General features: G+C 37.3%; 1 protein-coding gene across 2 annotated transcripts; it reads right to left on the bottom strand.

Annotated features, from left to right (window-relative positions):
* Positions 1-27,531: 27,531 nt before the first annotated feature.
* PKIA (cAMP-dependent protein kinase inhibitor alpha) lies at positions 27,532-124,178 on the bottom strand. 2 transcript variants are annotated; one of them, XM_043483740.1, is made up of 4 exons: positions 124,051-124,178; positions 68,751-68,879; positions 35,047-35,224; positions 27,532-31,011 (listed from the first exon to the last, which is right to left on the bottom strand). In XM_043483740.1, the coding sequence occupies exons 3-4, from the start codon at positions 35,195-35,197 to the stop codon at positions 30,932-30,934; spliced, it is 231 nt and encodes a 76-aa protein (XP_043339675.1). In that variant the 5' UTR covers positions 35,198-35,224; positions 68,751-68,879; positions 124,051-124,178; the 3' UTR covers positions 27,532-30,931. The 2 variants fall into 2 exon arrangements, with proteins under 2 accessions (XP_043339675.1, XP_043339674.1); XM_043483739.1 differs by lacking the exons at positions 68,751-68,879; positions 124,051-124,178 and adding an exon at positions 44,605-44,732.
* Between the last annotated feature and the right edge of the window lie 20,001 nt (positions 124,179-144,179).

The following is a 144,179-nucleotide window of genomic DNA, read 5'->3' as shown; positions in this document are numbered from 1 at the left end:
ATATGAATGTAAGTGCTCTAGCCACTCTGAAAAAAGTTAGGCAGTCACTTATAATATTAAATATGAATTTAACCATTTGACCCTAGCAATCCCACTCCTAAGTATTTGTTCTAAATAAATAAAAAACTTTGGTCATATAAAATCCTACACATGAATTTTCTAGCAGTTTTATTCATAATTCCCAAAAGCTAGAAAGAAGTTTTTGACAGAATAGATAAACAAACTGCTCATACAATAATAAAATGGAATATTACTCAGCAATATAAAAGAACAACTATTGTTACAACATGAATAGCTCAACATTAACAACTCAATAACATGAACGGGTCTCAAAGGCATTATGCTGAGTGAAAGAAGCCAGTTTCAAAATGTTTTATTCTATTTATTTCATTTATATTACCTAGAGAAGTTAATTCTACAGAAACAGAAAATGTATTAGTGGTTGCTCTGCAGTAAGAGTGAGTGGGGGAAGAGTGTATAACTATAAAGGAGTGGCAAAAGGGAGTATTTTGTGGTGATGGAGATGTTCTGTATGGTGGTTACATGAATCTGTACATGTGTTAAAACCCAAAGAACTGTACACCAAACAAACAAAAAAAAATGTTTGACTGCATGTATATTTTAAAAAATTGTGACAGTTGCAATTTCTTTATTTACTTCATTAACTAGAGAATAGCAGTTAATAACAAGGAAGCAGACAGAGGTTAGGTCAAAGATGAACTTGTTGCTTCTTCTAGTAGTGTAACAGACCTAATTTGTTGACCACTAGACAAAATGTTGAAATTAAGAATTCATTTTTAAATGTTTGAAGGAGCAAAACTATGTGAATAACTTCTTGATAATAACTTGATAACATTTTTCTTTCTAGTGGTTACTTTTGGGGTCTCTTGTTACATAGGCTTTTCTAATATAACTCATATATTTTATAAAAATTTTTAGTAAAAATTTCTTTATAAAAGCAAGATTCTTCTGGAGTAATTCATACTTGACTTTTAAGAAGTATTTGCCAAGATGTTCAACATCGGTGATCTTGTTCCTTTTGATTTCAGTAAATCTAATCCAAGTTGAATTACTAACTAGCTATGTAATTCTTGAGTAAATCATTGAACAAACTCTGCCCTCAGTTTCTTCTTTCATAAAACAAGAATTTTATGTTAAGTATAGGACCCACACCATCGGAAGACACCACATTTTGTGATCTTAGTAGTATTCGGTAGCCATTTATGAAAGGAATAACTCTGGGTAGCTTTTTGGTCTATCCAAAAACATCTTGTCGAAAGCTTACCTTGCCATAGTTTGATTTATTGCTACACTGGGCAGTATAATGCTAAACTCAAGTGTTATTAGTAATACTTTAAGGCTGAGCCAAATTCCTAAGGTTGGGTTCAAGGCAGTGAAAAGTGAAAGTTACTCAGTCATGTCTGATTCTTTGTGATCCCATGGACTGTAACCTGCCAGGCTTCTCTGTCTGTGGAATCCTCCAGGAAAGAATACTGGAGTGGGCAGCCATTCCCGTCTCTCCCAAGTGTGATGAAGAGTAAATCACATAATACATGAACATATCTAACAGAATGCCTGGTCCATAATAATTTATAATTACTAGATTCATTTAAACATCAATTTCTATTTTTTTTTCTTGAAGTTAAATAAATGAGAATTCAGAGCAGTTGTCAGTATTTTCAGCACACAGGACTGAAAAGCATAGCATCATAGGCTCATTAGGAAACACATTTACCACCATTTCTACATTTGTGAGAGGATGGGACAAGACAAATATATCTATTAGAAATGTGATAGAACTGAGAAAAGAAAAAAAAAAAAAAACAGGTGAAGGAATCAATACCTTAAACTGTGAAAGTTAAATCACAATTTCACCTATTGTGTGTCACCAACAGCAAACACAAAAATATAACCAAAGAAAATCTAGGAGCACCTTGGAAAACTCAACTGTCACTGACGCTTCAATTAGATCATCTTTCAGTTGCAAAGATTATCATCCCTCATGTCACTGAATCCAAGCTTGTACTGCTCACCACAAAACAGGCCAGTAAATTGAGCCAAGTTGCTGGAAAAAGGATGAGTGACTTTATTCCAAAATCCAGCAGAGAAGATGGTGGATTAGGATCCGGAAGAATCACTTTATCAGAGTTAGAAATCAGGCTTCTTTTATACTGAAAGGGTAGAGGCTGTGACCAGTTGTTGCAACTTTTTCGTGCTGGTCAGACCCTGGAGGAGATGTGGCAATACTTTGCAACAGCAGCTGTCTGCATAGGCCTGGTCATGATGACATTCCTGTTAACAGAGAAAAATGTTATTCTCTCTTCTGCAGCTTTTTATCTCTGTAAGAATGAAGTGTTATACTTCAAAGGTCTAACTGGGAGGCAGAGCCTTGAGATAGGGCTGTATATTTCAGGCTATAGGCAACATTCTTTGACAAAGGTGTAGAACCAGCATAACTAAGGACAGGCAATAGAGCAGAGATTAGAGCTAAAGGATTCCATCCAATACGGAGTCAGATTTGATTCTTCTCTGTTACAAAGGGTACACACATTTCTTACCTAAATCTTTCAGTTTTCCAGTTGTAATCATCTATATATTCTTTCTTGGTAACTATGATGATTTGAAAGGAAGTCCTTCTGTATCAATTTCCTATGGCTCCTGTAAGTATATTACAAACTAGGTGGCTTAAAATAACAGAAATTTAATTTCCTCCCCTCTCGTCCCCTCTGCTCTTCTCCTGTCTCCCCCCATCAACTACTCTAGTTCATTCTCATCTTCCAGGATAGAGACCATGGTTTTATATTTATTTTAATCCATCATTGACTCCACCATAGAGCCAGAACTTAAGTGTAGGTTTATAATCATTACAATTCTATTTTATGATTCCAAAAATTTTGTTGAATTCAGTTGTCCAAAGTCCTTGAAATGGTGTATTTTGAAGAAACTGAAAGGGAGACTTTGAAATCTAAGGGAAGAATGATCTCTATCAACGGTCCCCAACCTTTTTGGCACCAAGGACCTGTTTTGTGGGAAACAGATTTTCCATGGACCAGGGAGTGAAGAATGGTTTTGCGATTTTTCAAACGTGTTACCTTTATTGTGCACTCTATTTCTATTCCTATTACATCAGCTCCATCTCAGATCACCAGGCATTATTAGATCCTGGAGGTGGGGACCCCTGATTTATATGATATATAGGAGAGGGGGGATGATCTATAACAGTAACTAATCAGTCTGTGAGACAATGGTAGGAACACTGAGAAAATGATGCATTTTGTCCAACTTGTTCAACAAGATGCAGAGCTCCTCACATGATAATAATTCCATATTTGTTGAGTCAGAGCTCTGTGTCAGGCATGGTGTCTAATGTGTTATACACAGTGTCTCAGCTAATCCACTGAGTAATCCCATGAGAGAGAAACTATTCTCCCAACTGTGGTTTGAAGAAGTTAACTAGTTTTCCTAGGACACATAATTAGCAAATGGCGGAGCTTATTTCAAAGCCCAGTCATTTGACTCCAGAAGCATATTCTGTCTGGAAAATCAGAGGATAGCATTGGCTTGCTTATTTTTAACAGCCAGTTTCCATGAGTCAAAGACTGGGAGAACTGACTGATAAGTACTTTTTTTTTTTAACACTTCTCTTTCTGTTGTCCTTGATTTAAATATTCATTCTATTTCTGTAAATAAAAGGCTTCTTTATTGTATAGTTGCTCATTGTTTCAGAAATGTCAATAGATAATTTAATCTATATTTCCCCAAATTTCTTATTAATAACTTTAGACCTTTGAGACTCAAAACTACTAAAACTACTTCTTTGTAAATAAAGGCATAATTTATCTATATGTGATTGTGTGTGCGCTCAGTCACTGAATCATGTCTGACGCTTTGCAACCCCATGGACTGTAGCCTGCCAGCCTCCCCTGTCTATGGGGTTTTCCAGGCAGGAGTATTGGAATGGTTTGCCATTTCCTTCTCCAGGGGATCTTCCCAACACAGAGATCGAGTCCACGTCTCCTGGGTCTCCTGCATTGGCAGGCTGATTCTTTACCACTGAGTCATGTGAGAAGCCCTCAATATGTGAATGTTAATATATAATTAAAGTTTCTCAAGATGAAATTCAGTCAAAATTAGAATAAAACAAAAATTCATCTGTATACTGACCAGTTGATTTTCTTAAAACAGACCGTTTATTATAGTTTATTATACTTACATTGGGCTTTCTAGGTGGCTCAGTGGTAATGAGTACACCCACCAAGCTGGAGACGTGGGTTTGAACCCTGGCCCAGGAAGATTCCCCTGGAGAAGGAAATGCCAACCCACTCCAGTATTCTTGCCTGGCAACAGAGGAGCCTGGTAGGCCACAGTCCATGGGGTCGCAAAAGACTTGAACATGACTTAGTGACTAAACAATAACAGCAAAAATCTTCATGTTAGCACATAATTTTTGAAATGCCAGGAAATGTTCCTAAGCCTCATTGTTTTCATGTTAACATATTTTATTTTCAAACTTGTGGTTAATTTAAGTAATGCATAAACCTGGAGTAAATGAAATATCCACTACTGTGGGAATAAACTATTCATGGTTCACATTTGACCTGATGCAGATTTTAAGATGATTGCAACTGTTTAATCAAATGCTGTAAGACTAAACAAAATGGGGATTGTGGAAGTATTTAAACTTCTTGTGACTAATTTTATTGGATTCAGCTTTGTTCAAACATTTCTAGTAGCTTAGAAGGAAAATCTTCAGGAACACCAATAAATTAATTCATAGTGGAACATTTATACAATGTTAAAGTTATATAAATAATGTTAACAACTAAAACAAGCAAAGAAAAGGAAATGATGCTTGATCTCCCTCTAGTGGTTTTGCATCAGAGTTTAGCTAGCAGAAAATGCACTAGCATATTGTTGTTAGTGGCTAAGTCCTATCTGACTCTTTGAGACCCCAGGACTGCAGCATGTCAGGCCCTGCAGTCCTTTGCTATCTCCCAGAGTTTGCTCAAATTCATGTCCATTAAGTCAGTGATGCTATCTAGTCATGTCATCCTCTGCTGTTCCCTTCTCCTTTTGCTTTCAGTCTTCCCCAGCATCAGGGTGTTTCCAGTGAATTGGCTCTTTGCATCAGGTGGTTAAAGGACTGGAGTTTCAGCTTCAGCATCAGTATTTCCAATGAATATTCAGGGTCAATTTCCTTTAACATTGACTGGTTGGATCTCCTTGCAGTCCAAGGGACTCTCCAGAGTCTTCTCCAGCACCACAGTTCAAAAGCATCAATTTCTTTGGCTCTCAGCCTTCTACATAGTGCAGCTCTCACATCCATACATGGCTGATGGAAAAGCCATAGCTTTGACCAAATGGATTTTTGTCAGCAAAATGATATCCCTTCTTTTTAATGTGCTGTCTAGGTGTTTCATAGCTTTTTATTTTTTAATTTTGTGGCTATGGTCACCATTCACGATGGTTTTGAAGCCCAAGAAAATAAAATCTGTCACTGCTTCCACTAATATGGGAACTACACCAAAAGAAATTATATATATACACATATATATATATATATATATGTATATATATGTGTGCTTCCCTGGTGGCTCAGTGGTATAGAATCAGTTTGGCAACACAGGAGATGCAGGTTGGATACTGCATTGATGCTTTCAAACTGTGGTGCTGGAGAAGACCCTTGAGCGTCCTTTGGGCTGAAGGAGATCAAACCAGTCCATCCTAAAGGAAATCAGTCCTGAATATTCATTGGAAGGACTGATGCTAAAGCTCCAATACTTTGGTCACCTGATGGGAAGAACTGACTCATTGGAAAAGATCTTGAAACTGAGAAAGATTGAAAGCAGGAGGAGAAGGGGACGACAGAGGATGAGATGGTTGAATGGCATCACCAACTAGATGGACATGAGTTTGAGCAAGCTCTGGGAGATGGCCAGGGAAGCCTGGCGTGCTGCAGTCCATAGGGTCACAAAGAGTCAGACACAATTGAGCGACTGAATGACAACAATCATCACCATACACATAGGGTTTCCCAGGAGGTGCAGTGATAAAGAACCTGCCTACCAGTGCAGGAGATTTAAGAGGCGCAGGTTGGATCCCTGGGCTGGGAAGATCCCCTGGAGAATGCAATGGCAACCGACTCCAGTGTTCTTGCCTGAAAAATTCCATAGACAGAGGAGCCTGGTGGGCTACAGTCCATGAGGTTGCAAAGAGCCAGACACAACTGAGTGACTGAGCATGCATGCACAGGACATATGTGTGTGTGTGTGTGTGTGTGTGTGTGTGTGTGTGTGTGTGTGTGGAGAGAGAGAGTGCGCAGTATGTTAAGAGATTTTTCTTTCCAGCAGAAAGAATACAAAATCAGATTTTATGTTTGCTGCCTTCAAAGTAACTTACAGTTTGGAAGATGGATGTATACATAAATACACAAAGTAATAAACAAACATACGCTAACAGTGGGAAGATGAGGGAAGAGAGAAGAGTTTCAGTAGGGATGTTTTTTCCTAATTTGCTTTAGGCCATCAGAGAGATATATGTATAACAAAATATGAATTGCTCACAAGGAATAGATCATCAATGGATATCATATTGGTTTCCTGTTGCCCAAACTATTGCACTAATACGGCATGCTTAAGTGTCCGTCCTGGATTCCTTCTAATAGGGCCTGAGTCTGTAGTGGAGGCACAGTAGGACATTGAGTTGAAGAAACGATAGCAACAGATGCTGCTAAATATAAACCTGATGCTTGTGCAACCATTATACCAAGGGTAGAAGTAGCTGTTTAGTTCCTTTCTGTGGAGCATGTACAAGAATATTTCTAACAAAATGAACTGAGTTTGAATGTGCAGGGGGCCATTCACAGTTGATAACTTTGGAAGAAAGAACTAATCTCTGTACACTTATTCTCCTTTTAGATTCAATATTCAAGGCTGCTATGAGGACCAAGCACAGAGACATTTAATGCATATTAGCCTCTCCTGCTTCCTTACTTTTAAATTTATCCACTTGCAACACACTTATTTTCTTAAAGTTGTCCTTGATACTTCACGTTAGCCTAATTTTATCTGCATACTTGTGGAGACTAAGAAGGAGAACTCTCCCCATAATTGTCTAGCAATACTTGGTGTATGGATCTTTTTATAGTCTACTAAAATTTATAGTCTACATAACTTGTGAAATATTTAATCCATGATAATTTCAGAGCAGTATGGCAGGGTACCTTCAACCACAATTGAAATCAAAATAACTGCCTCAAACCTTCAATATTATTTTATCCCATAACCTCAGAATAGTAAATCTTTCGAGGCAACTGTAGATAAGAGTTTATTTCCTAGGGAGATTGTTCTCCATGGACATGTAACTGAAACTTTATAACTAAACCCTATATTATTCTCAATCATAAGCTTTTTGTTATTTTTTATGAAATAAATGTGGTCATTCTCAACCAAAATTAGGAAAGAATAATATTTCTGTTATTCTTTAAGTTGCTTTCTATCCCCAAAGCAAATAGCCTATTGTAATAAGCAAACTGGGACTAAAGGGGCCATTTGGTGTCTTGCTTCACAGAGAAAGACAGTTGCAAGACAGCCAGGAGACAAATTTAAATTCTGTTAAGAATAGCAGGAAGTATTTTGGTTCTAAGCAGGATATCACCACTTGTGGTTTTGTTAAATACACCAAGACAAGTCAGATCAAGTGTGTGGATTTTTTGTGTGAATGGAAACGACTCCTGTCTGTCCTAGTTCTTCACTGGAATGCTGACACGTGCATTGTTTGAAAATTCAGATCATTTCATTGGAATCAGTCAGAGTTTACCGTGGCACTTGAAAAGAAGCTATTCAGTAGTACAGGAGTGTCCATTTTCATTTTAACAGAAGGCATATAATAACATTCAGAAATGTGAGATTTTCTGGTTATGTTGCTTTTATGGTGACATAAGTACAGTGTGGTAGATAAAGAGAAAAAAAGCATGGTTAGCTATTATATTTCTCAAACCTGACAGAAGTGGTAGACAGAATAATTAGGAAATGTTATCCTGTATTAAAATTCTAGAATGTAGAGGATTTATGAATCTCAGATTAAAATTTTGCATGTATTTCACTAGTACTTCACAAATTTGAATCTTTCAAAGTCTATGACTATGGATTTGGGTCTTTCAAGTACTTTTAATTCTATTTATATTGGCTGTCATGGGCACAGTGAAAAATGAAGTGAAAAATGAGGGTATAATTGGCAGTTAAGAATAAAAATTTATTGAGCACTGTTGACTGAAAAAAAGGCACAACCTAAAAGTTGAGAATTAATGTTTTGTTCAGTGGACTTACTGAGCACTTAAGCCTCTCAGATAGCTTTGAAGGACTGTTCTGAAGGGATAAGTGAGGAGCCAGGATATATAAGAGTTTTTGAAAAAAAGAAAACAGATTACTGCTAATTAGTAAATTAAATCTTTGACATAAATCACAGCAAGATTCTCTCTGACCCACCCTCCTAGGTTAATGGAAATAAAAGCAAAGTAAACAAATAGAACATAATAGAACTTAAAAGCTTTTGCACAGCAAAGGAAACTATAAACAAGATGAAAAGACAATCCTCCGAATGGGAGAAAATAATTGCAAAGGAAACAACTAACAAAGAATTAATCTCCAAAATATATAAGCAGCTCATACAGCTCAATATCAGAAAAGCAAACAATCCAATCAAAAAAGTGGGAGGAGACCTGAACAAACATTTCTCCAAAGAAGACAGACAGATGGCCAAATAAACATGTTCAAATCAAAACTACAGTGAGGTATCACCTCACACCAGTCAGAATGGCCATCAGCAAAAAAATCTGCAAACAATAAATTCTGGAGAGTGTGTGGAGATAAGGGAACCCTCCTGCACTGTTGGTGGGATTGAAAACTGATAGAGCCATTATAGAAAACAGTATGGGTGGGAGGGGGATTCAGGATGGGGAACACATGTAAACCCATGGCTGATTCATATCAATGTATGGCAAAAACCACTTCAACACTGTAAAGTAATTAGCCTCCAACTAAAATAAATAAATTAAAAAAAAAAAGAAAACAGTATGAAGATTCTATAAGAAAATAGGAATAAGTCTACCATATGACCCAGGTGGTGCTGGTGGTAAAGAACCTACCAGCCAAAGCAGGAGACAGAAGAGATGCCAGTTTGATCTCTGGGTTGGGAAGATCCCCTGGAGAAGAAAATTGCAACCCACTCCAGTGTTCTTGCTTGGAGAATCTCATGAACAGAGGAACCTGGCAGGTTACAGTCCATGGGGTCCCAAGGAGTTGGACATGACTGGAGCAATTTAGCACACATGCGCACACACACACCATGTGACCCAGCAATCCCACTATGGGAAAACCAAAATTCTAAAAGATACCGGTCCCCCAGTGTTCATTGCTGCAATATTTACAACAGATAGGACATAGAAGCAACCTAGATGTCTATTAACACATGAACGGATAAAGAAGACATGGCACAAATATACAGTAGAGTATTACTCAGCCATAAAAAGGAAGGGATTTGAGTCAGTTGTAGTGAGTTGGATGAACCTGGAGCCTCTTATGCAGAGTGAAGTATGTCAGAAAGAGAAAAGCAAGTATCCTATATTAATGCATATACATACGGAATCTAGAAAAATGGCACTGGTGAACCTGGTAGAGAACAGACTTGTGGACACAGCAAGTGAAGGAGAGGGTGGAATGAATTGAGAAAGTAGGGTTGACAAATGTACACTATCACGTGTACAATAGATGGCGGGAAGTTGCTATATAACACAAGCAGCCCAAGCTGGTGCTCTGTGAGGACCTAGAGGAGTGGGAGGGGGGAGGAGGGAGGCTGCAGAAGGGGGCGCTATATATATAACTGTGACTGATGTGCATTGTTGTACGGCAGAAAACCAACTCAACATTGCAAAGCAATTTGCCACCAATTAAAACATTCAAGAAAAGATTACCGCTAATTAAAGAAAATCATATATATCAAGTTAATGAATTTAGTGCTTTTCTGTGTATGGCGAGATGCAAGAGTCTGAGTTTATTGAAATTAATCTTCTGATATGCACCTTAGCTTTCTAGGGCCAGGTCCCTATTTTTCTCTATCCTGAGTCCCCCTGGGGTGCACCTCTCGGGGTGGCTTCAGAGGCTGATGGTTTGGTGGCAGGCAGCCTGATTTTCTCCATTCTGAATTCCCCCCAGGGTGTGCCACAAGGGGCAGCTGGGTTGATGGCTTGATCATCCCCAGTTTACTGAAATGGCAGGTGACATTTTTGTTCACAGCACACAGGAGGTGTCAAACAGTTTATATTCAATAGGTCAGGGTTAAAATCAATGATACTTACTAAGTGGAATTGTGTACATAAGAATCCTATTAGGGAAAGAAGTTGTTTGAATATTGGAGTCATGGGTATTGGTAGTCAGAGCAGTCCTTTCAATTTCACCATTTTATTTGGTTTTACCTGAATCTCTAGCTTGTTGTTTTTGTTTTGTTTTATTCAAATTCTGTATGTTTCACTTATGTCTCAGGCTAGCTTTCCAGGAAGGAAATACTGTATTTAATATCTTGAGAAAATGCATTCTTTCTGACCTCATATTAACTTTCAGAGGAACTTATTCAGAGGGCCTGTGTACAAGGAACGTTGCCCAATGTATTCATCTGTGATTTTGGGTAAAAGCTGAGAAATATTTTTCCTTGTGGGTGATTTCTTATATTGTTCTGTCAGTGCTGAGAATTTAAAGACAAATCGTAACTCTGAGAAGATTTTTTTTTTTTTTAAATGGGAAATTGAACAACTTGGTCTGAGTCTGTTGCATATAGAGTATTTCATTTCATACCCAGTCCAAGCTTTTTAGGTCACAATGAGGGACTATTTCAGGAAAGTCATGAAACAGCCTCTCCTCTATGGCTTATTTTCAAGGAGGCCTTTGTCAAATGTTAAATTGTAATGCATTATTATTTATATCTTGTGAAATTGAAACACCAATATTCTTTAGAGCTTGAAATGGGATTTTTAGTTTTTCAGAACAAACACCCCTGAAAGATATTTAAGGTATTAGAAAAATAAATACTAACATAGAATTATATATCTAATTAAATTATGCTTCAAAAAATCAATGACAAATAAAGACTTTCTCAGAAAAACAGTAGCTGAAGGAATTCAGAGGGAAGGAAAATGATAAAGGACAAAAACTTGGATCTACCTAAAGAAAGGAAGAATGTGAGAAAGAGAAGGAATAAATGATGGCAAAACAAAAGCTTTTACTTTTCCTATTCTTAATAAGATTTATTTCCTTTTACTTATTTTTATTTATTTAATAAGTAAATGTATTTATATTATCTTTTAACTTATATTCTTAAGAATTATTTTATTTTTCTTATTTTTAACGATAACTGCTTCAAGTGATAATAGCAACAACTTTGGATATGAATAAATTTAGCATATGAATAAAAGAAATGAATGATAACAGTATTATAAAGGAGAGAAGAATTATAAATACTCAGTTATACATAATTTAGACTTTATTAAAAATAAAAATTTCTGCTCTATGAAAGACACTGTTTAAAAAAGGAAAATATTGGGGAAAATATTTGCAAAACACCTATCTTATAAAGGACTTCTGTCCCAAATATAGAAAAGACTCTTGAAAACAAAAAATAGAAAACAAACAACCCAACTAGAAAGTGGGCAACAAATCTGAATAGATACTTCACCAAGGAAGACATACAAATGGTAAATTAGCATATAAAATGTACTCAGAATTGTTTGTCATTAGGGGATTGCAATTTATAGGGAAGCTGAGAAAGTGCTACACACCTATTAGAATGACAGCATTTCAAAAAACTTATAATACCAAATGCTGATGAGGACCCAGAACACCAGGAACTCTCATTCACTTCTGGTGGGAAGACAAAATGTTACAACCACTTTGAAAAACAGTTTGGCAATTTCTTACAAAGCTAAATATAGTGTTTATATAATCTAGTGATTATGCTTCTAGGTGTCTACCAACTTAAGGTAAAAAATCTTTGTCCACACAAAGAACTTCATAAAAATATTTACAAGAGTTTCACTCATGATTGCCTAAGCTGGAGGCCACCAAGATGACCTCTAAAAGTGAGTGGATGAACAAACTCTGGCTACAATGCCATATTACTCAGCTATAAAAAGAAACGAGCTATCAAATCATGAAAAGACATGGAAAACTGCAGAGTGCTTAAATGCATATTGTTAAATGAATAAAAAGCCAGTCTGAAAAGACTTTGTAGTATAATATACAATTTCAGTTATATGTCATTCTGGAAAAGGAAAAATTATATAGATACAGTAAAAACTTCAATGGCTGTTTGGAGTTCAGGTGCTGGGGGACTTGAATACGTGAAGCACAGGTGATTTTTAGAGTGGCAAAACTACTATATACAATATTGAAATACTGCATATATAACATTATGCATTTATAAAAACAGGTAGAACTTCACAGCCCAAAGATTGAGGTTTAATGTATGCAAATTTAAAAAATCATTACAAATTTAGGAGACTACAGTGGCAATGTGCGATCATCTAGCACCCAGATCTTACTTTCTAATCTCTTTCTCCCATATAACAGCCAGAGATTATTGGAGAAATGATAGATTTTGAGACAGGGCAGGAAATACACAAAATATCCCTAAATCATCTTGAAATTCCAGAAAGGAAGAAAGCCCTCAAAAAACTCCACATTGGGGAAATAGGTCAAAGAGGCACAGGAGGCAATAGAGAGAATCCCCCATGACCAACGCTGGAAACTGAGTAATAAACAAAACAGTTTTGTTCGGCATTATTTATTATATATAGGGCTTCCCAGGTGGCTCATGTGGGTAAAGAACCCACATGCCAATGCAGGAGACCCTGGTTTGATCCCTGGGTCAGGAAGACCCCCAGAAGGAGGAAATGGCGACTCACTTCAGTATTCTTGCCTGGAGAAACCCATGGACAAATGAACCTGGCAGACTACAATCCATATGTTATACAGTCCATAGTCGCAAAGCATTGGATACATCTGAGCACCCATGCATGCATGCATTACATATTAAATTATTTAGAATATAACCTAAAATATAAGATAAATATATATGACTCGTGAATATGGAATAAATAAATGCATGGGGGAAAAGAGACAAATCTCCATGCAGAATCCCAAGTGAATTATAGACACCCCAGCCCTAAAGGAGTGGATATATCACTCTCCACTCCTTCGCGTGGGCTTATACATGATGATCACACATCTTCTTTCTAAATATCACACATCTTCTTTCTAAAGGGTACAGCATAGAGATGGGAAAGAATAAGAATAACTCTTCAAAGGAGAAACCTGACAGAAAGAATTTCTGCCTGGAAATCAAAGTCAACATCGACATGACATCAAATATGTGGCATATGTTGATATGATGTGATGAAAATGGCACTTCACCTTTGTGATCTTCTCTCTCAAAACCCAGAACCTGAGTCTAACCCTGAGAGAAACATCAGAGACAAATTTCAACTAAGGGATATTTTACAAAACACCTGACCAGTACTCATTAAAATTAAGTCATTTAAAAGAAGGGTAAGTCTAAAAAACTGCCAAAAGCTAGAAGTCCCTCAGGAGATCTGACAATATGTATACATAATGTGATATCCTGAATAAAATCCCAGAATAGAGAAATGATGTTAGGTTAAAAACTAGGAAATCTGAATAATATATAAACTTTAGTCCTTAATAATATGTCAATATTTGTTAATTTGAACAAATGTACCATAATAGTGTAAGATTCAACAGAGGACAAGATTGTTGGATGGCATCACTGATTCGATGGACATGAGTTTGAGCAAGCTCTGGGAGATGGTGAAGGACAGGGGTGCTTGGCGTGCTGCAAGTCATGGGGTCTCAAAGAGTCGGACACGACTGAACGACTGGACAACAACAACTGTAATCATGTAAGATGTTAGTAACAGGGTTTGAAACTGTGCCAGTTTTGGACAGGGACTCTCTGTCAGCTCAGTCTGCAAATTTAAAGCTATTCTAAATAATAAAGCCTATTAATTAAAAAGGAACTTTAAGAGACTTCTCAAAATTATAATATATAAACCTTTTATGAATTCAGATTCAAACTAACGATAGAGTCATTTTAATGAGATCATTGTAGAGTGGAATAGCGGCAATTTGATAATAAGACATTATTCTTTTTCTTTAGTTGTGATAATGCTACAGTAATAACACATAAAACAATTTTTTTTTGTTAGAAATGCAAACTGAAGTATTTAAAATGAAGACAATATGATGTCTGAATCTTCCTCAAAGTGATCCCACTGGGTTTTAGAGTCTGAGTGTAGCTGAGACCAGATTCCCTAAGAACTGATAATGTTGAAGCTGGATAATGGCTAGATAGGAGTTCATCATGCTACTTCTTACTTGATATATGTTTAAATATTTCTATTAACATTTTTTAAATTAAAATGTCAGTTCAGTTCAGTCGTTCAGTCATGTCCAACTCTTTGCAACCCCATGGACTGCAACACGCCAAGCCTCCCTGTCCATCACCAACTTCCTCATCTACACTCCCAGACTCTAAAATTAAAATGTATATTAAAGTATATTAAAGAGCTGTCTTGATAAATGAAAGTTGTCCTTATATGTCAAGTTTATTATTTCTTCTCAAGAATTCATTGTTTCTTTAACTGTATGAGGATATTCTTCAATGGAAATGCAATCCTTTTCTATTTCAAAACAATAGTTTAAAAGACAAACAAATTTCACTAGTGTTTAACAAAATATTTTGCATACAAGTAAGTTTAGTAATTTGGATTCAATTAACTTATTATGTTTATTACTTGTGCTTAAAGTGATATTCATTCTATTCTTTCCCTTTTGCAGACCAGCACTATTCAAAAGAATATTGTGAGATATATATATATAAAAAAAAGAATATTGTGAGATATATAGAATAAATTTTAAATATTTTCTTTCCCAGCTAAACCCTCATATTGCAAAAAAACATGATTTAGGTGTCTAATTATTCTTGAGTTAATTTATATAACAATTTAAAAGTTACAGAATTTTACAGATTAATTTTAGCTGCTAAGATTGTCAATTGAAACATGTTCCTTCTATTCAAAAAAGCATTTTGTATCATAGCTTATAAATATTTAAGTTAAATATTTACTAGTTAAATGTTAGTGACATGACATGCAACATATTTCACTATTATTTCTACTGAGGCAACACTTCAAAATTTGACTCAGCTTTTGATAAATCCTGGTTTTAAACATCACCTCAGTAAATTTTGATTTTGACCAATCTCCTGCATTTCTAATGTATAGTTTCAGTAAGCAATGCTATTTTCCTGTCAAGGCATGTTTGATATTTCCCAAAGGTTTTATTTTATTGCCAAGTGAAGCAACTTAACCAAACAAAGAAGCATACCTTTCTGTGGCCATATCTGATGGACACAAGAGACCTTACTGCAGGAAAATGCATGTAAAGAATACTCCATAAAGATTATTCCATTTAGCTAAAGGCAAACCATACTGTAACGGGACTGTGAGGCTTAAAGGAAGATATTTGTGATAAATATATTAGAATTACCAGGTAAACATTTTAGTTTGATCAAAACTGATTTCCTGAGGACTTGAGTTTATGTGCATATGTTTATAACCTACAAGCCAATGGAGTGGAAAGGGGGGACTGTGTTTCACGGTGCCCTTGGAAGGCACTCATGTCTTTGGCCGCCACTGCTGACTTTTTCCCTTCTTGGTACCAAGCTGACCTACCATTGCTTTCCAGAATGTAGCTTTTTAAACAAAATTCTGAAACAAAATCTCTTTGTTGTGTTTTAAGAGACACAGGTTATTTTTTCTTTTAGAACCACAAATGGCCACCAGGAGGCAGAAATCTATTACTTATTATATATCGATATTTACAGAAATATGATTTGACAGAAATAAAAATATATAGTTATGTTTTATTTTACACTTGAGATTTATGAATGATGATTTAATTATTGTTAAATAACTTGATTTTCCTATCTGAGGAACATGCCTTATTTAACACAAATATTTATTCAAGGACAATTATGGAAATGTCTATTATATAGAATTTACTTAGGATAAAAAGAATTCTTTTTATATAAAAATGTCTATTATCAAAATATCTATTATATAGAATTTACTTAGGATAAAAAGAATTCTTTTTATATAAAAATTGTTAACAGTGATAACATTTTAAAAGTCAGCTCTTCTGGTTTCGTAAATAGCTTCATAATCCCTATATAATCCCTAGCTGTGATTTTGAGGGCTTCAGGCCTATTTTGTTTTTAAATCAATGAAAAATACTTCTTTGGTATGTATGAATAAAACATGAATATTAATCATGTAGAAAATACTATATGCTGGAAATAGGTATGTATTAAAGACAGCTTTCCTGACATATCTGTCTAGAGGAAGAAGAGTCTCTTAGTAGAAATTGGGATACAAGGAAAGGTCTATAGATGAAAAGGGAGAATTTTTTGGGTAGTGTCTCATCTATCTTTAGGACCGTGGTCCCCAACCTTTTTGGCACCAGGATTGGTCTCATGGAAGAAGATTTTTCCACAGTCCAGGGTGAGGGGAATGGTTTTGGGATGACTCAAGTGCATTATGTTTATTGATCATTTTATTCCTATCATTATTATATTGTAAGATATAATGAAATAATTATACAACTCACATAATGCAGAATCAGTAGGAGCCCTAAGCTTGCTTTCCTGCAGCTAGATGGTCCCATCTGGGGGTGATGGGAGAGTGTTGGGGAGCAACTGTAGATAGCAATGAAGCTTCCCTCACTCGCCTGTCACTCACCTTCTGCTGTGTGGTCAGGTTCATAACAGGTCACAGAACAGTGCCAGAGGTTGGTCACCTCTGCTTTAGAGGGCCTCATGAGTAATGGGTAGGCCTGGAGATCTAGGACTGCAGTTAACCAAATTGAAAAGAAGAAACCTTCCTTTAATAAGCCAATTAATCTATATGCTCTCTGTTTTTCCTCTTTTTTATTTCCTTGGTGTTTATCAGACTCTTTGCCTGGCCTCAGCTTTACTAAGGGGAAACAAAGAGAAAGGAATTTTGTCTGCAATTAAATTAGAAGGCAAAAAAGAAAACATCTCTCCGAGGTGCCAATAAGAAATGAACGTCGTCAAATGACTGAGCCTGCCAATGATTCCCCCTGTCCTAACAAGGCCAGTCCCCGAGGGCTTTGTGCTTTATTGCATTGTGAGTATGAATGTCCCCTTCTACTATGTATGACACTGTGAAACTTCAGAAGTATCAGTTACAAGAAAAAGTTAAAGCTGAACTTAAACTGACCCTAAGGCAGTCCTGAAGTGATTTTCCTCCCTCTTTTTCTCTTTCCTCCCAATTCAAATTTTGCTTCTCAAAATTTGACTTTCCTACATTAGATTAGAGTACATATTCTAAGTATTTCATTTGCTAGGATCCAATTAAACCAGGTTTTATTAGTCAGTAAGCTTCACATGGTTGGAGACTATCCCTATGGTTGAACCATTGTAGAGTTAGCATCCTGAAAGAACCTGACGTGTAGAAGGAACTAATTCATACTTGTTCAAATAGTAAATAAATAAAACCTCTGTGCCATTGAGTAGGACTGCCCGTAAAGAAGTGTAAGCTGTTTGACTATTCTCTCTGAGTTATCTTAGACTATAAATACATATTTCATAAAACAACACATCAATGTTAATAGCTAATATTTATATTGAATTGCAGGCACTGTTTTCAGAGCTTTATGTGTATTAACTAATCTTTCAATTTTCCCCTTATTTATTATTATTGGACATCCTTAAGAGATGCTATATCACTTCCTTTTGCTGACAAAAAACTGGTACTCAGAGTAGATAATTAAGTTGGACAAAATTATACATTTTGTCAGTAAGAAGAACTCTAAGTTCTGGGTCCATGATATGAAAATCAATCTCTCCTAAGTATATTTGCCAACTGTTTCCTAGAGTTATCAGTCATTTGGAGTTCGACTGAATTGATAGATGAAAAAAATCAAGGTATCTCTCTGATAGTTGGGCAACTTGTGAAATTTCTGATTTCTGGTGGTGATGGAGGTTGGTATCCTCTACCATCATCTCTCCCATAGTTGATAAATGACTCATTGGAAATCTGTAGTGATAGAGGTGAAAATTGGGGCTTCCCGGGTGGCTCAGACAGTGAAGAATCTGCCTGTAATGCAGGAGACCAGGTTCCATCCCTGGATTGGGAAGATCCACCAGAGGAGGGCATGGCAACCCACTCCAGTATTCTTGCCTGGAGGATTCCCATGTACAAAGAAGTCCATGGGGTCACAAAGAGTCAGACACAACCGAGCGACTAAGCACAGAGGTGAAAATTACTCTTGTCACCAGTGTCATTTATGCATTCCTCCCCTCCACTTTCCATTGTGCCCTGTTCCTTCCCCAGTGCTTGCGTTGGTGTGTGTGTGCTAAGTCTCTTCAGTCCTGTCTGACTCTTTGAGACCCTATGGACTGCCAGGCTCCTCTCTCCATGGGATTCTCCAGGCAAAAATACTGGAGTGAGTTGCCGTGTCCTCCTTCAGGGGATCTTCCCCACCCAGGGATCGAACCCGCATATCTCATGCCTCCTGCATCAGCAGGCAGGTTCTTTTACCACTAGAGCCACCTGGACTGCCCTTGCCCCTCCCCAAAACGTAGGGCTTATTTCCATACTTCCAGCAAACTTCAGGTTGATCCTAGAAGCTTAGGTTTGAAGCTCTTTTTCTTTTCTTTTCTTTCTCCCACAAAATGTTAGGTAGTAGCTGAGGAGTGCAGAAAGTGCTAGGCAGAGGGATTGAGGGAAAGAAAAATCTGGAGTTGGAAGAATGGAAAATGGCAAGCAATTAACTTGGTATTCTTGAGGATTTTAAGAATCATGAAGTGATAAAACAGAGGAAAGTAGTGATAGGTGAGTGGGAGGAGAGGAATGTGGAGAGACACAGTGTAAGTGAAGAAGCTGGAGTGAGAAACTGGTGGAATGAGGCAGATTGGCTGAGTAGGACGGAGTCAAAGAGGAAGACAGCTGTATTAGGATATTGTCAGATTGAACATGAAGGGAGGAACAGATGGTCATGTTTTCCTATTTTCAGCTGCAAGTGCTGTCTTTGCAAAGTCAGACTCATTCAAAATATTCTTGTATGGGCTGGAAGTACAACAAGGCACTGTTCTGGGAACAGAGAAAAAAAAACCCAACACTGTGAAGCAATTGTGATTCCAACAAGTGGCAGAATACTGTTGGGTGTTTAACACACTGAGAAATTGTTTACTCAGAATTCACTGTAGCATGGGCTTCAAGGATGCAGCTTGCTTTCTTTGTTCAGGTTGGCTGGAGTTAGGAAATATCTTAATTGATGTATTTTCCTTGATTAAGCCAATGAATGAACACCTGTGGAGGACACAAATTTTGGATTTTCTTAGAAATGTATTTTAAATCTCTTGAATCTGCAAGAAGGGCAATGACTAGGAAAAGCAAATGTAGTTTCCAAGGAATTGAATTTATTGGACCAGAGATTATGTTTGGTAATGAGAAGGGCTGGAGCAAAAGTTGGGGGAATTAAGTAACGAGGAAAAGAGTGTAAGCCTGGGTGGTGGCGGTTTGGTCATTAAATCGTGTCCAACTCTTGCGACCCCATAGACTGGAGCCTGCCAGACTCCTCTGTCCATGGGATTCTCCAGGCAGGGATACTGGAGTGGGTTGCCATTTGCTTCTCCAGGGGATCTTCCCAACTTAGGGATTGAACCCAGGTCTCCTGCATTGCAGGCAGATTCTTTACCAACTGAGCTACGAGGGAAGCCCTGTAAGTCTGGGACTTCTATTAAAACCTGTTCAGGAGGAAATTGAAATCAGTGTTACAGGCTTCACAGAATTTCCATTTGATCTGCTGATGATTAGGTTGGTGAAAGGTGAAGTTCAGGTGAGAGAATAGGTGGACCATCTTCATATATATATATATATATATATATGCTGTTGGTTTAGTCGCCAAGTCATATCCAACTCTTGCAACCCCGTGAACTGGAGCCAGACAGGCTCCTCTGTCCATGGAGTTCTCCAGGCCAGAATACTGGAGTGGGTAGCCGTTTCCTTCTCCAGGAGATCTTCCCAACCCAGGGATTGAATCCCGGTCTCTCACATTGCAGGCAGATTCTTTACCAGCTGAGCTATCAGGGAAGCCCTTTATATGTATATACACCTATATTGGAGAAGGAAATGGCAACGCACTCCAGTATTCTAGCCTGGAAAATCCCATAGACTGAGGAACCTGGCTGGCTAAAGTCCACAGGGCGGCAGAGTCAGACGTGACTGAAGCAACATAGCATACCCCTATATATACGTATATATAGCTATATACCCCTGTGTCCCCACAGTGAACGCTTTCTCTTTTTAATCCTTAAAAAGGAGAATAGAATAAATAATTTGTGATGTTACAATATGGAAGTCAGACCACTTGAAATGTAGCTAGCCTGATTTGAGATATGTGTGTAAAGCAGACACTGGATTTTGAAGAATTGGCCCCAAAACAAAGCAAAAAAAGAATGTATCACTGAGTTTTGTATTGATTAGATATTAATGGACATTTAAAAAATATTGATATATTCGGTCATTTTGCTGCTTTCTTTTCATTTTAATTTGGCTACTAAAAAATGTAAAAAAAATGCATTTTGGCTTGTATTATTTTTCTACTAGACAGCACTTGTAGAGTTGGAAAAGCATGGGAAATGTCAGGGAAGATGGACTTAGATTTCAGTCTTGGCTTTACAACACAAAAGCTACGTGATCTTGGACAAGCCACCTGACTTCTCTGAGCCTTACTCTGGTCATTCATAAGGAGAGAGAATACTCATTTCAAAGAGGTCATGAAAAATGGAGTTCATGTAATCAAACATGCAGTGCATATTCAGAACATGATAGTTATTACTGCCCTGAGAGAAGATCAACGAGTCTTCTTCCCCCATATATGGTGCTAAAGGACATTTCTCCCTTGTACTTGCACCACATGTTGTCAGCTGAGAGGTATGGAGTCTATAAAACTGAGGAGTACTTCAGGGCATGAGCAGAAACATGGATAAAGGACAGTGGCAGCTGCTTTCCTGGGCGGGATCCTGTCTATGCCTGGTTGCACGCATCTCTCCTGCTTCTCACTTTTCCTCTGACGTCTGTTTCTTTCAGCTGTTGGATTCTTAACCTTGATGTAAGTCCTTGTGTCTGTTTTTATCTTGAAGCTCTAAGCCTGCCTGTAAAAACTTAATTTCTAACTTTCAGAATTCTTCTGTTTCTATGGTAGGCACTTTGGTGTGGACCCCAGCTGTATCTTGGGGTCTTTGTGCTTGGGACACGTGCTGATGCCCACACTCTTCCCTATGAGTGATTTCTTGGAGCTGGTCTGAGTTCTCAGCGACTTTCTCAACTCCTGGGTCTCCCAGGTTTCCTTTCTGGGGGTCTCAGATTTCTACTCCTGCATCCGTCTCAATATGTTGCCTCAGAGTATGCGCTAGCTAATTTGGATAGTTTTTTAAAAATTTATGATGTCATGTTTTTTCACCTGTGGGCCTCGGTTTCTGTCATTTTGTTTCCTATGTAAAATGTCTAATAATCTCTCTTTCTTCAATACATATTTTAAAAAATCATTCCACTGCTTCACTTGATCTTTCCTGTTGAGTGACATTTCTCCCTAAGAATCTATATGGTATGTTCCATGTTCATCTACTATTGCTCATTATACTTAACTATTTATTACAAATATATATGTGCTTGTCTTACCATTACAATTAAATGAGTACATGTCAATAAAACTTAGGGTATCATGTGGCCCTCTCTTTGTGTGGAGCCATATTCAAAAGAAGTCTCATCCAAAACACAGAAATGATTGAAAGGTATTCCCAATATTTACATTTATCTCTTTGAAAATAGTAAAGCATAGCTAATTAATTGCCATTATAGCTAATAGCCTATAAAAATGCTCTTTTTTTCTGTCCTTTGTCCACATTACACTGATACAATTCTTTTCTGTCCTTTGTCCACATTACACTGATACAATTCTTTTCTGTCCTTTGTCCACATTACACTGATACAATTCTCTTTTTCTCTTCATTGAAGCCTCTTACTTGTCAAATCCCTTTTAGAAACCCAGTTTCACAGCTTTTCCTAATCCTCTAATTCTTAGCTTTTTATTATACAAATTGACTTAAACGTGTTAGCTGGATAACTTAATTGTTTGTTCTTTTCTTTGGTCTGCTTCAATCAATAACTCAATAAAGAACAATTATGGTATGGATTCTTCATAAATTTTCTTTTTCCTCTTATCATCACTCTAATCTGTGTCTAGATCTGTTCTCCCACTTTTGTTACAAAGGCCTGGGAGTCAACTGAGCAAAAAGCAGCTTCTCATTAGACAGTGGAAACAGAAGGAGAGTTCTTACAGTGAGGAATGGAGTCATGGGAAGTCTGGGAATGCTGATAGAAAAAAACATGGTCACCATCATATATTTCAGTTTCATTGGTCAAAGATTTTAAAAATTTCTTAAAAGTCTTTAAAAAATTTCACTCCTTATAGCATCGAATGCAGAGACTTAAACTTACTAAAAGCTCAATAAATATTTCCTAAATAAATTTGACGACATACTGAATTTTATTTAGGACCATCTGGGAAGGCAGGTTCTGTTTAAGTTGTCACTCCCTAGCTATAGCTATTTTTACATAGCTTTTATGCTCTTAAAATTCACAGTTATATATTGTTTTATGGATTTCAAAGAGCATGCGGAGTAAAAGAAAACTTAGAAATTTAATGGGACAGTCATAATAGTCACACCATCCTACTCAAGTGAAATGTGTAAAATGAATCATGGCAGCCAAAGTGCAAACATGTGTTCTGTTAAAAATTACCTACACCATTACCTTGGCCATTTTTATTTCTTTGTTTCACAGTCCAAAAAATACAGGATACTTCTTTAGTCCTGTTAGGTTTCCAGTGTTAATTTGATTACTACTATTTTTCTACTTTTTTTCCAAATGATACAATATTCAGGGAAAATAATTTAAGGTTATATACATGTGTATATATGGGCTTCCCAGGTGGCTCATTTGTAATGAAGCTGCCTGTTAATGCAAGATATGTGGATTCAATCCCTGGGTGGGTAAGCTGCCTTGAAGTAGGAAATGGCAACACACTCGCGTATTCTTGCTGGGAAATCCCAAGGACAGAGGAGACTGGTGGGCCACAGTCCATGGAATTGTGAAGAGTCATACACAACTGAGTGACTGAGCATGTACCCATATGTGTGTATATATATGTATATATCAATGCGCTTTCTTCTTGAGTATACAAAAACATGTTTCTTACGTTATTTCCCACTTTTTTCTATGGAGTTCTGTCACTGAAATTCACCATATTCTTATCAGGACTCCTATTTTGTTAGGCTATTAGTCTATATTAGAGTACACTTCTGTAAAGCATATTCTTAGAAATTCCAATGCACCCTTGTTCAAAGCCAACAACATCTCCCCAGAGATCTTCCTCTCTGGCTAATATGTTGCCTAGATCCGGAGACTAAGATACAACCTCCCTTTTTGGGTAATCTCAATTCCACAAAACTGAAGGAAATTCATACTACAGAATGTCAATAAATACTTTTACTAAGATAACTGCTTAGCTAAATGACACAGTCTGACTTGCTCATTTATTTGTACATTGTACTATATTAAACAGCTCATCTCTGTAAGTTATATCAAATCTTCGTGTGTATGTGTGTGTGCAGTGTAATTTGGGAATTAAATTTTAAAAGTTTATTGCACTGATTAGGTGATAGAAATCAAGTGTTTATCTTCTGCAGTGCAATTTTATGCATCTTTTACTATTTTCAAACAGTATCTCTGAATTGCATTTTTCTCTGATAGATCTGTGTAAATGTGTCTCAACTATATTGTGAGCTTCAGGAAGGCAGACATTTATTCTAAATATTTGTTGAGTATCTAATAGACAATAAAGATACAAACATTAATAAGAGAGGGCTGCTGCCCTCAAGGAGTTCATATTCTAGTTTGAGAGATAGACATGAAAACAAATAGCTGTGGTTTAGTGAGATATGTTTGCAGACCAAGTGTTAGGGGAGCAAAATACATAGAATAGTAAGTTTCCTAGGATGGGGCTTGGGTATGGAGACATAAGTCCAAAAGTCTCTTAAAAAAGGGTGAAGTTAGGCTAGTCTGAAAGATCAAGGAGAATTTGCCAACAAACCTGAAGAACATCGTAGGGATAGGAAAAACAGCTAATATAGACCAAGGAGTTATATAAAGATAAAATATGGTACTTATACCAAAAAAAGTATTGGATTGGCTAAATTGAAAGATTTGTCAAATTAGAGGAGTGAAACCATGTGACTTTTGTATTAGAAAGATACTTCTGGTTGTACGATGGTTAGAGAGAGTCAGACAAGGCAGGCCATTGCTCAGATATATTTGATAGGAAATGATTTAAAGCACTAAAGTGTAGACAAAAGGAAGTGGGCAGTTTCAAGAGGTAGTTAAAATTAGAGGAACTGAAAAAAAAATTAGAGGAAGAAGAGTTAAGAAACGTCTGAGAATTTTGATTTAAGGTTGCTGGGAAACCAGTACCACTATTATATGGGATCTGTAACACAGGAAGGAAGGCAGGTAAGGGGATGGTGTCATATCCTGGAGTTAGTGTTGTAATGTTGATTTTAAGATGCTTTTGGGAAACCCATGTTAAGCTATCCAATAAGTCAGGTGATTAGGAGTGACCTCTGGGCCAGGCATGAGGACATGGGGATCATCATGGGTATTACGGTGACTAATGATGTTGGAGTGGAAGAGGAGTGTAGAGTGAGGTTAGGTAAAAGGAATAAAGATGGAATTCTAGGGAGGTAGTGGGGATGTAGAAAAGAAAAGAACTCATCAAGGAGAGTGAGGAATTGCCAGAGAGAAAAGGACAAAAGATAACAAACCAAATACTCCTGGGGAAAAAAAGGAGGGCAAATGAGATGTCTCAAAAAAACAAGCAAAAAAAAAAAAAAAATCTTATTCACATAGTGAATAAGATTAAATTCCATAGGGTTGGCTAATAAAATGTACATAAACTATCCGTTATATTTAGCCATTTGGATTGATATATTTGCTTAGGAGGTCTAATTCAGAGGACTAGGATGGGACTGGGTACAAAGATGTTAAGTGTTTTTGCACGTATGTGACTGCTGTTGGAGGAACTGGTAATATCGCTGACAGTCATCCCAGGGTATAATGAAACAGAGAACTCCAAACATCACAGGATAATATTGCCCATCTCTGGATGCACGGGCCCCAGGTTAGTGCTGACAAGTAACAACCACTCCTATGAAGAAATGGACACTGCAGGATCGGAGGATGTAGCTGAGAAACTTGGAGAGAATATGGTCAGAGAGAAAATACACATACATACGAAGATATGAACCTGGTGGAGAAAACAGATTTTTTCTTGGGATATTTAGATTCCATCCTCAAGAAGACTTGTACTATATAGCTTTACTGTGCCATGCTAATGTCAATCAAAATTATAAAATCATGAATTTTGGTTTTAGGTGAAGCCTGAGACCTCTGTAACATCATCACTTTTTAATTTTCACATTGTCCAGGGCTTCTTTGACAGTTACTGAGAGGTCAGATGTCATTAGTAATGAAAAAAAAAAAGAGCTGGAAGTCAAACTGCAAGAGAATAAGAAATGAGAAGCATGAAAATTGCTATTTGAGGAGACAAGCAGTTAAAGAAAGAGAACTGGAGAACCTGAGCACCTTTGTGGAAAAGGGTAAAGTCGGTGAAAAGGATAACTAACAGACCTCCTGTTAAGGTCAGAAAGAAAATGGTTTAAAAACCTCAGATGAAGGAATAATCTTAGGAAATGGGAAACTTCCTCTGTTCCCAGGGACAGGAAAAAAAAGCTGTGTAGCACTCTGTCTAAACTGAGGCTGCAAACAATGAATAAACATTGTCATAAACTTTTCACAGTCATCCAGAAAACAAGCAGAGAGAAGGGAGATGGTTTGGTAGTGTTGGATTGGACAGGAGAGAGAGAAAGACAAGAAAGCAAGGAAAATTGAAAACATTAAAGAGAAAGATTGACAGGGATTCCAGGCAAAGATAAGAGTTACTGAGAAAATATCCATCTTGACATAATCAGAAAGTAGGTGTGGTACAAATTAGAAAGATAATGAGTGATAGTCAGAGGTTGTTAATTACAACTTTACAATGAGAGATGGCTAGGACCCCAAATCCCCATATCCTGCACTAGAGAGGTGCAAAACATTTACAAGAGACACAAGAGATTAATGCAAACTGGTTGCACTGTTTGCTAGTATTTTGTCCCAAATTACTATGTAGTATTTTATCCTGGTGACCTGAGTAAGAACTTAAAAATATACATCCTTTATTGCCTCTTTGGCTTATATCTTTGCCTGAATTCAGGCTGAGTGCTAGTTGGTATTTGTTTTCTCCTAAGCCCTGCCCTGGTCTCTGTATGTGGGAAAAATACTTTGAAAAGAAAGCAACACTAAGATAAGAGTTATACTCTTTGCTCTTCTATCCTGTTATCCATAATATAGTAAAACCCTGTGTGTCTGTGAGCATTCCTTCTTCCTTCTTGTTGATTCATTTTAGTTTTTCAGTGAACAGGGTGGGTTCATCAGAAAACCTTGACCTTCTAGATAAGTGGTTCTTAAGGTGTGGAGGTGGGAGGGAAGCAAAAAGATATGAAACTCTCACAGGGAATGTTTCCTGTGAGAAAGGAAACATGCACAAGAGGGTGTTTGTGCATGAGTGTATTTGCATGTGGGCAGATAGAGGAGCTGCTGCTGCTGCTAAGTCGCTTCAGTCGTGTCCGACTCTGTGCGACCCCATAGACGGCAGCCCACCAGGCTCCCCTGGCCCTGGGATTCTCCAGGCAAGAACACTGGAGTGGGTTGCCATTTCCTTCTCCAATGCATGAAAGTGAAAAGTGAAAGTGAAGTCGCTCAGTCGAGTCCGACTCTTTGTGACCCCATGGACTGCAGCCCACCAGGCCCTTCTGTCCATGGGATTTTCCAGGCAAGAGTACTGGAGTGGGGTGCCATTGCCTTCTCCGAGATAGAGGAGGGAGCCCTGTAAAAACTTTCAGGAGATTCTGATAAACACCTGTGTTTCTTTTGATTGAAAATCACTGTCCTGCAGGTGAGCGAGTCAGAAAACAGCAGTGATACTGGAGTTTAATATTTGGAGAGGTGGGATGTCTCTGGTAGGTGATCAAGTCCAGGAGGTGGGCTACCAGCACGGGATGGAGGTGAAAATTATTGGCGTAGAGGCCAGGAAAAAGGCTGGAATGCTGGGTACGTCCACCCTAGGATGACTAAGCTTTGGCCTTCTCCTCTGTCACCCGCAGTACTTTCCGGAGCATCATGTACATAATGTGTGTTCAATAAATACTCTTAATAGACTGCACACATTTCAGAAAAATGTATTATTTTTAATATCAAGTATGTGAGCATGCAACATCGCTAAATACAAAAGTCATACAAGCTCACAAATGACTTCAGAGACTGCCACTCATAATTAAAGAACAATTTTGGGCCTATTAAGACATCATAAACATAGATCCTTTCCTGTTTTCACTTGATCATTAGACATTTCCACCCTGTTATTAGTGACTTCGGTCAGAAACCACTGCCTGCAGTTACATTTCTTTACCTCTTATTGCTTCTCAGAAGAGAACAATATCATTTATGTTCTAAACCAGTGCATTTCCACTGTGTCTGAGTAAGACACAGGTGTTGAGCATTTACTGTGTACAGCTCTGGGGGTGCTACCTAAAAATTGGAGGCTTTCTGCCTCTTACCTGCTGAAAAACATTTCTATGAATTTATGATATCAGTATGTCAGCACAGGATGCTTAAAACTGACAAAGGGTAAATTTGAAAAGTTTACACCTGTTGCACATCAGTTGAAAACCTGAAAATTTCACATTTCTAGTTAAACAAAATGAGTAGCATGGAACATAAAAAATCTAAACCATGCTAAGTTAGCAGACTTCATTTCAGAAAAATGTCTTTTGGGAAGTATAACCCAAAACATGTTTTAATTAAATTTATTATTGTTATTTAAAAAAAAAATACAATTGCTACTCACATCTATGTTATTGCTCATCTAGGTAGCCTTGAGAAAGACAAATGCCCTTTTCAGGACTATTTCCTCTTCTAAAATACGGAGACTGATCTAGTCCATCCTTAAAAGTTCCCTTCTAGATAAACATGCTCTGTAACCGGCTTCAGATTTATGGCATGTGTAGTAGAAAACTCCCAGGAGTCAGATAAATACAGGTTCAATTTTTTATTTCATCATTTATTAGCTTTTTAAGCTTGTAAAACTTATACCTTATTCAACCTTAATTTCCTGATTTGTGAAATGGAATAATAGTACCTCTTTAACTGAATTGTTTGAGGATTAAATGGGAGAATATGTGCTCTGAAGTGAATAGCATAAAGTCAGTTGGTTAACAGGCATTCAATGTGTATATTCAAATCAATGTCTTAGTTTTCTACTCTTTCCTTCTCTCCTTAAAAAATCAATTCCATGTATATTACTGACTTTCAAGTAAAAGATATTATGGTAAAACTTGGAAGATACTATGAACTTTTGCTGAGCAACATTTCAGGATGTGTAATTTTCTGGCTTGGGAATATCTCTGGGTTTGAATATAGCAGACAAAGTAGCAGTAAGAGGTCAAAAATAATTCAAAAGCTCCATATGACTTCACAATTTAGCAACTATAGATATTCAAAGACGAGCATGATACCACATGCATTAATAATCATATATCACACAGGAATAGAAATCCTCCACATATACTCAGCACTAGTCCTAAACTTTACAAAATCACATGAAATCAATTTGGAATTCCACAATTTTAAGGATGAAGAGAGCTTTACCTACATTCACAAAAAAGCTATGAGTATAATAAATAAGGATACTGTAAAAGTGATTGTATGGGTTGAATGAGTTAAATGGACTACCAGAAATTGTCTACAATAGCCTCAGGAGCTTCTTTTTCCACTTGTGAGTGTAATAATAGGTGGATTTGTTTGAATATTAACTGGATATTTTGGATCCTATTGGGTTAAGCAGAAGGAAGTACTCTAAAATTTAATCTTTCCTATTTTCTCAAAGACTTACACTGTTAATTTTTTTTTTTTTTTTTTTACTATATGCTTGATGACCAAGTGATATCCATGCCCCTATCCCACTCATTCATAATGTACTGTAGAGAGAGATGAGGGCAAACTTACCTTTCATCCTTCATGTAACTACAAAGGAGGGCTGAGTTCCTGGTGTATCCAGGTAGATTACCTGTTGAAATGCTGCTTAAACTACTTCATATGGAATGGTATCTAAGACCTTGAGGACAGTTAAGTGGGGTCTTTATTGTAAAGGGTCTTCCTTTTGCCTGCTATGTGTCCAATAATTCATGAGCCATTGGCATATCACTGGTGCCTTATTTATTACCACTGAGAAATGATTTCATAATACTGACCAGAGGGATTACACAGCTCATAGAAACTTTCCATATAAGAACCACGATGTCAAAACACAGCAGAGGCCATCAACAGTATTAATAAGGATTTTGTCAGCTTCTAATGATGATTATTATTGTATCAGAATGCAATTCACACTAATTATTAGTAAAAGTTTACAAACATTAAAAAGTGCATAATAACATTTGGATCTGATAGGGCTGAAAAAAGACATGAAAAATACAACACAAGGGCTTTACTTTTGTGATTGGTGTCCACATGATTGCAAGGTGATTTTCTCCATCTTTTTTAGCTCCATGGAGATAAGCTGTCCTCCAAATGTTAGTAGTATCATACAGCACTGTGAGAAATTTGATTCCAGAGAAGAAAATATTTCCAGTGCTTAGTATTATTTTCTCTTCACTTTCCCACATCCCCAGTTCTCAAAAAGTCCCACAATTGGAAATAAAAATATTAGTTGGAAAAAGTTCTACATTTGGGAATAAGACAAAATTTGCAGACTGAACTCTGGTCTGTGCAGACACCAAACAGACTGAATTCAGGTAATATTCACATTAATGGATATTTTCAAATGTCTGTATAATAAGCAAAGGAGTCCTGATGAATCTGTTAGACTTAATTCATCAGCAGTGAATTAAGGGGACAGATTGTTTTAAAAAAAAGTGTGTCCTATCTTGTGTACACCACCACGCTATGGAGCAGAATTTTTAGGCAGCCCTTTAAAAAATGAGTGGTATAAAAATTCACAGTAATGTGCATCATTTTTGTTTTTCATAAGCAATCGAAGAAGGGGGCAGTGCTGAGCATCTATATTGTACAATACAAAACAGTGTAAATAACAAAGCAGGAACGCACAGATACATAATGCTAAAAACAGTACTTTCTGGATGGTTCTTTTACTGGGTGAATACTCAGGCCAGAGATATTTAAACTCTGGGGTTCAACCAACCCTTTGCTATTAGACACAATTAAATCCTCTGACATTGTGAGGGGCCAGATGCTACAGGAAGAATCATCATCTAGATCACTGCTACTCTCTACAAGCATTTCATCATATGGTCAAGTGAAAGGATCCGTACAAAAATGACATCCAAACACAAGCCACATGATTTCAACCATTGCTAATGCCAGAGGTAGAGAAAAGTCTGTCTGCAGCCACAGCCTCTGCCCCCACTTTTAACATAACAAGCAGGTTCCTGCAAAGCAGTACAGCCATTTTCTTCTTCCCCTTTTCACTCTTGGAAATAAATGCATTCCAGCCAGGCCTGGAGATTGGAGACATCGTCAGGTGTTGATGAAGGTCAAAGTGGAGTGTTAACTTTCAGATTTTGCGGCTTCTCCCTGGGCTTCCCCACTTTGTTCTGTTGAATTTCGCTGTGCATCTTCTTCCCCTTCTGTTAGAGACATAAAAAGGATAAAGGCAAAATAAAAATGATTGCTTATATTTACTGACTGTCAACATCTTATTGGACATTTTAGAAATCCTCTATTCCTAAATCTTCATACAGACAAGTACATTTTCTTGGTAATCAACGCCCCATCAAGAAAACAGCTTATGACTCCCCTTAGGACTTAGCCACTGGTGGCTCAGTGGCTAAGACTCCGTGCTCCCAAAGCAAAGGGCTCGGGTTCAATCCCTGGTCCAATCCCTGGGCATGTGGCAACTAAAGATCCCACATGCCTCAATTAAGACCTGGCATAGCCAAAATACACAAATAAATAAATAAATATTAAAAAGAAAGAAACAGCTTAAATGTTTCAGTGCCAGTGCTAAAAGACACTTCAGTCGTGTCTGACTGCGACCCCATGGACTGCAGCCCACCAGGCTCCTCTGTCCATGGGATTCTCCAGGCAAGAACACTGGAGTGGGCTGCCATACTCTCCTCCAGGGGATCTTCCCAACCCAGGGATTGAACCCAGGTCTCTTGTGTCTCCTGCACTAGCAGGCAAGTTCTTTACCACTAGTGCCACCTCGGAACCCCTAAATGTTTCAAGGGCAGACTAATTCTGGTTCTGGGAGAGCATGGCTCAAAAAGGCAAAAAATAACTGAGTTTCTTAAGTGGTTAGTGATGCTCTATGCTTTAGATAAATAGTTGGGAAATCTCATGGCCAGGTCATGGTATGGCACTTGTAATTTCACCAGTTACAGAAATCAAATGTGTCTTTAGGCAGAAATCAGAAGTAGGGAACAAGCTTACCTTTTGATGTTTGACTGACTGTCTTATTTTAAGAAATAGTTTAAAATTGTGTTTTACATTATTTTGAACACATGATGATAACCTAGCTGACTTCTCAGAGGTTTAATTAATTTAAATTAAAAACAACAGTGGAAGGACATTATGTCAGGTGGTTACCCCCTAGTTGGATAGTTATGATGGCCTCTGGCCTGCCCTGATGGAACTTACGTACAAATCCAATAAAACCACCTTCATAATTGCACCCTTAGCAACAATCTAAACACCAAAATAAAAAAAATGCTTTCTCTCCATATTGGGTTACTTTACTTGGGTGCAAGCAGCAGACAACTCTTGATTTAAATATTTGCATGTGTTTACTAAGCAACCAATAAGGCTTAGTAGACAAAATATTTGGAGGTCTTGAAAATTTTTACTAAGAATTTATTACCATCACTCAAATTCATAAAGGTAAGCAGGCTGGCCATTATTTAGCTGGAAACGTTGAGGGCAATTTCTTCTTTATGCTTAACAAGTACATATAAGACACCTCACCGTACACCATACTTGGTGCTGTGCTTAGTCGCTCAGTTGGGTCTGACTCTTTGCAACCTCATGAACTGTAGCCCGCCAGGCTCCTCTATCCATGGCATTCTCCAGACAAGAATACTGGAGTGGGTAGCCATTCCCTTCTCCAGGGTATCTTCCTGACCCAGGGATGCAACCCAGTCTTCTGAATTGTAGGCGGCTTCTCTCTATCGTCTGAGGCACCACCTACTTTAGGGAAGCCCACACCATACTTTAGGGAAATTTAAAGCAGTTTTTCCACATAAAAATCATATTCTGTGCTAAAGGGGTTTCAAAAAATACCATGACCCATTATATAGAATGTTCATGTACTATTTTCATTATTAGAGCAATGAGCAAGCCCCCAAGGTTTGCAGATAGTGGAATCTGAGACGTGTAGATTAGCATATGAAATAAGAACTTGATAATATTAAAGATGAAAGTGACTGCATAAATACAAGATGAGGATCTTGACTCCATGGAGCTTGGGACTTTCTGGGTATCCAGGGACACTTCTCAGGGCTCAGCATAATGCTAAAGACACAGAGCTGTGGCTACATAGATGCTTGTTAACAAATCAAGATAAACATGAGACGATAATATTGTTGAACACAAACTTAAAAAGAAGCCGGAATATTCAGGAACTACAAATGAAGTCCCACACTATTCTCAGCTAGTATTATTTAATTTGTCACTGTACAGTTGTCATTTTTCTAATATTTTAGACTTTTGGTCATAGTTATTATTTTTAGTTCTTTGTACTTAGAATAATAAAGTCAGTGCTATTTATACTTTGCCTTAGTCTGGACTTTGTGATTTTTAAGAGAAACAAAATTCTTTCAGAGCCCACTGAATTGCAATTAACATGTAGAAATATTTTAACATCTGGAAGCATAAAGATTTCTGAGTTATTTTAAATTATTAACATTCAATTACAGTATATTAACATAAATATATTTTTGTATTAATATAAAATTTCAATTTATTTAAATTTTAACATAATCTATATAGATTATATTGAGACTATAATCTCTGGTATAAGAAAAGTCTTGTGGCTAATGGGTCTTAACTTCAGTGAGAACAACAATGACAAAAAAAATTAAACTACACTATGAATAAAAATATCCTCATGTTAAGGGTGGCTAAATTAATGTAGATTATCTAAAATAGAATATTTATACAGAATACAAATTTAATGGAAAATTTAGCAAATTCTCAAAGATTGCTGGAAAAAATATATCTACTTCTTTATGCCACCAAATTGGAATGATTCCCTATAGGCTTTCTCAGAGTTAGCAGTTAATTTTGAAAATTAACTCCCAGTAGTAATGATAGAGAAACAAGGAAAACTAAAATATACTTCAGTCTGTGTGCTCCACATAAGCGATTGTTATGGTTTTATTTTCAACCTGAATTTGAAAAGACCAATGTATAACTAGCTGATCTGTAATCACTGAATAGAGTTCTGTCCCTAAGCATTTTAAGGTTGCTGAGCTATTTCATTCATATATGTATACTCTGACTCAGTTTTCCAATACTGTAACTGGAAGGCTTTGCATAAAAATTCTAGTAGCATAGAAGTTACAACAACAATATCAAGTTGTTATCACAAGTCAGAAACTGACCAGTGTTTTTCATATGTATAACATGTGGTTCCTTAATCATGAACTGCTTTTTATTTTTAAAGATTTTTTGCATAAGTGTTTTTTTTTTTTTCCCAGAGAAATACATTCAGCTTTGATACTTGCAAAAGCTATGGATGGAAGAACTATCAGGGGATTCAGAAGTATTTTGACATGTCAAACTTGTTATACTTTTTCATTGGTAAAGTTAGGTTTGGTGGGTAGGACTTTGGGGCCCAATAATAAGACAGCCTTTCAAACTCAGTCTATGATTCAAGAAAAACTAAAAGAACTTCTTACCTAAGACTTATTTATATAACCGACTATTTTACTACCATTCTCAACAAAAATGGTCCTCGAGACCCTTTTATTTTGAAATGGTTCTGGGAATTGAGGTCTGTCAGACTCACCTGTGAATCTTGTTAAACATCTAATGTTGTTAAATGTTAAGAGATGGCCAGTATTGTCCTAGCTCCAGCTTTGTTAAATGTTCTTCATAAGATATTTCAGAGCTTTTATAGAGATGAGGATTTTTTTAAAAACTCATGTGTTTCATTGATTGCATTAGTAAAATCAGATTAAGGTCTCTGCATCTGAGTAGCAAACACTGTAAAGCAGAGTGGGAGTGATTAAGAGGTTAGTACCTGCCTTTTACCTTACATATATAAGACTGTTCATGACTTTCTCCGGAGAAGGCACTGGCGACCCACTCCAGTACTCCTGCCTGGAAACTCCCACGGATGGAGGAGCCTGGTAGGCTGCAGTCCATGGGGTCGCTAAGAGTCTGACACGATTGAGCGACTTCACTTTCACTCTTCACTTTCATGCACTGGAGAAGGAAATGGCAACCCACTCCAGTGTTCCTGCCTGGAGAATCCCAGGGACGGGGAAGCCTGGTGGGCTGCCGTCTATGGGGTCGCAAAGAGTTGGCCACGACTGACGTGACTTAGCAGCAGCAGCATGACTCTATCAGGTTACTTCCAAAGGTGTTTTTTTCATGCCTTAATCCTACTTAGTGAAATGCTGCAAATCACTCCATTTTCACAGAGATGTCAAACAACTCACCTGTCTTGTTGATATCAAGACCTGCTAATTTCAAGGCTAATTCATTGCTGTTGCCACTTGCAGAGGAAACCAGGATATCATGTATTGCATTTCTTCTACCCGTTCTTCCTGAAGCAATAAAATCTGCATATGTAGTTTCCACATCAGTCATTGCTAACAAATATCCACATAGCAGGGGCTACAAAAAAGAGAAAAATTGATAGGTAAATGTAATGGTGGCCAATGGTAAACACTTAATAAAAACACTTATTAAATTACTGGCCTATAATATGAATGTGAAATAACTGTCTTGCTTACATGTCCACAAAGCAAGTAATACTTTGATTACTAATAGTCAGGGAACACAGATGTTTTCTGTGAAGAGCCTGATAGTAAGTATTCTAGGTGTGAGAGTATATAGTCTTTATCCAACTACTCAACTCTGCGGTTGTAGTGCAAAAGCAGTCAGAGAGAATACATTAAATAAAAGTAATAAACTGTATTTATAAAAATAGGCATACAGCCATATTTGGCCAGCACGCCATAGTTTGTGGCCCCTGGAGTAGGAAATGGCAACCCACTCCAGTATTCTTGCCTGGAAAATCCCATGGAAAAAGGAGCCTGGTGTGCTACAGTCCATGGGGTCACAAACAGTTGGACACAATGAGCAACTGAGCACACAGTTTGTGGACACCTGTTTTAGATCATAAAATTCTCCTTCTCTAATATAATTTTAGTCAGTCTTCAACCCCAGAGAGAAGAACTTGAGATCAGTAGCATACCAAGGTAGTGGGGGTGGAGTGGAAGGGTTCCATCCTAGAGGTAAGTAGTAAGCAAGGGTGTTGTTTGCAGAGAATCTAAGAACTATAACGAGACTGGCCAAAATCCAGTTTGCTTTCCATTATCACCATGCACCAGCAATTCTAAACTATGCCAATGATCAAATACTTCTCCCACCCAGTGCAGGAGGACAGCTCCCTGGCTGCCCCCTTGGTAAGTCATTCCTTGAGAGGAATAATAATCTTTCTTGATTGAATTTTTTAAACAAAACCTTCAAATTTAAAAAGGAGTCAAAAAAAGTGAGTTTTCCCAAACAGACATGGTGGCACACATCAGTTCAGTTCAGTTCAGTTCATTCGCTCAGTCGTGTCCGACTCTGCGACCCCATGAATTGCAGCACGCCAGGCCTCCCTGTCCATCACAAACTCCCAGAGTTTGCTCAAACTCATGCCCATCAAGTCAGTGATGCCATCCAGCCATCTCATCCTTTGTCGTCTCCTTCTCCTCCTGCCCCCAATCCCTCCCAGCATCAGGGTCTTTTCTTTTTTTTTTAATTTTTTTATTAGTTGGAGGCTAATTACTTCACAACATTTCAGTGGGTTTTGTCATACATTGATATGAATCAGCCATAGATTTACACTTATTCCCCATCCCGATCCCCCCTCCCACCTCCCTCTCCACCCGATTCCTCTGGGTCTTCCCAGTGTACCAGGCCCGAGCACTTGTCTCATGCATCCCACCTGGGCTGGTGATCTGTTTCACCATAGATAGTATACATGCTGTTCTTTTGAAACATCCCACCCTCGCCTTCTCCCACAGAGTTCAAAAGTCTGTTCTGTACATCTGTGTCTCTTTTTCTGTTTTGCATATAGGGTTATCATTACCATCTTTCTAAATTCCATATATATGTGTTAGTATGCTGTAATGTTCTTTATCTTTCTGGCTTACTTCACTCTGTATAAGGGGCTCCAGTTCATCCATCTCATTAGGACTGGTTCAAATGAATTCTTTTTGATGGCTGAGTAATATTCCATGGTGTATATGTACCACAGCTTCCTTATCCATTCATCTGCTGATGGGCATCTAGGTTGCTTCCATGTCCTGGCTATTATAAACAGTGCTGCGATGAACATTGGGGTGCACGTGTCTCTTTCAGATCTGGTTTCCTCAGTGTGTATGCCCAGAAGTGGTATTGCTGGGTCATATGGCAGTTCTATTTCCAGTTTTTTAAGGAATCTCCACACTGTTTTCCATAGTGGCTGTACTAGTTTGCATTCCCACCAACAGTGTAAGAGGGTTCCCTTTTGTCCACGGGTCTTTTCAAATGAGTCAACTCTTTGAATGAGGTGGCCAAAGTATTGGAGTTTCAGCTTCAGCATCAGTCCTTCCAATGAACACCCAGGACTGATTTCCTTTAGGATGGACTGGTTGGATCTCCCTCCAGTCCAAGGGACTCTCAAGAGTCTTCTCCAAGACTACAGTTCAAAAGCATCAATTCTTCGGCGCTCAGCTTTCTTCACAGTTCAACTCACATCCATACATGACCACTGGAAAAACCACAGCCTTGACCAGAGGGACCTTTTTTGGCAAAGTAATGTCTCTGCTTTTTAATCTGCTATCTAGGTTGGCATAGCTTTCCTTCCAAGGAGTAAGCGTCTTTTATTTCATGCTGTAGTCACCATCTGCAGTGATTTTGGAGCCCCCAAAAATAAAGTCTGACACTGTTTCCACTGTTTCCCCATCTATTTGCCATGAAGTGATGAGACCAGATGCCATGATCTTAGTTTTCTGAATGTTAAGCTTTAAGCCAACTCTTTCACTCTAATCTTTCACTTTCATCAAGAGGCTTTTTAGTTCCTCTTCACTCTCTGCCATAAGGGTGGTGTCATCTGCATATCTGAGGTTATTAATTTATTTCTCCCAGGCAATCTTGATTTCCAGCTTGTGCTTCCTCCAGCACAGCGTTTCTCATGATGTACTCTGCATAGAAGTTAAATAAGCAGGGTGACAATATACAGCCTTGACGTACTCCTTTTCCTATTTGGAACAAGTCTGTTGTTCCATGTGCAGTTCTAACTGTTGCTTCCTGACCTGCATACAGGTTTCTCAAGAGGCAGGTCAGGTGGTCTGGTATTCCCATCTCCTTCAGAATTTTCCACAGTTTATTGTGATCCACACAGTCAAAGGCTTTGGCATAGTCAATAAAGCAGAAATAGATGTTTTTCTTGAACTCTCTTGCTTTTTTGATGATCCAGTGGATATTGGCAATTTGATCTCTGGTTCCTCTGCCTTTTCTAAAGCCAGCTTGAACATCTGAAGTTCTCGGTTCATGTATTGCTGAAGCCTGGCTTGGAGAATTTTGAGCATTACTTTACTAGCGTGTGAGATGAGTGCAACTGTGCGGTAGTTTGAGCATTCTTTGGGATTGCCTTTCTTAGCCAGGTAACACACATACTTAAATATTTAATGAAGAAATATTTTCAAGGTAGAATATGAGATACATGTAATTACAAAAGATCACCAAATGTAAGTCTTTAAGTTCATTTCCTATGTTAAAAACTCATATCTTTTCCTGAAGGGCAATGGCAGATGAATATTGAGATATGAATAATGAATTTCTATTGGATTAATTTTGTTTAAACAGAAATTTAAAACAACACAATTTCTCTCCTACTCTTAGAGATTCAAATTACATTTGATCACAGTTTAAAATTAAAAACCCATAACCAATAATCAAGAGAAAGGAAACTTTTCAAAATATATGAAATGTAGAAGAAGCTAAAATTGTGGAACCCATCATGGACATGCACACTGTCACTCTGAAAAAACCTGATGCCATTTACAGTGTAATTCAGGATGGAAGTCAAGCACCTTCCTTAAGACTTAGTTCTTCTCCCAGTGTGTAACTAGAGAGCTATTAATTTAATCTGGGGAACTCTTTTATACTCTCCTGTAAGAGCAAGCTGAAAGAGGAAAAAGCACAGAGGAAAAGCTGAAATAGGTAATATATGAATAATGCATGCTTTACTGTGACTATAGTATGGATAACATTGGTTTCCAATCACTTGACTATATTTACCATTCTTTTTCATGGCAATGTGATTTAATGGAGATTTAATAAAATCTCCAAATGCTTCTCAGAAGATCCTAGGTTTAGTTCTGGCTTTGCCATTGGGTCATGGAGTGACAGTCAAAAAAATCACTTGACCTTCTGGCCTTCCATTTTCTAATAAGTAAAGCAGGACAGCTGGACGACATAATCATTAATGACACTTTAAGTGAGAGTTAAAAAAAATGATTATTCAAAACTATCATTTCTAGAATCTTGAATTTGAAATTCCCTGCTGTGACCATTACCATGTATTTTTTTTTTTTTCTTTTCCTCTTACTCTCAATGAAGCTATTCTTCACACTGGTCATATCTTTAATTTCTTTAACCTTTTTTCCTTTTAGTTTCCTCTTAGCCCAGTGTGGATCAATTGCCCACCACTTCATGTAGCGTCTTATTAGCATCAAGAAGTGCGTTTGCTCTACACCACCCGGAAAACAGCACAGTGCACTTTCTTTGATCTCATTACTTGGTGGCTGAGTGTTACCAGAAAAAGCCACAAAACTGTGCCAGTTGGCTCAACTAAACATTTTTTACTCAATTATTTGTACATATTATGAGTTGTAGAGAAATTCTTCTGTTTCACTGTAGTTGACTCTTCACTATGCTGCTCTCTGTGGGAAGCATTTCAAACCCTTTCTGCTCCACACAACCAGATACTACCTGCCTTAAGAAACAACTCTGAATCTTTCTTCTTGGAAAAGATTAAGATATCTGTTACAAGTTCTTAAATTTCTTCCTATCTCAAATATATTTCTCTGCAAATCACTATTTTTTTTTCTAGATAAATTAGCTGCTTTCTTTTTTAAGGCATGCTACTGATTCTATGAAATTAAAAGATGTTTGTCCCTTGGAAGGAAAGCTATGACAAACCTAGACAGCATATTAAAAAGGAGAAACATCACTTTGCTGACAAAGATCTGTATAGTCAAAGCTATGGTTTTTTTCTGGTAGTCATGTACAGAAGAGAGAGTTTGAACATAAACAAGGTTGAGCACTAAAGAATGGATGCTTTCAAATGGTGATGCTGGAGGAGACTCTTGAGAGTCCCTTGAACTTCAAGGAGACAAAACAAGTCAATCCTAAAGGAAATCAAACCTGAATAGTCATTGGTAGGACTGATGCTGAAGCTAAAGCTCCAATACTTTGGCCACCTGATGTGAAAAACTGACTCATTGGAAAAGACCCTGATGCTGGGAAAGATTGAAGGCAGGAGGAGAAGAGGGTAACAGGGCATGACATGGTTGGATGGCATCACTGACTGGAGGGTCACGAATTCGAGCAAACTCCAGGAGAGAGTGGAGGATAGAGGAACCTGGAGTGCTACAGTCCATGGAGTCACAGAGTCAGACACGACTTAGTGACTGAACAACAACGACAAATTGATTTTATTTCTTATTACCTCCGATAGGACCTTGCTGAATCCATTTTTTTTTTCCCTCAGTAATTTGTGTCTTGTTTCTCCTCTGGATTTCTTCTTTAAGTCTATAAGCCTGTTCAAGTGTTACCTTACTTAAAAAACTGCGCCAACCATTCAACTCAATACCCTTTCCTCAACCTTCATACATCTTTGCACTACCTTCTCTTTCCTTCATTAAACTTCTCAGAAGGGTTCAGCTACTTTTATTTTCTCATTTTTCTTGAACCAACCTTTAGAATTTTTCTATTCCATTGGCCTTTGTATAGGATTTTTTTTTTTTACAGAGACTACTTTCTTACAAATCATTAAATGATCTGTTTTAACATTAAATAACTGCTTGAAGTTTCTTCTGAGGGTCCATCCTGTTTGAGCTCTCTAGTTGATACTGCTAGTTACATTGTCCTTGAAACTCTCCCGTAGGACAAATTAAAAGGTATGGGGCAAAATAGGAATCAGGTGTATCTGTATTTGATTCTAGAGTTTCCATTTACTTGTTATGTCATGTCTAATCCCTCTGTACTCAGTTCTTTATTTATAGATATGATAATATACTTAGTTCCCAGGATGATCATGAAAATTTACTTGGATTATGTATCTCAAGAGCCTAACACAGTGTTTGGCACATGGTGGGAAAGTGCTGATTAAAAAAGAAAAAAAAACAACAACTGTCACTTTACTTAGCTTTCATGATATCTTATTGTCCTGGTTCCATCCCATTTGACCTTTATATTCTTTATGATTTCCCTTTCTAGGGTCATCTTTAGAAATAAGGGCACATTTTGTGGAGATTTAGAATCAGTCATCGACCTTGTTTACTTACTGACTTGAATAACTCATCTAATTTCAATGCTTCTAATTTCTCACTATGGATAATACAAAAGTATGCATCTCCTATATAGAACGTTCTCCCAATCTCTTTCACACACAAGAGGAACTGGCTGCTGAATAGGGGACTTCCAGCTGGTTTTGGAAACATTTCAAATTCAATAAAAAAAAGTTAGACAATAATAAAACACAAACAGAGAAAATCTGCATCATTAATACACCATGTTGATCATGTGCCATGCTGTGCTTAGTTGCTCAGTAATGTCTGACATTTTGCTACCCCAATTTTTTAGTTATTTCTTTACTTAATATCCATGTCTAATCATTTGCCAAGTCATGTTGGTTTTTATTTGATGTCACTCATAATTATTCTCTGTAAGACATAAGAAAAACTCTCACCAGGATTAGTGCTGAGTTTTCCCATAACCTGGGAAGAAGCCACTTTTGGTGCACTAACTTTAACCACTCACTCTCACACTTTGTATGTTACAGAATAATACATATATCTTCCCAGATCTTCTCTGATGGTGCATTTGTTCAAGTCTGTTAGTCTGCTTGTTTTTTTTTTTTTTTTGGTGGGGGAGAGGGCAGCATGCATGGTCTTAATCATCCTGACCAGGGATTGAACCCATGCCCCCTGCATTGGGAGCACAATCTTAACCACTGGACCACCAGGGAAATCCCCAAACTTGCCTATTGAAATGGATTTAGCCATCAAAATTCAGCCAAATCCCATCTTCTCTTTGTCTTCTTTCCCCTATCTCATCAGTTACCATTCCCACCGGCCCTGATTTGTGCCTGTAAGGGCACTAAAATTCTAACTAGCATTATGGGTGACTCACCTTCTAGACATATCACAAGTTCTGACAAGACAGGAACTGCAGTTTGTTAATATTTTAACTGCAAAGTATTCCTAGTAGAGCCGTTAGCACATTGTAAGTGCTGAATAAAAGTATGTTGAAAAGAAATGAACAATGAGAAAGAAATATATTGATAGCCTTTCATCAGTAGCCACAGAGCACATCCCTACTCCTGATGGAACCTAGGTCTTCTGCACTCAGGCAGATTCTTTACTGTCTGAGCTACCAGGGAAGCCCTATATTAAATGACCAAATTCTAAAACTCTGGAAAGTTTTATAGATGAAGAATTTGAGGACCAGAGAGTTCAAGTAATTTGCCAATTTTCACATAATTAATTGTTTGGAATGAAGGTCTGCAAATTCCCAGTCCACTCTTTCTGTTCTACCAGGTTGCTTGTCTATAGGTAAGCTACGAATTTGGATAGTTTTTGACCTTGAAGTAATTCAGTATCATTAAATATAACAATATTTTCATTACTTACTTCACCACCATTAACAAACATAGTACTTAGTTTCTATGTTACTTTAAAGATTTATAATTGGATATCTTTACAGATATCTTTCTATGGTCATGTTTTGAAATAAGGACACATGCTGTGGAAATTAAGAATCAGTCATTGACCTTATATCCAGCAAATGTATCTGATAAAAGAGTTACAGGAATAAGTTAATCTCACATCCATTGTTATTGTCTTTCATTCTTAGTCTCTTTATGACTTTTTAAAACATAGGCTTTAAAAATAGCACAACTGCTATTATTTCTCATCTAATAACAAGGTTATGAAGCAGGCAAATCTTTTTTTAATTGATGAAAGTAAGTTTCAGGGATGTTAAGTGACTGCTAAATGGAGCACAGAACTATGACTCAAACCTAGGTCTGTGAGTTTTGCATAAAGAGTACTGTATTCTGCAATAAAGTTCCCTGTTTTTTGTCATTATCATTTTTTCAAATATAGACTGTCATAATAATACTTATATATGTGGGAGTTTACTTCTAATTCACATTGCTGATAACAGATTTAACAAGATTTGAAATATCAGAGTGAGACACAAAAAAAGTGCTAACACTTTCCATGAGAAGATATGAATTAAAAGGTGTACTGTGCTATGATTTATATATCTGGGGATGTTAATTCCTAGGGATGATGGTAATTCTACTTGTAAGAGGGGAGCCAATGACTTAATTTGAATTTTCATTAAGGTACTCCTAAAAAAATGAGCTCATGGAAGAAGAAACAGGGTTATGAGAGATGTACTGATACACGTATATTGTGTTCACCTTTGAAATGTGTATGCCTAGTTTTCAATTGGATTGAGTAAAGACAATAACAAGAATTGTAAGAGAGTACTTCTGTAAACTTCTTTTCTCCTTAAGCATTTATGAAATATATTTGCTAGACTGATGTGCATCCAGTTATAAACCTCAGAAACTAAGTACTGGGCGTTCAATTATGGCACCCATTATAATCATTAATATAATAGTTATTATTGTAAAGTAGTATAGCACTCTTTTTACATTTGCTTTCTCTAGACAATAAACTTATTTTTCACTAAAAGAACAACAGCTGACAAATAATGCTTATGTAAATACATGAAGGAAAAATATAATTACATTTTGAAATAAGATATATAGATGCTATAAACTGGATCTTTTTTTTCCTCTCTCCATGATTATACTTCCTTAGTGAGTTCCCATTAGGTGCTCAAAACAGTCATTTTTACATGCATAGCAGCTATCTTTTCCTCGTCCAACTAAACATTTAGACACGGCTCTTAAATTTATTGATATGACTACCAGAGACTGGAAATAACTTTTACAGCATTATAATCACTGTATAATGACTTCTTGTTTGCTCAGACATTCTGGGGAAACTGTTGCCAAATGTTTTGTCTGACAGACATTCACCCAAAAGTGACAACAAAAAATATCTAATAAGTGTCGGCAGCTGGTAGAGGTTTAATAGAGTACCACTTAGCACATATTCTGGCCTTATATAAAATAAACTAATCAGAAGAAAATTTGGAAAATTTACCAAAGGGGGGCTTTGGTTCCATTAGAGCTTCCTGTTTATGTTGCTATAATTAGAATAATTAGAATCAGAATTAGTATTTTGTCATGTATAGAAAGGATAATATTCTTTTGTTTAATATCTAGAAAAATATAATATCTAGAAAAATATAATACAATATAAAGAGCTATTTATACTAATATCCAAAGTCTGATTAGAGAAAGGAAAAGACATTTTATTATTTAAGTATTGTACTGTTTAAAATTAAATTTTAAAGCATATCTCTAAATATTGATATCTAAAAATCCAATCTAAACTCATGACTAAGAAATAATCTTGTTTTCCTTTCCCCCCTCTTAAAAAAATCTCACTCTCCCTTTTTATCAAAGGAAAGAGTATATTGGTATTCTAAATTTTATTTTGTTTGTCTAATGGATTTCTAAAGTGAGATAATTCAGTTGGACTTTCCCTTATTCATGCCCTTTGTCCTTTTAAATATCATTTACACAAATTGAGAGAAGAAACCAGAAGATTTCATCCTAGTAGAATTTATAGATTTAAATAGATTGTACTTACGTCTCCTATATTAAACAAATTAAAGCGTCCACACAGATGTATCCTAAGAGAAGTTGGGTCTATGAAGCTGCTTAAATGATTTTTATAGTGACATTGAGTCATGAGCCAAATGGTGACTGGATAACATGCTAATTTTACTCCTGTAAATGGGGACACATGAAATGAGACTCACAGACTTGGAAGAAAGAATGGAGAGAATGTCATCACAGGCACTGAAGTCTTCTAATATAAATGGTATGATTGCTTTCAAAACAGAAGGAAAATACTTCCTATCTATCATTTATAAATGCAATTCCATGACTTCCCAATTGTTACTTTATAAAATAACATTAAATTTGTTAAAAGTCCTTGAGTAGTTTACTATGTGCTTAGGGCTTGGTCTATACGTTAGTGTTTCTGAAACATTTTGGTCTCAGATATCTATTATATTCTCAAAAATTATTGAGACCACCAATGAGATTTTGTATATATGGTTATATCTGCAAATATTTACTATATGAGAAATTAAGACTGAAAATTTTAAATATTTATTAATTGACTTAAAATATAAATAACAAGCCCATTACATGTTTCCATAAATAATATATTTTTAGTGAAATAAAATATATTTTCCAAAGCCAGGAAAAAAGTGACAAGAATGGCATTATTTTACATTTTGAAATTCTCTGACTTAGTTTCGCAAATGTCTGGCTTAATAAAAGACATCTGGTTTCTCATATCTGCTTCTGCATTCAATCTGTCTCAATATGTTGTTTTAGTTGAAGTATATGAGGAGAATCTGGCATCACACAGATTTCTTAGTTGGAAAAGTGAGGAGAACTTTAATAGCTTTTTCAGATAATTGTCGATTTTTAAATTTTGCAATGGGGAATCTAAAAACCGTATCAATATGCTTCCCATACTGCTTTATTAAAATCTATTGTCTACTTTGCACTTTAAATGGATCTTTTGACCACATATGTTTTAAAAAAAATATCATTTGGAAAAATATTGGTTCACTGCAAAATTTCCAAATGGTACCATAGGTCATTATACAATATTTCATTTGTTAGTAATGCCATCTATCTCATCAGAAAAGTTTTTAAGAATTGGGAAACTGACAAGTTCACAGGAGCAGCAAACACATTTTCCAAAATTGTAATTTTTGTTTGAAAGCTCAGCTTTTATCATTGGCAACAGATACAGTTGGATTTTGCCTCTTTTGAAGTGACAAGTTCACTCTGTTCATTTTCAAGAAAGTCTCTGCCAAATACCCAAGTTTGAAAATCCACAGTTTGCTTGTCAGGCCTTTCAAGTAAAAATGGTGATTCATGAGAAAAGTTGCAAATTCAGCTCTTGACCCAAGCAGTCATTACAAGTACTTTACTTAAGACAACCATGCGGTTTGTACCTGCTTCAGTGATGTACCAGTTCATCACATAGAATATTAAAAAGACCTCTACTCAAGGGTGGAGATTGTATATATTTTTAATATGTTAATATATCTTTACTGTTTGATCATGTACATTCTTAGGTAAATCTCGCATTTTAAAAATATTAACTCTGAGTGTGTGGTGGTGAAGAATACCAGGGTCACTAGCAGAGTTTGCTGCTGCTGACTTGATTCATGCTAAGGTGTCAGCGGTTTTCCTCACTATGGTTCCGCACCATTACTGCAAACGAACATCAGTCAGTTAAGTGAAAAAGGCAAACACTTCAGTATTAGTATGAAAATTATTTTGAACTTGTGAATCCACTGGAAGTATCTCAGGGAATGACTGAAAGGGTTTGTGGGACATGCAGGAATTGGGGGACCAAATTTTGAGAACTGCCGATCTACACAGTAACAGAAAGCTGTCCAAACAACACTACAGATTACAGAGGGAACCCTTTAGCAAAGAACTTAACTAAGCAAGTTTTTGATTCCTAAAATACTTTGGAAATATCAGCTATTTCCATGCTAAGCATTATCTTTTTTTTTTTTTTCCTGTATAAGGATATTACTTATTTATCTAATTCAGGCTTAAGAGGAATCTAGTAACTTTTTCTAAAAACAAACCCCCGGTCTGACATATCAGAGGGTTTCAAACTAAGTCTCAGGAGCTCAGAACAGAGTGACAGAACTTGAGGCTACTTTAATTTCCCCTTTTTCTTGAATTGGCTTATTTCCCAGTGACACTTTGGAGTGAGTGACAGTAAAGATATCAAGAACAGCATTCTATTAATAGCAACAATTTGAAAATTTCCACAAAAGTCTCCTCTGCTAAAGCATAATTATAATTCCTGCACTAGATTATGATACTGCATTCTCTGGAATACCATTTACTATAATGGGACCCTTATCGTTATAAGAGTTTGAATAGTGTCCTATCAAAAGTACACTTTAAAAAAGCAATCTCATATACTGAGTTGTAACACACAATGATGCCGACACACATTAATGCTGCCAAGTCAAACCCTCTTTTGTTCTAAATCCAAGGCACTGACTTTTTTTTTAATGACAAAATATTGGCAGAATGAATTTTGCCTAACATGAGGGAAAAACAGCTAGTCTTTGATGGTTTTTCACAGTAACATTTTGACTAATACTACTAGAAATAATAACCCATCTACATTTGTCGGGGGGAGTTCTTCACATAGTCCCTGATCTTCAGTGTATAATAAAAATTCTCAAGTTCAAGAATTTCCAACATTTGATATTAACGATTATTCTGTTTTCCCTCTATTCATCAAATCATCTCTGATCTCCAGTCAAGTGATAATTGTGATCCTTATGCCTTCATTTAAGATTATATATATATTTCCTTAAATGACGTGGGCATATCTTCATATTGTTTTTGTAAATTCATGACCTAGTTCATTGTATTATTACTTAACTTCTTCTCTCTTCTTTTAGCCAGATTCAAATCCTTTTTGTTTTCTTTCCACAGTACCTAACAAATCAAAACTTTGTAATGAGAAATCTGAGCCTAAAAATGTTACAAAGCCAGAAACACGGGCTACCTTGCTTGAGGAAACATTTACAGTACCTAATTAGGCAACAAGTGACCTCAAAGCTACTTGTGAATTTCTTTGCTCCTTTCTAGCTGACCTGTTTACCATCCCTAAAAACAGCAATGTATTGTTTTGCACTTCTTAAGTCTTATTTCATCTTCTTACTCTCCACTGAAAATCTTGCCTATTGACTTTATAGAGAATGTCAAGGACATCCTACATAAATTCCTTCAGTTTCTCTTTATCATCACATCAAAACTACTGTGTCTTTATCTGAGTCCTTTTGCCAACATGAATACCCGACTAGTGACCCTATTATTGTTCTTTCAATCCTCCCTTGCCCTCCTGCCTTTTCTCTCCTTCTCCAAAGCCTATAAAATTGCTTACATTTTACCTGTTATAAAATATATTTCATCTTTTAACTCTGCATGTTCTTACAACACTCACCTTTTACTTTCATTTATTCATAAACTTACAAGAGTTAGATACTAATTTTCCTGCATCCTTTACATTAGCAGTACCCAACCTTTTTGGCACCTTTTTGGTTTTGTGGAAGACAATTTTTCCACTGACCAGTGTGGGGGTTAGGGGGAGAGATGGTTTCAGGATGATTCAAGTGCATAACAATTATTATGCACCTTATTTCTATTATTATTACATTGTAATATATAATGAAAGAATTATAAAACTCATCATGATGCAGAATCAGTGGTAGCCCTGGGCTTGTTTTTCTACAGGTAGACTGTCCCACCCGGGGGTGACAGGAGACAGTGATACCTAAAGCACATTGCTTATGTCCAGTCTACTCCATAATCTCGTTTTGGTTACAGTCACCTTGGTAACAGGAGCCTTGGGGAGGGGCTGTGCCGCCTGGTTCCAAACGGGTCACAGACTGCGACTAGTGGCCTAGTCTAGTGGTCTAGTCTAGTCCGTGGCCCAGGGGTTGAGAATCTCTTCTTTACATTGCTTTAATTCCTCTGAAGTTTAACTTACATATCTATCAACTTACCAGAACTAATCACAAAATTACAGATTAATCACAAAATTCAATGGGTTTTTCATAATAATCATCTATATTAAATTACATATAACATTTTACATTGTTATTCCTCTCTCCTTGAAACCTCTTTCTCCCTTGGCTTTGATTGTGATTGTACTCTTGATTCCCTCACAGTCTCCTTATATTTCTTCTTGCTCTTTCCCTCCCTTATCTATTAAGTAGTAGTTATTCTCTTTTTTGTTCTTTATATTCTCTTTGGTAATTCCATTTGTCCCAATTGTCCTAATTTTCAACTATGTATAGATGGCTATGATATCTATAATGGGGCAAGATATTTTTTTGAAGCGTAGCTTGGGAATTTTTACTGCCTATTGGATATTCTCCCATGGATGTCCTTAAAAACTCAAACTCATTAATTTTGCTTTGCTACATCTCTACCTCTACTCCCAAAGCTATTTATTATCCTTATCATTTTGGCTCAGACAGTAAAGAATCTGCTTGCAATGCAGAAGACCTGGGTTTAGTCCCTGGGTTGGGAAGATTCCCTGAAGAAGAGAATGTCAACCCACTCCAGTATTCTAGCCTAGAAAATTCCACAGACAGAGGAGCCTGGCAGGCTACAGTCCATGGGATCGCAAAGAGTTGGACACGACTGAGCGACTGAACTGAACTGAACTTCCATCTCACTAGTTCTTCCCATTCAATCAATTCTCAAACTTCCTTATTTTAATTCTATTCATTCAATGCTTCTTAAATATTCTTCATTTCCATTCTTTCTCTGGTCACTCCCTTTATCTTCTCTCTCAACTATTGCAATTACAGGCTAACTACTTAGTTATCTAAACTTATTCTTCTCCCACTCACCCTTTACACTATCACCAGAATTAACTTTCTAAAACATAAAATACTCAAAAATCTTCAGTGGTTCCTAGGAACCCACAAAACACAGTTTTAGGTTTTTTGCATGGCCTTCTGAAATTTGAAGGCAACCTAATTTACTTTCTTTTTTCTCCTATACTACTTCTCCCAAGCATACAAAGTTAGATCACAGTAAACACTTGCAATATCTCTTGTGTTCTCTTACTGGTCTTCTCAAGCTATCTTCTCAACCTGAAGTGATCTTCTCTCCCAATGACAAAATCCTCCTCATCTTTCAAGCCTAGTTTATAAGCCACACCACCTCCCCATCTCCAGGTATTATATAATGAATAATTTTACTATAATATTTATTTGGCACTATGGACTGAAGTAACAACACACACATGTAAGCATTAATTATCTTCATGGTGCCCTTCTTCTTATATATTCTTTGAACTCTGAGTCTTTTATTTTTGAGTCCCTCAGAATGCCTGGCACAAGATTTTGTATATTATTCTTACATCTGCCAAAAGTACATTGTAGATTTATTTAATTATCTTACTCTAGATCTTAATCGTTAAAGTAAATTTGTCAATGTTATACCATTGTCAATGGTAAAAGCAGCTCAGAAAGCACTTTACTTTATTCTTATTTATCTCATTTTCTTGTCTCACAATACTTTTCATCAATATAGAGATGAACTGTTATTTCCTCTAACACACTTTTTCTTCTGTGTATTCTTAATTATGACAAGATTCTTAAAAATAAGAGCAGCAAAAAGCACTCCAGAATTCCAAGTAACCTATTCTATTTTCACTTTATTAATGCATGGAATGATTTATTCTGTCCTTTTGTTAAGGTTTTTGACATCATTTAATATTTTAATAGGTTTATAAATCATTTATTAGCTGATCTTTGAGACATCCCTGCTGAGATAGTCAGTTAGCTGAAGAAGTACTGCCGGTTGGCAAGTGACAAGTAATATTACTTGCACATTACAGATGAAGAGACTAAAGCAGAGAGGTTGATTGACTTGCCCGTATCTTCCACAGTGAGTGGTAGTACTGATGTCAGAATGGGGCCCTGGAGTTATTCACATTAAAACCACAAAAGCATCAACAGCCTGGTGCTGCTGCTGTTCTTTATTATATAATAGTCTCTAAAGCCTCCTGTTCTGGCTCTCTCTGAGTCCAAAGAGGAAATATACTTTTAAAATCTGTACCTTCTCACTAAACTATTTTTCTACATTAAATAAATATTTAGCTTTTGAAAGGATGTTTGAACATCAACACATTTCTTCTCAAAATAACTCATTATTAACTTTTATATCTGATCAAATCAATCTCAGTAATATTGTCTGTTCTGTTCCAAGTTGTAACTATGACCATAAAACAGATATTGTTTACTAATTATTTATCAATAATAATAACAAAAATATCAAGTATTTGCCAGAAAGGTCACTAAGACTTTTATGCGAATTGTATAAATTTATCAACAAGTGTATCAAATAGGAATGCTCATTATCTCAGTTTTACAGATAGGATAATAAAGGTTTTGAAACACTGTTATGAAACTGATAGGTGATCTAATCAGTTATAAAACCAATTGACATTTTCCAACATTCATTTTGGAACATACTATACTTAATTTTTTATTGATGGCTTGCGCTCAGCATTTATTTTAAATATGTAAGCAGTTCACATACTGTGTTGAGACTTACTATGTAGGGTGATATTTTACTGACATCCCTACAGAACCCAACTTTTTAATATTATCATCAGATACTCATCATATTCATTGACACTGCAATTCATTTCTTGATTTCTATATTCTTTTCTGCAAACACTTTGTATTCCCACTTCCACATATCTGGTCTACTTATCCATGTGATGGTCTTTATCTCCAGGCATCTTGCTGTTGTGGCTATTTAGCGCTGTGACAGTAAAAACTCACTCACTAGGGAATAGGAGTTTGCGAAGGACTTAGAAAATTGTTTTGACACCTGAAAAATGGCTCTAAAATATGAACAAAAGTCTACAAAACTGTGATAAAAACTTGTTTAATTGCTACTTCCAACTAATATCACTACAACTCATCAATGGTAATGTTACTTAACTTTCATATAGTTATCTATAATTATACTGAATATGGGATTTGGTCACCTTTAATAAAAATAAGGATGACTTTTAGTTTGTATTGGAGTATAGCAGATTAACACCATTGTGATAGTTTCGGGTGAGCAGTGAAAGAACTCAGCCATACATACACGTGGATCCATTCTCCCTCAAACCCTCCCCCATCCAGGTCGCTTCATAACCCTGAGCAGAGCTCCAAGTGCTGTACAGTATGCCCTCGCTGGTTATCCATTCAAAATACAGCAGTGTGTCATGTCCACCTGAGACTCCCTAACTATCCTTCCCCATGTAGTACCCCACCCCAGCAACCACAAGGTCATTCTCTTAAGTCTGTGAGTCTCTTAATGTTTTTAAAGGTCATTTGTATCATTTCTTTTTAGATTTCACTTATAAGGGATGTCATATTGCTCCTTCTCTGTCTTACTTCAGTCACTATGACAGTCTCTAGATCTATCCATGTTGCTGCTAATGGCATTATTTCATTCTTTTTAATGGCTAATATTCCACTGTATATATATGTGTGTGTGTGTGTGTGTGTGTGTGTGCATGTGAGTGTGTGCGTGTGTGATATCTTCTTATCCACTCCTCTGCTGATGAGCATTTAGGTTGATTCCACGCCTTGGCTATTGTAAACAGGGTGGCAATGAACACTGGGGGGCCTTTATCCTTTGGGACCATGTTTTTCTCCAGCATATTTTAATGCATTTGATAGCATTTAGGGTGAAGCTTCTAAAAGTGCAATTACCTAGGACTGAGAAAGGTTTAAAAATGGCCCTGCACACATTGAAATAGAAGTGACTTCACTAGGATGCTGAGGCAGAAATGCTGGCCCTGGAGAGTGATAGAGCAGGTGTGCATTGAAAAGAGAGCTTTTCCATACAGGAAAGTCAGGGATTCTTACTGAGTGGGGAGCATGAAGGCAGGGGACTCTATAATGAGAATCCTAGGATTGCTTCCAAATTTCTAATTTGATAAATGACAGTATAGTATTCTTTGGTGAATACTGAAGTCTGCCTGCCCATGCAGGAGGCTCAAGAGACAGGGGTTCTATCCTTGGGTTGAGAAGATCCCCTGGAGTAGGAAATGGCAACCTGCTCTGGATTCTTGCTTGGAAAATTCCACAGACTGTGGACCTGGTGGGTTACAGTCCATGGGGTTGCAAAGAGTCAGACAAGACGGAGCGACTGAACACACACAAAGCAACAGCAGTAAAAATCGAAGAATGGAACTTCAGCTTATCACAATGCCACAGTTAAAATAAAGTTATCATTCTTTTCCTTTCTGAATGAATGAAAATACATTAATTAAAAGCACACATATTCACACAAATGCTAATATCTGCTCTTTTACAATCATGTACTTTCTGCATGGTGTCTGTCTATTCCAGTTGAAGTAGTGCTTGAATACTTCAATATGCCTCTTTTCCGCCAAAAAGAAAACTGTTTTTATGACTGTGTTTCAACATATTTTAAATATATGCATAATCACTGCCAATTTATCTGCTTTGCAGATACTAGTTTCCTATATAATATTCAATAGTTCCCTTTATTGAAAATGTCATTGTTTTCAGTATTATGATTAATTTTTTTCCTTTTTATTATATGTCTGAATGTTAGGGTTATTGATTAATCTCTTTATTAACAGAGTGATCTTCAGCACAATGTTTAATACTCTTATCTACCATCATTACATGTTATCTTGAAAATTTTCCATACATTTACTTTAAATGGAATTTTCAGATTTTCCAGTCATTTTGAAATCAGGACAGGCTTCAGTGAGAAAAGGAAATGCTGAAGGACAATATAAATTAAACAAATTTAAGCAGTTAAAAAAGCCATTTTTTTAACAAACCACTGAAAAATACATATTAATATCTATATAATATGTATAAGTCAACAGTTTCCAGAGAGATAACTGAACAAAATACTTTAAAATATGAATTAAAGAATGTTGTAAAACTAGTATTTGAGTAAAGTAAGACAGTTTTTATAAGCTTAGACGATAAAAAGTGCATTTTTGCATAGGAGAGAAGTCGTTACCTGGGAAACCTCATGACATTTTGTAGATTATGAAAATCACTTTCCAATCATTTTTGAGCATTTCTCCTATCAACTATATTATTAGCATTATAAGTTACTATTATGACTGTATTTCATTAACAGGAACATTGAAAAAGCTATTTAAAGTGCTAAAGATTGGTTTTAACAAAGAAAACCAATGAAGATATCACAATGAACTGAGGAATTAAAAAAATCTCAAAGTAGAGGACTTTAATTGACTACAGTATAAATAACTAGAAGGTAGAGAGCTTCTGTTTTTCTTGTTTGTCCTCCAAATTTCTGAAGTTTTATATGCACAGTGCAAGGTACCAGGCACACATTTAACAAATGAAAAGTACTGAATTCATTACCTTGTGGTACAAATTAGGATTTCTTTTGTACTGACGTAAGTAAAAGATTTTAATTTCAGCATTATGATTTATTAATGTCTTTTCCTTGGCTTCCCTGGTGGCTCAGGCGTAAAGATCCTGCCTGCAATGTGGGAGCTGCAGGAGATGTGGGTTTGATTCCTGGGTTGGAAAGATCCCCTGAAGGAGGGCATGGCAATCCATTCCAGTATTCTTGCCTGGGAAATCCCATGCACCGAGGAGCCTGGCAGGCTACAGTGCATAGGATCACAAAGAGTTGGACATGACTGAAGTGACATAGCATTCATGTAATGTGTTTATCTAATTTCCAATTTTGTGTCAACCAAACTTATTTGCATGACAATTAGAGGACTTCATGTTTCTCTTATCGTCCAGTATTTCACTTTTACATATCAGTTCATTAATTCACAATTCTGATATTTTTATAGCACAACAAAGACTATAGAAACAGAACAAGCAAAAGAACTCTAAATAAAGCAAATTTCAGATATGAAATTAGAGCCATTTTTAGTTATAATTGCAGTTAAGTGCTTCATCTAAAGAGAGACCTGCAGTCCTGTTACATGTATTAATCACCCAGGGTGATTTTTAAACTTACCAATGGCTGGCCCCTCTATCATATCTGATTTTAGTCTAGATGATAATAATTATTTGATCAAAAACTTTATTTTACTGGCTGTAAAGGTACACATGCATGTACACATACATAATCACCAGTATATTTAAAACTGTGGGACAGAATTAATTGAAACTATTGAATTTAAATGTCATTTACCAACTTATTAAAGTGAAAGGAAGCAGGTAAAATAAGTTAAAGATAAGACTACTGTTTTTTAAATTTATTTTTACAGTCATAGAAGTCTTTATGAAATTAATGTAAAATTATGGTACAGTACACAAAAATCTCTTTGCTTTGTTTATTTTCTTGTCTGTGGCAATGCAAACAATGGAAGTTAACCTGGGATTTAAATTAAGGAAGATATACTGTATTAAGTTTAGACACTGTCTAATTTGCCATTATATTTTTTTCAAACAAACAAATTTTTCTTCTCTTCCCCCTCTTCCCATCTCCCTTTAAGGTATGACAGCTCTAACCTCCCCCTGCCTCCCATCCTCTCCACACACACTTCGTTGCCTCTGATACTTATCTCTTCTACTATATGTGTTTTTGTACTTACTGCTACACAATAATTTAACATTAAAAGATGGTAAATTGAAGGAAACTGTCCTCACACATTTTTAACACAGAAATACAATTTTTCGAAAATGAATTACAAAACAGCAAAATTTTCAAAAAATTATTTGTAACTAAAGCTTGCTGATAATGTTATCATCCCTCTTAAAGAAGCAAGAGCGCTAAGGCACAGAAGGAATGTGGTGTTGAGGGCAATGACAATAAGCAGTTATTGCAAACTATTATATGCTGCATCCAATGGATTCAGAAGATAGAGGCTTGAGTGCGGTCATTATTACTTGTCTGCCATTTGATGCCGGGCGAAATATTTAATTTCATTGGACTTCAGTTTCTATGCCTCTAAAATGTGAGTTCCCAGGCTAAGGAAATACTTCAAATCTTTTTTATGTCTAAAAGTCACTGACTTTAGTGTCTGTATCCTCTTTAAAGGCTACATTTTCACAAAGGTAGCATTCTTGTAAAAGGCCTTTGTGGAAAGGAAAAGCTATATTTAGAAAGTCCACTCTGTGTCCAGGGTGTTCTCAAATCACACTGCTATTTATAACCAGGTGCAGGCCAATTGGACAACACATCTGCTTTAACTAATAACCGCCCAGGTTTCTTAGAGTGAAAGATAAGCTTTTCATTATTCTAAGTGTTGACCTTAGAAAGTATTGAAAGTAAGAATTGTTTTAATTTACTTCCTGAATTGTCCGGTTACATGGACTGATATGAAATGTGATTTAAACGGCTGCATGTAAGTTTGAACATATAGCTGCTGTTTATCATAGACCTCTTAACAGATAAACATATGCAACCATTATGAGTTTCTGCATGGGAGTGCTCTGTGTAGTTTCTTTCCCTTATAAATTTCATGACAATTTACTCTATTTTTAAAGGCAGGTAGACATTTATAAATTTCTCTAAGAACTTATTTTCATTTCTAGGGATCTTTATTTTATTTTAATACTGAGGACTTTACCAAATTCATAGAGTGAAAAACAAAATGCATAATTTAGGGAAAATAAAAAAATCTCAAATAGAAAATAAGATATTATGCTATTAATAACATAAATCAAATAGACTGAATAGTTGACCACAATTTTTACAATGGTATAAATGAGCTTTTTAACTTTGCGATTCGCCAAGAAAAAGAGGATTACCTAACTTAGGGATCTTTTCCTCTTATTTTGTATTTTTTTAACAATCTCAAAAATTATAGAAAAGTTAAAATGACAATAAAAACAATTTATTTCCCAAACCATTTGAGAATAGCTGCCAACACAATGCAATGTCTCCCCCAAATCCTCTAGTATTTCCCACAAACATATATTCAGTATATTCAAATATAATCATAAAAATCAGGAAATTAACACTGACTCATTACTACCTGGCTGTCTAATATTGAGTCTCCTTTCTGTTTTGACAGTTGTCCCAGTCAAGCCATTCATAAGAAAATGATCAGCCCAGACTCATATATTGCATTTAGTTGGCCTGTCTCTTTAGTATTAATCTCGAAAATTTTTTCAGGCTTCCACTAAATTTCATTAACTAGAAAATTTTAATGATTATAAATAAGTTGTTTTGCAGGATTTAGTTTGTATTTGTCTCATTAGATTCAGGATATGTGTAATTGGCAGGAATAACACAGTGGTGAAGCTCTTGTTCTTCTTACTTCATCCTATCAAAAATTTTGGCAAACTTTTAACTTGTAACCTTACTGGAATATTATTTTACTCATTTGAGTAAGGGGTATCTAGTCAGTCTTCTCCATTGTAAAGTTATTTTTTCTCCTTCAATATTAATAATTTTGTGGTAAACTACTTTGTAATTATCTAAATATACTGTTCCTCATCAAACACAATTTGATCCTCTTTCTCTTTTGTCACTTGATCCTCAGTTGCATCTCATTGGTGAGTTTCATGATAATTAGTATTGAATCTGATCTCCTTCAGTTCAGTTCAGTTCAGTCACTCAGTTGTGTCCGACTCTTTGCGACCTCATGAACCGCAGCATGCCAGGCCTCCCTGTCCATCACCAACTCCCAGAGTCTACTCAAACACATGTCCATCGAGTTGGTGATGCCATCCAGCCATCTCATCCTCTATCGTCCCCTTCTCCTCCTGCCCTCAATCTTTCCCAGCATCAGGGTCTTTTCAAATTAGTCAGCTCTTTGCATCAGGTGGCCAAAGTACTGGAGTTTCAGCTTCAGCATCAGTCCTTCCAATGAACACCCAGGACTGATTTCCTTTAGGACGGACTGCTTGGCTCTCCTTGCAGTCCAAGGGACTCTCAAGAGTCTTCTCCAACACCACAGTTCAAAAGCATCAATTCTTTGGCACTTAGCTTTCCTTATAGTCCAACTCTCACATCCATACATGACCACTAGAAAAACCATAGCCTTGACTAGATGGACCTTTGTTGACAAAGTAATGTCTCTGCTTTTTAATATGCTGTCTAGGTTGGTCATAACTTTCCTTCCAAGGAGTAAGCGTCTTTTAATTTCATGGCTGCAGTCACCATCTGCAGTGATTTTGGAGCCCAGAAAAAAGTCAGCCACTGTTTCCCCATCTATTTGCCATGAAGTGATGGGACTGGACGCCATGATCTTAGTTTTCTGAATGTTGAGCTTTAAGCCAACTTTTTCACTCTCCTCTTTCACTTTCATCAAGAGGCTCTTTAGTTCTTCTTCACTTTCTGCCATAAGGGTGGTGTCATCTGCATATCTGAGGTTATTGATATTTCTCCCGGCAATCTTGATTACAGCTTGTGCTTCCTCCAGCCCAGCATTTCTCATGATGTACTCTGCATATAAGTTAAATAAGCAGCGTGACAATATACAGCCTTGATGTACTCCTTTTCCTGTTTGGAACCAGTCTGTTGTTCCATGTCCAGTTCTAACTGTTGCTTCCTGACCTGCATACAGGTGTCTCAAGAGTCAGGTCAGGTGGTCTGATATTCCCATCTCTTTCAGAATTTTCCACAGTTTTTTTATGATCGACACAGTCAAAGGCTTTGGCATAGTCAATAAAGCAGAAATAGATGTTATTCTGGAACTCTCTTGCTTCATCGATGATACAGAGGATGTTGGCAATTTGATCTCTGGTTCCTCTGCCTTTTCCAAAACCAGCTTGAACATCTGGAAGTTCATGGTTCACGTATTGCTGAAGCCTGGCTTGGAGAATTTTAAGCATCACTTTACTAGTGTGTGAGATGAGTGCAATTGTGTGGTAGTCTGAGCATTCTTTGGCATTGCCTTTCTTTGGGATTGGAATGAAAACTGACCTTTTCCAGTCCTGTGTCCACTGCTGAGTTTTCCAAATTTGCTGGCATATTGAGTGTAGCACTTTCACAGCATCATCTTTTAGGATTTGAAATAGCTCAACTGGAATTCTATCATCTCCACTAGCTTTGTTCATAGTGAAGATTCCTAAGGTCCACCTGACTTTACATTTCAGGATGTCTGGCTCTAGGTGAGTGATCACACCATCATGGTTATCTGGGACATGAAGATCTTTTTTGTACAGTACTTCTGTGTATTCTTGCCACCTCTTCTTAATATCTTCTGCTTCTGTTAGGTCCATACCATTTCTGTCCTTTATTGAGCCCATCTTCGCATGAAATGTTCCCTTGGTATGTCTAATTTTCTTGAAGAGATCTCTAGTCTTTCCCATTCTATTGTTTTCCTCTATTTCTTTGCATTGATGGCTGAGGAAGGCTTTCTTATCTCTTCCTGCTATTCTTTGGAATTCTGCATGCAGATTGGTATATTTTTCCTTTTCTCCTTTGCTTTTTGCTTCCCTTCTTTTCACAGCTATTTGTAAGGCCTCCTCAGATAGCCATTTTGCTTTTTTGCATTTCTTTTTCTTGGGGATGGTCTTGATTCCCGTCTCCTGTATAATGTCACAAACCTCCGTCCATAATTCATCAGGCACTCTGTCTATCAGATCTAGTCCCTTAAATCTATTTCTCAGTTCCACTGTGTAGTCATAAGAGATTTGATTTAGGTCATATCTGAGTGGTCTAGTGGTTTTCTCCACTTTTTTTCAAATCAGTCTGAATTTGACAATAAGGAGTTCATGAACTGAACCACAGTCAGCTCCCGGTCTTGTTTTTGCTGACTGTATAGAGCTTCTCCATCTTTGGCTGCAAATAATATAGTCAATCTGATTTGGTGTCGACCATCTGGTGATGTCCATGTGTAGAGTCTTCTCTTGTGTTATTAGAAGAGGGTGTTTGCTATGACCAGTGCGTTCTCTTGGCAGAACTCGATCAGACTTTGCCCTGCTTCATTCTGTACTCCAAGCCCAAATTTGCCTGTTACTCCAGGTGTTTCTTGACTTTCTACTTTTACTGATCTCCTATATCTCAGCAAATACACAAGCCTGTTGTTCAGTCACTAAGTCATGTCCAACTCTTTGCAACCCCAAGAACTGGAGCCTGCCAGACTTTCTTGTCTTTGGATTTCCCAGGCAAGAATCCTGGAGTGGGTTGCCATTTCCTCCTTAAGGGGATATTCCCCACCCAGGAATCAAACCTGTGTCTCCTGCACTGGGAGGTTATTCTTTACTGCTGTGCCCCCAGCTTGGTGTCTCTTAAAGGACTGCCATCTGCAACAGAATCAACTGAGGTACTTGCTAAAATTCAGATCCATGGACTCTGTCATGATATCTGTTCAGAAGTTCTGTAAGGGATAATGGGTATTTGAAAAAGACCTCAGCTAATTCTCATAAATTAAATATTGATACTGAAACTATGTCTAATCACTCAAAGTTCACGGTTTAAAACACATAGGTCTCATCAATTACAGTTCTTTTTTGTATTAGCTTTATCAATTCACATTTGCTATTTAACCAACCTGTAAACTACTACATGTGTGAACAGTCTCCAAAGTAAAATGTATCTATCTTTTGCAAAAATATCTTCTACCAAACAACTCTACAAAATGAAACCTAAATGCCACCTAAGATCTCTGATGGGAGGATTCTTACCAATTTTCAAAATCTTCCAGTTTTAGGGAATAGCAAGTGCAAAAGCTCTGATACTGAGAAGGCCATTGCAGAAAGAAATTTGGGGTGTGGTTATGTGAGACAATAGTAGCAGTGGATGAGTTTGCTGGGCAGGGCAGGAGAAATACTGAATAAAGCATGTAAACAGGTAAAAATAGTTAAGTTTCTATTCTAAGAGTCATGGTAACAGGTTTTGAGAAGTAATGTGATATGATTTTGCTTTTTTAAGATTATTCTGGCTATTGTACTGGTTAAAGACTATAAGGATTGGGGTAATGGGGAAGCAGGGAGATTGTTGAAGAGGCTGCCTATTGAATTAGATGAGGCTAGTAGTGATGGCTTGGAGTAAGGTGAAGATGGCAATAGTAAGGTGAGACACAGATAGATTCAGAATGTATTTTCAACTTAGAGCTGACAAGGATTTCTAATAGACTGGATATAGGAATTGTGGGAAAATGAGAGTTTAAGGATGGATCTAACATTTTTGGCCTAAACAACTGGATAAGTTATGGGGTAAACTAGAGTGCAATGGGTGGATCAAAGCAAAATATTTTGCTTTATTTGCTAAGTTTGAAATGTCTATTGTGCATAGATTGGAGATACTTAGTGGGAAATTGGAATTAGAAGTCTGGAGGCTGGGTGAATGGTTAGGCCTAGAAGTATGAATTTGGGATTCACAGTCATCTTCTCATTAATGTAATGGAAGTAGAGTAAAACATAAATAGTGACAGTAGGTGGAGAGTGATAAGGGCTGGGAATGATCATCAGGGCATTCTAACAGACATTGAAGGGTAGGATGTTCAGTCAAAAGCCGTCCAAATCTTTACGACCCCATGGACTGCAGCTCACCAGGCTTCCCAGTCCTTCATATCTCCTGGAATATGCTCAAACTCACGTTTACTGAGTCAAACTCACGTCTACTTAGTTGGTGATTATCTAACCATCTCATCCTGTGTCACCCCTTTCTCCTTTTGCCCTCAGTCTTTCCCAGCATCGGGGTTTTTTCCAATGAGTCAGCTCTTTGCATCAGGTGGTCAAAGTACTGGAGCTTCAACTTTAGCATCAATCCTTCCAGTGAATATTCAGGGTCGAATTTTTTTTTACGATTGACTGGTTTGATTTCTTTTAGGACTGACTGGTTTGATCTCCTTGCTGTCCAAGGGACCTTCAAGAGTCTTCTCCAGCACCACAGTGCAAAAACATCAATTATTTGGGCTCAGCCTTATTTATGGACCAACTCTCACATCTACACATGACTACTGGAAAAACCTTAGCTTTGACTATATCAACCTTTGTTGGCAAAGTGATGTATGTCTCTGCTTTTTAATATGTTGTCTAGGTTTGTCATAGTGTTTCTTCCAAAGAGTAAGTGTCTTTGAATTTCGTGAGGGGTGGGAGGCATCACAAAGGAAACTGTGAATGGCAAGTGAGGAGGGGAGAAATCTAGGAGAGGATGGTGTCCTGAAAGCCAATGAAACAAAACATTAATGCTGGGAATTCTGAGGCTCATTTTCCAATGTTTCCTGAATTGGTGATAGTTTGAAATGTGATATTTTTAAAAAAGAATTAGCAAACAAACCAAAAAAAGGAATAATTTTCTATCACAAGTGATTGACTGCAATAGCATGGATAATAGAAGAAGTTGTGAAAGGGGAATCAAGAATTTAGGTTATAACAATTTTAAACAAAAGTCTTCATTTAAAAAAAAGTACACAATATTTAGACATTATATTTTGTCTTTGTGGCAACTGCAGCTACAGCATGCTGTAAGTGAAAGATGAAGGAGTACATGTTAATGTCAAATAAGGGAAAAAGTTAAAATACTTGAATTCTTTATAGATTCTTTAAATAGATTTCAAACCTTTATTGGTTTTGAATCATCATATTTCAAACATAATTTTCTAAATAATAATAACAATTTTAGAATCTGAATAAATCTTATGTACCTTATATAAACCTTACTTGAATACATACAGAGTTCATGTTTATGGGTGAAATTATGACTTGGGTCTTTTGATTACCAAGTATTATTTCTTATTCCAACACATTGTTTAAATGTATAGATGACTGAAAATAAAAGAGCTTACCAGTGATCTCTTAATTTTTACTTTTTTACAAACTATTTATAATAAGTATTTAAAGTTAGGGGAAAATTAGGACTGTAGCCTGCCAGGCTCCTCTGTCCATAGAATTCTCCAGGCCAGAATACCGGAGTGGGTAGCACTTCCCTTCTCCAGGGCATCTTCCCAACCCAGGGATCCAACCCAGGCCTCCCACAGTGCAGGTGGATCTTTTACCATCTGAGCCACAGGGAGGCCCAAGAATATTGGAGTGGGTAGCCTATCCCTTCTCCAGCGGATCTTTCCAACCCAGGAATCGAATGAGGTTTTCCTGCATTGCAGGCAAATTCTTTACCAGCTGAGCTACCAGGGAAGCCCAAATAATCATAACAATTTTAGAATGAGAATTAATCTTATATACCTTATATAAACCTTATTTGAATGCACATAAAGTTCATTTTGGTGGGTAAAACTATGGCTTGGGTCTTTTTATTAGTAAGCATTATTTCTTATTGCAACACACTGTTTAAATGTATAGACAGTTGAAAAAAAGATTACCAATGATCTCTTAAATTTTTTTACAAACTACTGATATTAAGTATTTAACATTAGGGGATATAAGCTTATGAGGATTAAAATACAGGAAGAGCTTATAAGAGGGCAAAAAGGTAGGAAATACATTTCCACATGGTTATACAAATATGAGATTTCAGGGAAAATGATCAAAATTGCATTTATAAGGTCATGAATCAAGTGGACACTTGATTCAAGAAGTAGTTTAGGAACATAAATATGGTTCAAGAAATTCATGGGTGGTGAAAGCTGTATGTTGGATTATTTCAAAACGTTAGCTGCTGCTGCTGCTAAGTTGCTTCAGTCGTGTCCGACTCTGTGTGATCCCACAGATGGCAGCCCACCAGGCTCCCCCGTCGCTGGGATTCTCCAGGCAAGAACACTGGAATGGGTTGCCATTTCCTTCTCCAATGCGTGAAAGTGAAGTCACTCAGTTGTGTCTGACTCTTCGCGACCCCAAGGGCTGCAGCCTACCAGGCTCCTCTGTCCATGGGATTTTCCAGGCAAGAGTACTGGAGTGGGGTGCCATTGCCTTCTCCACAAAATGTTAGAGATGACTGTTAAGTAACTTCTCTTTTTAATAACAGAATAATAGGCACATGAAAAGATCTCATTAGGCCACTGACAAAGATAAAACCCCGGACTGCATGGCTCCACAGTCTAATAGTTTAGAGCCAAATGTCCAATATAGCGTCCCTTATTAACAAGTGGCTATTAAATACCTGAAATGTGGGCAAGTGTGACTCAAGAACTGAATTTTTAATCTTATTGATTTTATTTAATTTATGTTAAAAATTTTTTAAAACATTTGTGACTAATGGCTATAGATTTGATAGCACTAAGAACGTGCAATGCAGAAGACCTGGGTTCAACCCTTGGGTTGGGAAGATCCTCTGGAGCAGGGCCTGGCAACCCGCTCCAGTATTCTTGTCTGGAGAATCCCATGGACAGAGGAGGATGGGCTACAGTCCATGGGATCGCAAAGAGTCAGACATGACTGAGCGACTAAGCATAAGCAGAGCACAAGAACATTTCCATTATCACAGAGAGTTCTATTATTGACCAGAGCTGACCCATAACATTTTTATTTAATTTTACATTTATTCCTTTTGCTAAGAAACTTCTCTCTCTTACTAAGAAGCAATATTAGCAAGATGGACAGATGTAAGCTCAAGATACAAAAACCTACAGGATTCTCTAATCCAGCAAAAAGAAAGAGCTTAGCAATTCTTTAAAATAGAAAAAAAGTTGCCTAGGAATAAATCTAAATAAAGATGTGTGAGACATTTATGGATAAAATGACAAACCCTCATTGAAACATAATTAAATGAAGAAATACATTTTATTTATGGATAAAGAGACCATCATAATGATGTAAAATTTCCCCAACTTCACTTAAACATTCAGTATATTTACAATAAAAATATTTAACAGAGGTTTTGCATACCAGCTAATTCTGAAATTCATATGAATGGCCAAATGTTCAAGAATGGCTCAGACACACCTAAAAAAAAATCATTCCAAAGTGATCCTGGAAAACTAAAGTATTCATAAGAAAACAAAGAAATTGGGAAATATATACACAAGTCAATTCTAGATACATTAATGACTTGAATATAGAACACAGATACACTAGAACTTTCAGAAGAAAATCTACTATATCTGTGTAGCATCAAGCTAGGAGAGCATATTTTAAGTAAGACAAAAAGGCACTAGGCTAAAAGATAAATTTGATTTCATTAAAATTTAAAGCTGCTATTTATCACCAGATAACATTAAAAAAGTAAGAAGGCAAGACATAACTTATTTGTGTCAGATATAGCTGACAAAGGATTATTTGCTTGCATTTAAAGAACAATATCAGGGCTTCCCTGGTGGCTCAGCTGGTAAGGAATCTGCCTGCAATGCAAGAGACCCGGGTTCAACCCTTGGGTTGGGAAGATCCCCTGGAGGAGGGCATGGCAACCCACTCTAGGATTCTTGCCTGGAGAATCCCCATGCACAGAGAAGCCTGGCAGGCTACAGTTCATAGGGTCTTGGAGTCGGACAAGACTGAATGACTAAGCACAAAGAACAATAAGAAATAAGTAAGAAAAAGATAAACAACAGAATAATGGAGAAAAGATATTTTCTGGAATTTCACAGGAAAGGAAACACAGGCAACTGTTTAAACAAATGAAGGATTCTCAACCTATATGACCAGTGTCATAAGAAGAGGAAGAGACACCAAAGATGCACAACCACAGGGAAAAGGACATGTGAAGACACAGCCGGAAGGCAGTGGCCATCTGCAGCTCAAGGAAAGAGACCTCAGAAAGACACCAAACTGCCAACACCTTGATCCTGGAATTCCAGCCTCCAGAACTGGGAGAAGATAAATCTCTCTTTTTTTAAGCCATTAAGTCTGTGGTATAAATTTTTGGGGGAAACCGAGCAGACTAATACAAAAACTGGAAGAGAATGTATACTGCCTAGATTGTCCATTCTTACTGGTGAAGCTATAGAACAGAAGGACTAAAAACAGACTGTATAGCTTTGGAAAACATTTGGCATAATATTTTAAAGTTGAATATTTGAATTTTCAGCAATTCTACTCTTAGTGGTATGCTCTTTTACTTATGTTAAATAAAATCTTGCACATGTGTACCAGGAAACATTAAAATAGATGTTCATGGAAGTACTGTTCATAATAGGCCTCAATATCATTAATAGACTAATAAATATATTTTCTTATGTTTATACAATATGGAATTTTCTCCTCTGCCCATGTGATTCTCCAGGTAAGAATACTGGAGTGGGTTGCCATTCCCTTCTCCAGTAAAATGAATGAACATGAGTTAAAACAAAATGTACGAACCTTAGAAACATGATGTTGAGTAAAGAAGCAAGCACAGAAGACTAAAGTATGATATCCATTTTATAAATTTCAATAACAAGCAAAATCACATAAAGATTAAATGAATGCTGAACAGAAAGCCAAGATGAGAGTGATTTCTTTGGTGAAAGGAAGGTGAAACCAGGGTAGAGAACAGAGAGAATATTCAACAATTTTGATTCTAGTTCTTAATTTTGGTGGTGTGTTTGAAGGAGTTTATTTTATAATTTCTCATAAGTTACATCCAATTTAATATATCCTTTGGTATATTACCTAATAATACTTTAAAATCAAAATCCATTAGTACCAAAGATAAGTCCCAGACATTAATTATAGAAAAGAAAGTCCACTTTGAAACAACATACATATTTACTCACAAATCTTCTGCAACTGAAGCCTTTTAGCTATGAAGTTCTTCCCCTTTACTATGAGGACTTTATGTTCCATAATGAAGCCACCTACTTTGGGATAATTTGCCTTCTTTATTTAAATGATATTAGTCTTTTGGCTATCTAGAAATTTTAAAAACAACTGATAACTACATCTCCTGCCCATAAGATATTACAGGAAAAGGATGGAGCAGAGGAGGCAATCTCATACATTATTGATAACACAGACAAAGACAATACTGGCACAAAGTTATTTTTCCATATAGCAACTCTGAATGTTATTAATATAAATCTATATAAATAGCAAACATTAATCAAAGAAAATCATCAAATATGAGTACATCAGCTATTCTGCAATTGAGTTCCAGGGTCCTATTTTAGGTTATTACTTCATATCTGAGAGAGTTTGTGTATCTGTGTGTGTATATCTGTATATCTGTGTGTTTGGTTTTGTGGAAATGGCATGGTGCTAAATTTTACATTTTTTTCTTGAATTACATGGCTTTTTGTTATCCCTTGGGAATAAAGAAGCTAGGAACAGCAGTTGACTACCTACCTGTGGAGATGTATAAAGAGCAATTTTAGCTGCTAATGATTCTGAATTTGCCCTTAACTTCATAAAAATGCTCCAAGAATCATGTTTTGCACATCCAGGGACGTGCTATCCATATTCAAGTCATTTATGTGGACAAAGATATCTCCTGTCATATCAGTAACAAAGGATGTTATAGTCATCAAGCCGTCAGCCACTACTGCCACCTCCAAAGCTGCACCAGGGGGGGACCTCAAGATAGAAAAAACAGAATACTGGCCCTAGATATTTAAAGTGCATACAATGGAATGATTCCAAATGAGCCCAGATTCTTGCATCTTACCAGATATTGAGAGGTGCTAAATTCATTAACTTGAGATGTCTAGTTTCTTTAGTTAGCAGTGATCTTTTGATGTTCTGACTGCCTGTTTTTTTTGCAAAATGTCCTAAATATCCTGGCTCCTCCCTTAACTCTTCAGAGCAGTCCTTCAGAGCTACCTGAGAACCTGTCTCCTGACTTAAGTCTTAAATCTTAAGACTTAAGTCTTCAATATGTCTGCTGAATAAAACAGAATTCTCAACTTTTAGGTTGGGCATTTTTTTTCCAGTCAACATTTAATTATATGGCTCATGTAGGTAAATGCCTAAATGTAATGGGATGAATTGTAAATTATTAAACTTGATAGATTGTTAACTTTATCAGTATCTGAGAACCAGGCTTTCATCTCTGGATACTTCTGTCATAGACCGTGACAAATATGAGGTCTGTATTGGTCTTAAAATTATTCTTAGAATTGCGAGGTTTCACAAGAAAATGCAAAGATAAAACACAGCTTCTACTATATTAACTTTTTTTCATTCATTAATTCATCCTTAAGTCATTCATCATGCTTTTCTTATTGAATACGGATAAGGAGTCATATATACTCAGCTAAACACTGACTCTATAACTGCAGATGAGACAGATAGGCCCTGATTTTGATGTCACTACTATCTTTTGTCCAGCCATATAATAGGACATCTTCATTATTCCTTTTACTGTAAGGTTTTATCACAAACTCTGAAAAATGGAAAATTTCTTGCATATCAGTAGACAAAGGATGTGACAGTCATCAGTGATTGCAGGCATCACTGATGGTAAACTGGTGAGCCCTGAGGGAACTCAGGAAAGAAAGACTATCTACCATCTAGCAGAGATCAGACTGCAGCCACTCTCTATGGTCAGCCCTGAAGCAGCTCAAGATATGAAAACACAGGATACTGGTTCCATATAGCTGAGGTGCATATCGAAGGAATGATTTCAATGAGCCCAGACTCTTGCATCCTCCCATACATAGAAAAGTGCTAAGCTACTTAACTTGAAATATCTGATTTTTCTTTAATTAACAATGATCTTCTGATGTTCGGTCTACCTGCCTTTTGTTGCAAAACTTCTATAAAACCTAGCTCCCCGTCTCACCTCCTTGGAGCAGTTCTCTCAGGGTTACTTGAGATGCTGCCTCCTGATCTTGAAGTCCTAAAAATTCCCACCAAATAAAACATAACTCTCAACCTTTAGGTTGTGAATATTTTTTAAGTTGACATTGCTAATGAAAATACAATTGTCAGAGGAGTTCTGACGTGCACAGGAAACAATGAACTCCTCTTTCCCATGTCCCATTCTCCTCCTTGCAATTCCTTATGTGAACTCACTTTGTGCCAAGACCAAGATGTGTCCCAATAAGAACCAAGCTAATTTCAGAATGACTGGAACTATACCTCATTTAGGAGACTTGATGCTTAATTGTGATAAGCAACTAGAAGATCATGGAAACAACCTATAAAAATGATTTGTCTTGGGAGAAAATACTAAAAAGGGTTAACTGCTGTTCCACATACCTAAGCTCATGGGACTAAATCACAGGCACCAAGATCACCAAGTGTACTTGTCAACAATGAGCTAAAAATGGAAAAATGCATCATACTGTTATTGTACTCATTTCCCCCCACGGTACTCTGATAAACACCACAACCTCCAAGGGAACTGGGGATAGTTTCCTTGTAGAGTAGGTTATAAATCCATCTTTTCCAAGCAGTTGTGTCGTATCCAGGTAACAGCACATTTTATTTAAGGTGATTGTGTGAGATTAAGTGTTCCTACCTGATTGGAAACCTTCTTGTCCTCAATTCATTGGCTTATCCTGGATTATTTTTTCTTGAATCAGACCTCCACGCTTCTACTATAAACTGTTCCTTTGGAGACACCAGGCCTTCCCAGAAACTCAGGAAACTGAAATGGATACAGAAAGAGAAATTATTTGTATATATAGACCTCATTTTTCAGTTTTAAGTAAACATCCAAAGCATACAGCTTCTAAACACTATAATAGCTTTCAAAAAATTCATGCTTTCTAAGTTTGCACGGGCTTCCCAGGTGGCCCTAGCGGTAAAGAACCTGCCAGGGCAGGAGATGAAAAAGTTTACATACTCACAAACTTCACATATTATGATAAGAGTACCGGTTGCCTCTTGTGTCTTCAACCCAAACAAAGACTTCAGAAAAAGTCCCTGTTACCTTTTGTTCATTAAGGCACAAAGTGAGGGCAAAAGGCAGGTTTCTAAGTTTTTTTCTTTAGAATTTTCTTTCTTCAGTTTTCATCAAGATCTTTAGGAAATTATTAATTTTACTAAACTTAATTATTCATGAAATAAACATAGAAACCTGTAGAACAGTATTTCCTGGAGACCTGTAATTTACAGTATCCATTGCATACATGCACCATGAGCTTGTCTTTTCTAGCACTGGCATATACAAAAGTGTGCGTGTGTATGTGTATGCGCACATGTGTGTCTCTTTGTGATGAAGTCGTGGGAAGAGAATGAATCTGTTGGCTGCTATTCAGTGATTTAGAAAGATACTAGAGTTAAGAAACAGGCTACATCAAGTGAAGCAATAACGTTGTGAGACTGTGTTTCCATAATAATAATAGCAGTTTCCTTAGCAACCAAGGGGGCAGTGTCCTCAAACTATAGTCACACCTGTTAGACCATCTGTCTATAAATTTCATACTATCATCAATGGAAAACAAATGGCACTGTCTCTCCTTTCCTTTATCCACTGGCCATTCTCATATAAACTATTTTTCTCTTCAAGGTCATGCTCTTGCCAATCTGTTTAAAAGTATTAGGATGCAGGTGGAGTGACACAAAATGAGCCAAGCCTTCATACTTGCAGCAGTGATGGCTCTGTAAGGAGCACTGGATTGGTAGGATGCTACAAATTGAATTTCCCTAGAAGTAGAACCTGAGGCAAGAATTTGAATGCCAACTGTTCATCTGGGAGGTTCTTCCAGAAAACTCAGAAGTGGAGTGGGATTTGAGAGCAGAGATATGGAAAGAAATCAATAGAGGTACATTACTGAACAGATTTCTTCTGCAGGAAACTGCTGTCAGGCCTCGAGGGGAGTTCTCTAAAACACTATAGAACACATCTCAGAGTTATTCCAAGATGGGGTGAGAAACTTGAAGTACTTATCTTCCAGTCCCCCTCTGTCCTTGGTTGAGAGCTACACCCAGATATATTAACTCCTGTACACTTCTGACCTGTCCTAGAGTGGCTACTTGCAGATGTTAGATGATTCTATCAGTATATACTGGAATGATGAGGCTGGGAGATATGAGGTGAGCACTGATACCATCTGATACAGTGGGGGCAGGAGGTATTAGTTACTGGCTTGTGAGTCTAAATGGATAACCTTAAATTCCTGGGTTAATGGTTTTACCTAGAGGTATTTAAACATGATGTGTCAGTAAAAATTTCCTCTATCAAATGAAGTTTAGGATCCTAAGTCCTTAATTTTTTGAAAAATTATGTCTTTGAACAGATTTTTAAAAGGTAAAATGATTAAGATTTCAAGCTGATGATTCATGCATTCATTCATTCACTCATTCAACAAACATTTATTGAACAGCTAGAGTATATCATGGGTTAAGCTAACACTAGTGTTACTGTTACTAAAATCATGATCTTGCCATCTAGAATTAAATGTAATGTGACATCCAAATAAAATTCATAATTACAGTAAAAATTATTACAGAATGCTATAGGAAGACACAGTAACATCTTAATTCTTGCTGTGGACAGTATATGGGAAGTATCAGCAGGGCTTCCTATAGAAGTCAATGGAAACGGATATGTAACAGGAAGGAGGGGTGCATTTTTAAGGAAAAGAGAAGATAAATTCACAGTTGCAAGAAAATGAATGGTTAAGAATCAGAGCAGAAAGGAGATCCATTTATAATCAATATAAGAAATGCTCATTGGAGTATAAGAAATGAAGATAATGGAGAGGGTGTCAGAAGCAATATCATGAATGGTCCATGCAGGTATAGTAAGTGCTACGGTCGAATCTCTGTGTGCCCCTCCAAATTCATATGCTGAAATATTAATTTCCCATTGTAGGTGGGGTCTTTGAGAAAGATTAGATCATGAGGGCACAGCCATCAGGAATGGTATTAGTGTTCCTACAAACAAAAAGACACCACAGAGCTTCCTAGCCTCTTCTGCCATGTGAAAATACAATAAGTCTGACTCAGAAGAAGGCCCTCATCTGACATTCCATGCATGAGTGCGAAGTCACTTCAGTCGTGTCCAACTCTTTGTGACCCTAAGGGCTGCAGCCCACTAGGCTCCTCTGTCCATGGGATTCTCCAGGCAAGAATACTAGAGTGGGTTGCCATGCCCTCCTCCAGGGGATCTTCCCGGCCCAGAGACCTAAGCCATGTCTCCTACTGTTCCTGCATTGCAGGTAATTTTTTTACCACTGAGCCACCAGGGAAGCCTCATCTGACCATACTGGCACCCTGTTCTTGCACTTCCAGTCTCCAGAACTGCAAGAAAAAAATGTCTGTTGTTTACGAGCCACCCAACCTGTAGTGTATTCTTATAGCAGCCCAACGGACAAAAAGAGTTAGGTTGTGAGATTTTTTTCCCAAGGATACGGGAATCCACTGAAGGATTTTAGTTGAAAACTTAGAAGAGAAGAGAGAAAAGTTCCACAACACAATCAGGTATTTTCATAAGATAAATTTGCTTATTTTAGGTTTAGAAAGATCATTCTGGAACTACTGTGGCTGGATTGCTGGAGAAGGGTGATAATAATCCTGGCTATCAAAAGATAAGTATACTTACACCGTTGGTAGGAATGTAAATTGATAGGACCACTATGGAGAACAGTATGGAGGTACCTTAAAAGTTAAAAATAAAACTACCATATGATCCAGAAAACTGGGCATAAACCCTGAGAAAAATCACAATTCTAAAAGACACATATACCCCAGTGTTCATTGCAGCACTATTTATAATAGCCAGGACGTGGAAGCAAGCTAAATATCCATCAAAAGAGGAATGGATAAAGAAGATGTATGTACAAACACACATACATACACACAATGGAATAGTGTGTGTGCATGCTAAGTTGCACACACACTATTTCCCAGTAGTCATGTAAGGATGTGAGAGCTGGACTATAAAGAAAGCTGAGTGTCAAAGAATTGATGCTTTAGAACTGTGGTGTTGGAGAAGACTGTTGAGATTCCCTTGGACTGCAAAGAGATCAAACCAGTCAATCTTAAAGGAAATCAGTCCTGAATATTTATTGGAAGAACTGATGCTGAAGCTGAAACTCCAATACTCTGGCCACCTGATGCAAAGAACTGCCTCACTAGAAAAGACCCAGATGCTGGGAAAGATTGAGGGCAGGAGGAGAAGGGGACGACAGAGGATGAGACAGTTGGATGGCATCACCGACTCGATGACATGAGTTTGAGCAAGCTCCAGGAGTTGGTGATGGACAGGGAAGCCTGTTATGCTTCAGTCGATGGGGTCGCAAAGAGTCAGACACAACTGAGAAACTGAACTGAACTGATGCTAAGATGCTTCAGTCATGTTCAGTTTCTTGCGACCCTATGGATGGTAACTCTCCAGGCTCCTCTCTCTGCAGGATTCTCTAGGTAAGAATACTGGAGTGGGTTGCCATGCCCTCCTCCAGGCGGTCTTCCTAACCCAGGGATCAAAATCCTTGTCTCTTATGTCTCCTGAACTGGCAGGGAAATTCTTTGCCACTAGCGCCACCTGGGAACCCCCAGTAGACTATTACTCGGCCATAAAATAGAAAAAATTGGGTCATTTGCAGAGATGTGTATGGACCTACAGACTGTCATACAGAGTAAAGTGCATCAGAAAAAGAAAAACAAATATCATATATTAATGCATGTATATGGAATCTAGAAAAATGGTATAGATGATCCATTTGCAAAGCAGAAATACAGACACAGACATAGAGAAAAAGTTATGGATACCAAGTGGAAGAGGGAGGGTGATTGGAATTGACATATACACTATGGAGGCGTGTGTGCATGCTTTGTCACTCAGTTGTGTCTGACTAGCTCCTCTGTCCATGGGATTTTTCCAGTAAGAATACTAGAGTGGGTTGCAAACCTGGTGGGGAATCAGAGTGCTGCCTTTTCTGGAGGGCAGGAGTGGGGTGGCGTGGAAGATCATAGCCTCACTTGGCCTAGCCAAAACCACAGGACGTAGGAAATGGCATTTGGCTTGAATAGTGTGAAAAGTGAAAGTGTTAGTCGCTCAATCATGTCTGCTTTGTGACCCCATGGACTAGAGCCCGCCAGGCTCCTCTGTCCATGGGATTTCCCAGGCAAGAAATGGCTGGAGTGGGTTGCCATTTCCTTCTCCTGGGGATCTTTCCCACCCAGGGATCAAACCCCGGTGTCCCACATTACAGGCAGATTATCATCTGAACCACCAGGTACCCTCCACTGAATGGTGTGTGTATTGCCCGAACAGTTTTCTGTTTTTCGCAACCCTTTTCTTCATACTTAGGCTTGGGAGAACAGGTTTTTTGGGGTTTTTTTTGAAGCTTTTTGTGTGTTCTGTTGGTGGTTTGTGTGTTCTGTTGGCGGTTTGTGTGTTCTGTTGGTGGTTATGGTTTGGAGGCTCCTATAGTACCCTCTATAGGAATGTATAGGAAGCAATAGGAAACACAAGGGACTCATCACCATGTCATTCCCCAAGTCCCAAAGTCCTTAGTAACTCTGCCTTCTCATTTCCACCTTTCAGTGTCTTTCTTTGCTTGTTTGTTGTTATGTTCAGGGTTTTAGTTTCAAGGGAGAGAACCTGGGAGAAATGAGTTGCTTCAGTTCTCGGAAGCAGAAGTCTAGAGACCTACTCATGTTAAAAAAGCACTGCTGACTGTAAATTAAAATTTGATGACGCACACCTTGCCCTTTAAGAATTATTCTGCTAGATAACGTGGTTCCCAAAGTTGCTACAATTTGATTTTTTCACTTCTAAAAGTCAAGTGTTTTGCTGGAGTTGCAATTTAAAGATATGCAATTTAGCAAGAGATGGGGCTAAAATGATCTATGTGATAACAGATTAGAGCTGGAAACCTCAATATACATCCATATTTAGTTTAATATTCATATTAGCTTAATACAGTTATGTAGAGAGATATTTATAGATATGTGCATATACATGGTTAATATACATACATATTATCTCTTTGCTCTGTCAGCTGAGAAGACTTGGAAGCAACAACATTTGAGTCACAATTAGCATACTCCAAAGCCAGATCTTCGTGTCTAATACCATTCTCCAATAAGAAGATCTAGTTATCTTTGAAGAAATCGCTGATTCTAGGACTGGGGCAGTGAATATATAAGATGAGTTTAGACCATCATATAGGGTATGGAAGTGTAAAAACAGATAAACCATCCAAATGGGGATACATCAAAGTGGCACAAAAGCCAATTGAAAGAGTTCATAAGGTTCAAGACTAAAGCAATTTGAGCAACAAATAAAGTAGAATTAGATGATTACCCAAAATACAAAATAAAAACCCATGAGTTATTCTGATGTAAATAATTGGATACATAAATAAATGAATGAGAATAGAAAAAACTCGAGTGAAAAACAATTCCAAATAGTTTATGTAGATACTCCATCTTAAGCATAACTTCCTATTTCTTAGTTGTGGGCTAAGCTTCCTTCCAAAACTTCCTTCCAAAAAGTACAAGAGGAAAGGGGGAAAAGAGTAACGCTACAATGAAGAAACCTGGAAAACACTACCTCAGCCAGGTGATCAAGATCAACCTCAGCATGCATAATGCATGCTGATACTATGTACATGTGATGTGATCTGACAAAATAACCCTTCTACGCTGTGGTCTTCCTCCCCAAAACACATAATTCTAATCTTATTATGAAAAATGCATCAAACAAATCCCAATAATGGGCATCCTACAAAATTCTGACTACTCAAAATTGTCCAAGTCATCCAAACCAAGGAGTCTGAGAAACCATCAATCTCAAGAGGAGCCTAAGGAAACATGACAACTAAATGTAGTGTGATGTCTTGAATGAAATCCTGAAACAGAAGGGAATTAGGTAAAAACTAAGAAATTTGACTAATGTATGGACTTTAGTAAATGATAATGTTTCAAAGGGCAGAAATTACTACAATTTATAGGTAGGCAGTTGATTGTAGGCAATGTCTAAAGTACAGTGAAATAGTAATGTATGATGCTCTAACAACTTTAATGTATTTTATGTTTTCAAAATGACGAAATGTTGTTTCAGTCAATAAATGGTTCACTTGTATACACTTCCTACCCATCTTTTCCCAAAACACTCACAAGGAAATGATACTATCATTTGATAGTAGTTTCATCTAAACTGGAGTTTTTGCTACCTGTGGTTGCCAATGGTACTGGAAAGTGTGTTACTTCTACAAATCCTCTCCATGGCAAAACCTTATCTTCACAGGGTAAATTACAATAGGTGCCTAAAGCCAAATGACATACAGCTATGCAGCAAGATTATGAAGCATTTTACTTAAAGGCACAGTAGAATGTAGGAAAAGCCATTTCTCTCCATCTTTTCTGCTCAAAGGTCACTCACCATCTTTTTTCAGCCATCTCAAAAGCTTTCCACAAATTGAGACTATATAATGTCACTCAGGGGCTTCCCAAGTGGCTCAGTGATTAAAGAATCCACAAAAGAATCCAGCTGCCAGTGTAGGAGACATAGGACACGCAGGTTCAATTCCTGGGAAAAATCCTTAGAGGAGGAAATGGCAACCCACTCCAGTATTCTTGCCAGGAATACCCATGAACAGAGGAGCATGGGCCACAGAGTCGGACACAACTTATTGAATGAGTGCTGGCACAATGTCACTTAATGGAACTGTAGCTCAACATTCTATTTTAGTATGGTTGATATGACTATTTTTATTAGTACTAAATAAGTTATTTTGACACATTTTTCTTTAAAAAAAAAAAAAGCAATTTTTCCTAGGCTGGCCCTGGGCACATGTGTGAGTTTGCCATATTTTCCCATAGACTATTCTCTTATTTGTTCCACTGTGTCATATTTTTTTCTACCTTCTCAAAAATAAGCATTTAATCATTCACCTACACATTCATGTATTCATACATTTATTAACTTAATCTGTTGAACACCTACATACGGCACAGAAAAAAGGCAGAACACTAATCTGAGTTGCATAGAAAGTAATGAACTCAGTTAAAATTTTTGCTGATAATAGGTGTTACCTGATTTACTTGAAATTGCATTTTTATTATAGGAACTCACTGACTCAGTTAAAATTAAATACAGAAATAATAATAAAGTAATAAAAGCACTAGTCATTTACTGAGTGCCTGCTTTGTACCTGACTCTGAAAAAGAAACTCTGAAATCACTACAGATGTTTTGAGGACTGTCTGATGTAATTGTAATCTCCATTTTAGAGATGAAAATAACAAGATTCAGAGACATTAGGTTACTTGCCTAAAAAGAAGTGGCCCTGATACTGTAGAACTGGAAATAGAATCTTAAACTTTATAATGCCAAAGTCTGTTTTTAATCAAAATGTGTGTGTGTGTGTGTGTGAAAGAGAGAGAGAGAGATGTTTAATAAAGAACTTTTGAAAAATGGCAAGAAAACTGCCAGGTATTCATCAAATCATGATTTAGGAGCTTCTTACTGTACAAACAATTGTGAATCATATGGCTGAATTAAGGATCTGTCACTTTTGAACTAAGAAATCAAAAGCTTCCAGAAGTTGAATCCAAGTTTTGCACTTATATAAGATATATAAGATACTTCGTACAGAATGCTGAAGCATAAAAACTAAAGAGCTCTGAACATAATGGAAGCATTCTTCCTAGTATGATTTTGTAATGTGGATAATAGGGGATTTAAGAAATTGGCAGATGCACCTGCAGACTCATTTGTTATCATTTCTGTGAAGGGCAAGATAAATGAATAAAAAGGAGAAAAATGAAAAAACAGTGGCTATCAATTTTAGGTAGTTTGCTTAATCTCCAGACTAGGCAAGATTAAGCACAAAAAAAAGTCTTGAAATTATATTTTTAAAGAACTTACAAATGCATATGGTCTTTTTATACCAAATAGCTTGGAATTATGAAACATCAAATTAAGTCTAATCTTCTCTGATGATAAAATCACTGATTTTATTTGAAACTATGAAATGGAAAAATGAAGTAATAATCAGAAATTCTTAAGAAAGGGAATAGAAAAAACTTATTATGCCTGGAAAAAAAACTATAAAGTGCCATGTTAAAAACATTTTGAAACCAACATAAAATCCTTATTACTGTTATAGAGCTTTCAAAACCTTATCTTGCTTTAATTTTTAATAAATATTATGTTTACATAATTACTGTCACAAGGTAGACAAAATTTTAAGTCAGCTTTCTTCATTCTTCCCTCATTAAGCATTATTCTATTTTGTTCCATAGTCTCATAATTATAACAACTGTGTAATTTTCTAATAAGTGGGTATAATTTACTAAATTATTTTCCTATTAAGAATTAAAGGTGTTTCCAATTTTTCTCATTACAAATGATGTGATAATGAGCACTTTTATTTATATAATAGTTTTCTAGATATAAATTATTTATTGGCATAAGGGTCCAGAATTAGAATTAATGTGTAAAACACTATTAACATTTTTATCTTGCTAGACATTGACAAATCACTTGCTTAAAGTAAATATACTGCAATACTAAATTATACTGCAAAAACTTTTGCCAACCGAAGATATTATGTATAATGTTTGAGTTGGCTAAATTAACCTGGAAATCTATGTTCCATTTTTTAGAATTTTTTGATAATGGAGTGCTGCCTCGTTGGGGTACGTGTGACCGGCAGGGCAGCTATGACTGTGAAGGCTCCTCAGAGTGGGAGAGGGGGAAGCAGAAAAAGTTTTAAAAATCACTAATTGAATTGTCTGTCGATTGTTACCTCTCATTCTTGTCTACCTCTTTATAACATAGCCAAGCGGGTGAAAAAAATCTTTTGGCATGACAAATTGGTATTCCAATAAATTAACGACCAAACCACCTTCAAATGGGTTTTCAAGACTGGTAATATTGCCCAGACTTACCAGTAAGTTCTTTCTAATTCCCCTTAAGGACCATTTTCTTAGAAGCTTTACCCTCTCTCCTCAAATTTTCCTCCATCTTCTCTGCTTCCCTCAGTCTCGGCTGGTGAGTTGATTCATATCTCATTAAGAAAATAGAGGTCAGTAAATAGTCCACTGCCAAACCCATTAATTCATTAGCACTGATCTTTGTATTGCCTTTGAAAGCGAAGGAAAAGTGAAAGTGAAAGTCTCTGTCCTACTGTTTGTGACCCCATGGACTATACAGTCCATGGAATTCTCTAGGCCAGAACACTGGAGTTGGTAGCCTTTCCCTTCTCCAGGAGATCTTACCAAACCAGGGATCGAGCCCATGTCTCCCACACTGCAGGCGGATTCTGTACCAGCTAAGCCACAAGGGAAGCCCATCCCTTCCCTTCCCTGGAGTAGGTAGTCCATCCTTTCTCCGGGAGATCTTCCCGACCCAGGAATCGAACCGGGGTCTCCTGCATTTCAGGCAGATTCTTTACCAACTGAGATATCAGGGTGTGTGTGTGTGTGTGTGTGTGTGTGTGTGTGTAGAGAGAGATATCAGGGTGTGTGTGTGTGTGTGTGTGTGTGTGTGTGTGTGTGTGTGTGTGTGTAGAGAGAGAAAGAGAGCGAGCAGACAACCAGATATACAGATACTTGGGCAAACTGATCGCAGAGTCAGACACAACTTGAATTAATTTTAAAGAGAATGCCGATAAACCTCATGGATATGGTAATTTAGAGGCTAAGACCTAACCCAGAAACCCTCCAAAATGAAGGTGTTCAGGCTATTGAGAAACCAAACTCCTCTCTTAGCTACCCAGGCACTGCACTGAACAGAGAAGGAATGTAAAAGGAAAATCTAGTTCAAGGCCAGGCTTGGGTTTCTGGCATTGCAGGCACATGCTTTACCATCTGAGCTACTAGGAAAACCATTAATTAATAACTTGTAAAATATCAGAAAAAAATGGAATGGAATATTTTGTATTGAATAGGAATGACTAAGTCATGTATCAGTACTAAGAATGATTGTTATTGAATGCAATTTTTTCATTATTTTTTGGAAAGAAAAATATTTTTGTGTTAGTGTTTCATAGTTTCTATTCATTTACATATTTATTCATTTATTCAACAAACATTTCTTAAACACCTTCCATGTACCAGTCTGTTGTAAAACTTGGAAGACTCAGAGGTGAACAAAGCAGTTTGCAGTTAGTAAATTTTAAAAGGCACAAACGAGTTCATAAGTAGTTTATGAACTATAATCATTTATATTAACTAGACTGCATTAATATACACCTGGTGACCTTGAGGTCCTGGGACATATTGGGAGTGGGTTGCCATTTCCTACTCCAGGGAATCTTCCCAAACCCAGGAATCGAACCCGCATCTCTGGCAGGCATTGGCAGTTGGATTCTTTACAAACCTGAGAAGTCCATTATTAGATTAGGGAAGCCCAACCATTTTCAAATTGTGTGATTTGAAAAATTCTCTAACTTGTTGGGATTCAGGAATATTTACTGGGGCTGGATGGGAAATTTAGAGTGAGAAAAGAGATTATGATGGTTTGCATCTATTCTTGCTTTCTGAGGACAAAGTGATGAGTAGGGGTATTTACTCTGCTATTGGCCCATTGCTTAAATAGAACTAGTTTTATCTAGTAAATATGTGTTGAACAGCTGTTATATATTAAGCATTGAGTTGAAACCAGGAATAGAAAGTGAATAACTGACAATAAGAGCAGGTATGATTAACAAGAGCCAGACACTGTGCTAATGCTTAACATGCACTATCTCACATTCCATTAGTTATCACAGTAACTGTAAGGGCTAGACGCTTTTATTATACCGTTTTCCGCATGAGGACTCTGATCTCTTATGGCTTCTCCAAGTTTACACAGCTAATTAGGGGCATGGGCAGTATTTGGACTCTGTCTGGTTGTTGTTATTGTTGTTCAGTTGCTAAGTCGTGTGTGACTGTTTTGCAAATCAGTGCCAATTCTCTTAACCATTATGCTCTACTGACTTTAAGTTGTAGACAAGTTCAGAATTATACATATATGGGGACAATTAACCCTAAGACCATTTGGCAAAAACTGGCTGATTGAGAAGGTTTATGTAAGATGCACTCAGAGTGGAGCAGACTGACACATTCTCTGTATTAAGGGGCAATGGAAAAGAGAAAAAATTAGCCTACAGCAACATGATGTTGAGGATCAAGAAAAAGTGTTTCTCTCTTGTGTGAATAGTTATCCGATTATTTCTACTTCAAAATATCAGGAAGAAATCAGAGAGAAATGAACAGTTTGTGGAGGCACCTTATTTAAGTTTGAATCCTGGCAGATGTAGAGTTCCATAATACCTACCCTGACAGGAATTATGAGGTGTAGTTAAGTAAGCTTTCATTTTTCTTTAGCCTTAAAGCAAAACATTTTCTGATAGTTATAATTTAGAAAAGTCTCCAGAGGAAATATTTAAAGTCCACTATCTCGAGGAAAGCAATTTTGCAAAAAGGTCTATCAGTGAAAGCAAGACCAAACACACACCAATGGTTTAGTGAGATTACTGTTTTATTATTGCTCATGTTATTTCTCCACGCATATCTCTGGAAGAAGGCTCTTAATGTTCATCAGTTTTCAAACAGATAAAGACCCACACTGATGTGTCAGAAAGAGCTTTGCCCTGGAATTAGATCAGTTTAGGTTTTGCTACTTACTAGGATTAGTTATCATTCTCAATCTTTCTGAACCTGTTTCCTATCTGCAAACAGGATAATGCTATCAATTACAGAGGGATGTAGTTAAATTAAATGACATATATAAAGGAAATATATACCTACAGACTGAGAACATGCTTCATAAATGTTAAGTGATCTACAAGTATTTTGCTTCCCTGAAATGGAAGAAACCTGTTCTCATGTTTTAACCAATGGTCTAAATATCAATGCAATATTTAGTTGAAAATTAAATTTGTTCTTTCACTGTCTATCTGTATTTTAATATATTGTAACATATTCTCCTTAATAAATTATATCAATATTAGTAATATTTGTCATTCAAGCTATTACTGTTCATTTGTTTTAAAGTATTTCAATGGCCTGTAGGAGATACAGGAGGCGAGAGTTCAATTTCTGGGTCAGGAAGATTCCCAGGAGGAGGAAATGGCAATTCACTCCAGTATTCTTGCCTGGAGAATCCCATGGACAGAGGAGCCTGGTGGGCTACAGTCCATGGGGTCACAAAGAGTCGGACACGACTAAGCACACATACCCAGTGTGATGTGTGATTACTCAGAGGTATGCCAAGGTTTTGTCAAAGATTTCAATGAGTTATAAATACATCTTAATCAGAATTAACTTTCAAAGAAGAGGAGAACAGTGATTCAATATGTGGAGAGGAAAAACTTTTCTACAAATTATATTTTTATTTGCCCTGGTGGGGAAAAAAGACAGCTTATAATTAGTCTAATTTACATTAGCTTAAAAGAAAGTGCCATATAAATTTAGAATGCAAAATAAATCAGTAATTCAGATTTACAAATATTCTTTCCAAAAAGTGCCAAAAGGAAGCACTATTTTGCCGGCAAATCTCCAGCCACTGTTGTATTCCAAAGGTTAATAACTCAAAAATACAAATAGAATCATGTGGCAATCAGGAAATGATTTGTGTACCAGCTATTTTAACAAAAGGCTTGCAAATATAATAAATAAATACTGAAAGTCAAAAGAATGCCAAATGTGTATGAAAGCAGAGCATACAGAATTATAAACTATCTTTGGAGATTAATTACAATATTCTTTCAGAAAGATTTGTGTGATTTACTGTTATTTAAATGGAGAACACAGAATTAGCTGACCTAGCTTTTCATGTTGATATGACCAAAAATCTTTATGTGACCAAAAATCTTTATGTGATCTTTATGTGATAATATATGTGGTAGAAATGAGTAAAATTCTATAGGAAGAACTAATTAAATTAACTAAATGCCACCCCGCACCTGTTAGAATGGCTAGTATCAAAAACACAAGTGATAACAAGTGTTGGTGAGCATGTTGAGAAAAGAGAAAACTTATGCACTGTTGGTGAGAACGTAAATTGGTGCAGCCACTATAGAAAATAGTGTGGAGGTTCTTCAAAAAAAATTAAAATACAACTAATATATGATCCAGCAATTTTCCTTCTAGCTATATATCCAGAGGAAATGAAATTACTATCTCAAAAAGATATCTGTACCTCCATGTTCACTGTAGGATTTATGACAGTCAGATATGGAAACAGCCTTACTGTTTTTTGATGGATGAATGGATAAATAAAATGGGGTGCAAAACAACCTAGTATTATTCAGCCATTAGAAAGAAGGAAATCTGGCTATTTGTGGTCATGTGGGTGGACTCAGGGCATTATGCTAAATGAAATAAATTAGACAAAGATAAATACTTTATGATCTCATTTATATGTAAAATCTAAAAAACTGAACTTATGATAGAAAGAATGGATTGATTGCCAGAGCAGGAAGCTGGAGATAGGGGAAATGAGTACAGATGATCACAAGATAAAAACTTCCAGTTATAAGATAAATGAGCAATGGGGATGTAATGTGCAGCTTGGTCACAATGACCATATTAACACCATATTGTATGTTTGAAAGTTGCTAAGGATCTTAAAAGTTCTTGTTACAAAAACAGAATTTATAATTATGTGAATTGAGGTTAACTGTGGTAATCATTTCACAATATATACATATACCAAATCATCACATTCTATTTCTTGGACAAATACAATATTATAAATCAACTAAATCCCAAGAAAACTTGGAAAAAAGATTTCACTTATACTTTGGCATAAATATATCAAATTGGGTTTCTTCACAACATTATTAATAATTATAGATAAAAGAAAATACTACAAGTTTGTTGTTGCTGTTGTTTGCTTTGCAAGTCCATAGATACTCACCCCCCACACTAAGAAAGAGAGCAGTTAAGTTTGGACTTGCAAATGCTGCCCCATGGGCCCTAATGCTGTGATATAAACATTTAGTCCAGACCTGAAAGAGAGCTTATAAGTCATTTCAACACATTTACGAAACAGTCATATTCAAACATGAAGAGATGAATAGATACTGGTTATTAATTTTTTTCACACTACAAAAAGTATGCCTTCAGTTTTTACCAGAACCTCAGTTTTCAGGTTATCAGGTCACAGTTCTTAAACAAGCAGTACAAGACTTCCATCAGTGCTTTCTCCCGCCACTACTGCTCATCCCTTCTCTCATTAATGTCTTGGACAAAATTTAACTATCAGCCCAGAAAACTCTGTCTCAGTTTCATTGCCTGTACATGATCATGCTATCTTCATCACTTGGGCACATTTATACTATCCATAGGGCTCAAACCTAGGTCTCCCGCATCACAGGCAGATTCTTTACCATCTGAGTCACCAAGAAAACCCATGAATATTGGAGTGAGTAGCCTATCCCTTCTCCAGAGAGTCTTCCTGACCCAGGAACCTAACCAGGGTCTCCTGCATTGCAGGTGGATTCTTTACCAACTGAGCTACCAGGGAAGCCCTTTAAAGAATGCTTGTAAAGTACTTAATGCTCAGCTCAGCACAATATAAATTATTCAGTAACTGCTGACTAGCATTACTGTTATATCATTTACATTAAAACTAATCTGTACTGATTTAGGAACTGCTTTACAGTTCTACATTACTCTCACACACCTGTGTTCTTTGTCCCCAACTGGGGTAAAGGAAATAAATTAACATTTATTGATCATCTACAGTGAGAGTATAGAATGCAGTGTAGGGTATAAAATTCACCATGTTCAAGACTGAAACTGACCTGGATTTGAATTCTAGCCCTCTCACTTAGACTTCTCTACTTCTCAATTCCCTTACTGATAATTAGAGATAATAGCTATTTCAGGGACCATGGTAAGGATTAAAAATAATTATAATGCTTGAATCCAGAAGGGGAATTAATTACCTCACTTAATGTAAACTATTAGATAGTTTGAGCCTGAGAATCTGATAACAGCTCTGCAATCCTTCTCTAAAAATAATTATTAGATAGGTAGACAATTATTCATATTCATGTAATTCCAGGGCTTTGCTAATATGAAACTCAATCAAAGTCTTTAGTTGGCACAAACAACTCAGAGAAATTGTTACAGGGGCAAGAATGATAGTTCCTCTTGAAACACAGGCTATCATCCTGTAGAAGAATAAACAACATTTTAATGTGGTCAGATGTGAGTCTAAGCTATGTGATTTCATAATGGTGCCTCTGTTAGGTCTTGATCTGACTGGAATTGAAATTTCTGACTTTACTGTCCTCATCACAGACTTGAAAACCTGGCAGACAATCAAGTGCAATCTATGGTTAAAGGTTGCTGGTCTGAAAAATGGGTATGTTAATACCATCCTGACAAGAGCATTATGAAGATTAAGAGAAAGCAAAATGGACTCTCCTGGCACCTGATAGCCAAGTAATACATCTTTTAGCTCTTTCATTTCTTTTTCCTTCTTACTTATGCATTTCCTTCCCTGCCTTTAGTTCTTACTGTGTTCCTGTCCTACAATGCTGAAGTCATTGTAACGCTTTTACTAGGATAATCTCATGTAACCTCCAATTTTCTCCTAGTTTATGAAACAATAATAGTTTAGTATTAGAATTTAACCTAGAGCCTGTTATACAGAGTGGAGTAAGTCAGAAGGGCAAAATCAAATATCATATATTAATGCATGTATATGGAATCTAGATAAATGGTACGATGAACCATTTACAGGCCAGAAATAGAGACACAGATGTAGATGATGGTCTTGTGGACACAGAAGGGGAAGAAGAGGGTGAGAAGAACTGAAAAAGTAGCATTGACATATATACACCACCACGTGTTAAATAGCTAGTGGGCAGCTGTTACATAACACAGGGAGCCCAGTCTGGTGCTGGTGCTATGTGGCAACCTAGAGGCGTAGAAAGGGGGTGGTGGGAGGGAGGCTCGGGAGGGAGGCGATATATGCCTGATGAGCGCTGTTGTGCAGCAGAAACCAGCACAACACTGTAAAGCAATTATCCTGCACTTAAAAATAAATTTATTTTAAAAATGCCATCAATATGGAGATATGTGAATTCTACTACACTTTCTTTATGAATTCAGTATTATAAATTCACCTGGATCACACATCATAAATTTCAGAGTAGAACAATTTAGTTGAAAGATAAAATTCATGCAGAGTACACTAATTGTTTAAACTTCAGAAATATTTAAAAGGATTGCTATATCTTGTCACACTTTTCTTTGCAAAATATGTCAGAGCCAGCCTTCTCTTTGGTTAAGAGCTACTGTTCTATAGAGAACACGCCTATTCATATTCACAATCATCAGGCAAATCAAGAAACTGACTTCTTTAGATCAGTGCTGTTTTTCCCTCACTTCTAACAAAGAAAAGAACATCTGATAAGAAACACAAAATTCCCCTTTTCTACTGAAGTATAGACGATTTACAAAAGATTCAGGAGTACAACTTAGTGATTTGATATTTTTATAGATTATACTACTTTTAATTATTATAAAATAATGGCTATAGTTCCTCGCACTGAGTAATAAAATCCCTCTTTTGCTAAAAAGTGGAAAATGATGAAATGTTAGAAAATTAGTTGGCTTTCCCTCATTAATGATCAATAACTATGGGATTCGCCCACATAAGTTAAACGGAGGCTTCTTTTTCCCCATGATTCTGAATACAAAATGTACTCATATTCAGGATTCATTTTCAAAGTAAATTTTTTTGGGGGGTAACTGAATAATCATAATGGGTTATGATATATATGATCAGCTTGTTTTAATTTAATATATATGATATATATATAATTTAATATATATGATCAGCTTGTTTTAATTTACATAACTACTAAATACAAAATAATAAAAGGTAGGGTTTTTCCGCCTTTTAACTTTGTGTATGAGACAAAGAAAGCTAACTGTGCTTTCTATCATATTGTAGTTTTTGCTCAATGACTACTGCCAAAATTGTGGAAAGATACTATTACCTGTTTGTGTTCTTTCAGAGCAACCCCCTTTCATACCAGTGCCATAAAAAAATCAATAGCTTTAAGAGACCTTTCAAGGAAATCGTTGTTATTGATTCATCCTTCAAATATGACCCAATTTTAGCAATAAAATGAAGTTGAAGCTAATTGTTTCTCCTCAATGAATTAATAACTTTGGAAGGTTTAAATGTCTTCCTAGATGACAGAGGTGGCTTCCATATACATACACAATGGACGCATACACACAAATAACATCCCGATATCTGCTTTAGCATCTGTAACTCCACACTGAATTTTCTCTGCCATTAACCAACACGAATGCCACATTGTTCAACTCCTTTGCCCTGCCGGCTGGTTTCGGGGCTCAGGAAACCGGGCAATTTTAATGTTCTCTTTAGTAGGCCTATAGCCTATTTATGAACTAAGAAGAAAGAGTTTTGTTTCTATTTTCTGGTATCTTGAGCCTTTCCTATGATTGCATCTCTCCAACTACATAGCTTGCAGAACACATATTATGACTGGAGAGGCAGAAAAGTTCTGATGCCTAAAAATGTCTTCCCATCTACTAACTGAGGGTTGGCAGTCAGCTCTCATCCCTTTATCTCTGAATCTCATCCCTTTACCCTCAATCTTTCTTTCCCATTGGTATTCAAATACTGGTTGAGCTTTAAGACCTTAGTCACTCTTACCTCAACCTGAATGACTCAAAAGCAAGTTTTGATGCTGCGGAGGAGGAGCGAGAACCTGAGGGCGTCAGAGTCCCACAGAGGGTATTAGGAAAGAGACAGACAGAGCAACAAATAGACTCACAGGGGAAACCCGGAAAGTGGAGCATGATGAAACAAGCAGTCATCACAGTTTTGCCTAAGGTCTGTTCTAATTGGGTGGACAAGAAAGTTCTGAAGGTGACTGTTATTCCTGTGTATCAGTCTGCCTGAAAAGCATGATATATGAGAGATTTGTGCCCTTGCATATTATAGATGCATTGATTTAAAATTAAAACAGTGCAAGGAATGCACAGATTAGCACATGGCCTCCGCCATTCTCCATTTAGTAACCTGCTCACTTTGAGCATCTGAAAATGGACTGTAGAAATCTGGTTCATCTTATTTTAAACTTCTTGTTCCCCAAATTTGAAACAATATGTATTTAAAATGAGTCTCTTTAAAAAGACTGCAAAAAGACTATACACTATTCATTGAAAAGAACCTAACATTTACTACTGTAATATATTATGTACAATTTATTGACTATTTCTCCTGAATATACATTTAATATTTCAAAATCTAACATTAAGTATAACTATAATATGATTCTGGTGTCAATCATGTCAAAGTTGTGAAATCCTTTGCTACAAATATGTCTCTGGCTTATACTATGTCTTCAGTGTTACTTTCCACATTTGCCAGCAAGTTACTTTTCATCCTGGTAAACTTCTAATGAATCATGGATAAAATACAAATGGCAGAGAATTCTCCATTTCTGTTCATAATTTTAAAAACATGAACTAAATGTGCAAAACTTTAATCATTTTCTGTAGCTTTTCCTCTTCTTAAACCTACTTGTTTCTTTCATCAATATTAAGTTTCTGGTTTTAAGTATCTGCGACTCTCCTTTAATGTGTTTTCTGTTAAAGGCTTTCTCTCCCTTTTGGAATTGTTAGTAGGAGAAATGGTATTTTTGTGGGAAGAAAACAGCATCTTCTCTACTACTCATCTGTCAGGGCGATAGGGCTACATCCTTCGTCACATAATCAAAAACCTGGCCTGGCATCAACTAGTGGGATTAAAAAGCCACCTTTTCACTTCCTTGCAATTAAAATATTTACATCAACTTTTCTTTGTTTTAACAATAGCATACAGCACCCGGTGTGGGTTGTGGCTCATGATTCTGCTTCTCTGACTCATGATCTTAGACTTCTTGCTTCCAACCTCCTGATGAATGAGCCCTTTACCAATTGCTGGGGCCCAGGCCTGTTTGCTGCTACTGATTCCCAACGGTTCAATGCCATGAGGCATCTCTTGAAAATATTTCTTTGCTATGCCTACAAAGTATTTCTCTCCCTTGCCCTCCCTCCACTCTAGGGTTCTGTTGCTTATTTATAGTTAGCATCTGTAAATAGTTTGGGTTTGCTTCCTTGGTGGACTGGCTGTTTTCCAAGATTTTGTTGTTGATCTTGTCTGACATTTTAAGGATGACCTTTTGGTGCTGTTACAAAACTTCTCAAGAAAAGGAAAACAGATCTGCTCATCTAACCCTCTTCTGAACGCTGTGCAAATAAGCCAGTTGTTTTAAAAACAGAAAGGCTGGTGAAAAGGGCTGCCCATATTATATCTGCACCTGCCTGTTTTTAGCTTCCGGAAACTAAAAAGCAGTTCAGCAACATGTAATCACGCACGAAGAGAAAACAAAAGAAAGCCAGTATTGAAAATCTTCTGTCTGATACTTGAACGTATTGGTGAACAAGCCTGCTACTTCTAACACTCACAGAAAGACAACCGATTCAGAAAAACAACGAATTTCGCCATGAGTAAAATGAATGATGCTACTTAGAGTTGATGGCCATGAGCTTTAGGAGTTTTAATGTGGAAATAATCTTGGAGGTTTCCTTTTATACAAGAGGAATATGAGGTCTATGGTGGTTAAGTGAATTGTCCCAGCCAGAGATGAGACTAGGGTCAGAGCAGAGGTTTTCTGCCTGGATGTTGAGCTTATTCCTTGACTGAGCTTCTTAGGTGTTTAGGTATTACATCAAGAGAACCCGTATGTGTTGGATTTATTTCCATTTACTAACAGAAGCAAGTAAGTGCTTTTCCAGGTATTGTAGTATAAAATCGGCCCATTCAGTCAAAGTAGTCAAAAATTAGTCAGTCTTGGAATCCCAAAGAGATCATGCTTTGTAGGATTTTTCTTTCTTTCACTCTTTCTTTTTTTTTTTTTTTTTACTAGAAATGGGAACTAGATAGATAGACAATGCATGTTTGTGTGTATATATGTATACATATATACACATATATATTTATATGTTGTTCAAATTTAAAAGAATATAGCTTTGCTTTTTATAGTTGAATTATGTATGATGACATAAAAATAAAATACACCATTAATCAAATATATTTGAAGTATATATTTTGTAAGTATCTTTCTTTCTTTATATCTCTAGAGCTTTAAAGAAAATGGGACAGCATAGAAATATTTTGCATTTTTAAGCTAACACTGATAAATACTGTTTTGTAAGTGCCCTAAATTACATAAAGACTAAAAGTACCATTGTTTCTATCTACTTTATGGAAAGTGGTTGATGTTTAGCTATGAAATAATGTTGTACCAATCTCAGGAAACAATTTTTAGGTTAAAAAACTCATTCTCCCCATGATATCTTTTCATGAAGATTTAATTCAAAGAATTTGCCTTTATGAGATCTCGATCACTTTTCTCCATTGTTTCCATCCACGTTCTTGTTAAGTGTGCCTGATTCTGTTGCTAAGCAACCTTGCAGTCTTGTCGGGGCATGATGATGAACTAATTATTTTAAATATGCCTTTTGGATATGGTATCTTTAAGAATATCCTGATACGTTTGTCTCAGAAGCTGTGAAAAAGGGTTCTTCATTTCAGCTGACAGTTCTATAGGAATATGTGATAGAATGATGTTTTCCAGAAGTGTTGGAAGAATACCAAGAATACACTGGAAAAGCACTAAGTCTTACTTCCTCCCAGTAAGCTTTTTTTTTTTTTTTTCTGGAAAAGGGTAAAAATCAGTCAGATGACAAGTCAAGAAATTTACCAAAGCATTTCAAAGAAATATGAGGATCATCAGTATTTCTTTTATTGACTAGATGAAATTATTTTTTTCCTTTTCATCCCAAATTCTTATGAAAAATAGACAAGTCATATTATGTTGAAAAATAAGTTCCATATAAGCCAGACATAGGTATTCAAATTTTATCAGACTTTCAGATAAGACTAAATGGTTTATTAAATTGTCTCCATCTGGCTTGCTCTTGTCCCAGACATCCCTCCCCAGTTCAGGAATATCCTCCTTTAAACAGTTTATTTAACCATATGGAACCAATATCAGAAGTCTTAACATTTCCTGTCTGATATATAGGGATACATAAGAAGACTGTCAGCATAACTCTAGCACATAGTGAGAGTTAATAAATAGCATTCCCTGTGTGTATCTGAAAAAAAAAAAAACCCAAAAAGGATGTTCCTTTAAACAATCGTTTTGGTGATAAAGCAAAGAAACAAAGATATTTCAGAGAATGTCCTAAGTATAAGAGAAGAGCCCTTCCGATGTTATCTCAGTATCCATTCAACTGTGATGTGCAGAGCTGATGGTGCTACAAGAGACAGAGTCTCCTTGTTGTTGACACCACCTTCAAAAGTTTTAGAAGGTTCTCCAGGTACTCCAGTACTTTTGTTTCAGCAGAGTTGAGTTCAGTCTCTCTCCAATTGCAATAGCTTTGAATAAACATCCCTTTTGCCTGGTTACTCTCTCCAGTTGCAATAGCTTTGAATAAACATCCCTTTCGCCTGGTTACTTTTGATAAGATGCATCCAGGTTTTGTACAAGGAGAAAGAAACAATTTTTGCCCAGTATCCTACTCACTACTGCCTAGCACTTGGGTCAACTTGTGTAACTGCTGATTAAAATAAGTTCAGCATACAGTGTCTAGAGGGAAATGTTTTCAATGGCTCTAAACTCTTTCACCAGTAATAAGAGAAACTTCAGAGTTCACCAACTTCTAACTGTAACTAGAATTATTTTTTCAAAACTATATTTCTTTACACTTCTGCACAGAATGTGCCTTTGCCTCAGAGACTCTGAGAGTAGGCTCAAGTATTCACTCTTCCTAATAGTTTTATACTCATTTTTTGGTATTTCAATGATTTCAAGGGTTCAGAATCATGAATAAAATTGGGAGCAATTCCTAATGATGTTAACCATCTATAAATTACTCAACATGAGCTCTCCTTACTATAATCTCCATGAAGCTCTCTAGAGGATCAGCTCAGGCACTGGCCTCATGGGCAGTCTAGATTGAGAGAGGATTTCAAATAATTGACTGTTGTTGTGTTTAGTCGCTAAGTCGTGTCTGATTCTTTTGTGACCCCATGGACTGTAACCTATCAGGCTCCTGTGTCCATGGGATTTCCCAGGCAAGAATACTGGAGTGGATTGCCATTTCCTTCTCCAGGGGATCTCCCTGACCCAGGGTCAAACCACGTCTCCTGAATTAACAGGCAGATTCTTTACCACTGAGCCACCAGGGAAGCCACAAATAATTGGATTTAGCCAAAATATTGAATTTCGAAAATGAATGGAAATCCGGAAATTTCTAAATCACTCATAGCAAATTACAAATTCCTTCAAGAAAGATTGCATACAAGGTTCCCTGGTGGTTCAGATGGTAAAGAATCTGCCTGCAATGCAGGAGACCCAGGTTCAACTGCTGGGTTGGGAAGATCCCCTGGAGAAGGAAATGGCTACCCACTCCATTATTCTTGCCTGGAGAACACTTCATGGACAAGAGAGCATGCAGGCTACCGTCCATGGGATTGCAAACAGTTGGATACAACTGAGCGACTAACACACATATTATAGAAATTAATCTTAAATTCAGATTTAATTCTAAGGTAAATAAAAAATATATTCCATCTTCATACCTCTTTTTCATTATAAAATTTAAAAAACCAGAATCTTCCTTCTAACGTGCACAGTTGCTGTACTTGCTTTTTCTCTTTCCAAAAACAGTTTTACTAACTTAAGGACATATACAACATATGGCACCTCAGAATTAAGGAAATATGGGAGAATGACTTTTATTACCTCCTCATGGTACGTGAAAATTCATTACTTTAAACTTTCTTGGACAGTTTTTAAAAAGATATCAGTCATTTAGCTCACGCAAACACCCATATACATATGTACATCTTTCCTGTTGGGGAACAGACTTCTATTAGTGTAAATAAGTGGTAATTAAAGTTAATGTGTTCATTTTATGTAGCTATACTTTATGATATACTAGAAATATGGTTTGAACATAATGATATATGCCTTCTTAAAATAAGTTAGAGACACATTTAACCACCTCACAGTTCATATATTTGTCCATTATGAGGTTTAGAATATATTTTACTATTTAAATTAGTTGAGTATGATAATAATCACACCTTGGCTTTTATCATATATTGTGGATGTAGAGTCTTTGGTCAGAAATATATCCTCTGTGTTATAATAATATCATTATAGGAAAATGCAGTACCATTTTAATATGAAATTTAACATGAAACTAGGACAGATTTTCAGCAAAAGAAGGTAGTTGCATATATTTGACTTTTATTGGCAGCCCCGTTTCTGCCCAGTAATTACCCAGTCACTACATACACATTACAGTTCAGTGTTTTTAAGAAAATCTAGCTTTCTTTGCTCTTTTCTCCTCACAAAATACTTAGCAAACACACAGCTATTAGCTCAATGTGAAGTGACTCGACACATGAAATATTTTTCAAAAGCTCACTTAACCAAGGTACCAAGCAATTTGCCCAGAATCCAAAACAAATTAGTGTAAGAGCTTCCAGGCTCCTCTGTCCATGGAATTCTCCAGGCAAGAATACTGGACTGGGCAGCCATTCCCTTCTCCAGGGGAATTTTCCCAACCCAGGGATCAAACCCGGGTCTCCTGCATTGCAAGCAGATTCTTTACCATCTGAGCCACCTGGAAGCTCTTAGTTTAAGAGCTAAGTGTGCAAAAAAAAAGGGCTTCCCAGGTGGTGCTACTGGTAAAGAACCCACCTGCCAATGCAGGAGACGTAAGAGACACAGGTTTGATCCTTGGTAGGGAAGATCCCCTGGAGGAGGGCATGGCAACCAACTCCAGAATTTTTACCAGGAGAATCCCATGGACAGAGGAGCCCAGTGGGCTACAGTACATAGGGTGCAAGAGTTGGACACAACCGAAGTGACTAGCACCGTGTAAAAAATTCCAATAGCACACTAGATTCCAATGAGCCACAGTTTTATAACTATGCAAACTCAGCAAATTCAGATGGGGTCTTTGTGTCTTTATATTGAGTTTCTTTAATTGGCAAATGCTTAAGAGCACACTTTAAATGATATACAATGAGATCATGATAACAAATCCAACAGGAATATAGGGGAAAAAAAATCATTCACATATGCCCTGATCATTTTCTGCTGAAGAGAAAATCCGAATTCCATTATGAGGATATTAATATATTACAGGTTTCTTATATTAAGTTCATATCATTTGAGAAAGATTAGTAAATATTATATCTGTGCAGCTTAATTCTTCTTAACTTGAGATATACATTTAGAAAAAATACTTTATCAGTTTGAGAAAATGCTGCTATTACACATTTATCTAAATATTTAGATAAATGCAGCTATTACAGTTATTTATCATAATATTTTCATGATTATGAAAACATTTTATCAATAATTTTATGAAGTCATTGTAAAAACAATTTAGTCTCAGAATTTTAGAAAACAAATAGACCAACGAAGGTACTTCTTCTGGTTCAATCTGTACAAATAAAAATTCTGAAGGTAAGTAAATTCGACAAAGTATGTTGCTATTTCATAAGTTAAAGAAATTTATTTAACGATTATATTTTATTGGTTTATGACACATGTTTCATGTGTACAATATTAAATTTTGACATTCAGATACACTATACTGTGCTCACCATTAAATTCTACTTTCTGTCTGTCATATTTTTATCCCCTTTGCCCATCCGGCCCTCACTCCACTCTCTTCCCTTCTGGTAATCACTACTCTGTTAGCTGTATCTACTTGTTTGTTTCAGTTTGGCTTGTTCACTTTTTTTGTTTGTTTGTTTCATCATTTGGCTTTTTTTTTTCATTTATTTTTATTAGTTGGAGGCTAATTACTTTACAATATTGTAGTGGTTTTTTTCATATGCCACATATAAGTGAAATAATAAGATATTGGTCTTTTTCCATCTGAGATTCATTCTAGTTAACATATACGGTCCATCCATGCTGTCTCAAATGCCAAGATTTCATCTTTTTATAGCTAAGTAGTATTTTATTGTGTATATGTGTGTGTCTTCTTTATCCATTCATCTATCAGCGGACACTCAGGTTGTCTCCATATATTGTCTGTTGTAAACAATGCTGTGATGAACACAGAGGTGCATATAACTTTTCAGATTAGTGTTCCTGTATTTTTAAGGTAAATACAAGTGGATAGCTGAATCATGATAGTTTTAATATTTTGAGGAATCTCCATTATCATTTACCATAGTAGCTACACTAATTTACATTCTCATCAAAAGGACACAAGGGTTCCCTTTCCTTCATTTTCTCTCCAACACCTGCTATTTTTGTCTTTTTGATAGCAGCCATTCTAATGAGTTTGAAGTGATATCTCTCTGTGGCCCTGATCTACATTTTCCTGATAATTAGTGATGTTGAACATTTTTCACATGCTTGTTGGCCATATATATGCCTTCTTTGGAAAAACATCTATTCAGCTTCACTAATCATTTTTTAATCTATTTGTTTTTTGTTTTTGAGCTGTATGAAGTCTTTATATATTTTGGATATTTAGAAAAAATGATTTGTAAATATCTCCTCCCATTTGATAAGTTTTCATTTTGTTGATGTCTCCTTTGTTGTATAGAAGCTTTGTAGTTTGATAATAGTCCCATTTGTTTAGTTTTGCTTTCATTCCCTGGCTTGAGGAGACATATCCAGAAAGATTGCTAAAACCAAAGTCAAAATAAGTACTGCCTATATTTTCTTCTAGGAGTTTTACAGTTTCAGGTCTACCCTGGAGTCTTTAATCCATTTTGAGTTGATATCTGTGTATGGTACATGATAGTAGTCTAATACCATTCTTTTGTATGTGGCTGTAGAGAGAATCTAAATTTTGGTGATCTCCATCCTTTCATCACGTTTGAAACCAATTCAGATTAACCTGGAAAACTTTACCATGAGGTTTGAAGTAGAGGACTTTTTACTGTCTAGCTGAGTTTTACAAGTGATTAGGGCAGAGTTATAAATCAAATTAGTGCAAACAATTTCCTAGGTAGTCCATGTGAGTCAGTTTCCTAAATTTCAAGGTTATTAATTGCTCAACTTAGCTATATGACTTTAAAAAGGGAAAGCCTCAAATTAGCAACAAATTTTTGTATGCCTCAAAGCAGTAGAGATTCACAGAAAAAAAATCTGTTAAACTTTCCTCTCATTTGAAATATAAATGATTAAGATATATATTAATTTAGTCAGAAAAGTCATATTTTTTCAATGGAAAAAGTCTTCTTTTCTTCTATGCTCTCTAGGACTATTTATGTGCAAAACTGAACAAATACTGGTTCAACTCTTTTTTTCCGATTCAAAACTTCAGAATGAGTGAAGATCAGGGTATGACTAACCAGACGGTAATCTCCTCAAATATTTTTTAACCCACTCACTCAGTCTTTTGTATGAAGTATCAGCTCAGTAGATGTTGAATGAATGAGTGGACAGATCCCATTCACATAGAAGACAGAATTCTTTAAGAATCTGAGGTTTAATTTGCAGTCAAATGCTTAGAAATGGAAATAGAAATCAAAGTTCCGTTTAATTTATAACATGATCTCTGTCCTTAGCAGATGGTTAAAAAAGGTTAGCTTTACCATTAGCTTCAGAAAAACATACTAAGTGGGTTACTTGTAAGGGTGATCAGGTGCCAGTTCCCATGAGTCCTGAACTGTAGGGGTTTCAAACTTGGCCCTGCTCCTTGTTCATATGGCTTAACTCATCACACTGATGCTGCCGCACAGCTCCTTGTTTTGAGGTAATAGGTGATTTGACTGTGCTTTGTTGATTTTTGTTTTTAATGTTACACAGAAAGCTAGAGTCAAAAATTTGTATGTGTTATGAGAAACACGATATTTTGGACATATTGCTATTTAAAATAAACAGTATTTATAAAAATCTACCTTGAACTGGAAAAAAATGACTAACTAGAAGTTTCCTCTTAAATATAATTACTGACAGTGTCTTCCTCCTCAACCATGTGGCCCTATATCAGGACTGCTTATTTGTGCAAGATAACAAAGTTGATACCACAGGATTATGTTATCAAAAGCAGATTTTCTGAATGCAGTCAAGAAACCACTCAAAGTTTTAGCATGATCAAAAAATTAGCAGTTTTAGGACATTAGTTGCTATATTGTACAAAGCCACATATTTAATTTGCTTGAGGAAACTTTCATTGTATAAAGAGAGCAATTGCCTGGCCGGTGGGCTGGACCAGCTTTTGAAAACTATAGGAAACCTGGGATTTATAAAATCATCTAAGGGACACTTCTGATCTAAACTCAGAATACGGTTAACACATAAACTCTTGCAGGAAGTTTGGACACGAAAAAGATTTGTCACTTAGGATGGCAATTCAGCTTAACAAATGAGGCAATGAGACTGATGGAATATGCCCTTTCCAAGGAAGAAGTTACAATGATTTCCCCACTGATGCTACCACAATTTCTACAGGCATCTGTTTCCAGGAGGTTATACATATTATCCCAGAAACACACTTAGAACAGAAAACTGAGTCTTTATAAAGAATCAGAAGGGCTTTCCTGGCGGCTCAGCGGTAAAGAATCTGCCTGCCAATACAGGAGACAGAGGTTCAATTCCTGGGTTGGGGAAATCTCCTGGAGAAGAGAATGGCAACCCACTCCAGTATTCTTGCCTGGAGAATCCCATGGACAGAGGAGCCTGGCAGGCTACTGTCCATGGGGTCACAAAGAGTCAGACACAGGTTAGCAGCTAAACAATAACAACAACAAAGAATCAGAAAAATACATTAAATGTCTCTGGATAAGGAGAATTGAACTCTTTAACTTATAAAAACCATTATTATCATTATAGAATTATTATATTATTAAAAGTTTATTATTAAATAAATACTGTTATGTGCAGGGAAGGCAGATTGGCATCACATTAAGTGTTAAATCACTGAACATTAATCAACAAATAAAATGTGCTAATCCTACACTAGGGAGTCTCACTTCTGATCTCAAGGTTAGGCCACTATATCCCAATCTCAACAAAACTCTTTATCAAACTTATTGTATCTTATCCCTCACTACATCAGAACTGTTTCAAAAGAGATCTTGTTAGTCACACTCCTTAAAAAAAAGAAATCCAAGCCATGCTTTTCCTATGAAATCTTTGGAGGTTGCTATGACAATGTTATTTCTAGCTTAGCCCACAATTCATATTCTTCAGTTCTTATCCAAAGTAACCTGGTTCTGCTTCCTAGGTGCTGTCTCCTAAGACTCAAGAAGATATTGCCAAAGTTTTCTCCAGAGATTGGAATTGGAAAACGATGGCATTATTAAATGCTGAACTTAAAAAAAAAAATCATTTCTATTTTGAGCACCCTAACATAGCTGTCTTCATTTTGCATAATCTTTTTTTTAAAACAAGGATGCACATTTTTGCATGGCAGCAATTACAGCAAACATAGGGTTTGGCATTATTCTTTCACCATTTCTAACAACAAATGCAGTTTACATATATTACAGTTTGGGGGATTATTTCATATTAAAGAATATATGACACTTAGTGGATATGATCTATATGTAATTTAGTCAGTTCCCTATTTTAGTTATTTAATTTGTGTTCTTTTTTCCTTATTACAGTTAGATTCACAAATAATATTATTACAAATTATTTTTTAAATTTTTTCTCTCTACAGAATTATTTCTCTAGAATGAGTCAGAGGTTATTATTTTTCTTTTTTTGGCTTGTAAATCTGAATGTGTTTAGGTGAGGCAAGTGTAACCTATATTTTCCATTGCCGTCCCCCAGGCCAACAATGTACATTTAGATTAACTGTCAGACCCTTAAATCATTTGAGTTTTTGACTCCTGGATTACTGGGTCAAAAGCATAAATATCTTTATGAATTTCAATGACAATTATCATTTAACTCCTCTAAACCAGTTTGAGTAAACTCTGGGAGTTGGTGATGGACAGGGAGGCCTGGCGTGCTGCGATTCACGGGGTTGCAGAGTCAGACACGACTGAGTGACTGAACTACACTGAACTGAAACCAGTTATATGTATATTTCAATGTCACCAACTTTCATTCATTCAAGTGTTTTCCATATGCTGGGTGCTGTACAGGCACTGGCGACACAGCGATGAAGTAAGACAATAAACAAGGAGTTACAATGCGTTGTGAACAAACAGAGCTTAGAACAGGGAGCTGGGGAACCCATACGAGGGGCGGAAAAAAGGTTTCTCCACATAGGGTTATTACATGGGGACGTTGTGGCAAGTAGAAGTATTGAGAAAAGAGAATTCTAGGCAAAGAGAGTACCACATGCAATGGCCTGGAAAATAAAAAGTAAAGCACATTTTAAGTCATGAGAACGTACAGGGTGAGGTTAGTGTTGAAAGACATGAATGTATATGAAAAAATACATATATATGTACTTAGATGTTGGTTTTATAACATCAGAGTCACTATTAGGTGTCATTTAATACTACTCTTGGTCTAACTTATTAACTATACAATCATGTTACACATATAAAGCAGATTTAACATGCATCACATCTGAAAAAATCAAATCCTGGCATAATCCTGGCAAAATCAACAGAACGAAAAGTGCCTCAGTGATTGGAAAAAACTCCCCAGCACCGGAGCAAAGAGAGGTTTGTGCAGGTTGAAGACAGCATAGGCTTATATGTAGGAGAAGGGGAGATGATGAACCTGTAGTGATAGGTTAAATAGCTGAAGTGTCTAGAGAGCCAGGCAAAGGAGTTTACTTTGGATTTATTCAATGGTCAATGGAATTACATAGGAATTTTAGAGGAAATATAATAGCAATTGAAGGAAACACTAACTCCTTTCAGGACAGCAAAATTCAGAACATCCTAGTTTTAGCACTGGAAAACAACCCCCAGGTAACTGAAGTAGGAAAACCACACCCACGTAGGGGTTCTCTCATTGTGATTGTCATTTCTGCCACCATGACAGCCTCCTAGTCGCCATTCTAACAATTCTGTCCAAGTGTGGAGAAAAAAAAAACATCCTGCTTTGTTTCACTTCACATCAAAAGAATTTATGAAATGGTAAGAAAGAATAACTGAAACAGAGCGTTGAGAAATACATAAACAGTCTAGTTTACAAAGAACTAGTTTATCCTTTATAGAATAGTTAGCCTGTAGTCCATGAAACTCTATACTGGACACCAGGTATCTGTTAACCCTAAGAAATAACATGCAAGATATTACGTGCATTTATATAGTCTTTGTACAAAGGATGCAATGGAAGATGGAAAAATTCTTGTAACTGTCTGTTATGCAAGCCAAAAGAAGATGGGGCAACTTGGCAGAAATAATATTACAAGGGATATAAGTCATTTGGTCTGAGTGCACAGCTCTCTGGATTGCATTATTGCAGATTTTTCATTATTGTAAATTTTAGCATGTCTGGAAGTTCTTACCCAGTATTCAAGACATACAGGGTCTCTGAGAATCTCTTTGAAATCACACTGGACATCTTGTGCAGGTGTATGTGTGTATGCATATTTTCTGAGAAGTCATTAAAAGGTTCATAAGCTTTCTGTGGCACTTCCTCATTACACTTCCATGCCTCCCCATTTCTGAAAGAAGTTTCATCCTCTGAGACTCTGGGCTCAAGTCAGCAGATGGCGATAGCATTCCCCCTCTAAGACTCTGCATCTTTTAAATGTTTCTGAGAAAGCAAGCAGCCATCAGTAGTGAATATCATTCAGGTAATGTTCTGTGTGTATGAACTGTGTTTGAGGAAATTAACGAATGGTGAAGAGACGGTAAGTGGAGACTTCCCATAATAGGAGACTATTATAAGGGCTGAAGTGAAAAGTGACAGAATCTAAACTATGATAGGGGTCTTTCCTGGTGGTCCAGTGGCTAAGACTCCATGCTCCCAATGCAGAGGGCCCAGGTTCCACCCCTGGTCAGGGAACTAGATCCCACAAGCCACAACGAAGACTGAATATCCAGTGTGCTCCAGCTAAGACTTGACACAGCCAAATAAATAAATTAAACAAATATTTAAACTACGATGGGATAAATGGAAACAAAAAAGTGAGGACGGAAAGAATGCACATCTTAGTATTTGGTGTATACCACAGCATGTTTTTAAACCAAGTCATCATTCTGTGTTTGGAAAACAAAATTTTCAAAACTAGTCACTAATTGGGACAAAAATGAAATCAAAGAGTCAGTCAGTGCTTGGCATATAATAGGAATGTAATAAATGTTCGAAAGAAGCACACTACCATTGTGAAACCACAAATTTTAGTATTAACTATCTATTAATTTGCAGAGCGGACAGTAGTTGAACTTTTATATTGCTAATGGTTACAATACTTTAACTTTTGGTTATCTTTTACAAGTTCATTTGACCACCACTGATCATTGTTGCAATGGAGTTCTGAAAGTTTAATTTTGAAAGTGAGAAATAAGGTCATAGTATAGGGGAAGATAGGTGATAAAACTATAAAAACTAGAGAGCTTGGTGAACTGTAGTTGACATCATTTAGAAATGTATATGTAGGCACTGGTTCTGGAAGCTACAGGACTGACTTGACTAGAGAAAGGGCCAACATTAGTTTCTAACATTAAATTAAAAATTAGGGAATACAGAGATTATAAAATAATGATCAGAAAGTGACATAAATGTATGAAGCAGACAGGCTCTTCTTACACTAGAGAAAGAGAAAGCTAAATTTCTGGTGGAGATGGAAGAAGAATCATTTGAAACAATCCAAATTTTGAATGGTCAGAAAATATTAGTGATAAAAAAAAAAATCTTAGTTTATTCATTAGGAACATGGGAGTTAAAGTCAGTAAAAACCAGTCTCGAAATGATAATTCTCTAATTTGATAATTCTGGACTAATTGGGAAAAAATATGAACTATAATGAACATTTAAGTCAATGTTAAGGAAAATTATATTTGAGTACAATTTAGCTGTTATTTCACAAAGCTTTTACAAAAGTACATAATTTATATATATACACTTCTATATACAGTATAGTATATAGATAGGACTTTCCTGGTGGCTCAGACGGTAAAGACTGCCTGCAATGCAGGAGACCCAGGTTCAGTCCCTGGGTTAGCAAGATTTCCCTGGAGAAAGGAATGGCAAACCACTCCAGTATTCTCGCCTGGAGAATTTCACGGACAGAGGAGCCTGACTGGCCACAGTCCACGGAGTCGCAGAAAATTAGACACGACCAAGCGACTAACAGTGATTGTACATTTTAATGCAGTGAGAGACAGTAAGTACTATGACAAGGATATGCTTATCAGTTCCGAACAGATTTGAGGAATGAAGGTAAGTTGTGTAAAACAAAAATCAAAATGGAGTCAGTATTGCTAGGAGAGTTCTCTCAAATGGAGCCTCAGAGGAGGCCACTGGGCAAGTGTGACTTAGCACATCTCAGCTGACGTGGACTCTGAACTTTGATCACCTATTGTTTTGACGTAAGCATCCAGAGCAGGTTCCAGAAACTCAAGATATTTATCAAACCCTTACCCTAAAAACTTGTGACAGAGAATCCCTTAAGGACAAATATTTCCTTTCCTGCGTCAATCATAATTCCTGCCAAACAGCTTTAACAACCTTGTATCTTTTATCTTTATAAGCAATGATTCTTTCTTTTCTACAGAGCACTCTTAAGATTTTACCTGAATCTGTGTCTCCAGAAGTACAATCCTTGTTGTTGTTCAGTAGCTAAGTTATGTCTGACTCTTTGTGACCCCAGGGACTCTAGCCCTCCAGGCTCTTCTGTCCATGGCGATTTCCCAGGCAAGAACACTGGATTGGGTTGCCATTTCCTTATCCAGAGGATCTTCCCCACCCAGGGATTGAACCCACATCTCCTGCACTGCTCTTTACCACAGGCCAACCAGGGAAGACCAGCTCCCAAATAAAAGTTTGTTCTCTGCAGCCTCCATACTGATTGTTTGACAGTTGTGCACCATAGTTTATGAATATGGGATGCAAGTTCTTATCTCTGGATCATGCCTGAGTATCCTTTTTCTTGTTCAATTTAAATGCTATTTCCTAACAATGATTCCCTCCATACATTGAGATAGAGTTCTAATTTTCACCTTAGATCTAGTCATATGACAAAGGAATTATTACACTCATTTTCTCAATCCTTTATGCGCTGCTTTTTATTCATACTTTGATACAGCAAAAATGTTACTATTGAGGAAACTGTTTATTTTGCCTATTAATTTGATCTCACCAACTTTTTCTTGTACATTTTCTATGTTACATTTAATCAACTTAAAGTTTTCACAGTTGATTTCCAGAACTACCAGTACACCACTTCTGCCTTTCAAAACTCACTCACTGCATTTCTATGCACTTCCTTATTATTTTTGCTTCCAATTGCTCATATTTTAAAGTCCTCTTGTAATATCATGCATAATTCACTCACAGATGTAGGAAGAACAGATGTAACATCTTTCTGCCAAGGCATACACTCATTCACAATGCCCAATGGTTTTTTTTTTCTCAGTTGTGTGTAGGATCTTTCTGCTGGGATGGGTCTTTATCATCTTTAAACATGCAAGTCTCAGTCACATACACTACCTTAACATCTCCAAATTCTACCAGTCTCCATGGCTATAAAGTTTAGAACAAGCTTTGACTCCTAAAGATCTGCTGTGTTCTGAATGTTTCATATGTTGAATTCCTATGTTGAAATTCCTCTGTTGAAACCGTAATGCCTGTGGGGGAGTTAGTCACTAAGTCGTTTCCGACTCTTGCAACCCCATAGATTGTAGCCTGCCAGGCTCCTCTGTCCATGGGATTCTGCATGCAAGATTACTGGAGTGGGTTGCCATTTCCTTCTCCAGGGGATCTTCCCAATCTAGGAACTGAATCTGGGTATCCTGCACTGCAGGCAAAGTTTTTCCCAAATGAGCTGTAAGGGAAGCCTGTGAGTGTGTAATGCCTGTGAGTGTGTGTGTTAATTGCTCAGTCATGTTGGACTCTGATTCCATGGACTATAGCCCGCCAGGCTCCTCTGTCCATGGGATTCTCCATGGGTTGCCATTCCCTCCTCTAGGGGACCTTCCCCACCCAGGGATAGTCTGGAGAACTATTCCAGTTTTTACTAGGCTTATCTTCAAGTTAGTTATCATAAGTGCCCATTCTCTTGATTTTTATTATTTTTATTTAATATTTTATTATTATTTTATTGTTTTTTATTTAATATTGTTAAATATTTTTATTACTATTACTCTCATGTCTCTCAGGGAAATTTTAGAAGTTTAGAGAAATGAAGAGTAGCTTCTTACGATAAGAAAAAGATTAAAGTGGATTATTGTCCATTTACTGAACATTTACGAGGAGTTGTCATATGCCAGGCATTCGAGCATTGTGCTTTTGAAGTCAGAAACCATCTCTGCTTTCAAGTGGTTTGTGGTAAACTGGAAAGAGTTTCAACTGGACCGAACAGTATAACATAACCACTAGATAAGTATCAGGAGAGGGAACCAGAGTGGGAAGGAGGGCACAGAGAAAAAATGAGTTTATCATGAAATACTTTTGAAGAACAGGACACCTGTATGTGTTTTGGAGGAAATGCATAAATGTGAAAGACAAAAAAAAAGTTTTAGAAATGAATATTCTAGGCAGAGGCTACAGCATCATTTAAAGAGCATAAAGAGCAATAGTGGTTCTAAAGAACTGCCAATAGTCAAGTATGACTGAGTATAAGATCCTTTGAGCAAGTAATGCAAACAATGCCAACATTTTCATGGATAATCTATGGTAAGGATATATCACCTTTCTTTTTTCATCCTAGAAATATTTACTGAGTGACTCTTATGTATCATTGATTATTGTAGGTTCTGCAATGGAAAAATTCAAGACTCCACCCTCCTGAAATCTGCATTCTACCTAGGGAAGAGACAGAAAATAAACCAACACCAAAACATACTGTTTGGCAGATGGGACCAAGCATACAGAGAAAAACAAATCAGGCATGGAATAGAGCATGTGTGGGTTAATATGTGCACCTGCATGGCTATGCACAAAAGTTATTTTTATAGGATGATCAAGGCCTCACTGATGTGGTGACATCTGAGCAGAGACGTCAGGGTAGTTATAACCTACCTATTATCATACCCTCTAGTGTCATAATCTATGTATGTGCGTATGGACTAATTTTCTTAAACATTTCCAGAAGATGAAATTATAAATGCCTTTTGGATCGGAAGATGTTGAGAGTGTTGAAAGCACAAAGAGGCTGGTGTTTGGGTGTGGAAAGAGTGAGAAGAGCGGTGGATTAAGTGGAGAGCTGGCGGTGATGAAAGTGGTGTGGATTAGACAGGGTTTTTTAGAGTCTCTTTCAGTACTTGTTCCCGTGTGGCTCCCCACATCTTAGACACACTCAAGGAAATAGCTAGCTCCAGGCAGTGGAGAATAGGTATTTGGTAACTTGCTAAAGAGTTAAACTTAAAAGCCTAAAACTTTATAGAGTGAGATAAATTTTGCTAAATATCTTCCTTCCTACATCAGAGTGGCTAATAGATGGATTAATCCAAAGAAATTTTTCACATAGGGAAGCATCACTGAGATTTTTGTTTTACCTTGTTTTTTAGTCACAGGGAAAAGAAACTACCATTACCACTTTGAATCTGAGAAAGAATGGCGCAGAGAGGTTAAATGGTCCATTAACTGGTAACCTGGGTTTAAGAGGGGGAAGAAAGGTCAGGAGTGTTCTATCCTGCTGCCCTCAGCCTCCACTCAGAGGAAGGCCATTTACTTTCAATGAGCTCCCTGGGGCAGTCGTGGTGATCTTCCCCAGAGTTAGGACAGCTTGGTGACCCAGATCAGAGGCTGCCGGCAGCTTTTCACAGCTCTCAATCCTTCTGCTTCCTAAATTCCCATTCCTTTTACTTGAGCAATGGTTTATCAAATATATAACAGCAGCAGAAGTTTCTCCTAGAAACTTGTTAGACATGCAAATTCCCAGCTGAGTCTTCGGAAATCACTGTTTTGACAAGCCTTCAGATTCTCACTAAAGCTTGAGACCCACATTGCTCTTCATCTGGGTCTGAGAGAAGAAAAGAGGGAAAGAGAGAGAATGCCCAGAGAAGTACACTGGAAAGTAAATTCTGATCGCTTCTTACATGGCATTTTTCTGTGGTAATTTACAAATGATTGAAGAAAAACCACAGGTTGAAACATGTAGTTACTTTAAGGTCTCTTTAGCAGAAATCAATCTTATTTCATGGCAGGTCTCCTGTACTCTGACCTATTACTTAATAGGTCACTTCCTCATAGAGATGACTAATAGCAATTCAATAAAAACTGCTGTTTATATTTAAATAGCACTTTCTGTTCCAATATGTCAGAATGCTTGACAAGTAGTCAAAATGCAGCTCACCAATATTCTCAAGCCCATGGCCGTAAATAACACACATCTACCATCACTGTACCAGCTGTTTACTGGTAGATTTCTTGTCTGGGAAACTTGAAATGCCTCTGCTATCTCTGTAGAAAGTCAATGACTAAAGGAGAAAACATCATTCAACTTAGTTCCCATAGGGAACCAAACTGATAAATTACTCACTGGCTTCTATTCATTGTAACTCAAGGATAGATAATGATGTTCATCAAGAAAAAATTCCAAAGAACATTCTTGCACTACCTCTGATTCAACCCGATTTTGATAATCACCAGGGTCAATCTACATTTAATTATGATATGAATGCTCCGTAATTCCCTCTTACTTCTGATTGCATAGGATCAATGCCACCTGAAGAATAAAGAGCAAAGGGTCACTACATTGACAGCCTTGGTGTTTAGTTGCTAAGTCATGTCCAACTCTTTGTGACCCCATGGACTGTAGTCCATTAATCATTTACAAGATTAATGACAAATTACTATTTATCATTAATCTTATAAAACTCCTTGTGTTAGATGTCTTTTACCCCCAAAATGCCAACCATGCATATTAAACCGACTTCTTTTTGTTGTTTTTTGTGTATGATTTCTGTACCTCTTTCTTGTTTCAATTTTGATGTTAAGTACCCTTTCTGAGACTGTTGATTATAAGTGCTCAGTTTACTACTTTATCAAGAGTACCTAGAACAGTGCCTGTCACAGAAGAAATGTTTAATAAAATTTCTAAATTATCTTGTTTAAAATCTACAGTCATCCTAGCTTGAAGCACATAAACACAGATATAGGTTCCAGCTGCATGAGTAGTGTAAAAGTGTCATGTCTGACTCTTTGCGACCCCATGAGTGGTAGCCCACGAGGTGTCCCCTGTCCATGGGATTTTCCATGCAAGAATACTGGAATGGGCTGCCATGCCCTCCTCCAGGGAATCTTCCCGATCCAGGTATTGAACCCGAGTCTCCTGCATCTCCTGCAATGCAGGTGGATTCTTTACCCACTGAGCCACAACTGCATGAGAATATGTACAAATCATCTGTTGTTTAAGATACAGAACATGTCAGAGATTTGGAATTCCTGATAACCTTGAGTCAGAGCTGAGGTAAAAGCTTACCCAGGGCATGTTACCATTTTCTGAGTATATACCGAAAGAAGAAGTTGATGAGAGAGCATGCAAGATTTTCCAGGCTCCATGGAGAAGGAAATGGCAACCTACTCCAGTATTCTTGCTTAGAAAATTCCAAAGACAGAGGAATCCATGTGGTCACAAATAGGATACAACTGAGCTACTGACCATGGGGGTAAGAATGGGAATCATCACTAACTGTTAATTAGTAAGAGGAATCTTATTGGGGAGATAAAAATGTTACAGAACTTGACTGCGGTGATGGTTGCACAACTAGGTAAGTTTAATGAAGGTCATTAAAGTGATCCTCAATTCCATTCCTGTTTAAGCATCTGAGTTCCCTGCCATAACATGTATTGCTACCCATATATAGAATGAAGTGTTTTGGAGCCTGTTGTACATTTAAAAATAAACTTTTTTAAAAAGATCATTGAACTGTACAATTTAAATATGGAAACTAAATTATACCTCAATAAAGTTGTTTCTTTTTCAGAATAAAAAAAAAAAAACTTTTCCCAGGCTCCAAATGGAGCTTGACTCATCTGCATGGAAATGGCCAGTGAAACATAGAGGAGCTCACTGTTCTGCTAGATTAAGCCCACCCTAGTGCATGAAACAAAATAGAACCCAGACAAGGAGGCCTCGGTTCTGACGCCCTTCACTCCACTTACCTGCTATAAGAGAACCAGGCAACAGGCAAGAAAAAAATGTGGGAACTGCTGCTGTGTACCTTTAAATAAACACAGTGACCCTGTGTAACAGAATGCGATTCAGTGAATGCTTAAATACATCTGACCAATCAGAATAATTCCTCCTTTCTTGGTGGAATAGCTCTGACAGAAATGGACAGAGCTGGACTTGGGAGTTGAAAGGGGTGCTTTCCCTCTTTCACAGGCTCCAAACTTCTTCAATTTTCCTATGATTTAAGCCTAATTAGAATTATGTACTTTTGAAAAAGGGTAGGTATTAAAATTAAGTAAGCTGAGAGTGTTAAGTGTGGAAAAAAAGATAACAAACTTAAGAAAAGGTAGAATTATTACTATGAGAATTACCAGAACTGTTTTTGTTCCAAAACTGCGCCTGCCATAGTATTTTAATTAGAATTAGAATTAGATAGAAATTGACTTGCTGTCTCCATTTGATAATATTACCAAAAACTTCCCTTGAGGAAATTTAAAATTATTTATTCTATGTAAATTTCTTCAAGTCCTTAATTTGCACCTTATTATAAGATATAACACACAGTATCTACAAGCTGGCAAAATTTTGAAAATTCTTCTGCCACCCTCTATTCTTTCTCCTTTTCCTCTTTCCCTCCCCTTTCCCTCCCCCCTCCCCCACCTCTTTCCACAAAGCTAGTTAATGGGCATATGACAAACAGTAGGTATCAAACCCTTATATTCATTATAGGGGTTGGGAATGTGGAGTCTCACAAAAACAGAGACTTGATTTTAAATACTTATCTGCACCATACTAGCTGTATGACTATGAATAATTTAATCTTTCTGTGCCTCAGTTTGTCCATATGTAAAATACGTAATAATAGTGCCTGCCATTTAGGATTATTTTGAGGGGAAATTATAATTTTTTTTTTAAAACGCGGACCAGTCTTTTTTTGAATTTGGTGTAATACTGCTTCTGTTTTATATTTGGGTTTTTGGCTGCGAGGCTCTACCAGGAATTGAACCCACATTGGAAGGCGAAGTCTTACTGGACTGCCAGGAAGTCCTTCTAATTGATTGTAAAATCTTTATTAAGTATAAAGAAATCATAATAAGTAAATTATTTTTCGCTTCTTTGTATATATAACATTTAGTATTGGAATTCATAGTCTCAGAATCTAAAAAATATGTTTAGCTAAATGGAGAAAAAACAATTGTTACAGTAATTCTTTTTTTACTTCCTCATTTTGTTTTTTTTAACTGAATACAAGAATCACAATTTCTTGACATTGTCTGTTGTCAATGAACAGTATGAGACTATAATATTATTTTTGAAAAGGCACTGAATATTTGAAATGAAGAAAACTAAGAAATAGTAGTAAATAAACTTTTTATTTTACCAATCCCAAGTGAAAGATGAAGTTAACAATGATATATGTGAAAACTCTGGAGAAGTTATACAGAAAGAACCCCAACTACTTACAGCACACTTGAAATTCAAATGACAGTAAATGACTAATTCTTAAATCAAGAACCTTTCACTGAAATTAAAAACATAAATGCTTTCTTTTTCTTGCTTTCTGTAGGAGGTGAAAGAGTATTCAGTAGGTGTCAAGACTATTTTAAAAAGCAGGTTATAGTGATGATATTTCAGGAGCATAAAAATGCTAAGGCAGATCTCATAAAGATCTGTTTAAACTATGCTTAATAGAAACTTAGTGACTGAATGACTAACACACACACAGAAACTTAGTGAAATACATTTCAATTGACCAATATAGTTATGGGAGAGAATTTTCTGTGAATTTTAGATTTTGTTGTTGTTGTTTGGTTGCTCACTCATGTCCAACTCTTTTTGGGACTATAGCTATAGCCTCTTTATGGGCCATAGCCTACCAGGCTCCTCCATCTACGGGTTTCCCAGGCAAGAATACTGGAACGGGTTGCCATTTCCCTCTCTCGGAAATCTTCCCAACTCAGGGATTGAACCTGGGTCTCCTGCATTGCAGGAAGATTCTTTACCGTCTGAGCCATTAGGAAAGATACCAATGTCAACATTATGTCCATGCAAACTAGACTGATATGTTACTTAACTCAGCATCAGCACCGTCAATGTTTGTTCATTAAGCAATGCAGTCCTTTAGATAAGAGGCATGGTTCTCTGGAGAAGCTTACAGACACAAGATACACAAATGGGAATAGGGTGAAAAACAATATAGATTAAAAAAAAAACTAAACCAAAGAACTTATCTAATATGGCCATTTCTTTGGATTGAACAAAGAAATTCATGTAAGTTTTCCTGATTCAGGCTCCAGTGAGGTCTCTGGGCAAATTGGTAACTAGAACAAGATTCAGGTCTATTTCCCCTTTCGGGCTTACCTCTTAAACGAGTCCAGTTCCTACAGCACAGAGGAAAGCACTAGAATGGCCACGGCAGGAAACAGGTTTGAAATCTGGCCCTGATACTTAATAACTGTGCACTTCTTAAATGGGCAATTTGCTAAATTTCATGAACTCTAATTCCCTCCCACACCCTCTGCTCAATGAGTATAATCCTTTTTCTACCAACTCTAGAGAATTAGGGTGGTCTGAAGAGAATATGTATGTAAAAAATGCTTTGAAAATTATTTAATACTTTAAAAATATTATTTATCATTTATCATTATTTATCATTATTATTTCAGAATGAGGGAAATCTCCCCTTCCTCTAATACATTCAGTGTTTTTAGGACCAACCTAGGTCTTCCAGAGAGCTGTGTAAAACTTGAACATCTTAACGATACCTGACAATGTTTAAATATTAAAAAAAAATTATCCAAGCTGGCACATTTCTTCTTAAACAGTTCCAAAAGTAATGCATATATATTGCAAAGAATTTGGAAATACAGAAAGAGATTAAAAGGCAGTAAGAGTCATCCTGACTCTGCTTCTTGAGCTAACCATTGATAAATGATTTTTTAAATTTTCCTTAGGTCTTTTTCCTCTCTATATATGACACTGAAAACCAAGCTGTAAATATGCATTGTGTATTACTTAACACTCTCTTCTCACTTAACACACTACAAAAAACAATTTTAATTTATTAGTTTCTGTATTGTTTCCTATTCTAAGCATTTAAAAATACTTAATAGTGAAGGTTACCTGTAAGCTATTATGTAAAGTTCAGCATATAGTATAAATATATTAGAATTCATATGCTTTATCCCTATGTTTATAAGTTGCATAGACAATTCCAATATTTATAGTTAAAGACCATGAAAAAAAAATTAGTATTTTTAAATAAAATGTTAAATGGAGGGGATCATCCTGACCCAGGGATCAAACACGTGTCTCCTGCACTGCAGGCAGATTCTTTACCGTCTGAGCCACCAGGGAAGCCCCAAATAAAGACTACTTTATTTAAAAGCTGACATGAAACCCCTAGAAAACTTCCTTCTACTTAAGTGAGGTGGTAGATACATTACCAAAACACCACCGAAATATAGATTACAATTGAGTTTAAATAAAAATCTGAATACGTACCACAGAATTGCTGTCTAGCCATTATACTATTAATAATTGGCAACAGGAATATTATAGAGAATGATTGAACATTAATATGTCAATTACTAAGATCATATTTATGTGAATCAATGATTTTGCAAAGGTAGAGTAGCAAACATCTGTGCATTTTTATTGTCAAAGGCTGCCTGCCAACTGGCAATTCATTTCATAGGCTATGGTCTAAAATATATCCTTTACTGATAGCCAAGAGACATCTCAGTATGTCATTAATAGTGCAGAAGCTCTAAACCAGGGATATTTTTGTCTCTATGATTTATTTGCACCAGTAGCTATTAGAATCCAGAATAATAACACTAATAACCTTCAAGTTAATTTTGACCCTGCTAACTGCTGCTAAGTCACTTCAGTTGTGTCCAACTCTGTGCGACCCCATAGATGGCAGCCCATCAGGCTCCCCCATCCCTGGGATTCTCCAGGCAAGAACACTGGAGTGGGTTGCCATTTCCTTCTCCAATGCATGAAAACGAAAAGTGAAAGTGAAGTCGCTCAGTCGCGTCCGACTCTTAGCAACCCCATAGACCGCAGCCTACCAGGCTTCTCCATCCATGGGATTTTCCAGACAACAGTACTGGAGTGGGATGCCATTGCCTTCTCCGAATTTTGACCCTACATCGTAGCAATTTCAACGGAAGTTAGTATATTCACATATGGAATCAAAATTCCTAAACTATATAGTATTACAATTGATACAGTGTGTTTTTATGAAATATTACAAGTATAATACTTCATTAAAATGATTAAATGAAAACAATATAGAAATGTCATATTTGTGTCCTAGAAAGGATGTAGAAGGAATTTCTGATAGTATAGGTTAATACATGATTAATCATACTACTTTTATTTATAAAGCATCCAAACATTAGACATCTATAAGATATGTCTTTACCAACAAGAGAATGTATTCCAGAATTAATTACAAAAACTGCTTTTACTGTGCTTATGTTTTTTAATTGAGAAGTCTGCTCTTTAAGCATCTTTAAATCACAGAACTAATCAGATAGAAATCAAGAGGAAACCAATAATCCAACTCACAGATTTGTTAAAACTTTGTATAAAAATGTTATGAATCTAAGAATGGAAAAAGCAGGATTATTAATCAACAAGTGGCTATTTTACAAAATCTAGTTAATAGTAAACTACCTGGGTTAGGGTGGCGAGGAGGATCAAAATGAATGTCAGACCAAGTTTGCTTCTCTTACTTGAAAAAATTACAACCAATTGGGTTGTCCTAATTTGGGACTATGTAACTGCCAATCTCATGTTTCTAGTTTTACTATGAGAGTGAATTTTTTTAGGTACAAGTGTAGAAAGAAACTAGAAAACTCCAAAGTGCAGTTTCCTTCCTCCCTTTCTCCAATTAAAAAAATGAGAAATACCTAACCAACAGATCGGATGGTTCCAAAAGGGGCAAGTCTCTATACTGAAACACAATTCAAGTGAGAACATTCCAAATTAGGATTCTGTGAGACACTGAAAATTATGGCATGAAATATAGAATAAACTTCTAATGCACCATAAAATGTCTTCCTCAAAACAAAAGAGATAATGGAAGCCCAGAGCATTTAATGGATAAAATATAATCAAATGAAACAGAAACATGTTCCAAGCTGAAAAGCAGCAATAATACTCAGTTCAGTTCAGTTGTTCAGTCATCGCTATTCTCACATAATTGTACAGTAGTTATAACCCAGTAAGATCAGGTTTAAAAACACTAAATATGTATAAATCTACAAATATATATATATGTAGAAATAACATACGTAGTACCTGAAATATATTGTATTCATATAGTAAAGAATCACTTTAAAATTTCAAAAATATTCTTTTAAGTTTTGAAAAATATACAGTGAAAACATAAATTTTCTTTGCAAAACTTGACTCTGGAGACAAAGATTATTCAAATGCTTCTCCAATAATTTGTTTATCTTAAATATAATCAAATATTTGAAACAGAAGACAGCTGTTCATGAAAACAGACATGTATAATCCATACATATGTATATATATTAATAGATACATAAGTGATTAAATACAATTAATACATAATACACATAAAATACTTAACTTACTATATAGCATTACATCCTGATAAACCCACCACTAACTGAAAATATTATAAATTGCAAATACTTATACTATACCCAGGGCTTCCCTGGTTGCTCAGATGATAAAGAATCTGCCTGCATTGCAAGAGACTGGGGTTCAACCCCTTGGTCTGGAAGGTCTCCTAGAGAAGAGAATGGCTACCCACTCTAGTGTTCTTGCCTGGAGAATTCCATGGACAGAGGAGCCTGGAGGACTACAGTCTATGGGTTCACAAAGAGTCAGACGTGGCCGAGCAACTGACACTAATGATGGCATACCCACAATCTACCAACCATCATAGTTTAGCATAGGTACCTTCAGCGTACTCAGAACACTCACATTAGCCTACAGTTGGGCAAAATCAACTGATAGAAGCCTATTTTATAACATGTTGAACATCTCATTTGTTTTACTGAACACTACTGAATGTGAAAAACAGAATGGTTGTAAAGTATCAGTTGTGACGCATGGCTGACTGGGAGCAGAAGCTAGCTGCTGCTGCTGAGCATCACCAGAACGCATCAAGCTGCATATTGCAAGCCTGGGAAAAGGTCAAAATTCAAAAAATACTTTTTCCACTAAGTGAGTATCACTTTTGCACCATCGTAAATCTGAAGAATCATTAAGTTAAACCATTAAAAGTTGGGGAATGCCTCTATATATAATTTCTGTATGATATTTGTGCATACATGTATGCACGCGTATATTTAAAACAGGAATTTTCACTGTGTGCAATGTATCATCTGAAGATCAGATTATACACAAAAATCTATGCATCAAGCCTTTGGTGAATAGCTAATGAATTCAGCATTCAAATGGGGAATAAAAATATTGGTTTAGGAATTAAGGACAAACTTTTAAAAATGTTTTATACTTTTTACTTACAAGAATAAGGTTTGGTACACATGATTTGTGGCTTCCCAAGTGGCACAGTGGTAAAGAATCCGCCTGGCAAAGCAGGAGACACAGGTTCGATCCCTGGGTCAGGAAGAATTATTGGAGTAAGAAATGGCAACCCACCTACTCCAGTATTCTTGCCTGGAGAATTTCCATGGCCAGAGGAACCTGGTGGGCTACAGTCCATGGGGTCGCAAAGAGCTGGACACAGTGAATACACACGCATGCACATGCTCACATGCATACACACACAGATTAGACTCTACTAATAGAAATAAATGATTGCCAATTTGGCAAGAGCTGTTTATCACCACAAAATGCTCACTTGTTGAACAACTATGGCTCATATGTTAAATGGAAGGTTTTAGGCACTTTTTGTACTTGTTTGCTTAAACCAAAATGGTCCATATAGAAGTCATATAAAAATATAAAATTATGTGCTTTTTAAGCCAAACAAAATTGTTATCACACTAAAGCATGTCTGTGTACTAAAAGTACAGTTTTTGTAGGCAGGTGTTTCTGGTACTAGTTTTCATATTAATTGAGGCCTTATTTTTTTATTTCTGTTTAAAGGTTTTGCTAGTGATTGAATCTACTCGGTAGAACATAGTAATGAACAGTATTCCATTAAAATTCTTACATGTACACTCTAAATTCTTTGAGATTCAGTAAAATAGAAAGATACCATATACCAAGATTTCTTTGTATATGATGTACAGTAGAGTTACAGATTAATGTTCCTTTTTGGACAACTTAATGATATTGATTAACATTTTAAAAAACTTCAATAGTTACACATTTTAAAAAAAGGTTGGGGTACAAGGCAGATAGCGGGATTATCTCTAAAGGCTTTTGATAGAGAAAGTGCATGTTAACAAACTTTAGTTGCCCTCTCCCCAGAGTTTCAACACTGTATTACAAAAAAAATTAAATTGTCAACTATTGCTTTTAAGACAGAGAACAGTTCCCACTTTCTATAACATTAGCTTCTGAAATCAACACCCATATTCAACAACCTTGATATCATGTCTGATAATGAGTCAGTGAAAAGAGTGACTAGACATATGGTACAATTCAGAAAAAGAGTAAGATGCCAACTGAGTTTTCCCAACTCATCCAATCAACTACTTGCAGAATTAAAAATAGAAGCTAAGTCTAATTCCCACAGCTTCTGCCAGATCAGAGCCTGACAACTTTGCATTGCAGTAGCTCCAACCTCTCCTGCCACTGGGATTACTTTTTTGAGACACCTTCCCATGAAGTTCAGTCATTTCAAGGCTTGGTTTAAACTAGAGAAAAGTAGGAAGAGGTTCACAAATTTGGGGAACAACTGTGGTAATGAGATCTCATTGTAAATTGCTCAGAAAAATTAAAAAGATAAAAGCTGGAAACATTAACCCTTACTATGTTATAAATTCTTCTTTATGTTACCTTCTTTAATCTTCATGACAACCCTGTGATTTTCCTGTTTAAATGTCAAGAAACAACTCACAGTGGTGAGTTTCTATCATAAAGATAGAAAACAGTAGGGGTATGATTCAAACTAGGTGGGGTTCAAGGTTCAAGCTCACTTCCCGAAAGACATGATTTGGACATAAATGGTAACCCAAACTCCCCAAAATAAATAAAACATTAAAGAGAGAAAGGGAAGAGGAGGGCCTAGTGATCAGCAAACCTTGAAGATAATGTCTATAACTTTTGACTGATCTTAAAAGTGACAAAAAGCTATTCAGAATAAATGTTATTAAATTAGACAAACTAAAAAAACTCTTCTATTTTACACTCACACACTTTGAAATCAACCAGATTGCTTTCCTTCCATTAATGCTGTACTGCCATTTTATTTCATTTTCCATTTCATTTATTAAGAGGTAATTCAAACACAATTATTTTACCTGAACAGTTTTTTGATTTTTTTTTTACTATGACCAAGATGCCAATCTTCCTCCCCTTATTGAATGGATTTTTTAATATCAGCTTATTTTAGTGTCAGATTTTAATTTCTGTAGTGAAATAGTGACTTCACAAATACAGAAATCTTCATAATCTTTAAAATTTGACTGGCTTTAAATCTGAATTTGAATTTGGTGGCTACAACCAATTCAAATTCAACATTATTTCTGCAAGTCCCAGATGCATTAAATTTTGTGAATGGAGAGAGAGCATTAGCACCCTGGTTGTTTTTCACTATACTTTGCTTACCAGAGACCCCAAGTGTGAAACCTCATGCAGAGAACTGTAAAAAATGGCCTAAAGACATCATTGACTTCTCTATTTATTCACATTCTGCAGTATACAACAAAAGGAACAAAGCAGGTTGTGTTGCTGTTACTATTGCAGTGACCAAGAATCCTCAGTCTCATAGTCATTGCAGTCCATTAAGATATGGGATTGTTGATTACCTAGGCCAAAGTTAGAATGCTTGTTTCATGTCTGCTTTTTAATGCCCGCTTGATTAGACAGCAATAAGCACAAAAGTAAATAGGGGAAATGTTTGTTAATAGGTTCCTCCATCCCAATCCACTAAAGAAACAGTATACTTTAAATACTGCTGTGAAATGTCTAGGGTGTGTCTGCCTGTATTCTTGCAACCCTTCACCTTTATGTAGCTTTTCAAAAATATGTTATAACACGTGGCTTCATCCTTGTCCTTTTAGCATGTTAATGTCTAATTAAGTAAAGCATGATGCAATCCCCAGCAAGCTCTCAGTTTCTCCTTTCTGGGACAATGCAAATCAAGACAGCCTTCTTCTAAGGAAGGTGGTTAAAAGTTTTGCCAATTGTGTTCACACTTCAGATATTCCAACATTACGTAGTTTAGCTTAAATAAGACACTTGCATCTTTGGGATTTAATTATTATGTTTTAAAATAAAGTTTAAAAGATACTCTAAAGAGAAACTAAGAAAAAACAACAAAAGATATACCATAATGCAGGTACATAAATATGAAATAAGGCAGTTTTAGATTAAAAATTCAACTTTTTATTTTTTAAATTAATCTAATTAAAATCTTAGATTTTACTTAAAACTGGCTAAAATGGTAAACTTTATGTTATGGGACATTTTACCAAAATAAAAATGAACTATAAAATAAAGTAAAAATTTACCTCATATTAGGCATATTATGAAGTTTTCATAAACTTGCATTATTTTAGGAATTTATACAGCTATTATCATATTTTGGGACATATAAAGAAAGCAAAGTTCCAATAATTTGGCCATCTGATGCAAAGAGCCGACTCATTTGAAAAGACACTGATGCTGGGAAAAACTGAAGGCAGGAGGAGAAGGGGATGACAGAGAACAAGATGGTTGGATGGCATCACCGACTGAGTGGACATGAGTCCATTGAGCAAGCTCTGGGAGATGGTGGAGGACAGGGAAGCCTGGTGTGCTGCAGTCCATGGGTCATAAAGAGTCAGTCGGACATGACTGAGTGACTGAACAACAACAAAGAAAGCAACAGTTTAAGTAGTCTTCTTTTGAGTTCTTTCTCTCCATCTTTCCATCTCTCTCTGTTTTTTCTAGGTTAATGGTCTTCTCACACCTGTCTTTGAATACTAGCATCAGTAGGAAGCAGTTAGCTCGTACTGGTTTCCTTAAGTATCAGCTAAAAACCTTAATATACTTTTGTATTTGTAATTGTTTTAGAACCTGAGGGGGATGTCATTTCTTGGTAAAAGCAAATATATTACTGTAGATAGCATTATTAGAAAGAAATAGTAACTTTCAGGCAGACATACATCCATCCTAATGAAACTGAATATATTTCAGAGTAGCCTACACCACTCAATTGCTGGCAATGCTCTTCCACATATTTGGCAGTATAGTACTCCAAGTCTGAGAACTGTGTCTTTTTCATAAAAATGATTTTGATTGGAAAATCCTCAATAAATCATTTGGAATGTATAATATTTAGAGCTCCTTCTGGGATTCCTTTTCTATGAATCAAGGTTCTTTGACTCACTATCCTCCTTGGCACCTGCTTCCCAGTCTTCTCAGCTGCCTTTGTGCCAATGCTAGTGAAGAGTTCTGATTTTACGTCCTCAAGCTGGGATAACAATAAAAGGAGAACCTCATCTCAAGTACCAGACATATCTGGGCTATAAAGGACATACATGTTGTCAAAGTAAGTCCAGAGGAATCACCAAGTTTATTCCTGGCTCTAGTTGCCCTCACAGGAGGAACAACCAAAAATTATTTGGGAACAGGACACTATTTGAGAGAATCCCAGAACACAGAGGTGAGGCTGAAGCACCTTTGCACCACAGAGACCAAGACAGACTGTATTAGGCTGCATGGCTCCTCCCCCGGGCCAGGGGAGCACCACTGAGGGGCTGGTTCTTGCAGTCGGAGAAGAGACCTGGGGGACGGGCAGCACCGCCCCGAGCATCGGGGTAGCTTTGTGGGAGCCACTAGTCTGATCTGCTCCGCTGGGTTTGCAGGGGAATCCGCAGGGCTTGACAACTGAAAGTTGGACTGTGATGAAGGGGTAAGGGACATGCAACAGCCAGTACATGGATTGTGACAGACAGAATTCACACCTGCAGTGCCCAAGTAGTGATCACAACTAGTGTCTTTGTTCATCTAGAGAGCCAGGTTAGGGAGCACTCCAACCAGGGAAATCAGAGGGGTACAGATCCACCTGATTTTCATGAAGCCCTAGAGCCTGGTTTGCCTACCCCCAGGGAAAGAGCATAGTCACAGCCTACCAATGTGGAGAGTGTCTTCCGGCCATCTGATCAAAAGGGCTGGCAATAAATCCTGGAAGCTGTGTGGCCCAATGGCACTCTAACCAAGAGGCAGGCAGGCAGAGCAATCACCCCCAAAGCAAAGACAGTACCGGTGTGGAGGGCTCCTATACTATGCTTAGGCAGGGAGATTAATCCTTAGCCAAGGCTGAGAGTAGCTCCCAGCTCCTCCCAACTGGGCAGCCTGTTGGAGACAGTAAGGGTAGCTGGAGTGGCCCTTCCCCAGTTCATGCATCCCCCCATCTCCACTCTGTGAAGAGTCTTCCTGCCCCAAATGACTAGAAGGGTTGGTGACAACTCCTAGAAATTGTGTGGCCCAGCAGTGTGCAAGCCTAGAGAAGGCACAGCTGATAGTTTGCAAAGCCAAGCCAGTGGCCTTGTTCAGTCCGAGAACCTGGCGTGTGGGTCAGGTTGAATTAAGATAACAAAAGAGCTTTACTGGCTTTAAAGGTGCTTCTCCTGCTGCTGTGCCTGGGCAGGGAATTTAATTCATAGCCCTACTATCACTGGAAAAAAGACTTCAGCTTGACTAACCAGGAGCCTATTCAGAGCACATGGGAAGCTGTATAGCCCATTCAACAGCCCTAGATACAGTGGCACTTGACCCCCCTCTGCAGAGCAAAACCAGTGTCTTCACCTGACCAGGGAATTCAGGGCACGCTCTGGCCTGACTTGGGTCCCCAAACAATGAGCTATATATATAGGTTCTGTGTGCTGCCCTGCTGCCCTGCCAAGAAACCAATTCATAGCCCCGTATACTACTGAATATAATCACCAGTAAAGTCTGGAGGAGGAGCCAAATTAATCAAGTATCCAGATACCAATGTAAGGAATCAAGGATCACAAAAAATTAGGCAAATATGACACCACCAAAGGAAACTAATAAAGCTCCAATAAATGACCTTAAAAAAGTGAAGATCTAGGAACTGTCAAAGAATTCAGAATAATCCTCTTAAGGAAGTTTAGTGAACTACAAGAAAACACAGACAAATAACCGAAATTAGGAAAACAATGGTGAACAAGACAAGATGTTTGACAAGGAAATAGAAGCATTAAAAAAATAAAAATAAAAACATGAATACTAGAATTAAAAAGTACAATAACAATAACTGAACTGAAGAATTCAATAGAGTATCAAAGGTAGATTCAACCATGCAGAAGAAAGGATCAGCAGACTAGAGGATAAGACATTAGGAATTATCCAATGAAAGGACAAAAGAAAAAGAATAAATGATATACATGTTATGGGAATTCCAGGAGAAAAGAAAAGAAGGGACAGAAAGTATATTCAAAGCAATAATGGTTGAAAACTTCTCAAACCTGGGATGACAAATGGATATCCAGATCCATGAGGCCCAAATGACCCCAAATAGGTTGGACTCAAATATGGCTACACTGATACACATTGTAATTAAATTGTCAAAAGTCAAAGACAAAGAAAGAATTTTAAGAGCAGAAAGAGAAAAGAGAAAAGGTCCATATAAGGGAACTCTGGGATAACTGGATATTCACATGTAAAAGAAACTGGACCAATAAATCTTATTACACTCACAAAATTAACTTCAATTGGATTAAAGACTCAGGTGTAAGACCAGAAACTATGAAACTGCTAGAAGAAAACATAAGCATAAAGCTCACTGCAGGGTCTTGGTAATGACTTTTTGGATAAGTGTAAGTTTTGTTTTGTGATGCTTACTATGTTTCTTAATATGGATGAACCAATATCCATTTAAGGGCATGTAAGTTCACAATAACTTTTGTGAATATGACTATTTGAATGTACTTTCATTATTTATTATGTAAGGATTTTAAACAAGTAAAGTGGTACTTGCAGACATTATTTAGAGCCTAACTTGGCTTTTGACTTCCAAGGTAGCACAGTAGCAAAGAATCTGCTTGCCAATGCAGGAGATGCCAGAGATGCAGGTTTGATCCCTGGGTTGGGAACATCCCCTGGAGGAGGAAATGGCAACCCATTCCAGAATTCTTGCCTGAAAAAAATTTCATGGACAGAGGAGCCTGGTGGGCTACAGTCCACAGTGTTGCAAAGAGTTGGCACAACTGAGTGACTAAATACACACACACACCCAACTTGGCTATTAGAGTAGGTGGATATATACTCCTGGAAAATAATAACTCATTTCTTCACTAAAATCAAATTGCTGAACATCTAGTTTGCATATACATAGCTAAGAACTGTATTATGAGTTGTAGGTAATAAAAAGTTGTTAGGCACAGACTCTGCTCTCTAGGCCTGTTTTACAAGAGCAGATCATGTTCAAACTAAAGGGCAGACCAAAATGGAAAATGCCATAGGAATTTAGACAAGGGAGAAACACATCTGAGACATGAAGGAAGGTGGGTAGGCTTATGGAGAAGGCTTCATGGAAGAGGCAGTATAAGATGTGAATAAGTTTTCAACATGTTGCAGGGTGAGTGAATGGAACAAAGAAGACATACAGGTGTGATGTCATGGGGCACAAACTGGAATAAAGACTACTTGGTCTTGGTTGGTCATGGGGTAATTTAAGGGGATTTGTAAGAAACTAGAAAAAAAAATCCCATGATCAGAGGAGCCTGGCAGGCTACAGTTCAAGGTGTCGCATAGAGTCAGACATGACTGAGCATGCATGCATAATGACAGCAAAGTTACTGATAACACTGACCACCCACCAGACTAAATACAGTTTTACTTGATTGGAAAGCAACAGACTGATTTCAAATCTATCTTGTCAAAACTACAAAACATTCCTACAGTTCATTTAACATCTAATAGTGCACACCCTTCTATTTGGTGTTCCTCCTCCTTAATACCAGGCGATTAATTTTTCCTTTCTCTGGGAAACATTTAAAAAAAAGGAAATAAAGTAATAAATCAGTTTCAGTCAGGATATCACACCACTGTTTCTTCCCAAGGCTTTGAATTTAGAAACTTCTCTCAGAAATTGTTTAAATGTAACAAAGTCTAAGTTCAGAAATCCCTTAAATTTATTTATCTTAATTAGTTGCACTACAGTAGGAAATTATATTTTCTATCTGGGTTTTCTTTTTTCCCTAAAGGCTTCTCCAACCATAATCTATAAGTTAGTACATTCATCTCACCTGTAAAATCACTGGCAGGTAAGATGATTTTAGGCAGCACCAGTCCCCTAGTCCTGACCCACTTCTTGCCAAACAATTCAGATTCTTCAGAAACCAAGTAACAGACACTTTCAATTTCTAATCATCATTAGCATATTTTCATGTACTATCTTCAACATAAATACGCCTTTTAAAATTACAGAAATTTTTATTGTACGTAAGATCAATTGCACTAACCTGTATTTCATAGACCGTGGACTATTCTTTTAAAAATGAAATATTATTTACTATGCTTTTCACTTATTACTCAGAATAGTTATTCATATGGTTAAACATTTTACGATTAGGTAAAAAAGGTGGTGAAAGAAAGGGTTTTGCTGTTTTTGTTCTTTGTTTCCCTGTCTAGTTGATGTGCCTTGTGTCAAAATTTCAGGATCTTGAAAATTTAATATCTCAAACCCAAACCACATTCAACAGATAATAATAATAACAACAAGCCAAAAAATTTTTCGGTACAAAGGTTTTCATGATTCAGAGGAACAGTTCCTGGAGTGGACCACTTGGAGTGAAATTCCACCCCCCACCCCTACTCCTTCTGCCTCATATACTGAAGGTAGGAACAAAGAAACCAAGTCAAATTTTTCCACAGTGTACTTATAAATAGAGAATCTGTAATCAGAAAAACAATAATGATATATAAATAGAAGTAACATGATTTTGCAGAACCAGTATCTTTGTCTAAAAGCCATATTAAAAAAAAAAGGTAAGCAGAGGTCAATTTTTTAGCTATAAAACCCTGGTCCTCTTTTTCATTGATCTCCTCTCTCAATGTGTTAAAATTGCAGGGCTTTGGAGTCAAACTGTCTCTATAATTTCAAATGTAAAGAGAATAAATGTCTTTCTAAATAGAATATTATTAACACACTGACACCACAGTTCGGCTTATTGCAACTGTTCTCTGTTGGGGAAGTGGCACATTTGCAATTCCCATCACAGCCATCTTAACCATTTCACAGAATATCATTCAAGCGCACATCCTTAGGTGGGCCACAGGAATGGGCACTTTAGCTCAGTAGCAAGGCGTCTGTGGGGAAATCCGAGGTCGGAATCCCTAAAACCTTGAGGATGCCCCAATAACCCGAGGCTTAGACTGGCCAGCTCCCCTGGCTTTCTCACTGCCTGTGGGGAAAGCCTCCGGAAACTCTTTTGAGGTATTGGGGGAATCCTAGGACAAAACGCGTGGCTTGCTTTGGCCGGAGGACTTGCTTCATACCCTACCCAGCTAGGTGTCTCACAGCCTTCTAAAAAAGGCTTCAAGAAAAACGGGATAGGCTGGCATTCACATCCCTACTTCCACCTATTCTTAGGCACAGGAGCAAAATTCGTTAGGTATCGCTCTCTTTCTCACAGCCCGACGGATTCTGCTGTCCTCGAAACCCGTCTAGGGTAGCTGCAGGGACTCCAACGAAGCGAGTTATCGGAAACCATGTTGGTACTGGGCTGAAAGGACTTTTTTCATGCCCTGTATTTGGGGGAAGGACACGAGTAACAATCCAAACGTGGTGGGGGGCAATGCCCTTTCTGAGTCCTTGACAAAATCAGTCATGGAAAGGAGGTGGTGGACAGGGGCTGACAAGAGCTGGCCGGGGGATAGCCACAGCATCCACGGGAGAAAAAAAATCAAGATTGACAAGAGAAATGAAGGGAGAAGTGGAGCCAAGTGCTGCACAACCCAAGCTGAACTCCGAAGGCAAGTTTCACCTCGAATCTGAGACTCTTTCTAAGGGCTGGGTGTTGAAGCGGGCGTTTGACGTCGAAATGTGCACGGAACCCATTCTGAGCACTGGAAAGGGAGAAGATGGGAGGAAGGCAAAAGAAGAGGGAAGATTTTCGATGACTTCTCCAAGCTCCTGCCAAGGACCTGCTGCTCACAAACCAGAAAACACCCAAGCGAAGGTTGAAGGCAGCAACGTTAAAAGTGCAACTCAAAATTATTTTACATTTTGAATACTCTTTAATATCTAAGTGAGTCTAGCATTGCCACGGTCGATTAGCTTTAATATGAATATAGAGGCTGACCGCCTTCTTTGTCTGCCCCAAAACACCGCTCCTCCGATCTCAAGCACTTGATTAACATTTCCAGTTGTTGCTCCTTCACCCCAATACAGAATGCAGCAGGGACAGTCGCCTTCTTCCCAGGGTATCGCAAACCCCATTATTAACCGAGCGCAGAGCACCGCGCAGCGCGGCCGAAGGTAGTGATAGCCCGGCAGCTTACCTTCTCGGGCGCGATCGAGTCAGCGCACGTCCCAGGCGTCCGCTGCCCCGGGCCGCAGTGCCGCCGCGCGGGCCGCTGCGTGGTCAGCTCAGCCGGCCCCCACCCCAGCTGCCAGCTGCTGCAGCCGCTCCCGCCGCCGAGCTCCGGCCGCATGAAGTCATCCCCCGCCCCGGGCCGGATCGCCACACTCCGCGCCAGCCGCGGGGGGAGAGGGACCTCTCCCGGCGGCGGGCACCCGCGCCCGGAAGCTGCGCCCGACGATCGCCCGGGTTCCCGGCTTTGGGATTATTTCCTATGAATGCTTTTTACCGAAGAAGCGTCGCCTGAGGGTGGACCGAGAGAGAAGAGGCCGAGAGACTCTCTCTGCAGAGCGCCTCTTCCCCGAGCTCTCCCCTGTCACTGCCGCCTCATGGACAGCTCCATTCCGCCGTGTGGGTTTCCCACCCTCCTCATCTTCCTTATCAGTATTGTTCATTTTGCTGAATTTGAGAGTGCGATTCGCTTTGGAGCTAGCATTCAAGCACTCCGAAAATACACACACACACACACACACACACACACACACACACACACACACACTCGCGCACGTACACACACAGTCAAACCACTCACAATTATGAAAGCCGGGACTTCTCGCTGTCTTACCTACGTAATGGAACAGGAAACTCCCAAAGGAGTGAAGTAGGACCGGCTAGAGAAAGCACTCAAGGAAAGAGGGGTGGCCCAGGATTTTTTTTGCTGTTCAGTAGAGTACTTAGTGAACAGATGTTTCCCCTCTAATACCTCCCATATCAGCCCTCCCTCACGTGGGGTGGCTGCTCTGGTGAGAGCTATAACATTTGGAAACAAAGAAGCTGAATCCCCATTAACAGATGGCTGTATCTCTTTCTTTCCTGAAGGATTTTTGTCAGACTTGCATTGGGAATAATATAAGCATATATGCATATAAGCCCTTCTCTCTTTAAATTGGCAGGTATCTCTGTCTCTCTCTTAGTCTTCCTTCTCCCTCCCTCTCCTAAGCTGTTCAGATTAACAATTTGGGGATTTAGAAGAAAGGGAAAAAATGCCAAAGAGATGCCCTCTTTACAGCTAAACCAGGGTTTCTTTTCCCAATGTTGAGTTAGTCCCAGTGAGAGAGGCTCTTTGTCACTGGGGTTCTGTGGGTGAAGTTCTTACACTCAACTTCCTTTTGGAATTGCCCATCACTGCAAGGAGATCAAATCAGTCAACCCTAAAGAAAATCAACCCTGAGTATTCATTGGAAGGACTGATGCTGAAGCTGAAGCTCCAATACTTTGACCACCTGATGTGAAGAGCCAGTGGACTCATTAGAAAAGACCCTATTGTTGGAAAGATTGAAGGCAAAAGAGGTCAGCAGAGGATGAGATGGTTAAATAGCACCAAGATTCTGTGGACATGAATTTGAGCAAACTCTGGGAGATAATGGGGAATAGAGGAGTCTGGCATGCTAGAGTTGATCCATGGGTTTGTAAACAGTCAGACTCAACTTAGTGAATGAACAACAACAACAGGTTTAGCCCAGTTTTATGCTTGAATTTGTCCAGAAACCTAAAGAGTGTAATTGCACAAGGCCAAGGCAGTACCCTTGATCTAGAAAGAGTCCCCAAACCTCTGTTTAGTGGCTCCAAAATTAGGAGGTAGTGTAGCAAACAGAATCCAGTGAGACTCAGAATTCTTGACCCTAAAATGCAAGCTAAAACAATCTAATTCATTTCTCTGAGCTTCACTTTCATAAAATTACACCATGAATACCACCAAAGAGCAGGGGATATGTATCAAAAGGTGTGTGTAATCTGAGTGGGAATATTGCATCTTTAATTTCACTAATCTCTAGCTTCAACAGTGTTTAGCATCTCCTTTAAGTATAAATGCAGACATCAAACCACAATAGTATTGGGATGCCTGTGACTTTGTCACTAGTAGATGTCACAGATAGTTTCCTATCGCAGTTTTTATAGCTATCTCAAAGTATCACTGAAGGAAGAAACAGAACAGGCTCTATCTTGAAAGCAGGACTCCATCTTGGGCCGGACTGTGGACTTCGAGCTCTATGCCCAGTACCTATGGAAACGACGTACCAGCTGGAAAACCAGGCCCCCGGAAGGAAGAGCCCTAGGGTTCTCCATCACCTAGAAGAATACCCTAATCATCTGTGTGACTGAATAGAATCATACATTCCATATACTTATTGGGGTATGACCACAGACCTATTGATAATTGTCCACTGTTAACTACCTAGGCTTAAGACTTATGAATCATGGGTTAACTTTGATTGTATTGTTGTAGGAAGGGGGACCCCCTTCTAGGGCCCGAAGTTGGGCTCTTGTCTAACACTTGGAAAAGAATTGTCTGAGGTTCACGTGCTGACAAAGCAAGAGATTTTATTGGGAAGGACACCCGGGTGGAGAGCAGGAGGGTAAGGGAACCCAGGAGAACTGCTCTGCCGCGTGGCTTGCAGTCTTGGGTTTTATGGTGATGGGATTAGTTTCCGGGTGGTCTTTGGCCAATCATTCTAATTCAGAGTCTTTCCTGGGGGCGCACGCATCGCTCAGCCAAGATGGATGCTAGCAAGAGGGATTCTGGGAAGTGGACGGACAGGTAGTGTCTCCTCTCGACCTTTCCTGAACTCTTCCGGCTGGTGGTGGCTTATTAGTTCCATATTCCTTATCAGGATCTCCTGCCATAAAACAACTCATGCAAATGGTTACTATGGTGCCTGGCCAGGGTGGGCAGTTTCAATCAGTGTGCTTCCCCTAACAGTATCTTTCTTTTTCTTTGTTCAGACTAGGTTCAGGGAATTTGGGGAGGCGGGGTTTGTGTATGTACCCTTAGGGTATATAAGGTTTTTACAAAAACAAAAACTGGTCGGGCCCTTGGTTAAGAGGAGACTCTGACTTGGGCCTGCTGGTGTAATAAATTGCACTCCACTATCTGCACTGTCCTTCTGAGTGAGTGTGTTTCCCGGAACGCGTGGCTTCACTACCCTGATGTTACAGTCAAATCATCATTATGTTTTTAATTTTACTAAATAGACTATATATTTTTAGAATTTTTAGATATACAGAAAAAATTAAGATAGTGCTACTGAGCCCAAGTTCAGTCTGTTCTTTACACAGCGGATCAATAAGTTGGGAGATGAATGTTGAGGAAAGGAGTAACAACTTTATTCAGAAAGCTGGCAGACCAAGAAGATGGCAGGCTAATGTCAAAATACCTATCTTATCAGGGTCTGGATTCCAGGTTCTTTTATAGAACACAGAGGGGGAGAAAGTGAGGAAGTAAAGTAAAAAGGCTATTTATCTCACAAATATCTCCTGGGATGACCAGCCTCGGGGCAGGCATGAGTTAATTTCTTATTTCTTATAGCTGTTCTCATTTGGGCTTCATTGTAGCTTAGTTGGTAAAAGAATCTTCCTGCAATGCAGGAGTCCTGGGTTCGATTCTTGGATCTGGGAGATTACCTGAAAAGAAATGGCAATCCATTCCATTATGCTTGCCTGGAGATTCCCATGGACAGAGTAACTTGGTGGGCTACAGTCCATCGGGTCCCAAGAATTGGACATGACTTAGCAACCAAGCTACCATTTTCCTGTGGACACAGTCAAGATGTTTCCCTGAACAAAGACACTTCTGTTTAGTATTCAGGCAGAAGGGCAGGGTTCCCTGAGGCAGACTATTATATAGTAATATATAGTGTGTGTATATATATATATATAGTATATATAGTAATCTTTTAGCAAACAAAAGCTATGGGAAACAGAGGGTAAAGTAAAAGAAACAGATTCTTCCCTGTAACAATAGTTTGGAATTAGTCCATTCCTGATTTCCTCTATTATTAATACTTTCCACTATAATAGTAGTTTTGTTAAAAGTAATGAGCCTATATTAATACAATAATATTAACCAGAGTTTGTACTTTATTCAGATTTCTTCAGCTTTTGTCTGACTTCCTTTGTTCTGTTTCAAGCTTCCCTCCAGGACACCACAGTACATTTAGTTGTCAAGTCCCTTAGGCGCCTCCAGGCTGTGACAGTTTCTCAGGCTTTTCTTGTCTTGGATAACCTTGACAGGTTTGAGAAGTAGTGATCAAGTATTTTGTAGCATACCTCACTAATGTAATCTGTCTAATGCTTTTCCATGATAAGACTGGGATTATGGTTTATTGGGAGAACACTCAGATAAAGTGTCATTTTTATAATGTCAGATCAAGGGTACATACTATCAATGTGATTTGACTGCTGATGTTGACCTTGATAACCTGGTTGAGGTAGTGTCTCAGATTTCTCCTCTGTAAAGTTACTCCTTCACCCCCTCCATACTACACTTGTTGGGAGGAAGTCACTGTTTGAAGCCCACACCCAAGGAGTGAGAGTTTTGCTTCACATCCTTGAGGACAGAGTATGCACATAAACTATTTGGAATTCTTCTGCATGGGAGATTTGTCTGTGTGCTAAGGCACTTCGGTCGTGTCCGACCCTTTGCAATGTGCTACTGATGCATTGTAGCCCATCAGTCTCCTCCGTCCGTGAGATTCTCTAGGCAAGAACACTGGAGTGGGTTGTCATTTCCTCCTCAAGGGTATCTTTCCAACCCAGAGATCGAACCCACATTTCTTATGTCTCCTGCATTGACAGGTTTGTTCTTTACCACTTGGAGCACCTAGGAAGTTCTATTTTCCCCTAAATATCAATTAATTCAATAGTTTATTTGTATCAGTAGATACATGAATATTTATTTTATACTTTGGGTTATAATCCAATAGTACTTTATTTTGTTGTTTAAATTGTTCCAGCACTCACCACTGGGAGCTTTCTCTATTGATGCCTATCTTTTTTTGACATACACCTTTTGGATGTGTGTGTGTGTGTGTTTGTCTGTGCATGCGTGTGTACTTGTGTTTAGCATGTGTGTGTGTATGGGTGTGTTTAACATTTCCTGACTTTCTGGTACCACAAGATGCTCCAGGCTCATTTTGTGTATTTCCTGTCCCAGTTCTCTAAGGAACACTGATTTCTTTTATTGGGGAGTGGTAATAGAAACCAAAATCTGGGTTCTAGATGTGCTGATTGTTAATGGGATACTATTTCTTTAGGTTCTCTTAACTGAGAGAGCAAAGAAATATATATCTATACTAACCCATGGATATACACATATCAATAAATACTTTTGTATATACCTATTGATATATCCGCTTCCCTGGTGGCTCAGTGATAAAGAATCTGATTTCTAATGCAGGTGATGCAGGTTCAATCTCTGTGCTGGGAAGATACCCTGGAGAAGGAAATGGCAATCCACTCCAGCATCCTTGCCTGGAAAATCTCATGCACAGTGGAGCCTGGTGAGTATAGTCCATGGGGTCACAGAGAGTCAGACACGGCTTAGTGACTAAATAACAAATTTATATACCTATATTGAGCTGAGTATATACTGATAGCTGCACTATAATCCATTAACAGATTATTTTAGCTTTGTCTTCTTTATCCATAAATTCATATTTCAGTACTGAGAAATGTGGCTTCCACCATCCACCATCTATTTACTTAATTATTCAGTTCCCATGCACATGTATCAGAATTGTTAACCTAGGCCCACAACAACAACTATTTTTAGTATAGTAGTTAATAGAATCTCTGTTACATCTTGTTATTTAATGAGTTTAAATGCCCATACACTTCCATATCACAAATTTGTTTTGTAAGTTATTCTAATAACTACATTTAAAAATTAGTAATTAGGGATATCCCCGGTAGCCCAGTGGTTAAGAATCTGCCTGCCAATGAAGGGGACAAGGGTTTGATCCCTGGTCTGGAAAGATTCCACATGCAGCTGAGCAGTTAAGCCCAAGGACCACAACAATTGAAGCCGACGTGCCCTAGAGCCCATCCCCTGCAACAAGAGAAGTCACCACAATGAGAAGCCTGTGCACTGCAGCTAGAACCAGCAACAGAGATCTAGCTCAGCCAGAAGTAAATAAAAATTTTAAAGTATTTAAAACAGTAGTAATTAGTTTCATTTGAAATTTATATATTACATTTTATAAATTTAAAAGTATTATTTTAAGAAGATTTAAATGGGATTGTCAAAGGGATTCACAGTAAAAAGAAGGTTAGAATCTCAACTGCAGGAAGATTATTGTGAGGTTATAATGAGATGATGTGAAGTTATCCGGTACAGGTGTTAAGAAATAACAAATAATAAATACCTTGAAAGAGAGAGCATGCTAAGCCTTAATAATTTATAATTTAGTTGAAGTACTTGCTAGATATCAGGTATTGGAGGTAAAAGTTCATGTAATGTTAAGGGGAGGATGAGAAGATGAGGGAAGCCAGAAGACCAGGGTGACTGTGAAGGTAAGGGGATTTGTAGTTGAAGAGACTAGGGCTTGGATCCTACCATTCATAGCCTGATTTTGTCTCATTTTTGAAATAAGGAGAACAATGGCTATTACATAGGCTTGTCCTTAAGAGCCAAAGTGGATGTTTAATTGTGTCTTTTAATTTGTGTGAGGCAGTGGGGATTAAGTGTGGTAATTTGGGACAATCCCATAACATACCATATCATCCTTCCTACTATAGTTTTAATTCTATGAAGTTGGACTTACTGGAGTTTCTTATAATAGATTAGTGTCCTTCATCCATCAAAGTACTCTTGCCAGGTGCTTTTTTTTTTTTTAACTGGAGGACAATTGCTTTATATTATTGTGTTGGTTTCTGCCATACATCAACATGAGTCAGCCACAGGTATGTCCCCTCCCTCTAGAACCCCCCTCCCATCTCCTACCCCCATCTCACCCCTCAATGTTGTCACAGAGCACTGGGTTGAGCTCCTTGTGTCACAGAGCAAATTCCCACCTGCTCTCTATTTTGCATATGGTAATGTATATGTTTCCATACTATTCTTTCAGTTCTTTCCCTCCAACTCCTTGCCCTACCATGTCCACAATCTGTTCTCTATGTCTGCATCTCCATTGCTGCCCTGAAAATGGGTTCATCAGTACCATCTTTCTAGATTCTATACACATGTGTTAATATACAATATTTGTCTCTGTTTCCAACTTACTTCACTCTGTATAATAGGCTCTAGTTTCATCCACCTCATTAGAACTGACTTGAATGCATTCTTTTTTATAACTGAGTAATATTCCATTGTATATATGTACCACAATTTCTGTATCCATTCATCTGTTGATATACATCTAGGTTGCTTCCATGTCCTAGCTATTGTAGAAAGTGCTGTAATGAACACTGGGGTACACTTTTTGACATCCATCACAGCAAGATCCTCTTTGACCCACTTCCTACAGTAATAGAAATAAAAACAAAGGTAAGCAAATGGGGCTTAATTAAACTTAAAAGCTTTTGCTCAGCAAATTAAACAATAAACAAGATTAAAAGACAACCCTTAGAATGGAAGAAAATAATTGCAAATGAAACAACTGACAAAGGATTAATTTCCAAAATATACAATCAACTCATGCAGCTCAATACCAGAAAAACAAACAACCCAAAATCAAAACATGGGTGGAAGACATAAATATACATTTTTCCAGAGAAGACATACAGATGACCAACAAACACATGAAAAGATGCTCAATATATCTCATTATTAAAGAAACGCAAATCAAAAGTACAATAAGGTATCACCTTACACCAGTCAGAATGGCCGTCATTAAAAAACCTACAAACAATAAATGCTGGAGAGGATATGGAGAAAGGGGAATTCTCTTGCACTGTTGGTGAGAATGGAAAATGATACAGTCACTCTGGAGAACAGTATGGAGATTCCTTAAAAAACTAGAAATAGAACTACCATATGACCCAACAATCCCACTACTGGGCATATACCCTGAGAAAACCATAAATGAAAGAGACATATGTATGCCAGGTTCTTTTTACTCATAGAAGTCAGTAAGTATTGAGGGTGCTAGGGGAAAAGCAAAAATTAAAGCTATCAAATGGCAGGAATTAACTGCTTCAGATACTATACCATGGTGAGAGACATAGGGGTAAACAGAAAGTTACAAAGTGAACTGAAAAATGTCTTACATCAACATGTAGGGTTTGCATCTGTGTGCTTGGAACTTGACATACACCTATATGCCAAATAATTTAAGTTAATGAGTAATGACTAAGGTGAGGTGAAACAGATCAATTTTTTAATCTATGACCTTTCATCGCACAATCCTTTTTGTTTTGTTTTTTGAAAAAAACAATCTTCAGATTGTGACTTTGAGGTCTGCAATGCTTCCTTTTTGATATCCTGGAATTAGAGGTGGAATAGCAAATGATGCCATGAGTTTCCACAGTGGACAGACAATATGAAACCTGAGCCAGAGGCCCTCCATGCCTAAAGCTGTCAGCATTAGAACCACTGCTTTGGGTTAAGGAGTCCTTCCAGAAAAGACTCATTAAAATGCAAATACGCTATCTGAAGGAGTAACCCTGTATCCAGTATCTCATTAGCAGGCATTAACAATTTAGTAGAGATTAGCCTCTCAGATTTATTATGGAGAGGGGTTGCCAGGGTGATTTGGCCCACGCATCTGTCATCCACTGACTGCCAGGTCTCCTGCCCTCATCACTACATATGGGTCTGCCCTAACTAAGCTAGGAACTTAGTTAACTAGGAAAGAATTGAGCGCTTAGTCCAAGACAATCAATTTTGTTTTATATAATTGATTTATGAGAAAGGATAGGAGGAGGATTTCTATAATAATAGTACTTTTGTGTGTGTTGAGGGGAATAACTGCTCAGCTTAAGTTGACTAACTATGTTCTACAGAATTCTAAAAGTTTAATGACAAACATCTGCCTTTTCAATGAGGTCAGAAAGTATATCATGTAAATTATGCACAAATGTAGTTCAGGGATAGCAAATCTATAGCAACAGAAATAGAACTGTTTTCAGGTAATTAGTTTTAGGTAGGTTTAATTTTCTGCATTAATAAGAAAGCACTGATATAGGAGTATTAGAAAATGATCATTGTCTGAAGATTGGTATTTGATATTGAATATCTATAGCAGAAATAGGAAAATGAGAGAAGGGAAGTGATTACAAACAGAAGAGAAACTGTTTCTTTAGACATTGCTAAAAATTCACCTTGTTTTAGCTAGTAAGGAGTTACCAGATAATACCATATCTATATAATACAGGTAGTATTCTGTAATTGGAACTCAAGATTTAATTGTAAAATGTATATATTTACTTAAGTGAGATGCTTGGTAAATGGCATATGATATATTCAATAGTGTGGTGTAACTAATTCTCAAATAAACTCTTTTTAAAATACATTATCTTGTGAAGTCATGAAATAAAACAATCAGGCCAATGGTTTTTAAATTTCTTAACCTCAAGTTTTTAAAGAATCTGACAAAACTAAAACCAAAATCTCTCCTGGAGAAAAGTAGGCTTTGAAGAAAACTTTTCCATTGTAATAAATAGATTCTGTGTGTGTGCTTAGTCACTTCAGTCATGTCCAGCTCTTTGTGACCCTATAGACTGAAACCCACTAGGCTCCTCTGTTCATGGAATTCTCCATGCAAGAATACTGGCGTGGGTTGCCACTTCCCTCTCCAGGGGATCTGCTGCACCCAGAGATGGAACCCACATCTCCTGCAGATCTCCTGCACTGCAGGCAGATTCTTTGCCACTGAGCCACTGGGAAGCCCCAATAAATAGATTATTGAATAGTTTTTATAAATATTTGTCTCTGTTTTTCAAATCAAATTTAAGCTAATAAAAAGAGGAAATTTAAATTTAATTAAAAAGCAAGTTTCAATGAAATGCGCTTGGTCATCAGGCAAGTTAATATCCATTTATTCAGTAGATATTGAAGGAGTGTCTAATTTGTGCCACTGTTTTAGACACAAGAGATACAGGAGTGAACAAATAGATCTCTTCTTCATGGAGCTCACTTTTCAGTAGAAGGAAATGACCATAAATGCATAAATATAACCTGCTAGTTGGTAGAAAGGACCATGAAGGAGCAGCATAATGATGCAAGGGCTGGGTCAACTATACAGGGTGTTTAGGGAACATTTGAGTAGAGATTTGAAAGAAGTGTGAGAACAAGCCATATGAATACATTGGAAAAAGAGGCTTGGCATATGTAGGTGGTTGGGCTTATACTATCTGCGTTTCAGAGACTGGGAGGATAGTTTGTCTGAGTGAAATGAGCTGGTTATGGCATCAGTGACTCAACAGACATAAATTTAAGCAAGCTCTGGGAGATGGTAAAGGACAGGGGACCCTGGTGTGCTGCAGCCCATGGGGTCGCAAAGAGTTGCACATGACTGAGGGACTGAACAACAACAAAATCAAAAGGGAAATTGCTAAGAAGTTGGGATTAGAAAGTTAAGTGAGTAAAAGATTAATTTAGGGCCTTTAAGGTAGTGGTCACAAGAGAACTTTAGAGGATTAAGGGTCTACTTTTGAGCAAACTAAAATTGTGATACCTACCAGATCTTAGTGAATATGTAAAGTAGACAACTGGATATACTCGTCTGAAATTCAGTAGCAAGAGGCATCATGGCTGTAGATGAAAATTTGTAAATCATCATGGTATGTAAATGGAGAAAGAAATGGCAACCCACTCCAGTATTCTTGCCTGGAGAATCCCATGAACAGAGGAGGCTGGTGGGCTACTGTTCCTGGGGTCACAAACAGTCGGACACAACTGAGTGATTGAGCACATGGTATGTAAAGTCTTTAGATTTAAAGATGAAATCACTATATAAGTAGGTGTAGGCAGAGAATAGATGATGTTAAAGGACTGAACCTTGAGACACTCCAATATCTAGAGGATTCACCAGAGGATATAAGGAGTGAGAAGAGAAATAAGAGGTAACAGGAACCCATGAGCCAAGTGGTAGGTGTTAGAGGGAAGAGAAGTGACCATTAATCCTACCAGTGGATTAAGATGAGAACTGCTAATTTAATACAGGACTTGGAAACAGAGATATCACTAATAACCTTAAGAAGAAAATAGTTTCTACATAGTGGAGAGGACAAAAACAGATAAGTGGGAGAAACAGGTAAGTGGGAAAAAGAGCTACCTTTTTTGAAGTTTGCTATAAAGAGGAGCAGAGCGATGCGGCAATGACTAGAACTGGATGTGGGAACAAAGAAAGAATTCTTTCCCCTTTAAGACGGAAGCTATTAGATCTTTGTGTGCTAATGAGAACATCTGGTAGAGAACAACTAATGGAAGATTCAGGGAAGAGGAGATACAGTAGAAGAAAAATCCCTGATTAGGCAAGAGATGAGAGATCCAGTGCAGAAGAGAGGGCTTTGCCTTAGAACAGAAGACACACATGGCTTGTGCTAAAGTAGGAGGGAAGGCAAAACATGTAGTTTCAGGTAGACCCAGGTAGGGAGGCAGACTGGATGTTTGGAGTTCATAGATGTTCTATTCTGATCCCTCCTGTAGACTCAGTGAAACAAGAAGCAACTGAGAATTTAGAGAGAGGAAGACATGTTATAGACGTAAAGAAAGAGGAGTTACAGAATTGTTGTCTAGGACAGAAGAAAAGAGAATTGATTAAGCAGTCAGTTTTCTAATAAGTACTAAGAGTTCACATGGGATAAATGAGTGTGAATTTAAATGAGACCAATTAGCAAGGTTGCTAGGTTGCTGTTTTTTTTTTTTTTTTTCTCCAGTCACGTTTAGGTGTTTGGCACAGATGCTGAATTGGCATAAAGTTCCCTTTCACTGGGGCTGGCATTTTGCACAGCCAATACCAACTGAGAGTGAGGGCCGAGGGACTTCAGAGCGTCCACATGGAAGAGTGATCCTAACAGTGGCCCATGTGTCCTAACCATGGTGAGCAGAGAACTTAGGAATCAGGCCTTGAGCGCTACACTTGATTTTATTTATTGATTTATTGATTTTTATACTGGATTTTAACTGTATGTTGGGTCACAAGAGCAGAAAATGTTGACTGATAGTGGGATTGTAAGAACAAACATAGTTAGAACCTAGCCTCCACAGTTCACACTGTACACAGGAATTCTCCGTGTTTCTTTCTGCTAAATTCCTGACTGCAATTTCTTGACCTTTACGTCAATGGCATTATCTGAGGTGAGGTATGCATTTTTGATAAAGTCTGTTAGAAATGCATTTTGCAAGACTGCTTTTAATCTTAAAGGTGTTAGAGTAGAAATAAGTATCATAGAGCTTTCAGTGTTTTCAAGGGCTTTGCTTATCTCTAAAGAGACATTTGTCCACTGTTACACCTAGCTCCAATCTCCAGGTGTTCTTCCTTTGGCACCGAAAATAAGAGTAAAATGTAAAAATTCAACAAATATATTATCTTCAAAGAGATATGTAACATGTTTTCTTTCTAATATAGGTCAAATCTCTCTATTGATACCATTTTCATTTTTTCTCAATATAGCAAGTTTATTATTCACCTCCTGGGTCTCCAGCATTGCAGGCAGACTGTTTACGGTCTGAGTCACCGAAGAAGCGTGGTTTATTACTCATTTTCTCTTCATTGTGTGTATATGAGGCAGGTTTGCCCCCTCGTGGATGATTCTGGTACTGTCACCGTGAATTTTTTCTTGTTTTTGTTTGAGAAAAAAGCCTGAAAGGGTAGATATTGTAGTCAATGGGAATTATTTTTGAAGAAATGTTGAGGTTGACCAAAAGAGGTTGAAATCACTAGATGTTTAACTTTATTTAATTAGTTTTAAAACTTGGGATTATGTTAAGAACCACACTTTAACTGAATCTGGAATATGTAGTAAAAAATGTTTAAAATTTGAGAACACAGAATTGTGAAAAAAAAAAACTAGTCTCACTCTTAGTTAAATATTTAAGAAGCTTAATGTTTTTAACTTAACTCAGTAAGATAAGATGCCTTTTCTTAAATTAGTTTAAGATTGTACAAATATAAATAAAGTCTGCCATTGATTAATCTTCACTTTCTACATATAGAATTATACAAGTTATAAGAAAGTCCATTCTTAGGACTGTGTGAACATGGAGTCTGATTTTTCCTTAAGTGTTTTCCTTAACATACTAGGAAAAAATAACTTCAAGGTGCTGAACTTGACATTTATGACTTACATGATTGGCACTGTTTTAGTTTCAAGGAATAAAACCAGTTTCTTTCCTCAAAAGAGCTGCAAGTTGATTGAGAGACAAAGATTGAAATTAAATTCCACTGCAGAAGTTAGTACTTGATGTTAATTGATGTAAGTGGAAGCAACATATTTTAAGTTCATTCTAGAGGAGTAGTTCAGAATAACGTCATAGAAGAGAAGACCTGAGCTATCCTGGGAGACCTTTAAATAGATGAGGAGTGGAGCCAGCAGGAAGGCAAAGGCAGGGTAGCTTTAGAAAGCAAATGTACACAGACATGATCTGGTGCCTTATTCACTATTCTTACAGGTCTAATAAGAACACCTGCTGCTAGCTTCATCATCATCACGATCATTATCACATCATGCTAATAATGAATGGATACTTTTCCAGGTAGCCAAATAAACTTTGTATGTAGCACCTAGATGTTTTCTGTCATCTGCCTTATGAGTTCAATGTTGTAATTATTCTCATTTTACACGTACAAAAATGAAGACTTAGAAGGATTAAGTAATTTGTTCAAATCTAGGTGTGTGCACTTTCAACTCCATACTCTGTCCCTCTGTGCTTAACAGGCTAGATGATTTGCTCATGTTAAGGGCCCAAATATTGGTTGATAACCATAATAATTTCGTATAGGGTAAAGTGAAAAAATCTACTTTGAGTTTATGATGCAGTTTGGTGAATGCACTTAAGTGCCAATAGATGAATAATAAGACTGAGAAACACAAAAATAGAGAGTGAAAATTTTTATATATATGTCTTTTGAGAACAAAGAATTCTTTTGAATGTCTAATTTCTTAGTAAATATCAGGATATCTCACACACATTATTAGGCAGCATCAGTGAAGCTTCTCCTGCACCCTGCAACAGGCCAATATTATAGATGCCCCCCAAAAATTCATATTTCCTGTACATTATAGAGAAGTGCAGACTCTAATCACTCTTTAAGAATGAGCAATTTGGGGACTTCTCTGTTGGTCCAGTGGTTAGGACTCCATGCTTCCACTGCAAAGGACATGGGTTTGATCCCTGGTTGGGGAACTTGGATCCCAGATGCTGCATGGCACAACCAAAAGAAAAAAAAAAAGAATGAGGTAATTTGAATTTTTAATTTCCCTTATCAATTAGTACATATGAATCATGTTAGGTGAAGAATTATTGGTTGATTGGACCCTTTACATTTGAATTCTCTAGAGAGAATAGTAAACAACTCCTTTTAGGCTTGAAATACCACATTCAGCAAATGAATGATAATATCATGCTGAATAAAGTGACCAATTCAGTAAGCTGTCTGGAATCTAAAATATATAAGAAGGAACTGAAGGAACTGGAAATAGAAGAGATGAAGAAGTGAACGTGACCGTGGCTCTAAACTATTATAGGAGTTGTCCTATGAAGAAGAAATTAGACACTCCTATACTGAGGATTTTAGACCAATTAGACAGATTTAGGTTGGCAAAAGGATGTTGATAATTAGAACTCTTCAACAATAAAGTAAGCTGTATTTTAAGAACATGAACTTCCTGTCACTGAAGTGTTGTAACAGAACTTGACATTAAGATGTTGGAAATACAAGAAAGAAACTACAGTGAAAAAATTCTGGGATTCTATGATTTTTCAAAGCCTCATAAATGTGTATAGCTCATGCATTTCATTCATTGTGACATGATGCCTTGAAATGTCCATTCAAAGGTGTCTCCTGTGCCACACTCCATGGATGTTTTTTTTCCCATGAATGTTAAGACTTGTTGTTGTTGTTTTGTTGCTAAGTTGTGTCTGACCCTTTTGCAACCCCTTGGACTGTAGCCCTCCAGACTTCTTTCCATGGAATTTCCCAGGCAAGAATATTAGAGGGTTGCCATTCCCTTCTCCAGGGGATCTTCCAACCCACGGATTAAACCCATGTCTCCTGCTTTGGCAAGTGGATTCTTTACCACTGAGCTACCAGGGAAACCCTACTGTTATGATTGGTCCTGTATAAATCTTATCCCCATTGAATTAATATTATTCCTAAACAAGCAGCTTTATTCCACAAGGAAACAGAAAAAAGGTTCAGAAATGTTCAAACTAAGTGTTTATGTGTTTGCAAATAGTTTATCAAAATACTTCAAACATTACAGTATAAGTTCTCACATACCCTTTACTCAACTTCCCCAAATGTTAACACTTTTATATTACTATAGTATGATTGTTAAAACCAGGAACTTTACATTGTCACAATGCTACTAACAAATTTATAGAATCGCGTTCAGAGATTGCCTATTGCCTTGTAGTACTGATTAAAATCCAGGATCCCATATTGCATTTGCTTGTCATATCTCCTCTTTCTTCTCTAAATCTAGGATAGTTCCTCAGTCTTTGTCTCTTATGACCTTGAAATAATGGAAAGTCCTAGTCAATTATTTTGGAGAATTTTTCTCAAATTGGATTTGTTTGATGTTCTCTTTTGGTTAGACTGAGGGTATGTATTTCTTGATGCAAACCCTTCAGGAGAGATGTTTTCTCTTTTCAACTTACTACATTAGAGGTACCAGAAATCTATGTCTCATTACTACTGGTGATGTGAATTTTGAAGACTTGACTATAATAATAGCTGCAACTTTATTATTCCTTTTGTAATTATTTGAAATTATTCAAATATTCTCATTTTTGTTTAATTTTCCCACACTAAATTTTAACATATATAGACAATTCTTGGCTCCCACAATTACTGTGGTGTTTGATGAATGATCATTTTCTAGTCCTGTCATGCAAAGATGGGCAAATTAAGGACAGAAATGGTATGGGCCTAATAGAAGCATAAGATATTAAGATGAGGTGGCAATAATACACAGAAGAACTATACAAGAATGATATTAATGAACCAGATAACCATGATGGTGTGATCACTCACCTAGTGCCAGACATCCTGGAATGTGAAGTGAAGTGGGCCTTAGGAAGCATCACTATGAACAAAGCTAGAGGAGGTGATGGAATTACAGTTAAGCTATTTCAAATCCTAAAAGATGATGTTCTGAAAGGGATGCACTCAAAATGTCAGCAAATTTGGAAAACTCAGCAATGGCCACAGTGGAAAAGGTCAGTTTCCATTCCAATCCTAAAGAAAGGCAATGCCAAATAATGCTCAAACTACTGCGCAATTGCACTCATTTCACATGCTAGCAAAGTAATGCTCAGAATTCTCCAAGCTGGGCTTCAGCAGTATGTGAACCAAGAAATTCCAGATGTTGAAGCTGGATTTGGAAAAGGCAGAGAAACCAGAGATTAGATTGCCAACATCCATTGGATCATAGAAAAGATATGAGAATTCCAGAAAAACATCTACTTCTGCTTCATTGACTATACTAAAGCCTTTAACTGTGTGGATCACCACAAACTGTGGAAAATCCTTCAAGAGATAGGAAGACCAGATCACCTTTCTGTCTCCTTCAAAACCTGTATGCAGGTCAAGAAGCAACAGTTAGAACTGAATATGAAACAACAGACTGGTTCCAAGTTGGGCAAGGAGTACGTCAATGTTGTATATGGTCACCCTGCTTATTTAACTTCTATGCAGAGTACATCATGCAAAATGCTAGGCTGGATGACGCACAAGTTGGATGCACAAGCACAAGATTGACAAGAGAAACATCAATAACCTCAGATACACAGGTGACACCACTGTTATGGCAGAAAGTGAAGAGGAACTAAAGAGCCTCTTGATGAAAGTGAAAGAGGGGAGTGAAAAAGTTGGCTTAAAGCTCAACATTCAAGAAACGAAGATCATGGAATCTGGTCTCATCACTTCATGGCAAATAGATGCAGAAACAATGGAAACAGTGACAGACTTTATTTTCTTGGGCTCCAGAATCACTGCAGATGGTGGCTGCAGTCATGAAATTGAAAGATGCTGCTCCTTGGAAGAAAATCTATGATAAACCTAGACAGTATTTTAAACAGCAGAGACATTACTTTGCCAACAAAGGTTGTATAGTCAAACCTATGGTTTTTCCAGTCGTCATGTATGGATGTGAGAGTTGGACCATAAAGAAGGCTGAGCACCAAAGAATTGATGCTTTTGAGCTGTGGTGTTGGAGAAGACTCTTGAGAGTCCCTTGGACTACAAAGAGATCAAACTCATCAATCCTAAAGGAAATCAATCCTGAATACTCATTGGAGGGACTGATGCTGAAGCTGAAGTTCTAATACTTTGGCCTCCTGATGTGAAGAGCCAACTCATTATAAAAGACCCTGATGCTAGGAAAGATTGAAGGCAGGAGGAGAAGGGGACAACAGAGGATGAGATGGTTGGTTGGCATCACTGATTCAATGGACGTGAGTTTGAGCAAGCTCCAGGGAATGGTGAAAGACAAGGAAGCCTGGGGTATTAGAATCCATGGGTTCACAAAGAGTTGGACAGGACTAAGTGACTGAACAACAACAATAGCAATGACAACAGCAATAATCTGCAAACAGAGATGGGATGAAATGTTGCTTTAATAATGGAGGTGCTATTTCCTTATGGCCTATAAGCTAAAGTGATTGAGACTACGGTGAATTAGGACCATGCAGAGTAGAAAGTTCCAGAAGTTTCTCTGCTTGAAATGGAAGTGGTTATAAAATATGACTGCAAAGCAGCAACCTTTGCAGGAGATATATCTGTGGCTGCAAGTCTTTTCCCAGCATCTTGCTTTAAAATGTAAAGAAAGGCAGCAGAAGCCATTCCAGCATCAAAGATTAGGTTAAGGGCAACACATTCCCAAGTGCCTAGTCATCTCCTATACTTTGCTTCACCTTCTCTCAACTTCACCTCTGACTCTAGCCAAATCTATAGTGTAAAATGCTGTGCAAGTTTTAACTGTCTTTGCCCATGAGTACCCCACCTCAAAGCTTGTTCTGGATATTTTTCTTTTCCTGCTCCTGGACATTTCTAACTCTTGGGCATGAAACCTCAGTCTCAGTCCCCTCAGACTTTTACCTTGGAGAAATTTGAGTGACCTTAAAACTAACAAGGATGTTTCCAAGGTGGCTCAGTGGGTTAAGAACCTGCCTGCAATGCAGGAGACGTGGGTTTCATCCCTCAGTTTGGAAGATCCCCTGGAGGAGGACATGGAAACCCACTCCAGTATTCTTGTCTAGAGAATCCCATGGACAGAGGAGCCCGGTGGGCTATAGTACATGGGGTTGCAAAGAGTCTGACATGACTGAAGTGCCTGAGCACACATGCAAACTAACAGGAGATGTGAGAGAGTTAGTGAACGCCTTCCCAGTTCTCCTTAGACTGAGAAGTTTTGAGAATCATCTCATAAGGTTCTCTAGAAAGTCACACGTGAAACCAGTCATCAGCCTTGTCTCTACGGAAGCCACTGTCTTTTGTCCCCTATTCAGAGTCTAATCCTCATGTTTGCTCCCTGACGACAGACCCCCAAATGAACTACCTGCGTACAAGGAGAACCTTGTGCTCTGTGTTAAGTGTGAAAGAGACCTCAGCTAACGTGTGTGCATGCTAAGTTGCTTCAGTCAGGTCCGACTCTGTGTGACCCTATGGACTGTAGCTCATCAGGCTCCTTCATCCAGGGGATTCTTTGGGCAAGAATACTGGAGTGGGTTGCTACGCCTTCCTCCAGGGGACCTTCCTGACCCAGAGATCGAACCTGTATCTCTTACATCTCCTGGATTGTTAGGCAGGTTCTTTACCACCAGTGCCACCTGGGAAGCCCCAGACCTCAGCTAAAATGCCACCCAAATGCATACCCTGAGAGAGCTTCCTGAGAGCCGAGATAGGATGGAATGACCACAACACAGAGATCAGTAAGCGTAAAACCAGATGTGAAGTGAATAGTTGTTGCTAGATGAAAACTTTGGCTGTGATAACTCATACATGGAGTTAGCAGGAAGCAAACCTCAACTCTACCAAGTTTTTGACAGGCTTGTTTCACAAAAAAAAACCCAAGCCTGACTTGAAACCATGTCTGGTCCCTAAATTTGCATCAGTAGGGAGTGGTCTATAAAAGTTTCTAGTATACTCTTCTCTTTCAAGTTCCAGTCATACAGATGAACCTATTTGCAAAGCAGAAATAGAGATACAGATGTAGAGAACAAACCGATGGACACCAAGGTGGAGAAGAGGACAGGGATGAATTGGGAGATGGGGATTGACATATATATACATACATACATATGTGTGTGTGTGTGTATACTACTATGGCCTTTCCTGGTGGCTCAGACAGTAAAGAATTTGCCTGCAGTGCAAGAGACCTGGGTTTGATCTGTGGGTCAGGAAGATCCCCTGGAAATGGGAATGGCTACCCACTCTAGTCTTGTCTGGAGAATTCCATGGACAGAGGAGCCTGGTGGGCTACAATCCATGGGCTTGCAACGAGTTGGACACAACTGAGCGAGTGACACTTTCACTTTTATGTATAAAATAGACAAATAACGAGAACCAACTGTTTCACACAGGGAACTCTACTCAGTTCTCTGTAGTGACCTAAATGGGAAAGAAATCCAAAAAAAGAGGGGATATATGTAGAGCTGATTCCCTTTGAGGTACATCAGAAACTAACACAATGTTATAAAGCAACTATATTCTAGTAAAATTTAAAGATAAAAAATAAAGTTCCTGCCAAATAAGACTATGGAAGATAATGAACAAATAGTTCTTTGCAAAAAAAAAAAAAAGGTCTTTGCCTAGAAGAGAATCAATGAAGAATTGATTCTACTTACAGAGAAGAACATGTTTGTTATCAGTGCCCAGTAGGATGTTAAAATTGCCATGGAACTTTTCCAAATGTGAGCTCTTACTATGCATTATTTGTATTGGCTTCAGACAGCTTTAGTTTATAGATTACTGGCCCACGAGGAGTTACATTTGCACATAGTACAGAGGGCTGAATCACTAAGGGAACCTAGATTTCTTGGTGAGTGCTCTACTGTAATAGGGCTTGGTGTTTGTATCTCTCAGAAGAAAAGTGCAAATGTTCTTTTCAGGAGAAAGAAGGATGCTTATTAATATTTGAAAGGCTAAAGGCTGGCTGAAACCT

This window comes from Cervus canadensis, chromosome 12 (assembly GCF_019320065.1).
Source record: "Cervus canadensis isolate Bull #8, Minnesota chromosome 12, ASM1932006v1, whole genome shotgun sequence".
NCBI lineage: Eukaryota > Metazoa > Chordata > Mammalia > Artiodactyla > Cervidae > Cervus > Cervus canadensis.
The sequence above is the reverse complement of the archived record's forward strand: the minus strand, read 5'-3'. Positions and strand labels throughout refer to the sequence as shown.

Excerpts from the sequence above, each read along its gene's own strand:
- PKIA (XM_043483739.1), bottom strand. The coding sequence starts at position 44,706 with ATGACTCAATGTCACTATAAAAATCATTTAAGCAGCTTCATAGACCCA. Across the intron at positions 35,225-44,604 it reads ATTTGTTTAATATAGGAGAC|CCCCTGCTATGTGGATATTT; the intron begins GTAAGTACAATC and ends TCTTTTTTGTAG. Across the intron at positions 31,012-35,046 it reads TCTTGATATCAACAAGACAG|AAGGGGAAGAAGATGCACAG; the intron begins GTGAGTTGTTTG and ends TGTCTCTAACAG.